Source organism: Pantherophis guttatus, chromosome 1, assembly GCF_059756535.1.
Source record: "Pantherophis guttatus breed Tessera chromosome 1, ASM5975653v1, whole genome shotgun sequence".
Lineage (NCBI taxonomy): Eukaryota > Metazoa > Chordata > Lepidosauria > Squamata > Colubridae > Pantherophis > Pantherophis guttatus.
The window spans coordinates 1,877,823-2,019,580 of record NC_142063.1 but is presented as its reverse complement, the minus strand read 5'-3'; the positions used below and the strand labels follow the sequence as shown (position 1 = coordinate 2,019,580).

The window sequence follows — 141,758 nt, the reverse complement described above, 5'->3', positions numbered from 1 at the left end:
TGCTCCCCTCTATCCCCTTGAGCAGGGGGCTGGACTAGAAGGCCTCCAAGGTCCCTTCCAGCATATTCTACATTCTACTCTTATTACAGCCTATCATCACCCTATCCTACCCATGCTTCCCCTGCCTTGAGGAAGCCACGCCCCTTCAGGTGGGCAGGCTCCTCCCCTCCCTCCCTCCTGGGCAGGTGGTTTTCCCCCTCCCCTCCCCCTTTCAAAGGGGAGGGCACCCCACTCACCTCACACCCGCCCCTCCCCCACCCAGGAACAAAAGGCAGGAAGGGGGAGGTGGTGGTGGGGGGGGCTGCATGAGGACCTCCGTGGGCGTGGCCAGCCTCGTGGCTCGCTGCCCAAACCCCGCCCCTTTCCACAGGGTGTGGGCGTGGCCGCCGCGCGCCCAATGAGGGCCGGCCCCGCCCCCTTCCTGGGAGGGAGGGAGGGGGGCTCCTCCTCCTCCTCACCTGGTTGTCCATGGCTGGGCCGGGCCGGCTCCCCCCCAGGCGGGTTGGGGCCTACGGGGCTCGGCTGCCTTCAGGGCTCGAGGGGCGGCTGGTGCTGCTGCTGCTGCTCCCGCCGCCGCCTCCTCATGGCGGGCTGCCTGCCGGGCGGGAGCGGGAGCGGGCCTGGCGTGTGGTCCTCGCCGCGCTGGGCCCGGCCCCCTCCGACGCTCGCTTGGCCGCCAGCGCTGCTTCTGCTGCTGCTGCTGCTCCTGCCGCCTCCACACCGGAACCGGAACCCCCTCCCTCCCCTCCGCCCCGGAGACGAGCGGCCGGCCCGGCCAATGGGAGCGCTCGCCTCGGCGCCTCGCCGTCCCCGCCAATGGGAGCGCCGCGGAGAGGGCGGGAATAGCGGCGCCCGCCGGAGGGCCAATGGGAGCGCGGGGGCCGCGTTGCCAGGGAGACGGCGGAGCGCTGCAAGAGAGGGAAGAGACCCCGAAGGCGGCTAGTCCTCATTGAGGCGCCTTTGGTCGCGGATGCGCGGAGAGGAGCTTCCCCTACCAGAGGGGCAGAAGATGGAGCGGAGGCCCTCAGAGAGCAGCAGTTTGGGGTGGAGAGACGATTTCTCCCCTCTAACGTTTATCATGTGGGGTTTCAACTGGGCAGCGAAGAGATCGGCCTCAACCGATCTGATATATAAATTGAATAAATAAATAAATGAATAAACCAATCGGCCCAGCCCACCTCACAGGGCTGTTGTGTGGGAAACAGTAGCGGGGAGTCCTCCTGTTACGACCACAACGGAAGCCCAACGTTTACGTTGCGAAGGGAGACACTTCGGTGGGTTCCACCCCGTTTTACGATCTTTCTCGCCGCCGTCATTAAGTGAATCGCTGTTCTTAAAACGGTGGTGAAGTGAATCTTCCCCCTTGACTTTGTTCATCAAAGGTCGCAAAAGAGGAATCGGCGTGACACACATACACACACCGGGAGAATCGCGGCCGTCGTTAAGTACGAGCCGTTCGCCAAGCGTCTGAATTCTGATCACCTGGCAGGAAGGGATGCAGCAAGGGCCGTGGGAAAAGGCCGTCGTAAGTCACGTTTTTCAGGGCCGTTGTAACCTTGAACAGTCACTAAATGAAAAGTTGGGGACTACGTATATTTAAGTATGTTTCCTGCCTTGAATTATTTAAATAATAATAATAATAGTAATAATAATAAGAAAAATATTTTTAAAAAAAATAAGAAAAAAGGATGGTTCATTGACATTGCAATACCTGGTGATGCACGAATTGAAGATAAGCAGCAAGAAAAAATCACAAAGTACCGGGACTTACAAATTGAAGTTGAGCGACTGTGGAAAAAGAAATTGTGTGCTGTCCCGATTGTAATTGGAGCCCTCGGAGCAATACCCAAAGGGCTACCCCGCTATTTAGAAATTCTAAATTTGCCGGACTTGAACATTTTGACTCTACAAAAAACCACCTTACTCGGAACAGCTGACATCCTCCGACGATACCTTAACAGTTCCTAGGTCCTTGGTTAGGACTCGAGCTGCTGAGCTATTAACCAGCCTCAAAGGCAGTGAATCTCACTAAAGATTAACCAATAAATAATAATAATTATTATTATTATTTAAATAATAATGATGAAGAAGATGGGACATAAATACAGGTAGCCCTTGCCTTACCACCACTCCTTTAGTGACAGTTTGGAGTTATAACGGGCACTGGAAAAAAAAACCCGACTTGGGACCATTTCTCACACTTACGACCATTGCAGCATCCCCATGGTCACACCATCAGAATTCTTGGCAACTGACTCTTATTTATGACGGTTGCAGTATCCCGCGGGACACGCGATCCCCAAGCAAAGCCAGATTCGCTTGAGAACCGTGTTTTACTAAGGACTGCAGTGATTTCACTTAACAGCCGTGGAAAGAAAGGTTGCAGAATGGGGCAAAACGCACTTAGCGACCCTCTTACTTAGCAGTGAAAACCGTGGGCTCAATTGTGGGTCGTAAGTCGAGGACTACCTGTAAATCTGTAAATCGGGGCATCCCAAGAAGCGGCCAGGCAAAGGGAGCAGAGCCACCCACCCACCCACCCAAAGACACAAGGTCCTTCGGGACGGGGGGCCGATTGGGGAAGCAATGAAGGTAGCCAACAGTCAGGTGATTTTTTTCATCTTTTTCTTTTTTTTTAAAAAAAAGGAAAAATTTCTTTTAATGATTCGAATAAACAAGACAGGAAAGCAGCAGACGGAGGATGTCGGCGCTTCTCCTTCAGCCGTCCTATTTGTAAGAATTCGCTTTGTGTTTCGGCAGGAAGGAGAAGTTGGCAGGGACGCGGCCCAGCAGCATCTCGCTGGAAAGAAAAGAAAAGAAAAGAAAAAAAAAAGAAGAAGAAACCTGAATTATTGAGGATGCGAGGAATCCAAAAGGTAAGGCGAGGCGAGGGGCGGTTCGAGCTCCCGCGTACCTGATCTTAATCCAGTCGTCCACGTTTTGGCTAGCCATCAAAGTCTCCAAGTAGTCTCGGCCCAGGTAGTAAGGGGGCCTTTCGTTGATTCGCTGCGGCAGGCGCTCCAGCAATCCCACGGGGATGTACCTGAGCAAGAGGAAAATAAAAACAGCTGGAAATGAGAGGTCCAGGGAGATTCTCAGCCACCGGGGTCACCGTTGTCCCAAAGGTGATTTTTCAAGAGGCAACTGGACTTTCTGGGTCTTTCCTTGGAGATGTTTTTGCTTCTCATCCAAGAAGCTTCTTCAGCTCTGGCTGGATGGTGGGGAACGGGAGTCTGTAGACATTCTCAGTCATCCAGGGTCATAGTTGTCCCAAAGGTGCTTTTCCCCACCATCCAGTCAGAGCTGAAGAAGCTTCTTGGATGAGAAGCGAAACGTCTTCAAAGAAAACAAACAAACAAGGAAGTCCAGTTGCCTCCTGAAAAAGCACCTTTGGGGAATGGAAGGATTTATACTCCTTGCAGACAGCTGGTCATTTGCATCCTTTGAGAGAGTCACTGAGGCCACCTGGAGGTTTACCTGTGTCCTCAGGGTCACCTTGGAACTGCTGAAAGGATTGTGTTGTGGAGTTGTGCTTTCTGCAGGATGTTCAGCAGTTCCAAGGCGGCTCCATCCCCATTTGCACCACTCAGGTGACCCTGAGGACACAGAGAAACCCCCAAGTGGCCTCAACGATTCTCTAAAAAGGATGCAAATGACCAGCTGTCTGCAAGGAGTATAAATCGTGGTCGTTTGCAACCTTTAAGGGAGTCCTTGAGGCCACCTGGAGGTTTGTCTGTGTCCTCAGGGTCACCTGAGTGGTGCAAATGGGGGTGGAGCCTTCTTGGCACAGCTGATGACATAATCTATCTCCGGTCTACAACACGGTCCGTGTTCAGCAGTTCCAAGGTGACCTCAAGGACACAGGTAAACCTCCAAGTGGCCTCAACGACCTTCTAAAAAGGATGCAAATGACCAGCTGTCTGCACCATCCAAAGGCACCAGAAAAAGTTGAGTTATGACTGATTTTCGCACTTACGACCGTTATAGCATTCCCCTTGGTCAGGTGATCCAAATTCAGAGCCTTGGCAACTGGTTCATATTCACGATGGTCACCGTATCCCGGGGTCACACGATCCCCTTTTGCAACCTTCTGAGAAGAAGCCACGGGGAAGCCAGGTTCACTTTGCAACCGTGTGACAGCTGCAGTGATCCATTTAACAACCATGGCAAGAAAGATTGTAAAATGGGGCAAAACTCACTTAACAACTGTCTTGCTTAGCAACAGAACTTTCGGGCTTGGTTGTGGTCGTAAATCCAGGACTACCGGTAATATGCCCCATCAGTAACTCTCTTGCTGTGTTCTCGCCAGCCAGCGTTCAGCCTCTGATGTCAGAAAATTCTCATCCCTACTAGCTACTGTATTTTTCGGAGTATAAGATGCACCTACCTTTTTTGGTGAGGAAAAGAAGAAAAAGAAATCTCCCTCTGCCTCTGAGCAATTTTGCCTCGTTGCAGCAAACAGCCTGCTTTACTTTCATTTCCATTTTCAGCATAGCTTGATTAGCACAAGGGGAAAAAAATCTGCTCCAGCAATTTTCTTCCTTGCAAGCAAGCAGCAGAGCCCTGCGCAAAACAGCTGAGAGCAAATCAGCTGAGAGTCGGGAGGCCGTTCCAATCAACTTGTGCTAATTAGGCTGTGCTGAAGCTGAAAGGAGCTGTTTTTTCTTGCTGTTTGCTTGCAAAGAGGTAACTGCTGGGAGGCAGAGGCCAAAAGGTGGGGGCCAGCGGATGGGCGGGGCTACATTCGGTGTATAAGGCACACCTAAATTTTCACCCCCTTTTAGGGGGGAAAAAGGTGCATCTTATACTCCGAAAAATACAGTAAATGTTTATGGAGATTCCCAGCCATTTGGGTCCTGGTTGTCCCAAAGGTGCTTTTTCAAGAGGCAAGTGGACTTTCTGGGTTTTTTTCTTTTGAAGAAGTTTTGCTTCTCATCCAAGAAGCTTCTTCAGCTCTGACTGGATGGTGGGGAAGGGAAGGATTTATACCCCTTGTAGACAGCTAGTCATTTGCATCCTTTTAGGGAGTTGCTGAGGCCACCTGGAGGTTTACCTGTGTCCTCGGGGATCACCTGAGTGGTGCAAATGAGTGTGGAGCCTTCTTGAAACTGCTGACCACATCATCTACCTACAGTCCACAACACGGTCCTTTCAGCAGTTCCAAGAAGGCTCCGCATCCATTTGCACCACTCAGGTGACCCTGAGGACACAGACAAACCTCCAGGTGGCCTCAAAGACTCCCTAAAAAGGATGCAAATGATCAGCTGTCTGCAAGGGGTATAAATCCTTCCCTTCCCCACCATCCAGTCAGAGCTGAAGAAGCTTCTCGGATGAGAAGCAAAACATCTTCAAAGAAAACAGAAAAGCCAGAAAGTCCTGTTGCCTCTTGAAAAAGCACCTTTTGAGTCCCTCCCAGCTAATTCCTGCCCACCATGACCATCCGGCCGAAGGTACAGGAGTGCTTACTCACCTGCAGAGGAAGGAAAGCCACTCCAGCAAGAACTTCCTGGTCTTCTCCACGCCTTGGGTGTCCGAGCCCCAGTGTTCCAGGCCGTAGTTGGTGTAGTCCTGGAGGATGTCCAGCCTCTCCCTGGAAGAGATGTCCCAGTGCCGCTGTTCTTTGATCTCGGTGAAGATCCAAGGTTTGATGAGGGCTCCCCTGTGACCAAGAACAACAGTCGTGACAGCATTCAAAATCTGTGGAGCGCGTCAAAAATGGGAGAGGGTTGAGCTGGGGGGGGGGGGGGGGGGGGCTTCCGTTCCTGGAATAGAGAATTCTTCGTTGGCCAAGTGTGAATGGACACACAAGGAATTTGTCTCCTTTATTGGCCAAGTGTGATTGGACACACAAGGAATTTGTCTTCTGCACAAGGTGCAGAAGCTCAAAGGATAAATTATTTTAAATTTTTTAAAAAACGTTTTTATTTTTTGTGTGTATTTGTTGTTTTTAACAGTCGCTTGGTCGATGGTCGTTGTGAGCCGCCCTGAGTCCTTGGAGATAGGGCGGCATACAAATTTTATAAATAAATAAATAAATAAATAAATAAAACAAATCACGATGGTAAAATACAGTCGTCATAAATCATAAGATACAACAGTCGGGGATAGTCCTAGGATACTAAATAAGCAGTCAACATAAATCCTAGTGGGATGCTAAATAAAACAATATAAATCACAAGATACAAGCAATAAAGTTATAGTCATAAGAAGATAAGGCTGTAGGGAGTAGGAAAGATGAGAAGGGCAATAGGTAATGCAGCCCCATTAAATGGTTTGACATCCCAGAGCATAGACAGTGTTGAAGAAATTATTTCTTTAGCAGAGTGATGGCATTCGGGAAAAAACTGTCCTTGTGTCTAGTTGTTCTGGTGTGCAGTGCTCTATAGCATCGTTTTGAAGGTAGGAGTTGAAACACTTTATGTCCAGGATGAGAGGAGTCTGTAGATATTTTCCCAGCCCTCTTTTTGACTCGTGCAGTAGACAGGTCCTCCATGGAAGGCAGGTTGGTAGCCATGGTTTTTTCTGCAATTCTAATTATCCTCTGAAGTCGGTGTCTGTCTTGTTGGGTTGCAGAGCCAAACCAGACAGTTACGGAGGTGCAGATGACAGACTCAACAATTCCTCTGTAGAACTGGATCAGCAGCTCCTTGGGCAGTTTGAGCTTCCTGAGTTGGCGCATAAAGAACATTCTTTGTTGTGCTTTTTTGATGACGTCTTTGATGTTAGCTGTCCCATTTTAGATCTTGCGATATCGTAGAACCTAGAAAGTTGGAGGTCTCTACTGCTGATACTGTGCTGTCTAGTATTGTAAGAGGTGGTAGGACAGGAGGGCTCCTAATTCTAAATTTCCACAAAGAGATTCCTTACTCCACAAAGAGCAGGGGGTTGGACTAGACGACCTCTAAGGTCCCTTCCAACTCTGTTATTTCTAGGAGGAACTTGGTTGTGAGCTGGTACAGTTTCTACAAGGGCTCCAGGGAGCTGCCTTTCCCAGCCCCGCAGGACGGATATACGTGACGGAGGAGATGAGCTTGCGATCTTCTGGATGGAAGCAAGGGAACCCGTTCTGAATTCTCCCATTAAGCAATGGAAGTTTTTTATTTTTATTTTTATATTAGAGGCTGGAAGAAGAGAAACTATTTACCGTGCAATCATGACCCCTGAAACTCCGCTCTGCATGGCTCGGTTAGCATCTTCGAAAGAAAAAATATCGCCGTTTCCTGAGCCACAAGAAAAATAAATAAATAAATAAATAAATATGAATCCGAAAAGTTACAAGGAAAAATAAATAAATGAAGAGATGTTATGACGGTTGCAGTGTCCCGGGGGGGGTCGTGTGACCCCCCTTTTGTGACCTTCTGACAAACAAAGAAAAGGGGAAGCCAGATCCCCTGAACAATTGTGTTGCTAACTTCACCGCAGTGATTCACTTAACAACGGTGTGTGGCAAGAAAGGTCGTAAAGGCACTTGTTCTCAATCCTCCTTTCTGTGGGAAAAGAGATGTACAGGTAAGGTAGTGCTCGACTTACGACCACGGTGGAGCCCAAAATGTCTGTTGCTAAGCGAGACAGTTGTTAAGTGAATTCTGACCCATTTTACGAACTTTCTTGCCACAGATGTGAAGGGAACCAACTGCCATCGTTAAATTAGTTAACACTTAAGTTTGTTAAGGGAATCTTGTTTCCCCCATGGACTTTACTAGTCAGAAGGTCACAAAAGGAGAAGCGTTGCAAAAAGTCCATTTTTAGTGCTGTTGTAACTTTCAAAGGCCACCAAATGTACTGTTGTAAGTTGAATTATATATGTGTGTGTGTGTGTGTGTGTGTGTGTGTATAAATATATGGATGTGTGTAACATTTATTCATTTACTTATGTTTTCATTTTAATGTTGTAAGCCGCCCAGAGTCACCTTGTGGCATGATGGACAGCAAACAAATAGGATAGATAGATGATTGATAGATAGGTAAGGAGAGAAAGAGAGGTACATTAGATAGATACACAGATGATAAGATAGATGAGATAGATATGGATGGATGGACGGACAGACAGACAGACAGAAGAGTCTTGCAGACTAATTCAAGGGAAGCAAGCAAAGCCATGCTGAAAACGATGTCTGTTGAAGTATCCTGCAAGGGCTGAGCCAGGAAATGCCGGAACTGGCCGCCTGCCACTTACCGAAGAGGGGCATGGGGCTGGCCACCTGGACACACTCCGCTATGTAGGCCCAGTCTGCCATCTTTGTGTACCTCTGCTCTCTCGATCGGCCGTGGAGCTAACGAGGGGCAGAAAAAGGCGCAGTTGGCATGGATGAAGCAAACACGGCAAGGCTTGGATGCCTTCACGCCTGCTCGGCTGGGGAATTCTGGGAGCTTGTAGACCCTCCTGCTCTAAATAAAAGCAGCACAGCAGGTTCCACTTCTCTCTCTCTCTCTCTTTCTCCAAACCTTTGCTAGAGAAACCCCCAGGAAGAGGAAGGACGGGACAGGAATGCTACCCCACTCTTCCCCTCTGAGCCCCCCCCCTCCCCCAACGCAGGACAGCCAAAAAAGAATTAGCACTCAGATTTGCCAAGGCGAGTAACGACCTTGGCAAACATCCCAACCGGAGCAAGGAAAACAGAGCATCCTATACCGTGACCAACGAGGCTCCCCATTCTCGGAGGTTGGGGATCAGTTTATGAGCCAGGTTCGTCTTCTCTTGCACGCCTGTCCTGATCTTAACCGTCAGGGGAACATCCAGGACCTGAGAGAGAAAAGAGAAGAGGAAAAAAATCGAGCCGGTGTGCTGTCCCACTCACACACAACCATGGGTTACTGCGTTTATTAATATTCCCCAGCCACTCCTTCACTCACATACAGCACACACACACACGTAAGGGTGGGTTCCTGGGTTTGTTTTAATATTCCCCTGCAACTCCCTTTGCTGAAAACCCAGAACTGTCCCAATGAAGATAGGAGCCAGCCATGTGCAGCAGCTGCCAAAAAAGCCAACACAGTTCTAGGCTGCATCAACAGAGGGATAGAATCAAGATCACGGGAAGTGTTAATACCACTTTATAAGGCCTTGGTAATAAGGCCACACTTAGAATATTGCATTCAGTTTTGGTCGCCACAATGTAAAAAAGATGTGGAGACTCTAGAAAGAGTGCAGAGAAGAGCCACAAAGAGGATTAGGGGACTGGAGGCTAAAACATAGGAAGAACGATAGCTGGAACTGGGTATGTCTAGTTTAATGAAAAGAAGGACCAGGGGTGACATGAGAGCAGTCTTCCAATATCTCAGGGGCTGCCCCAAAGAAGAGGGAGTCCACCTATTCTCCAAAGTACCTGAGGGCAGGACAAGAAGCAATTGGTGGAAACCAATCAAGGAGAGAAGCAACTTAGAAGTAAGGAGAAATTTCCTGACAGTCAGAACAATTCATCAGTGGAACAACTTGCCTGCAGAAGTTGTGAATGCTCCAACACCGGAAGTTTTTAAGAAGAGGTTGGATAACCCTTTGTCTGAAGTGGTGTAGGGTTTCCTGCCTAAGCAGGAGGTTGGACTAGAAGACCTCCAAGGTCCCTCCCAACTCTGTTCTTCTATTCTATTCTAAGTCCAGCCAAAAGCAGACCGAGGCTAGTCCAGAGAGCACTGTGCCAGTGAGTCCACAAGGCACTTGAAAGTTTCCCAATCCAGATAAATCCACTGGGCGAAATTAAATCCACAGCTCAAGAGGTTTCACGAGGCAAGCAAAGTCCGGGGTTCACAAGGCACGAACCAAAGTCAAGGCACGGGGCCAATCCAAGGCAAGGCTGGAATCATGACAACCAGAAAACACACAGCTAGGAAATGAACACGTCGTTCCCAGCATCGCTCCCCCCCCCCCCCCCCCCGCTCTCTCTGCTGTGCTAAAGAGTCAGCTTCTGGGGCAGCCCATCAGGAAGGGCGAGGCTGCCTCCTCGCGAGCACTCTGGCTGACCTCCTCTGCTCCTGCCTCTTCTCTGCCCTGCGGGTCCTTCGATCGGGTGCAGAAGGCAGCTCCTCCTCCTCCTCCTCATCGCTGCAGGTGCCTGCTTTCCCCACCTGAAGCCTTAGAGCTGCCTGGCTGCAGTTGTGCTTCAGCCAAATCCCTCTTCAGACCGCTGCTTGGAACCACTGACCAACTCCCCTCCTGACGTGCCCAGGGCTGGTTCATCCTCCTCCGAACTGACATCTGAAGAGGCATCTGGGGAAGCATCTGGAGAAGTCATCACAGCTGGGGCAAGTCTGTTTGGGAATCCCACGCTTGATAGAATTTGCTTTCTTTGAATCTGCTGTTTTTTGAACAAGGCAAGGACCCAGGGATCTGTTCTGTAAAGTCGAAAAAGAAAGCAGGATCACGAGAAGAGGATAGGACGACTCAAGCTACAGACCCCATCTAGTTAGACCTGGAAAAACACACGAGCTGGAGAGGAGATCCGTCACACCATCGAGTCCCTGACATATTTTGTGCATGTTTCCTGAAATGCAGCCCAGCAAGATGGGATGGGATAGAATAGGAGTTGGAAGGGACCACAGAAGTCTTCTAGACCAACCACCTGCTCAGGTAGAAAACCATTTCAGACAAATGGTTGTCCAACCTCTTCTTAAAAACTTCTAGTGTTAGAGCATTCACAACTTCTGGAGGCAAGGAGTTCCACTGGTTAATTATTCTCCCTGTCAGGAAAATTCTCCTTCATTCTAGGTTCCTTCTCTCCTTGATTTGTTTCCATCCGTTGCTTCTTGTCCTGCCCTCAGGTGCTTTGGAGAATAGGTTGACTCCCTCTTCTTTGGGGCAGTCCCATAGATAGTGGAAAACTCCTATTTTTTTTTTTTAATTTGATTTATATGCCGCCCTTCTCCGAAGACTCAGGGCGGCTTACAATGCACTAAGCAATAGCCTTCATCCTTTTGTATATTTATACAAAGTCAGCTTATTGCCCCCACAAACTGGGTCCTCAATTTACCTACCTGAGAAAGGATGGGAGGCTGAGTCAACCTTGAGCCTGGAGAGATTCGAACCTGCAGTAATTGCAGGCAGCTGGTCTTAATAACCAGCTTAATAACAGGGTGCCTTAAACCCCTGTACTACCAAGGCTCTATCACGTCACCCCTGGTCCTTCTCTTCATCAAACTAGACTTACCCAATTCCTGCAACCGTTCTTCATATGTTTTAGCCTCTAGTCCCCTATAATCCTCTTTGTGGCTCTTCTCTGCACTCTTTCCAGAGTCTCAACATCTTTTTTTTCATCATGGCGACCAAAACTGAATGCAATATTCTAAGTGTGGCCTTATTACCAAAGCCTTATAAAGTGGTATTAACACTTCATGTGATCCTGATTCTATCCTCTGTTGATGCAGCCCAGAACTGGGTTGGCTTTTTTGGCAGCTGCTGCACACGGCTGGCTCCTATTTAAATGGTTGTCCACCAGGACTCCAAGATCCCTCTCACAGTTACTACTATTGAGCAAGGTACTGTACCACCTGTACTGTACCTGTGCATTTGGTTTTTCTTGCCTAAATGTAGATCCTTGCTTTTTCCACCGTTGAATTTCATTTTGTTAAGACAGGAGAGTTTCAAGCCATTAGGAAAAGACACACACACACACAGAGTTTCAAGCGGTTAGGAAAAGCAGACAGGACATGAAATCACTTGAACACTGCGTGAATCGGCCGACTTACGGAGTTCATGCCTCGGACGATTTGCTCAAACTTATTGGTTCGGGTCATCAGAGCACATCCGCCACCCTGAGAAGGGAAAGGAAAAGAGGGTGAAGCGTTCAGAGATTGTTTACTTATCTAATAGGCTGCCTGCATTATTTCTTATCAACCATTTAAGGCTTTGAATATAATAAGTATTTCCTCATTTGCCCTCCCCTTCCCCCCCGCGTGAGGTGAGTTAGACTGAGAGAGCGAGCGAGTGACTGGCTCAAGGTCAGCCAGGTGTCTTTCATGGCTAGGCTGGGATTACAATTCACCGTCTCCCATATAGGTAGTCCTCGATTTACGACCGCAATGGAGCCCAACATTTCTCTTGCTAAGCCAGAGAGTTGTTAATAACAATAGCACTAAGCACTTAGATTTACATACTGCTTCACAGGGCTTTCCAACCCTCTCTAAGCACTTTACAGAGTCAGCCTCTTGCCCACAACAATCTGGGTCCTTATTTAGCGACCTCAGAAGGATGGAAGGCTAAGTCAACCTTGAGCCGGTCAGGATTGAATTCCTGGCTCTGGGCAAAGTTAGCCTGCAATCCTAACTTTGAGGACCCAGATTGTTGGGGGGCAATATGCTATTTAGTATACTGTCTTTGGTGTAAGCCGCCCAGAGTCCTCAGAGAATGGGCGGCATAGAAATATGATTAATAAATAAATAATAAATGCTGCATTTTCCTTCCTTCCTTCCTTCCTTCCTTCCCACTTAGCTCTTAGACTTATATACCGCTTCAAAGTGCATCAAAGCCCCCTCTAAGCAGTTTACAGAGTCAGCCTCTTGCCCCCAACAATCTGGGTCCTTATTTAGCGACCTCAGAAGGATGGAAGGCTGAGTCAGCCTTGAGTAGGTCAGGATCGAACTCCTGCAAGTGGGCAGAGTCGGCTTCCCATTCTGCATTCTAACCACTGCACTCGCTGTTAAGTGATTTTCGCCCCCATTTTACAACCTTTCTTGCCACAGTTGTTAAGCGAACCACTGCAATTGTTAGCAACCTGGTTAGGTGACTCTGGCTCCCCCCGTTGACTCTGCTGGTCAGAAGGACCCGTTGACCGTGGGGGGGACAGGAGAAGCCAATATTATATAAACTGAGAGCGACCCCCACTTCCTTCCAGCACTGATGATCTTACCTTGTTGGGTCATGAAACGTCTGCAGGAATACCACCACGCTCAGAGAGCAGCAAGGACCCCACAGTTTTAACCCCGAAATACAAATATTTTCCTCTTTTGATGGTAGAGCTTGCCTGGCCAACAGGGCTCGGTGACTGCTGTCTGCGAGGCAGCCATTTTGGAAATGGGCACATCCCCCTTCTCCTTGGCAGCCGTTTTATCATTCCTCTCAAGGCCCGATTTCAAGATACGGAGTTACGGCGGCTTATCCACTGCGGCCTTACGTTACCACCTCAACCTACACAGAAGCACAGGTACAGAGGCTTCTTTTTGCATACCTCCTTCTTTACCCATTTCCATTCTATTTCCTGAGTGGGTCAAGAGATGGAGAAGCCCAAATTTGAAAGTGGATTAATCCTCTTGGATGTCTACTCCACTGGGCTGGCTTTCTAAGCCATCAGCCCATTGGAGCAGGAGCTACACTTTATTAGGTAAAGCTAAAGGTTCCCCTCGCACATCTGTGCTGGTCGTTCCCGACTCTAGGGGGCGCTGCTCATCTCCGTTTCAAAGCCGAAGAGCCAGCGCTGTCCGAAGACGTCTCCGTGGTCATGTGGCCGGCATGACTCAACGCCAAAGGCTCACGGAACGCTCTTCCCTTCCCACCAAAGGTGGTCCCTATTTTTCTACTTGCATTTTTTACCTGCTTTCAAACTGCTAGGTTGGCAGAAGCTGGGACAAGTCACCGGAGCTCACCCTGTTCCGTGGCACTAAGGATTTGAACCGCTGACCTGCCAACCTTTCGATCGACAAGCTTAGCGTCTAAGCCACTGAGCCACAGCCAATACAAGGCAGCCGTACATCGGCCCAAAATGACCACTTACCTTGTTATAGACCAGGTCAATTGGGCATCCCACATTGATATCCACAAAATCCACCTCAATGGTTTGGTTCAGAAGCTCAGCGCATTTAGTCATGGTGTCTGGAAAGGCTCCTTCCAGCTGCAAACAGAGGAGACGCCGAAAGTTAGCCAGGCGCAAGGGAGCCCCTAAACAGAATAACCGGGTTGGAAGGCACCTCGGAGGTCTTCTAGTCCAACCCCCTGCTAAAAGCAGGAGACCCTACATTGTTTCAGACCATTCAGAAATTGTCAGTTCCGACAATTTCAGGCATATCTCGTTCTACACCAGCAATGATTTGCTGTATTTTTTGGAGTACAAGACACATTTTTCCCCCTCCTTAAAACAGGCCGAAAATTTGGATGCATTTTATACTCCGAATGTAACCCTGCCCGCCTGCCGGCCCCCACCCTTTGGCCTCCGCGCGTCCTCTTCCTGGCTGCAGAGATTGCCACCGACAACGGCTTGTGTTTTGGGGCTCTGTGCATCACGTTTTCAGCCTCCAAATGCTCCCTTTGAGAGCCCTTCAAGGCTGCGGGGATCGCCAAAGCACATCACTGCCCGAAAATGTGATACGCTTGGAGGCTGAAAGCGTGACGCACGGTGCCCAAAATGGCTACCCAGGGCTGGTTTCTCTTACCCCTTCCTCTGGAGCTCCCTCCGACGATCAGCTGTGCTTTAGAAGCTGTTTTTTTAGCCCCAAGCAGCCCCAACCTCAAAACCAGCGAGCGAACTAATGTGCTGAAGCTGACCAGGCTAAGGACGCTAGCCAGGTGAATACCTGGTAGGCAGAATTTTTCCCCCTAGTTTCCTCCCCAAAAACTAAGGTGCATCTTATACTCGAAAAATACGGTACTTAAATTGATCTGAGGCAGCAGCTGGCTTTTCGCCCATTCTGGCTTGAATACAGTGTACGTCCGGGGAGAAAAAATATGATCCCGGCAAAAATCAATGGGGTCACTTTAGAGGCTTACTAGATACCGGGAGTAGACAGAACAATAGAGTGGGAGGGACCTTCAAGGTCTTCTAGTCCAACCCTCTGCTCAAGCAAGACACCCTATACCATTTCAGAGAGGTAGCGGTCCTGACTCTTTTCTTAAAGGCCTCCAGTGTTGGAGCCCCCACGACTTCTGGTGGCAAGCTGTTCCACTGGTTAATTGTTCTCCCTGCCAGGAAATTCCTCCTTAGTTCCAGGTTGCTTCTCTCCTCGATGAGTTTCCATCCATTGCTTCCTGTCCTGCCTTCAGGGGCTTTGGAGAACAGGTGGATACCCCCCCCACCTCTTTGGGGCAGCCCCTCAAATACTGGGAGATGCTATCATTCTCCTTTTCCTTAAGCTAAACATACCCAATTCCAGCAACCGTATATTTTAGCCTCCAGTCCCCTAATCATTCTCTGCCCTCTTTCCAGAGGCTCATCATCCTTTTTTGTATTGTGGAACATAATAGACAGAACAGAATAAAATAAAATAAAATAACAGAATAACAAGAGTTGGAAGGGACCTTGGAGGTCTTCTACTCCAACCCCCTGTTCAGGCAGGAGACCCCACACTATTTCACAGAAATGGGTGTCCAATCTCTTAAAAAACATCCTATGTTGGAGCACCCACAACTTCTGGTGGCAAGCTGTTCCACTGATTAATTGCTCTAACTGTCAGGAAATTCCTCCTTAGTTCCAGGTTGCTTCTCTCCTTGATGAGTTTCCATCCGTTGCTTCCTGTCCTGCCTTCAGGGGCTTATGAATTGTGGAGCCGACCAGCAACTGGGAGCCCCAGCAGAGGGATGATAGAGCCACATGCGGCTCCAGAGCTGCGGGTTGCTGACCCCTGAACTAGACAGATCCAATTCCTGCAATCGTCTCCATGGGAAGCCTCCGTTTCTGCTGCTCTCCCTTTTTCAGGGAGAGGCGTCGTCTGCCAGAAGCAGATAGAGCTTCAACCTGAGCCAATGCTCCCTCGGCCCCCGGGGACCCAATTCCCATTCTGCCCCAGGAAGCTACCTGAACCCCGAAGAGATCCTCGGTCTCGTGGCGCTTCAGCAACGCCCATTCGGAAGACTGTCCCTGAAGGAGGTTGGTGCACACCGCCATCTCTCCGCAGGTGACGTCCGCCCCGTAGCCTTTGCATATCCGACGGAAGGGAAGGTTGCCGCACTGAAAACGGCAGGGCAGAAGGAGGGAGGGAGGTTAATGCAAGCCAGGATGGATTCGCATCATGGATATCAATAAAGCCGAGAACGTGTTTAGGAAAAGAGACTTGATTTCTCCCAAGAAGAAAAGGGCTCTGTTCTATGAAGATAAGCAGGAGGGAGGGACTTAAATATGGTTTAATTCATTAGGATGGATTAAAAAAAACGATATATGGTTAGAAAACTTTTAAGTTAGTTTTGTATCAGTGGTGAAAATCCAAATTTTGTTACTACTGGTTCTGTGGATGTGGCTTGGGCATGGCAGGGGAAGGATACAGCAAAATCCCCATTCCCACCCTACTCTGGGGCCAGTCAGAGGTGGTATTGCCGGTTCTCTGAACTACTCAAAATTTCCACTACCGGTCAGAACCTGCTGGATTTCACCCCCGTTTTGTATGTATAAAATGAGTAGGTACGTCTACGCAGGTATGCCAGGTTTTTTTTTAAGTAATGCTGAACAATATTTTAAAAGGTGGTAAAATATTATGGACTAGATTTGAAAATAGGAGAATGAATGATATATTATTCCCCACAGCAAGGGAAGGTGAGATGGTTAAAATGTTTCTTTTATCCAAAATAAGAGATTGTATTTAATTTTGTCTCTAGTTCGAAATTGCTTCCGGATTTTTGTGTTTGCAGTGGGGGTGGGGGTGGGGCAAAAAAGTGGAACTTTGATTCTGTTTTTATAAATTAACCATCTCAACTTCCCTTGCTGTGGGAAATAATACATCATTCATTCTCCTATTTTCAAAACTAGTCCATACTATTTTACCACCTTTAAAATATCATTCAGCATTACTTTAAAAAACCCGGCATACCTGCGTATATGTACCTACTCATTTTATACATACAAAACTAACTTATTGTTATAGAAATGGCTTGTACACATTGCTGTATAAAAGCAAAAATTTGTAGTTGTAATGTTGTTACCTTTGACAGTGCCAAAGTGACTCGGATGTTGGTGCCTTTTTCCTTTATTTTTGTTGCTTCCATTACATTACACCCCCCTTTCTCCTTCCTCTCTTCTTACTTTTCCATGTTTTTTTTTCCCTACGTATTTTGTACTTTGATAAACTAATAAAAAGGTTTTAATTGAGGAGAAATGTGGCTTCTGGGGACAAGGGAGGGGGTTTGTCCAGGTTTCTGAAGAAGCGTCTCCCTCCACCAATGGGGTCAGCCCACCCTACTCGCCCCATCAGAAGGGGCCTGCTGCAGACTCTGTCGGTCAAGGAATCCCAGCCAGTGGGGGTCCGGAAGAACCTTTTAGGTTATGGCTCCCACACTCTGGAACTTTGTGCACCCCGAGATCTTCACCCATCCTTTTGGCCTTCCTGAAGGACCCCCATAATTTGGCCTGGGGCCCTGATGGGAGACGAGTCATTCTGGAGGTGGTTAGGGAATGAAATAAAAGACCCCCAACTCTACCCTCCCCCTTGCCTGCTCCTGCCCCATCTTAGCTAGTTTTCTGTTAATTAAACAGTTGTATTTATTTGCTTTGATCTTTTATAACATTGGTACTCTTTGACTCACGACCACAATTGAACCCCAAATTTCCATTGCTAAGCGAGACAGCTGTTAAGGGAGTTTTGCCCCATTTTACCATCTTTCTTGCCACGGCCACTCAGCGAATCCCTGCGGTTGTAAAGTTAGTAACAACTTATTGTGTTGTCCACCTTCCAAGGAGCATCTTCTGTCCGGCCATGGGATCTGGGAGATACACTTGACCCTCAGATCTGCTTTTTTTCCTCCAGGAGAATGAAATGATTGCTTCTCCAGACATCTTAAATTATGGACTTTTTAAAAATTTGGGTCAGTCTAAGTAGGCCAATTTCATAATTTTGGGCTTAATTATGATTGTAAGTCAAGGACTATCTGTCCTGCTAAGGATTTGTGAGATGGGGGGGGAAACACCTTTCTCGCCGAGAAACCCAAGGAAAAAAACCCAAAGAAGCTTCTTGGGTGAGAAGCTAAATGTCTTCAAAGAAAAACACAGAAAGTCCAGTTGCCTCTTGGGGGAAAAAAGCACTTTTGGGACACCGAGGAAAAAACCCTAAGATTTGGGGGTGGGGGATGCAGAATCCAGTGGGACAGGGAGAAGCAGAGGAGGGATCCATGGATTACTTCAGGAGAGAAGGAAGCATTGTGAAGGGGTGGGAGGTGGTGGGGGAAGATAAATATTTGCTCCATCCCATTCTGGAAGTAGGTAGGCCAGCTCAGCTGTTCTCCTGCTTCATTTGTCTATGGAGATTCTCAGCCATCCAGGTCCCTGGTTGTCCCAAAGGTGCCTTGTTCATTTGCATCCTTTCAAAGAGTCGTTGAGGCCACTTGGAGGTTCCTCTGTGTCCTCGGGGTCACCTTGGAACTGCTGAACGGACCGGAGATAGGTGATGTCATCAGCAATTCCAAGAAGGCTCCACCCCATTTGCACCACTCAGGTGACCCTGAGGACACAGATAAAACTTCCAAGTGGCCTCAAGGACTCTCTGAAAGGATGCAAATGACCAGCTGTCTGCAAGGAGTATCAATCCTTCCCTTCCCCACCATCCTGTCAGAGCTGAAGAAGCTCCTTGGGCGAGAGGTCTTCAAAGAAAAAACCAGAAAGTCCAGGTTGCTTCTTGAAAAAGGACCTCTGGGACTCCTGCTTCACCCTTTCTCCTGGCTTCCCCATAAACACGTCGACCTGAGCTCACATCCTCAGCTTTCTAGCGTTTGTGTTGGCAAACCTCCACTAGGAGGAGGCCTCCTTACCGTGGTCAGAGGGGCCAAATAGAGCTTGCCATGCAGATTCAACTGGAAGAGAAACACAGGAAAAGAGAAACTTTTTTTAGTGTGAAGGCTAAATTGCGCATCGTGGGGAATCTGCTTCCTATTCAACAAAGCCGTTGGCAGAAATTTGTTATGGGGCAGGGATGTGTGTGTGGGAGGGGGGTTGTTGAACGATGCAAAACTCAGCAGCCCCTGGAGGGTACCCCTCCCGAAAGTCTCTTCTCTGCCTGAAAGGAGATACCAACCAGAGGAAGGGGTAACAGGTGGAGCAACTTTCTGGCTCCCTTTCTTTCTTTTCTTTGTGCAAAGTCTAAACTTAATTTGGAAAGAGCGGGGAGATTATTAAAACTCTCTGTGAGGGAGGTGGGCAGTTTCTAAATTAGATGGAGAGAGAGAGAGAGAGGAGACATAAACAGAGATAGATGATAAAAGTTAAATAATAGAGATAATGGAGATAAAGCTAGATAGACAATAGATAACAGAGACAGACAGATCATCTTATCTATCATCTAAGTTAGGCAATAGAGATGAAACAGATAGGTAAGTTAAATAATAGATACATTAGACAGATAGATAATAGAGATGAGACATAAAGTGAGATGCTAAAAGTTAAATACAGAGATAATAGACAAAAGATAAAGCTAGACAGACAATAGGTAACAGGGACAGACAGATCTATCATCTTATCTGTCTAAGAGATAATAGAGATGAGACAGATAAGTTAGACCAGAAGTCTTCAAACTTGGCTTCTTTAAGACTTGTGGACTTCAACTCCCAGAATTCTCCAGCCAGCTATGGGAGTTGAAGTCCACAAGTCTTAAAGCTGCCAAGTTTGAAGACCTCTGAGTTAGACAATAGATAGATGAGACAGACAGACAGAGAGAAAAACATAGATGACAGATAAAAGTTAAATAACAGATAATAGAGGTGATAGGGACAGAGAGATAAAGTTGGATAATAAATGATAAGAGACAGGCAGGCAGATAGATCCCTATCATCTTATCTTTTATCTGTCTGTCAACTGTTAGCTAGATAATAGAGAGATCAGACAGATAGAAGACAGATAAGTGAGGCAATAGATGAGATGATAGACATAGATACAGGCACATAGATAAAACTTAGGTGATAGATGATAGAGAGACGATAAAGACACTCAGAAAGACAGAACAGAATAAACGATAGATAGTAAATAAATGGATTGGCTAAATAAAATAGGAGATGGACTGAGAGATCCCTTGCCCCTTCCTGGGCTGGCTTACCTTGGGTTTCTCAGATGGCCTCAGTTTCACCGTGTCTTCATCCGTCACCGCGCCCACTCTTTCCAGAACGGGTTCTGCTGGAGGAATCGGAGTCTTTGCGGTTTCCGAAGCAGAACCTTCTCCTTCCGATGGGTTAGAACCGTTTGTTGCCTCCAACCTGGCCGTTTCAGGCTCCTTGGTTCCTTCAAAAGCAGAGCAGTCCGAGACCCCCGTCTCTGCCACCGCAGCCTGGGTGCCAGGCCTCCTGGCCAGGTGGGTCTTGCCCAGGGAACGGAGGTACTCGCTGGATCTGGCGAAGGGCATTTTCTTCTTGCGCAGCTGTTGCTGGACGTCCTTGCTGAGGCCGTTTCTGACCGCCAGCCTCCCTTCCCACTGCTTCAGGAGGTCAGCGTTCACCAGGTTCTTGTAGCCCTCTCCCAGGTGAGCTCCGGCGAATCGGCAGGTGGCCCCGTACGTGCACCGGCCGAAGGTCTCGAACAGCAGGCAGCGGCCCCCGAGGTCTGGGGGCTTGGCGGCCATGTACTCCTTAAGGTCGTGCAGGAAGCGGCAGCTGGAGCCGTAGAAGCATTTCTCCAGACGTTCCTTTGGCGAGAGAAAAGACAAGCGATGGGGAAAACTGGCAGAAACTAGGGTTTTTTTTTTCTAAAATTAAAAAATCAAAATCAAAATTTTATAGTCCCAAAGGTGCTTTTTCGGGAGGCAACTGGAGTTTTCTTCTTTCGCTTCTCATCCAAGAAGCTTCTTCAGCTCTGACTGGAGGGTGGGAAATGGAAGGATTTATACTCCTTGCAGACAGCTGGTCATTAGCATTCTTTTTAGAAGGTCGTTGAGGCCACTTGGAGGTTTACCTGTGTCCTCAGGATCACCTGAGTGGTGCTCCTGGTTCCTGAAGTCCTGTGACCCTGAGGACACAGATAAACCTCCAAGTGCTTCAGCGACTCTCTAAAAGGATGCAAAGGACCAGCTGTCTGCAAGGACTATAAATCCTTCCGTTACCCAATATCCTGTCAGAACGGAAGAAGCTTCTCGGATGAGAAGCGAAACGTCTTCAAAGAAAGTCCAGTTGCCTCCTGAAAAAAGCACCTTTGGCACCACCTTGTCCTGAATGGCTGAGAATCTCCACAGACTTTTAAAATTTTATATTTTACACAGATGATTTTCAATTTTATTCCACCACAACCGAAAGGCCTTTGTCTCACCAACCACCTTGGTCACCTGTCACCCTTAGCTAATATGTTCTTCTCCATTTTGGACTGATCCCTTGCCAATTTCTCTTAGGGTCTCCCGACTATTAGTGAAATTCTTTCAGCCTTTTGCTTGCTCGGACCGCAAGCTCCTTCCAAAATCTCTGTGCGCTCTCCAGTTCACAGAACTAGGAGTGACATGATAGCAGTCTTCCAGTATTTGAGGGGCTGCCCCAAAAAAAGGGGGTTGATTCTCAAAAGCACCAGAGGGCAGGACAAGAAGCAATGGATGGAAACTCATCAAGGAGAGAAGCAACTTAGAACTAAGGAGAAACTTCCTGACAATCATACATACACACCAGTTGCCAAGCGTCTCAATTTTGACCACATGGGGATGTCGCCATGGTTATAAATGTGAAAAATGGCTATAAGTCATTTTTCAGCTTCTTGTAACTTTGAACAACCAATAAATGAATGGTTGTTAAGTCGAGGAGTATAGAGAATATTTGTGACTGGTCGTTAAGTTGAGGACTACCTCTATGTAGCCATTAAAACCGAACCCTTTGGTCCGTTTCGAAGCCGCCCAAGGAATGCGAATGCTTAAGCCAGAAAGACTGTTTCAAGGCCCAGCAAGTGGACTCGTCCGCAGGCGTGTGCCACGTGTTAAGACAACTTTACCTGAACCACGGAGGGACACAAGCGCTGCTTCTCGTAGTGAGTCGGCTTCATGCAATGTCGGTTCTTGTTCTGCCCTCTCAGCCTCTTCCGTCCCGGAGGCTCTGGGGCGCCCTCACCGGCAACGGCAACTTCTGCGGGCTTCTCTTCTCCAGCCCCATCGAGTTCCACCTTCTGCAGCTTGGCAGGAGGCTCCCCTCGCTCGGCGACCTGAAGGTCGTTCTTGGCTCCATCCGGATCTTTCCTCGGCTTCTCTTCCTTCTCAAGGTGGGCGTGGAAGTCCTCTTTCGTGCAGCGGTATCTCAAGGGAGAAAGGTTGTGTAAGGTCCAATAATAATAATACGTTTAAGCTCATAAATGTCAAACAAGAAACTTAAACAGAGGCTTGAGTAAAATAGCATTTAATCTTGATTAAGCTTCAATGGTTAGCTGTTCCAAACACATACAAGATACATGCAAGTAACAACTACAAACAAGAGAAGGAATGTGAACCCCTTTTATGTTGTTTAGGAAAGTCATAAACCTCCAATTCTGGCAACTTTGATTTGTGTATCCCCTGGAATTTGGTTTCTGTATCCCCCCCCCGCCCCCCCCACGCCCCCCCCCCCCCCCCGCCAAAACAGTGTAGAACCTCTTAATGAGCATCATTAGCGTTATCTCTTCCTGATCATCTTCTTTGTGTTCACACTTGGCTATTTAGCCCCCTGGAGTGGAGGGAACTCAAAAGATCAAGGCAGGAGGGGGAGAGATAAGGCTCTGATCGAAAGGTGGAACTTATAGTTTGACAAATGCCAGATACTTCACAACAGACCCCAATAACAATCCAGGAAGTTAGTCAATGTGGCATGTTTGTGTTATAATTACAAAGCAGAGGTGGGTTTCAGCAGGTTCTGACCAGTTCTGGAGAACCGGTAGCGGAATTTTTTTTTTTTAATTTATAAACTTTATTAAAACATATATAAAACACATAAGAAAAACAAAAAAAACCATATAAATACATTATACAATGAACAATTTATAAGTAAATCAGTCTTTTGGAGCATTTATTTCATATTGGTCTTTCAAGTAATACAGTTGTACTTATTCCCCTAAATCTTAACTTAATAATTTCATTTTACCATTTCTCCCTCCCCCCTCTTCTTTTCTCTAAGACTTCTACTTTAGTAATCTATATATCATACATTTAAATTGTATCTTTACTTTTAGAGTTTCTCTCTGTAAGTTTATCTGCCGGTAGGGAATTATTTGTATGCACAATTGTATTTCTATTCTATCTTACTTCTAGTTGTGATTCTTCAGTAGTAACATTATGCCATTTATTCCAAACTTTATAAAATTCTCTCTCTTCCTTTTCCTTTAGCTCTTTTGTTAACCTATCCATTTCAGCACACTGTGTAATTTTATCTATTATTTCTTCTTCCGTTGGGATTTTTTCCAGTTTCCAATTTTTAGCATATATTATCCTTGCTGCCGTTAGGATATGTATTAACAGGTGTTTTATTTCTTTAGGATCTGGTTTTGTGAAGATTCCTAACAGGAAGGTTTCGGGTCTCTTGTCTATCTGTAATTTGGTAATTTGATCTAGCCATTTCTTGATGTTGGACCGAAATTTCTTCACCGCCGGGCATGTCCACCATAGATGGTAAAAGGTGCCTTGTGGGTTTTTACATTTCCAGCACACAAATCCGAGGTATTTTTCGGATTAATTTTGGCCAATCTTGTAGGCGACATATGCCACCTATAGAACATTTTTAGCAGGTTCTCCTTGTATGCCACCGCCAATGTTGTTTTTGTGTTCAATTGCCAGAGTTCTTCCCATTTCTCCAACTCTATTGAATATTTAAAATTTTGCATCCATTTAATCATCGTGTTTTTAACTATTTCCTCCTCCATCTTATATCGCAGTAAGAATTTGTAAATTTTACTGATTAGTTTCTCTTAGGAGTCTAATATAATTTTATCTTGTTCCTGCTTCTCTTTACATATTTCATATGTTTTTATATATTCCTTATGTTTTGATTGAATCTGTGAGAAAGTCCACCAATCGATTTCTCTATTCAAATCTGTTTCCAATTGTTGTTTGGTTTTCAATTTTCCTTGTTGATCAATTAAATCTTTATATCTAATTATATTTTTGGGTTCTGTAAGGTCAGGGTGTTTTAACACTTCTGAGGGTGAAAGCCAGATCGGGATTTTTGTATACTGTTGTTTTTTAGTTTTTAGCCAAATTAGTAATAAAGCATTCCTAATTGTGTGTCTTTTAAAATAAGTATGTGATTTATACCTTTCATCCCATAAAAAAGAGTGCCAGCCCGTTTGTAGGTTGTGACCTTCAATGGATAATATTCTGCTATTATTCAATTCCATCCAGTCTTTGACCCATACAAGTCCTACCGCTTGGTGATAAAGTTCCCAATCCGGGAGTGCTGTTCCTCCTCTATCTTTTGAGTCTTGGAGTAGTTTTAATTTTATTCATGGTCATTTCCCTGGTAGCGGAAATTTTGAGTAGTTCGGAGAACCGGTAAATATCACCTCTGACCTGCCCCGCCCCCATCTATTCTCTGCCTCCCGAGTTCCAGCTGATCGGGAGGGAATGGGGATTTTGCAATATCCTTCCCCTGGAGTGGGGTGGGAATGGGGATTTTGCAGTATCCTTCCTGTGCCACGCCCACCAAGCCACGCCCACCACGCCATGACCACAGAACCGGTAGTAAAATTTTTTGAATCCTACCACTGGTAGTACCCCACTGCTTACTTCTCTCCATGTTGAGTGCCATAGTGCCCGCTGATCGGGTGGGAATGGAGATTTTACAGTATCCTTCCCCTGCCACGCCCACCAAGCCAGGCCCACAGAACCGATAGTAAAAATTTTTTTGAAATCCAACACTGCTACAAAGGGCTTAATATATGTCAGTGTCACAGGAAACAAATATTTACAGCATGCAGGTATACAAAGACATCACATATCATACATATACACATATATACATATATATCTCTTTTCTCTTACTTTTTGTAGGTTTTATGTGTGTTTTTCTTATAGCCAGGTTTTTCCTACGTAGCCAAGATTTTTCTACAGCCCTATATATATATATATATAAAAGGTTAAAATCTCAGGTGTTTCCCCGCATCATTAAAAGTCTGTTAGTTAAAATGCTTAAAATCCTGGCTAAAATCCCAGCTCAAAATCCTCTAAAATCCTAACAAAACACTTTGTAAGGTCTTTTAAAACTTTGGCTAAAATTCTAACCTACGCTTTAAAATTTCTTTTGGCAACGTTTCGACAAGCTCTCTAACTTGTCATCTTTTCAGTTTAGAAGCTTTTAAAGTGTTGATTAGGATTTTAGCCAAAGTTTTAAAAGACCTTACAAAGTGTTTTGTTAGGATTTTAGAGGATTTTGAGCTGGGATTTTAACCAGGATTTTAAATATTTTAACCAACTTATTTACAATGACCCGGGAAAACACCCGAGATTTTAATTTTTTGCATATGCACACCCGCGAAAACTTAAGAAGACATATATATGTATATATGTTGCAGGAAACAATTAGCAAGTTTCTACTTAATTCTAGTATTTCAGTATATCTATTTCCTTACAGTTGCAACCCCTCTGTTAATTGGAGGGTTTTTTTGGTAAAGAAATGTCTTTTGCCATCCTGTCACCTGCCCCGCCCCCCAAAATCTATTCAACAAGCGGGCAATTCCCAAGGATTTTTTTAAAATTTTATTTCTCTCCTACTCACTGGGCTCCACAACCCTCCTCCTCCCCCCCCACCCCTCATGGGAAGGGCCCTTAAGAGGTCTTCTAGTCCAACCCGCCCTGCTCATGGAGGCAGTTCCATAGGGATTTGGGAAAAAGGGGGAGGGGGATTCCTTGACCCATTTCTCACACACACACACACACACATCCCCCCCCAAAGGCCTGGAAGGACCCGGCCAAGGGTCGTAACTCCGAGGAACTCACAAGGAGGGCTCCCAGAGCTGCGAAGGAAGCGGGGGGAAAAGGCCCGGGGCAGAGAAAGGCTGAGCCTCCCCGGTCGGAGAGGTAGGCCAAAACCCCGGGGCTCTCGTACTCACTGGGCTCGGATGGGAGCCACTCCGGCCGCCTCCATGGCTGGCTTGACTTCCCCGACCTACCCGGAAGCGCTGCAGGTAAGGAGCCTAGAGCGGCCCCGGATGTTCATCAGGGCGCCGTTCTAGGAATTGGCCTCCGCGGATAACGGTGGCCGCGGGCGGGGCTCCCGAGGCTGGAAAAGCGCGGGAAGGCGCTTCCCCTCCCCTCCCCCCCTCTCCAGTGCGGGAAAAACACACGTTTCTTCTGCAGCTAAATTTAATTCATTTAATTAACGTCTAATTAGCCACGGTAGAAGAAAAGGGAGTCAATATTTTCTCCGTAGAAAGAAATATCTCCCTCGGCTTCGTCCCCTCAGCTCCCGCCGCCCGCCTTTCATGCCTTGATTGATTCCCTTTTCAGCCAGTGAGGGGGAAAAAGAGCCGCCGGATGTGCCGCGACGAGGGCGGGACTCCGGCCGGAAGTCGGCCAAAAAAAAAAAAGGCGCCAACTCTGAGGTAAACGGTTGCTCGCTCGCTCGCGATGCCTCGAAAGGCGTTCTGCTAATCCTGTACTCAGGAACGTGAGGACTGGAACCTTGACTCGCATTTAAAGACCTCAGCGGAGTCAGCGTGGAGGAAGAACCCGTCTTACCGAAGGGGCGACCAAAGCAAGCAGGGATGCCCAATAAAACAGCCTTTTGGATCAGCGATTTTCTTTCTTTTTTCTTCTACCAGCCTGGGCAGCTTGAAGATGGGTGGACTCCCACTCCCAGAATTCCCTAGTAGCCGGGGAAAGTGGGGGTCCACCCGTCTTAAAGAGGCCTAGACTGAAAAAGACTGCTTTGGAGAGATGTATATGTCCCCCGCACCACTTTTTGTTCTGCTGGGGAGGGGGTCTTGCTCTCCCCTCTGTCTCTGGGGGGACCCAGAGGGTCTTAGCAAGGCTCTTCCTGCAACGTCTGTGTGTGTATTTGCGTTTGTTTACAGAAGAAAGGCTTCTTGTGTCACTGGAGACGGACCCTCCGAACTACGGCATTGTTATCAACTGAGAGCTCCAATTAACTGTCGGGTGCCGTCGGCCAGACAGTGTCGGCTGGCGACCCCCAGGGAGAGGGCTTTCTCTGTAGGCGCACCCACCCTTTGGAATCAACTCCCTCTGGAGCTCTGGGTGGCCCCCGACCTTCGCTCCTTTCACCGTGGACTGAAAACGTGGCTATTTCATCTAGCTGCCCTAGACTGATGGGGTTTTTAATGGGGTTTTACTGGATTTTTGTCAATATTATCATGGACTTTGTTTTTAACGGTTTGCTTGTTTTGTTTATTGTTGTGAGCCGCCCTGAGTCCTGTGGAGATAGGACGGCATATAAGTCCAATAAAATAAATAAATAACCAGTGGAACAGCTTGCCACTAGACATTGTGGCCAGTCTAGAGAAAAGAGGAATTAGGGGAGACATGACAGCAGTCCTCCAGTATTTGAGAGGCTGCCCCAAAGAAGAGGGAGTCAACTTATTCTCCAAAGCACCAGAAGGCAGGACAAGAAACATGGATGGAAACTAATCAAGGAGAGATGCAACCTGGAATTAAGGAGAAACTTCCTGACAGTGAGGACAATTAACCAGTGGAGCAGCTTGCCATCAGAAGTTGTGGCTGCTCCAATACTGGAAGCTTTTAAGAAGAGACTGGACAGCCACTTATTCTGTAATGTTTAACCTAATGGTTCTGAGCAGTTCTGAACTTCAGATCCTGCCTTGCTTTCCTTGCTATCACTTTCCCTCAATAAAAGTTTCCTTTTGAAATAATGCCTGTTTCAAGAGTTCTGCTTTCTTGAAGAGAGAGGAGAGGCAAGTCCTTACAGGGACCTTGGATGTCTTCAAGTCCAATCCCCTGCTTGAATAGGAGACCCTGTAACCATGTGAGACAAGTGATTGTCCAGTTTCTTCTTAAAAGCCTCCAGTGATGAAGCACCCACAATTTTTGGAGTCAAGTCGTTCCACTAATTTTGAGAAATTATCGACCTCTGAGAGAAAACGTATTAATTTTTACATATTTCGAGTAGATGAATTAGAAAACATGATAATGGTGCTGGTTGGCTAAAGTTTTCAAGATACTTCACAAGAAAGATTTGTACACAGGTGAGTATATTTGCCGACAAGGGAGGGAGGTGTCTAGAATGCCTCATAATGTCTTGACAAAATATGGTAGAGCAATGAAAATGGTACCACATGGAAGCGTATAAATTTATCTTCACTTTGAGATTAAAGATTATTACCTAACTAATTATTCTTTTATTGCAAGGCATGTTTGTGTTTGTCAGATCTACACATCATACACTTACATCTGGTGGCTTGTGAAAGTGTTATTGCCTAACATTTCCAAGGAACAGTTGCATATTTTCCCTCACAAGCCAAGATGTCTCGAAACCAAACAACACAGATAACTTCTGCTACATTTGTGGTGAGGTTACATTTGCATCCCAAAAGTGCAGATTGACAGCCGTGGCAAAGAAGGCCTACCACCTATATTTTGGATGCAAAATAGGGGATCAGGAGAAGAGTTGGGCCCCTCATTATTGTTGCATTACATGTGCAACTTACCTGCGTTGTTGGCTAAGCAGGAAGAAAAAATCCATGCCTTTCGCAGTCCCGATTATGTGGAGGGAACCCACAAATCATAGTAGCGATTGCTATTTCTGCGTGGCTCCCTCAGTTGCAAAAGGAATCTCGAGAAAGAAGAAATGGACTGTGGAATATGCAAACATTCCATCTGCCCTGCGTCCTGTACCCCATGGGGAGGACTTGCCAATTCCAGACCCACCAGAATCCTCCTCTAGACTCCGATGATGATAAAGACGATGAGCAGGATGCCGCCGATCCGGGGCCATCGATGTTAGTGGGCCCAAACTTTAGCTCACCATATGCTCCTCCTGAACCACATCTCATTTCACAGAGTGAACAAAATGACCTGGTCAGGGATTTTGAATTGCCTAGTTCCTATAAAGTACTTGTTGCAAACATGTCACTGAAAATTCACTTCTTACACTCGCATTTTGACTACTTCCCTTTGAACTGTGGGGCAGTGAGTGATGAGCATGGGGAGAGAATCCACCAGGATATTGCAGGCATGGAGAAAAGATACCAAGGGAAATGGAGTCCGTCCACGTTTGCCGATTATTGTTGGAATCTCCCCAGGGATGATCCTACTGCAGCTCACAAAAGAAAAGCCAAAAAGTGTGGTTTAGAGACCGAATAAAAATGGAACCTTGTTGTGTCATCTGATGTTGGAGCTTGTCAGTTTTTCATGCAAAAAGCATGAAAAGGTTACATGAGAAGCCAATATATGAATGTAAAGTTATTGGTATTAATAAAAAGATGAATTTATAATGATTGGTGTGGCACCATTCCCATCACTATGTATCACATTTTGCAGAAAAGTTATGGAGCATAGTCGCACATCCCCCTTGTAGTTTTGAATTATTTTGATGAAATTTTGACTTGAAGCTGTATCTTGGAAACTGGAGCCAACTCCGGACTTAAATTTTTCTTTATTAGTGACCCAATTCTGGTAAAATTAAGCTACTTTCATTTCTGAGGCTTTCTCCTTGCAGGCCAGTGAAATCAGAAAGTTTTTGGGAGCTTAATTTGTCTTCCTGTTCAACCTAGTGGGAATAAAGGTGCAGTCTTAACATCTGATCAGTTGTACCTTTGGGTATGTAGGCTGTCACAAGTTTCGGGAAAATAAAAAAACGGATTCCATTTGTCAGGCCTCTCAAGAAGGATTCAGTTTATCAGATACTGTAGGAGGCGCTACAGTACCATGCGAGATTTTGTAGTGAATCATTCCTGGCCTTTTTTGGTACATTTATTTACTCCCTGAAGTTTGTATCCCCCTCAGTGCTATGAGCCTCAGCAGGTTATGTGATAGATTGTATAAAAAACATAAAACATCTAGACTTTGATCCTAACTAAATCTCTATCATAAACTTCAATGTAAAAGACACTATATAAAAAGGAAACAAAAGATGGGTCCGTGCATTGAACTCTTGGAAAGGCTGGCATTTCTGTTTCTAGCAGCTTTCTGGAAACCAACAAGGGACAAAATAGTCACAGAAAGGGGCACCTGCAGTAAGATGGTGGCTGGAGGGATTTCTTGCAGCAAAGCTCTGCTGATGGTGCAGATTCAACAGAAATATCAGATGGCAAAGCAAGTCCTTTGTGGCCACTTGGCTCCAGTTTAGCTCATTTCCAATCCTATTTGGCTCAAGAATTGTGATCCTTTAGGAGGCATTTCCTCCTAAAGTAAAAGAGGAAAAGAGCCCTTCTGAGGAATGTGTGCAGAAAACTAAGGGAGCCAATCAACTCGGATCTTTATTAAGGCCAAAGACCAATATGGAAAATTAAGGGAACTGGTGCTGACTTGAGAGAGGAGAGAGGCACTGGTCAGTTGGACAAAGGGGGAAAAAAAGTATGAAGAGAAAGAAAGCTGGTGGCTTTTGAAATAATTGTTCTGCAATTAAGCCTTTGGGCCAAGGTGCTTGTAAAGAGAGACCGCTCTTATAATCTATTCATACAATGTGATGTTTAAGTAAAATGTTAGTTGTTCATTGTCAACTGGTCCTCTGACTGACTAGCAGAATCTAACCCTGCCCATGTCTTAAGGTGCTCCTTACTAGGAAAAAAAAAAACATGAGAGAGGAAATTATTTTCCAATGGCATCTGGTTAGAAAGTATGTCGATCACCAAAACGGATAAAGTTTCAAAGTTGCTTGCCAAATAAGCCTCGTTTCATCGCGGTGGCTTCTGTGCCACAGGATTTTAGCTGGTTACGGCAGTGTGATTCCCGCTGGGCTGCCGAAGTGGCTTCCTCTGAACCTCATGTAGAAGGAGACGGACGGCAAGCCATAAAGGTGACACTGGAAAAGATCACGGTGGAAAGACAGGATCAAGGGAGGACCCATTCAGGCCACAATCAATTTCTTTTTCAAAAGAATCAACTTTTTCAAGTTGTTTTAGTTTTCTTATCCCGCCTTTATTATTTTTATATATAACACAAGGTGGCACACATATTTCCTCCTCCTATTTTCCCCACAACAACCACCCCATGAAGTGAGCTGGGCTGAGAGAAGGTGTCTGGCCCAAAGACACCCAGCCGGCTTTCATGCCTAAGGCAGGACTAGAACTCACTGTCTCCTGGTTTCTAGCAGGCCCAAACTGTCAATATTATCTTGTACTGTGCTGGAATCTAGTTTTCTGTCTCAAATGTCTCGAGGGTCAGTAAATTTGTGTGGGCTGACGATAGCCACAGTGAGAAGCAGGCTTTTCACCCTCTTCAATTTTTTTAATAGCATCATTTAAAGTTCTGGTTTTAATCTTTAGAGGCCTCCAGTATTAGGACTACAACTTCCAGATGCCCAGCCTGCGTAGCCCCAGATCCCCCTTGTTAAGAATCCTGAGAGAGGCATTATTTATATTTATACTTATTTATTATATTTACATGCCGCCCAGCAAGCGACACCTTCCAAGGCACCAGCAACCTGGGAATCCTTTTCCAACGCATAATTGCCATGAACATTTCATTTTTAAAAAGTAGACATTGTTGTGAGTGGCAGCTTCTGCCTTTTAATAGGATTTGTGGGTCAGAAAAGGTGCTACCTGCCTCCCCCTGGTTGGGTTTTTTTTTTTTTGGCAGCATAGGATTTCACCATTTCCAAAACTCCAGGTGTGCACCGATTGGGAAAAACCTCACATGTGTTTGGACACTCCATTCTTCAGATCTCCAGGGACATTTCTTGGGCTGGTGAGGGGCAGGATCCTGCTGGCAACGGGAAGCTTTGTACTGGCGTATAATCCCCCAAATATTTCCTTTAATCCAGCTGGTGCCGGGACGACCTTCAGCCTTGTTGTGTAACTCTCTCGTTTTACACTATTGCACACTGACTGTTGTCGGCAGGGATGAATAATTTGATGTGGGAGCAAAGTCACCCTCAGTGCACTTTCAGAACAAGGCGAAATTAACCAAAGAATTTCCCAGATGGCAACAGCACTCGTTTTTCCCACACAATGTTGTCGAAAGCTGCGGAAGGAATGAAATGCAAACCTTTCCAAGCTTCCCCCAATGTGTGCATTCCGGTTCAGGCCTACATTTGTATTGAGTCCAGGTGTGTTTACCCTGACCAGCTCCCCGCGACTCCCCTGCCCTCCCTCCCCTCCCATGCCCGGAGTCCTGTTTTAGCTTTTCTTTTGTGACACGGTGTACGGCACTCTTGTCTGCTGCACGCAACAGCCATTTGCCGTACCGAACACCTGCAAACGTTTAAGGCTCTGGCTCTCCCACCCCGCGTCTCCTGGAGTTGATTTGCTGTTTAGATTTCAAATGCCATGATCACTCTGCTCTAAAGAATAAAAGGACAGCAGATGATGGGAACAAACATACAAAGAACGGTTGCAGGAACTGGGCCTGGCTAGTCTAGTGAAGAGAAGGACCAGGGGAAGCAGGATAGCAAGTCTTCCGATATTTGAGGGGCTGCCACAGAGAGGAGGAAGGGGGTCAAGCTATTTTCCAAAGCACCTGAAGGCCAGAAAGGAATAATGAATGGAAACTGATCAAGGAGAGATTCAATCTGGAAATAAGGAGAAATTTTCTGAGAACAATCAACCCATGGAACAGAAATTGCCTTTGGAAGTTGTGGGAGTTTCATCATTGGAGGCTTTCATGAAGAGACTGGACTGCCATCTGTTGTAAATGGTGTAGGGTCTCCTGCTTGTGCAGGGGGTTGGACTAGATGACCTACAAGGTCCCTTCCAATTCTGTTATTCTGTTAATGAGATGCTCCTTCTCCAGTGTGGTTTCTGTGAAAATGGCCTCATTTGCATTGCTTGGACAACCTTTTAGATTGGGCAACCGTTTGACTGAAATGATCTGGGGGCTCCTGCTTGAGCAGGGAGTTGGAATCGAAGACCTCCAAGGTCCCTTCCAATCTGTTGTCTATGGCAACGGTCCCCCACCTTTCCAGCTTGGCGGTCCGGTGTGTATAGGGAGGAGAGGAGATTGCTCCATGTGAATGGTAAGTGAGCGCGTGCATATGCACAGCTCTGTTTATGTGAGAACAAGCGTGCATGCCCACTGCTCAAACAAATCAACATTTGCACACAAGTGCCCACCTCTCACGTAAGTGGAGTTTCACACGCAAGCACAAGCGTCTGCCACTTGTGCAAGTGGAGCTGCACCTGTATGCATGTTCCCCCACCACATGCATGGCCCAGTTCTGAACGGGCCATGGCCCAATGTTGGGTCGTTGGGGGTTGGGGACCCCTGATTTTTTTTGAACCCTGAAATAAGTGCTTGGCCTTATTGCCATGCGCTCAAAAGCCAGATTTGGCTTATTATCAGGGGAGGTCTTATTTTGGGGGAAACAGGGTAGTTTGTTTTTAAATACTTCAGGTTCCCAAGAACCTCATTCAGCAAGGAGTTTGAATGTAATTCTTGGAAAAACGGTGCGATTTACCCTAAACCAGTGGTGGGATTAAAATAATTTAACAACCGGTTCTCTACCCTAATGACCGGCTGGGTAGCCGTAGCTGGGTGGTCATGTGTCTGGGTGGGCGTGGCAAACTCTACATCACTCACATCGAGGGGTGCCTCACCACACCTGGCCCCGCCTCTCCCCTCCCCTTCCCTCCCAGCAACTCCTCGCCTGGTCTGAGAATGTAAGAGAGACCCCCTCTGGGCCTGCTGCACGGGCCACCTCGCGAGGGATGGTGAAGCTTGGCTGTCTTTCAGGTCCAGCTCTTGGCTGCCGCCTGTTCACCCTCCCTCCGTCTCGGGTCCTGCATCCAACCTGCAGTGGGGGGATGTGCTGCTTCCGGGCCAGCCTAGCCTGCGGCTGGGTGAGTAGGCGGCCCTCTTGGAAGAGCGCTGCGCTGGGGCGCTGTGCCTGGACCAGGCGCTTTCTCACCCAGAGGCTCCGCAGAAGCTGAGAGGCGGGTCTGAAAGGCGTCCGAGCATTCGATGCGGCCTGTGCCCTTCGACCGAGTGTGGAAAGCCCGGAGCTGGTCTCTCCCCCAGTGTCAGCCTTACCTTCCAGCCCGCAGGGCTCACATCACTGCTCACTGCGGCTGCCCAATCTCTGTAATTTTGATATTGCACATAAACAAATTCACTGCTTGTAATATGAACAAGCTTTTCATATACACAGGAGAGGAGTGGCTGGGGGGGGGAGGAGCGAGTGGCAGGGCGGGGCCAGCCAGTGGTGGGATCAGCCGGTTCACCGGACTGCAGAAAAAGTTAGCTACCGGTTCGGCTGAAGCAGTGTGAACTGGCTGAATCCCACCACTGATCTCCAGGACCAAGGCCGTGTGGGTTTTACAGATGACGACTATACAGGTAATCCTCAACGTACGACCACAATTGAGCCCTAAATTTCTGTTCTTCGGTGAAAAACATGTCAAGGGAATCTGTCCCACTTTACGACTTTACTTGCCGCATTTGTTAAGTGAATCCCTGCAGTCGTTAAATTAGTAATACGGCTCTTAAGTGAATCCTGGCTTCCCCGCACGGACTTTGCTTATCAGAAGGTCGCAAAATGACTCCTGAACCCTGCAACCGCCATAAATGTGAATCAGTTGTCAAGCATCTTGAACGTAAATCACGTGACCATGGGGGAATGCCGCCACGGTCATACGTGTGAAACATGGCCATGAGTCACTATTTTCAATGCCATTGTAAAAAACTTCGAACGGTCACTAAACGAGAACAATTTAAGTCAAGGACTGCCTGTACAGACGGAAGTATTGGCAGGCAGCAACTTCTGTAGAAATGGGAAGGTGAAGTTCAGTTTGCTGATTGTATAAAAGCAAAGCATCCGAGGAAGCTGCAATATATTGACTTTGGTGAAGATAACGGTACCAAAAGAAGCAAGGAAAGGCTAGTTTGAAAGGGGTGGAGAGGAGGCCACCCAGAGTCGTGATGGAATTGGGCAACCAATGAAAGAGAGAGAAAGAGAGAGAGAGAGAAGGATGGATGGATAGATAGATAAGGAAGGAAGGAAGGAAGGAAAGAGGAAGGAAAGAGGGAAGGAAGGAGAGAGAGAGGGAAAGAAGGAAAGAAGGAAGGAAGGAGAAAGAGAAAAGGAAGGAAAGAAGGAAGGAAAGAGAGAAAGGGAAGGAAGGAAGGAGAGAGAGAAAGAGAGAAGGAAGGAAGGAAAGAAGGACAGAAGGAAGGTGAGAGAGAGAAAAAAGGAAGAAGGAAAGAAAGAGAAAGAGGGAAAGAAAGAAAAGGGAGGGAGGAGGAGAGGAGAGGAGAGGGGGAGAAAAAGAGAAGGGGAATAAGGGAATAAGATGGGAGGTGCAGGAGAGAAAGAAAAAGAAATGGAGAAAAAGAACGGAAGGAAGGAGAAAGGGAGGGAAAGAAAAGAAAGGTAGAAAGAAGGGAAGGAAGGAGGGAGAGAAAGGAAGAAGGATGAACTTTTTAAGTTTTAAAAGAAACTAAAATCCCAATTAAAGGAAGAAGAAGAAGAAAGGAAAGAAGTGAGGGAGGGAGGGAGGCTAGGAGAGGGAGAGAAAAAGAGAAGGGAAATAGATGGAGGGAGCGGGAGAGAAAGAAAAAGAAACGGAGAATAAGAAGGGAAGGAAGGAGAGACAGGAAGGGAAAGAAAAGAAAGGGAAGGAGGGAGAGAGAGAGAGAGAGAGGAAGAAAGATTTACTTTTTAAATTTTAAAAGAAACTGAAATCTCAACTCAACTCCAGCCCCTTCCGTGGCAAAAGCAAGAACTGTCGAAAGGAAGCCAGGGGGCTGCCTCCCCAATCACAGGGCCCCTCCTGGGGGTGCTCAGAGGCTGGATTGGGGGGGGGGACACAGGGAAACCTCTCTTGGAACGAAGGGGTGCCTGGCAGGAGGGATTAAGAGGTCATGTTACCCTTGAACATTTTTTGTCGTTTACCCCCCTCCGCCCCCCCCTTTGTTTTTCTTTTTTCTTTTTGCTAATGCAATATATATATATTTAGGCCTGGATCCAGAGCTGCCACTCTTGATACCATCGATGGATTGCCATTGTCCCGGCTCACAAAGGACCCATTGAAGCTGCAACAGCCCCGTCTTTATACCGGCAAGTCAGGACAATCATTTTTAAAAAAATAATAATAATAAAGTTTTTGTTGTTCTTGCTGTGCCCGCTTCAAAAGATGGGGGAGGGGGGGGGTTTGAGTGTGTCTTTGGGCTGCCTGTTTGATTTTTCCTCCTTAAATGTAAAACTTTGCTTTTCTCCACATTAAAAATTTGTTTGGTTGGATAGGGCCCATGGTCCAAGTTTGTCACAATCAGGATCTTTCAAAAAATAAAGTAAGTTAGCAATAGCCCTTAGACTTATTTACTGTTTCACGTTGCTTTCCAGCCCCCTCTAAGCGGTTTACAGAGTCAGCCCACAATCTGGGTCCTCATTTTACCGACCTCAGAAGGACGGAAGGCTGAGTCAACCTTGAGCCGGTCAAGATCGAACTCCTGGCAGTGGGCAGAGTTAGCCTGCAGTACTGCATTCTAACCACTGCACCACTATGGCTCAAGTTCCTAGTCCTCCTGGCTACAAAAACGAGTGGGTTTTCAATTAAATCAGTGTTTTTCTATACCTTGGCCAGGGGAATTCTGGGAGTTGAAGTCCTCCCCTCTTAAAATTGCCAAGATTGAATTTTTTAAAAAAGTCAGATTGTCCGGAACTTTTGCCATAGAAAAACAGAGATTAGAAATGGTGGAAAATAATGGTGGTAGATATTGACAGTGGTTTCTTCTCCGAGCTTGCTAAACAAATCATCACCGATTAAAAAAATGGACGTTTTCAGATGTTTTTGGGCCCGCAGGAAAGTTGGATTTAATAGAGGGCTCCAGGAAAGGCCTTTGGAAACCAAATCATCTCCAAACTCACGGTCCATACCGGAAGAGACAGCTAGAAGTCAAGATTCACCCTTCGCTTTAATTTTATTGCTTGAAATGTTTAAAACTGCCCAGTAGCTGAAGCATTCTGGGCCATTTACAGTACAATAAAAGGCCTTTTAAAAAAATAATAATAATAATGACAGTCTTGAATAAAAACATATGCAAAATAAAAACGCCATATAAGCCAAAGAAAAACTGAAACCATCTGAATTATAAAAGGCAATTAAGAGCCAGCGGGAAAAAAGACTGGGAGAAATCAGAAAGATTGATTAACTGGGGTGGGGGTGGGTGGTGGGAGAGCTCTCCCCTTGAAGAGGGCTGATTTCCCTGCCAAGGTCTGAGTAGGTCACTGGCAGGACAAGGCCGTGCCAACCACCCGTTTGGATGGGCTCCAGAACCGGAGTGTCTGCAGGTATAAATGGCAGGGAAGCGGCAGGGCATAAAGTCTGAATTGATCAAAGCCGTCAGAAAAACAGGCTGAAAAAGTTGCTTGCTCCGGGGGTCCCTCGGCAGAAAACCCCCTTCCTTGTCTCTGCCAAGGCGTCTGTGCCATGTCCTTGGCCAGAGCAAGGTTTTGTGCCAGCCTCCTGCCAGGACCTGAAGGCAGGACGAGAAGCAACGGATGGAAACTAATCAACCTAGAATTAAGGAGACATTTCCTGACGGTTAGAATAATTAACCAGGGGAACGACTCGCCTCCAGAAATTGTAAATGCTCCAACACTGGAAGTTTTTAAGAAGAGATTGGGCAACCATTTGTCTGAAGTGGTGTAGGGTTTTTCCTGCCTGAGCAGAGGGTTGGACTAGAAGACCTCCGAGGGCCCTTCCAACTCTGTTATTCTGAAAATTTCCCCAAGCCGACAATCCTGGCTTGGTCTCCTGCCCGAAGCTTAACCAGAGCTAAACCCACTGAGCTTCCTAGCTTAAAGAAGGCCAACAAAAGGCTGCCATCCTGTTAGCCATTGGGCATCTCTGACGGAATAGAAGAACAGCTGCCCCCACCTCTGGCGTGGGACATGGACTACAGTTCCCATCTCTCCCGACTTCTCCCCTGTAGACAGCAGCCGGTAACTGGCACACAAATGGAGGCCTTCGTTGCTGTTTTATGCAGTGGGAGAGGTGTGAAAAAAAAACAAAACTAGGCAGGATTATCACGGGGTCCATTATCACTGTCCAAAGCCCGACAGTGCCCATCTCAACTCCTGCCAGCCTTGTCGGAGATAACCACGTCGCTGTTTTTCCGGCCGAAACCGCTGCCCGCCTGCTTCCACTTCTGTCCAGACGGAACCCATCACGCCATCACCTTGTAAATGTCACGGGCACCCTTGCCTCGTGCTCGCCCGTGTGCTGTTGGGTCTTCCTAAAATAGGCCTCGGTGCACCGAGGCTGGAGAAGCGGATGTGCCCCCTTCTCCTGCGTTGGGAGGGGCGAAAGGCAGCTCAGCCGGGGACGGAGGGAGAAGCAGGGAGGAAGGGAGGCCTCTTGGGGTGTAGGACTCCGGCTCCCCAAGCCATTGGGATACCCTGAGTCCCTTCTGGCCAAGTGGGGAATGGGGAGGTAGCTGGAGTGCCCCCAACTCCCAAGGGGGGCATCCTGAGTAGGAGAAATTGGCAATTCAAAGATTTAAAGGGGCCATGTGGCTCTGGGGGCTGAATAAGCAGAAGCCCAGCTGTGGGCCAGCTGATCTCTGGGTGGGGCACTATGGGGTGGGAAGGTGGGGGAGAGAAGAAGGCAGCTGGAGAGGAATTTTGTGTATGTGTGTTAGTACCAACTTGCGATCTGCTTTTAAACAGACTAACAGAACAGAGTTGGAAAGGACCTTGGAGGTCTTCTAGTCCAACCCCCTGCTCAATCAGGAGACCCTACACCATTTCTGACAAGTGGCTGTCCAATCTCTTCTTAAAAGCCTCCAGGGATGGGGCACCCACAACTTCTGGTGGCAAGTTGTTCCACTGGTTAATTGTCCTCACTGTCAGGAAATTTCTCCTTAGTTCTAGGTTGCTTCTCTCCTTGATCAGTTTCCATCCATTGTTCCTTGTCTGGCCTTCAGGTGCTTTGGAGAATAGCTTGACCCCCTTCCTCCTCTCTGGGGCAGCCCCTCAAATATCGGAAGATGCTCTCCTGTCTCCCCTGGTCCTTCTCTTCCCTAGACTAGCCAGGCCCAGTTCCTGCAACCGCTCTTTGTAAGTTTTAGCCTCCAGTCCCCCAATCATCTTGGTTACTCTCCTCTGCCCAACTTCTGAGTTGGAAATGTTTTTAAAGATGCCCCTCATTCTTTACTCTCACAGAGTTAGGAGAGAACTGAGTATATTTCACAATGAGGAGGACTACAGGTGATAGATAATAGTGATCTTCCAGTACATGAGGGGCTGCCCCAAAGAAGAGGGGGGGTCAGCCTGTTCTCCAAAGCCCCTGAAGGCAGGGCAAGAAGCAACGGATGGAAACTCATCAAGGAGACGAGCCATCTAGAACTAAGGAGGAATTTCCTAAAAATGAGAATAATTAACCAGTGGAACTGCTTGGCACCAGACGTTGTGGGCGCCCCATTTAGTGTCTATGGAGATTCTCAGTCCTCCAGGTCACGGTTGTCCCGAAGGTGCTTTTTTCAAGAGGCAACTGGACTCCCTTCGTTTTTCTTTGAAGGTCTTTCGCTTCTCATTAGTTTCACCAATTCCAAGAAGGCTCCGCCCCCATTTGCACGACTCAGGTGATCCCGAGGACACCGAGAAACCCCCCAAGCGGCCTCAACGCCCCTCTAAAAAGGATGCAAAGGACCAGCTGTCTGCAAGCAGTATTTATTTATTTATTTATTTATTTATTTATTTATTTATTTATTTATTTATTTATTTATTTATTTATTAAATTTATATGCCGCCCTATTCCTGAGGGACTCAGGGTGGTGAACAGCGAACGATAAAAATACATGTAATACAAACGTTAAAAAAAACCAATTAAAATATACTAAACACTCTGGTCCTAGATAATTTGTTGCAATATTTTTAGGATCAGACTCAATAATGATAATAAAGATTAGAGGTTTAAATATATCTCTCTTTAATCTTAACAGGCATTCTATATTCACTGAATATTTACAGATAGAAGCAAGGGAAATGGTGAGGGTGGCTCCTTATATATACAAAGGGCGGAGTCAAGGATGGGAGTGGTGAATTATGAATACATTAGGAAACAAAGAATAAGTTAACCCCTGATATCCCATATATACATTATTTACAGGTTAGTGAATAAGGCATTTACATCTGACAAATCCCCCTCTAAATGCCGGTTCGCTATATAACACCAATTACATTCAGATTCAGGACAATATAAGACATATAATTTTGAAGTTAAATATTTGTGCTGCTTAGAAGGTAAAGGCTTCGTTAATATGTCAGCTAATTGTTCAGAGGTATCACAATGCACTGCTTTGATAAATCCATCTTGAGACAATTGTCTCACATGTTTAAACTTTATATCTATATGCCTGGATCTTTGTCCAATGGCATCGGATCTGGATATTTCAATGGCTGCTTTATTATCTTCATGCATAACAAAAGGTAAAGCAGGTTTTTTCCAGACATCTGAAATCAAATCATTAAACCATACAAGGTTATTTGCAGCTTTGGATAAACAAACATATTCCGCTTCTGTGGTTGAAGTGGCTACCAGTTCTTGTTTACCAGTGTACCAGTAAACTGGACAGTTATTTAACAGAAAAATATAACCAGAAGTGCTCTTTCTGCATGATATATCTCCAGCCCAATCCGCATCTGCGTAACAAGTAAGTTTTGGCTCTTTGTCATTACTAGGTTCTAATACTAAACAAAAATCTAATGTACTTTTTAGATACCTTAGGATTCTTTTGACAGCTTCCCAATGATACATAGTTGGTTTACTAACATGTCTTGACAATAGATTGAGAGGTAATGCAATATCTGGTCTGGTCCAATTAGATATATAAAGAAGTGAACCTATGACTGATCTATAGAATGTATTATCTTTAAATTCAGGGGAAGACTCATCATTGTTTCTAAGGAAATCAGTTTGCATGGGAGTGTCACATGGTTTAGCATTGTTTAAATTGCATTTGTTTAGAAGTTCAATAATTTTATCTTTCTGAGTGAGTTTGAATCCCCTTCTAGTTTTGTTAATTTGTACACCAAGGTATTTGTTTACTTTACCTAGAGATTTCAACGAAAAATGTTCGTTTAGCTTATTTACAAAGGTTTCTCTTCTCTCCTTGTTTTTTCCTATATATAAAATATCATCTACATAAATTAACACGAATTCAATGTGATCATCACCTTTTTTTACAAAGAAACAGTTATCAGCGGTGGTAGCGTTAAAATCCATGGTCTTAAGTACTTTTACCAAACAATCATACCATCTTTTGCCAGATTGTTTTAACCCATATAGACTTTTGTTCAATAGCCAGATTTCATTCTTATTAGTGTATTGACTGTGTGGTGCCCTTACATATATTTCCTTATCTAGTTTCGCGTGTAAGTACGCAGTCTGTATGTCATATTGGAATACATCAAGATTGAGTGCAGATGCCACTACCAGAGCTGTTTTAACACTCTCTGTTCTCACTGTGGGAGAGTATGTGTCAGTATAGTCCTCCGGATATTTTTGTGCATAACCTTGTGCAACTAATCTGGCTTTGTATAGAGTATTGCCTCCTTCTAGATTCTTAATTTTATAGATCCACCTAGTACCTATGATTGTTTTATCTTTAGGTGCGGTCGCAGGTGTGAATACATTTAATCCTTGCAAACTTTCCATCTCTTTTTTCATAGCTAGTTCCCATTTTTCCTTTTCTTCATAAGGGAGTTTTAATACTTCCTCATATGTATTAGGTGTTATTTGTTCACCATCCATATGCATTATATAATCTCTGTATTTACCTGGTATTTGATTTCTATTGTTTCTAATAGCTCTTTCAGGTTTGCTATGGTTGTCATGCAAATATCTTGCTTCCTTTTTTGTTAATGTGTCTGTCTTTATTTTGTGCTGACTATTTGTCCAAGTTTTGGTTTTGTTTGTATTTTTGTTGATATTTTGATTTTCTATTGTTCCTTCCTCACAAGATTTTGTATCTTTGTATTTATCTGGAAATATTTCATTAAGATGTAATTTAGACCAATTTGCTTGTTCATGGAACACAGCTGTTCTGGAGACTATAAATTTGTTATTATTATCAATGAATCTGTATCCTTTGGTGCCTGTTTCATATCCCATAAATCTTAATCTTCTGGATACGTTTTCTCCCTTCCTTCTCAACTGCTTAGGTATATGTACGTCTGCAGTGACTCCAAATATGTGCATGTGTGCTAATTTGGGTTTCCTATTATACATCACCTCATATGGTGTTTTATTCACAATACTGGACCAGGTTCTATTTTGAGTGTAATTTGAATAATGTAAGGCCTCTGACCAAAATTGTTTGCCTAAACCAGCATCCTCTAATGTGCATCTAATCATGGTTTGCAGTGTGGAATTCTTTCTCTCTGCAACCCCATTTTGGAACGCAGAAAATGGACTAGACGTGAAATGTAGCATTCCTCTATCCTTTAACCATTGGGAGAATTCTTTAGACATGAATTCACATCCCCTATCTGTCATAATTTGTTTTATTCTGATATTATGTTGTGTTTCTATGCGTTTGTAGAATTCCTTAAATTTCTGAAATGTCTCATCCTTGTGTTTTAATGTGTAAACAAAACCATAGCGACTATAATCATCTACTATTGTTAGGAAGTAACGCTTTCTATAAGTGATTGATGGAGTTAATGGACCAACTAAGTCCATATGTACTAAATCAAAAATTTTGTTAGTCGATCTGTTGGATTTTTTTGGTCTGGGACTAGTTTTTAGTTTAGTTGATTTACATACTGAGCATTCCAAATAATTTTCACAATTTTTTATTTTGACACCTTCTGCGTGTTCAGTCATTTTTTGTACTACAGGAAAACTTGCATGTCCTAACTTCCTATGTAAGATGTGAGCACACTCATCATGAATTGGTTTACCTATTCTTGGTCTCTTCTCTTTGTGTGTATTTGTGTGATCATGAGATATTTCACATTCATCATTGTCACTGTTACTAACATTTTCATCATCTGCCTCAATACAATCCTCCATATTTGAGTCAATGTTATGTAACCATCTTTCTTTTGTTACTAGATAGGGTAGGCCTCCTTTAATCATCACAGTACCAACATTTGTTTTGTCCTTCTCTAAGGATGCTTTCCCCTTTGAGAAAACTATATTGATGTCAGAATCTCTACTTAGTTTTATGACACTTAGTATGTTATGAGGTATTTCAGGGATTAACAATACCCCCTCTATTTTTCCTAGACCAGGCAATGTTATGTTTCCTCTGCCTAATACTTGAACCTTTTCTTGATTAGCCACCTTTATTACAAACTTATCTTCTGTAAATGAAGATAGAATATTTTTGTTATTAGTGGTGTGGTTGGTTGCCCCAGAATCGATAAGCCAATTATTGTTCTCATTTTGTTGTGTTTTAGTGCTGTCTTGTTTATTTAGTCCATTCAGTGAACCAGATTTTCTCTCTTTTGAATTTTCTCTACCCCCTCTATTCTCTCTGTAATTTGGTGGGCTTCTATATTTATATCTATCTGTGGAAGACTGTCTATAATTGTATCTGCTTCTATATTCTGGCCTATGTCTCTCCTTTGATATTTTGGGACAGTCTCTTCTATTGTGTTCCCTGGACCCACAATTGTGGCATTTAAAAGTTTCATTGTATTTTTCATGGAAAGCTACCTTCCTAAAGGGTTTGTGTTCTGTGTGATTGCTAGAACGATTTTTTCTTGAATTGTCTTCAGCTATCAATTTGTTAGATAGACTCTCTATGGATAAATATCCTAGATTGATGGTGTCTAAGTGTGACATAAAACTATCCCATGATGAATCAAGTGAATTGATAATAACACTTTTCATTGTTTGATCTGAAATCACTTCCCCCCTCAGATGCAGCTCAGCTCTTATTTTGTTTAGAGATATCAAATGCTCACTTATGGAAACCCCTGGTTTTACTCTAGAAGAAAAGAAATCCTTAGACATTCTCGTAGTGGTAGCTACACTGTCGCTGTGGAATAGATTAAACATGCATTGAATTATTTCTGAGACAGTTAGGTTTGGTTTGATACTATGATACATTGCAGGAGATACGCTAGATATTATTAAGAAGAATGCTCTATGATGCAAACAATCTATTTTTAAAGTCCAAGGTCTTCTTGGAGGACTAGTGATAAAGAATAGTAAATTTTCTTTCATAAAGACAACCTGGAGCTGTTGATACCACTCTTGCAAATTAATGCCATCAACTCTAAGTTTTGGGAAGTCACTGGGTAAGTTTCCCACATTATTTTGTCCATTACTTACAACCTGAGGTAGTCCGTGATCTCGCAAGTGCAGGAAATTGCAAAACGGCATAGGGATGCTCGCAACGAGTCTGCGCGGTTCTCTGGCCAGTTCAAGTCTTTCCGGACCGTCTACGTGGTTTCGCACATGCGCGTTGCTCATTTCTTCTTTGGCATCGTCGTGGAAGGTTCTTTCCATTTCAGCTCGTTCGCTCTGCTCCTCTTCAGACGAGTCGGTCTCTGGCTCGGTTTTAGGAGTTCTGATGGCGGCGGCTGTTCTTCTCTTTCTCCTGTGTGCGTTGATATTTGATCCGGTCTGCGGCGTGGGGCGGAATCGGCATGGCTCTCTGGGCTCGGGCGTCGTCGCTCTCGAAGTCAGGATGGGAGCGTGTAGGTCTTGAGGTATCGGCTTGTTCTTTTGCTTCTTCGTTGGCGCTTTGGAGATTTTTAATTTTGGCCCAAATGCAGCAAAAAGCGTCTTCATTGCTGATTTTATTTGGGATTTGGTAAAATCGTCTTCGCTATCTGATTCGGGTTCTTCTGGAGATTTCGAATCTTCCTTTTCACTTTCGTTGTCAGATAACGTTTTTCGCGCCGGAAATTTTGAACTGAGCATTTTGATTGGCTCTGCTTCGCTCCCTTTGGAGGCTTGTTGAAACCAAGATGGCTGCCATTCAAAATTTCGCGCGGCATCACATCTTTTCTTTTTCATAACGACTTTCTCTGTAGTCATATCACTCACAGTTTTTTGGTCTTTGGGTTTCTCTTTAGCGATGTTTTTCTCTCTCGCTGCTCCGCTGTTCTTCAGCATTTCTTGGAGATTCGCGATGAGATTTTCATCATTCTTCTGGCTTTTTAATATCTTTAATATTTCTGACCTGAGTTCGTTATTTTCTATTTCGATTTCCTCCTGGTCATTATTTTCATTTATTAGTTCTTCTTCTTCTGTGGTGTACTCTTCGGATTCTCTCGAAATCGCGTTTGTGGATTCGTTGATTATTTCTTGTTCAGTTTCTATTTCTTTGCTGTAGGCCCTGGTGTTGGGCCTATCTTTCTTAGACATTTTTAATTATTTATTGAGTCAATTAACCATCCTCTGCTACCAGTTTGTTGCAATATTTTTAGGATCAGACTCAATAATGATAATAAAGATTAGAGGTTTAAATATATCTCTCTTTAATCTTAACAGGCATTCTATATTCACTGAATATTTACAGATAGAAGCAAGGGAAATGGTGAGGGTGGCTCCTTATATATACAAAGGGCGGAGTCAAGGATGGGAGTGGTGAATTATGAATACATTAGGAAACAAAGAATAAGTTAACCCCTGATATCCCATATATACATTATTTACAGGTTAGTGAATAAGGCATTTACATCTGACATAATTCAAGACATCCCAGTTTAAAATAAAATCAAAAGCAATATAAAGGGAAAGTTAGGCCAGGCTGGCCTGCTGAAACAAGTATCAATCCTTCCCTTCCCCACCATTCAGCCGGAGTTGAAGAAGCTTCTTGGATGAGAAGCAAAACCTCTCCAAGGAAAAACAAGAAAGTCCAGTTGCCTCTCGAAAAAAAAGGCCTGGTGGTTTTTTGCGAAGAGACTGGACAACAATTTCTCTGCAATGGCATAGGGCAGTGATGGCTAACCTTTTTGTTGTCGCATGCCAAAAGCGGGGTTTGCACGGGGGGGTGTCTCATGTGCACGTGCCCACCCCCATGATGCAATGCCCCCTGTGTGCCCCACCCTCCAGGCATGTGCATGTGACCCCCCACATCCCCCACGCCCCCCCACATGCACATGCAACCCCCCCGCACTTCCCTGCCCCGTGCATGCACGCGTGACCCCCTCCCCGCCTGTTTTGGGCCTGGCAAGCCTCCCTGAAGCCTCCTGGGACCAAAAACGGGCCACAGGGGGGGCGCACCATACCCCCCCATCCTGTTTTGGGCCTGGCAGGCCTCCCTGAAGCCTCCTAGGACCTAAAACATGCATGCGTAACCCCACCCCACCCAGAGACCCAAAAATCAGCTGGCCAGCGGGAGGCTCACGCGCACGCATGATAGAGCTGAGTTGGGTGACAGCTTGCATGCCAGCAGAGGGGGCTCTGTGTGTGCCACCTGTGGCACGCGTGCCATAGGTTCGCCATCATGGGCATAGGCTCTCCTGCTTGAGCTGAGGGGGTGGACTAGAAGACCTCCACAGTCCCTTCCCACTCTATTATCCTATGCTGTTACTCTATTCATCCCCGCGGAGCCTGCTAGGGTCCGTCTGGACCATCTGACCAGACCCCGGCTGGGTTTTGGTCCCTGCTTCTTTTAGAGCGCTGCGCCTTGGCTGGGCTCAACCTGCACAGGGGACAGCTCTCCACCCAGCCTGGCACGGAGGGTCCCAGGCGTTGCGTCCCCCACCAACGGCTGGGCAGGAGAACAGTGGACAGCTCCTCTCTCCAACCTTCCCTTTCCGCCTTTGAAGCTCCGCGGGGCAAGGGGCGAGGTAGAGCTGGGAGTGGAGAGGGGCTCTTCCCATCAAGCCAGCGCCCTGGGTGGCCTTCCCGTCTCTCTCCTCTTCCCTCCTCCCACTGCGGGAAGCTGTCCGGTCAAAGGAAGGAGCCTGGCTGAACCCGCCACTGGAGAGAGACTGAAGGCTGATGGGGCGGGAGAGGAGGAGGGGAGCAAGTGGGGTCCTTTGTGCCATTTGCACGTTATCCCCAGCAAACCTCAGTTAAGAGTTGGAGCAGGTGTCTGGGGGGAAGGGGACGGTTGAAAAAGGAGTTTGGGGGTGGGGTAGGGTGGGGTGGAGGGGTGAGCTGATGATACAGTGGGAGAGGTCCATGGTCTGTCTCTCTCTCTCTCTCTCTGTATGTGTTTAAAACCTGCCTTTTTGTTAAGCATTATTAAGTTCCAATATTTGAGGGGCTGCCACAGAGAGGAGGAAGGGGGTCAACCTGTTTTCCAAGGCACCTGAAGACAAGGAAGAATGGATGGAAACTGAACAAGGAGAGATTCAACCTGGAAATAAGGAGAAATTTTTCTGACAGTGAGAACAATCAGCCCATGGATCAGAAGTTGCCTTCAGAAGTTGTGGGAGCTTCATCACTGGAAGCTGTCAAGAAGAGACTGGACTGCCACCTGTCAGCAATGGTGTAGGGTCTCCTGCTTGGGTGGGGGGTTGGACTAGATGACCTACAAGGTCCCTTCCAACTCTCTTAACCTGTTAGAGATAGATAGATAGATAGATAGATAGATAGATAGAAAGATAGATAGATAGAACAATAGACAGATAAATAGATAGAAAGATTATAGAGATGGTAGATAGATGATAGATAGATAGATAGATAGATAGATAGATAGATAGATAGATAGATATTTAGATAGACAGACATAGATAGAGAGATAGAGAGAGATGATAGCGAGAGAGATAGTAGATAGATACAGTGGTGGGATTCAAATAATTTAACAACCAGTTCTCTGCCCTAATGGTTTCTTCCAACAACCAGTTCACCAAACTGCTCAGAAAGTTAACAACCGGTTCTCCCGAACTGGTGAGAACTGGCTGAATTCCACCATGGATAGATAGATAGATAGATAGATAGATAGATATAGACAGACAGACAGACAGACAGACACAGACAGACAGACGGACAGACAGACAGACAGACAGACAGACAGACAGATAGATAGATAGATAGATAGATAGATAGGTAGATATAGATAGACAGAGACAGACGGATAGATAGATAGATAGATAGATAGATAGATAGATAGATAATAGAAATGATAGAGATGATAGATAAATAGACAGAAAAATTATAGAGATGGTAGATAGATGAAAGATAGATAGATATAGATAGATAATAGAAATGATAGAGATGATAGATAGATAAATAGACAGAAAGATTATAGAGATGATAGATATAGATAGATAGATTAGATAGATAGATAGAAAGAGAGAGCGAGAGAGAGAGAGAAAGAAAGAAAGAGAAAGAAAGAAAGAAAGAAATGGTGGGAGTTTTACCACTGGGGGCTTTCAAGAAGAGACTGGACTGCCATCTGTCAGAAATGGCATAAAGTCTCCTGTTTGGGTGGGTGGGTGGGGTTGGACTAGATGACCTACAAGGTCCCTTCCAACTCTTTTAATCTGTTTAAGTCTTACATTTCTACGAATCCCATGAACTTGGCTGGCTACAGCGAACAGCTCCTAAGAGACTTTATGCTTTTTTTTTTTTTGGTGGAAAATATACATAATTCCTTCTTTAGAAGATTGGCAGGCTGAGCTATGAGAGTATGCATGGATGTCAAAAATAGCTTTTAACAAGCAATGCAGACCCTGATTTTATTTAACCTAAAAACCATGTATGGACTAGAATTTTGCCCACGGACTAAAACGATCACATCTAAACGTTTCTTTCAACGTTCGGCTTTAAAAACTTACATCTTGCTGGACGTGTTCAAATAGGGGGAGAGAGAGAGATTGTGCCAAACTGGATAGAAATGCCTCATTTATTCTTTATTGGGATCACCGATTCTTATCCTTATGGCTGGCAGTTCTAGGTTGATGAGTTTCCATCCGTTGCTTCTTGTCCTGCCTTCAAGTGCTTTGGAGAATAGGTTGACCCCCACCTCTTCTTTGGGGCGGCCCCTGAGATATGGGAACCCTGCCATCATGTCACCCCTAGTCCTTCTTTTCACTAGACTGGCCAAACTCAAATCCTGCAACTCAAATCCTTCATATCTTTTAGCCTCCAGCTGTTCTGCCCCAGCTACGGACCCCAGCACACACAAAGTCCGTTCAAACCTTGGTTTACTAAATAAATCAGTCTTTTACAACAACGGCTGTTAATTAACTGCATTAACAGCCGCCAAGAATTCAAAGAATAATAACTGAAAGCTTACTGTGGTTGGCAGAATGCCCAGAAGCAATTTGCAGGAAGCTGATTAGATAAGCAAGACAAGACAGGAAGGTATGTGAACGGAGTTGTTCCCTGCAAATTGCTTCAGTCGGCGTTCCTCCTTAAATAGGCTAAGGGAGTGGCCAATTAGCCCCAAGCCTTACTCTCAAGGAGACCTCCTCCAGAGGAGCCACTCCTGCCTTTTGGCAGCTCTGTGCGCCCGTGCATCGAGAAGAGGATCTTCCTCTTCGTCCTCTTCACTTAAGAGAGCTTCTGGAGGTTCTTAATAGCAGTAACTGTGAGAGGGATCTTGGCATCTTAGAGGACAGCCAGTTAAATATGAGCCAGTTGTGTGCAACGACAGCCAAAAAAGACAGTGCAGTCCTAAATTGCATTAACAGAGGGATACAATCAAGATCACGGGAGGTACTAATACCACTCTATAAAGCCTTAGTAAGACCACACCCAGAGTACTACATCAGTTGTGGTCACCACACTATAAAAAAGATGCTGAGACTCTGGAAAGAGTGCAGAGAAGAGCAACCAGGATGATGAGGAGACTGGAGGCTAAAACATACAATGAACGGTTGCAGGAACTGGGCCTGGCTAGTCTAGCGAAGAGAAGGACCAGGGGAGACAGGATAGCATCTTCCAATATTTGAGGGGCTGCCGCAGAGAGGAGGAAGGGGCTCAAGATATTTTCCAAAGCACCCGAAGGCAGGACAAGAAGCAACATCTGGATGGATCTTGGCAGACTTGAATCCTGGGCCCTCTCTAACAAAATGGAATTCAACGTAGAGAAAAGTCAAGTCTTACACTTAGGCAAGAAAAACCAAAAGTACAAATATAGACTGGGGGAAACCGGGCTTAAGAGCAGTGACTGTGAGAGGGATCTTGGAGTCTTAGTGGACAACCAGCTAAATAGGAGCCAGCCGTGTGCAGCGGCAGCCAAAAAAGCCCACGCAATCCTAAATTGCATTAACAGAGGGATACAATCAAGATCAAGGGAGGTACTAAGACCACTCTATAAAGCCTTAGTAAGACCACACCTAGAATACTGCATCCAGAGCCGGTGGTCACATGTGGTTCATCTTGGCTAAACTCCTCAAAACCAAGCGGGGTTAGGTTAGGTCGCCACCTGGATGGGACACCACCTGGTAATTCCCTAGGGAAGCTCCCAAAATAACTGGGACAAAGGCGCCGACCGACAATGTCCGATCTGTCAACAAAGAAATAACAGGATGTTTGCATGTAGTAATTGAGCTGAACTGCAAGGAGAGGTTACTTTGCTTTTTTTTTCTTTTTTTTCCATAATTGGGATTTGGGCTGTCCTGAATAAATACATCTGCTGTATTTTTGTCGTTGTTATTGTTGCATCCTGGCCTTTGAAAACAGAAAGTTTGCAGATCTGTGCTTGATTTCTGAGATTAGATTTCATACCATTTCTTCTTTGGTGTTTGTGTGTATATGTGTGTGTTCTTTTGTCTTTCTGCATTTAGTACGTTAATATTATATGTTTGTATTTGCACCCAAATGCCCAGGTAGACTTGGTACCTATTCTGCAAAGAGAAAAGGGAACTAACTACATTTAAAAAGGGAAAATTCTTCAGTGTGGTTCTTTGATTTTCTGTTCTGGAGAGAGCTCTTGTGAAGAATAGAGTAGAAAATAGAATAGAATAGAATAGAATAGAATAGAATAGAATAGAATAGAATAGAATAGAATAGAATAGAATAGAATAGAATAGAATAGAATAGAATAAACAGAGTTGGAAGGGACCTTGGAGGTCTTCTAGTCCAACCCCATGCTCAGGCAGGAAACCTTGTACCATTTCTGACAAGTAGCTGTCCAGTCTCTTCTTAAAAGCCTCCAGTGATGAAGCATCCACAACTTCTGGTGGCAAGTCATTCCACTGGTTAATTGTCCTCACTGTCAGAAAATATCTCCTTATTTCTAGGTTGAATCTCTCCTTGTTCAGTTTCTGTCCATTATTCCTTGTCTGGCTTTCAGGTGTCTTGGGAAATAGCTTGACCCCCTTCCTCCTCTCTGGGGGAGCCCCTCAAATATTGGAAGATGCTCTCCAGTCTCCCCTGGTCCTTCTCTTCAGTAGACCAACCAGGCCCAGTTCCGGTAACTGTTCATCGTATGTTTTAGTCTCCGGTCCCCTCATCATCCTCTCTTTTATTATCTGCAAATTTAGCTTGAAGAAAATCTGTAAGCACCATACACAGAGCTGCTGTGTGTTTGTGTGTTTGTGTAAGTCAGCTTATGAATAAGTGCTCGCAGAGGATTCTTTAAAAGGTTCCAGTTCAGCCAAAGAGATCCTGGAGGTTTTTTTGTGTGTGTGTGTTCTGGCCATGAGCCCATTGGCCATCCATCACCCCTCTGTCCTGTGTGTGTGCCTGTCTGTCTCTGTCTTATCTCTTTGTTGTGGAATGCAGTCATTCAGTCCCTGTGACAATAACCAAGGGAGCTTTGCACTCTCCTCTCCGGGCTGGGAAAGCGAGAGTGATTGGCACTCCACTTTCTCTGGAAAGCCGGCCCTGATTCCCTCCCTTCGCAGATCCAGAGGTCTGGCCTGCTCCAGGATGGCTCTCCATTTATGGTCAGCCTTTGTGCCTGCAAGCTAAATATTTTGCCCCGCGGCCAGCAAATCCCGTCACCTGCTGTAGAAAATCAGCACCCACCCACCCTCCTTAGAGAATGAAATATTTTGAGGAATATTAAAAAGGGCAGGATAGAATATTTTCCCCCAAAGGAGAAATGGAGAAAAAAATCTTAAGGGAGGCAAAACAAAGAAACAAACCCAGCCCCAGTCTCCCTGCCCCAAGCAGAAACTAAGGAGGCCAGCTTTTAGAAATGCAAACATGGTATTCCATTCAGAAAGACTGGGTCAGACAGAGACTCCAGATAAGCAACCCAATTAGAAAAGCCAAAGGCTGACAAGATTAGCTCAGACAAACATCTAGGATTTGCATTTCCCCTTTTTGCCTATAGAGCCAGCCATGACCCCTACATGACCTTATAGGAATCAAGAAGGTATATATAAAAAAAACCCCACCCACTCTCAACTCCATTTGTTCAGCTGCCCCAGAACCACATGCTGTCAGTGGTTTTGTTTATCAATAAACAGAATCTTTCCTTCCAATCAGCCTCCATTTTATTCCCGGCTTGGAACTGGGCCTGGACATTTCTTCCAACACTGCTTTAGAGGAAGCAAACCAGGGAGGCCGAGCAAGGCTGGGAAAAAAAAAATCAGAAAAAGCTTTTTCATCTGTGGGAAGAAATATCCATCTGGTTCAGTTCCAAGCCAGGAGAAAGACACTGGAAACATGGGGGCTGATTGGAAAGATGGTTTATCGATGAAGCAGAACCAGATGGGTCTGTGGTTCTGGTGCAGCTGACCAAAAATGGAGTTGAGAGTGAAGGGTTTTTATACCTTCTTTGGGCTTTGCACTTGAGCTTCCTGTTCCTGTGCAAGAACATGTCTTCTATTGGCTGTTGTCAGATTCCCATGGGGTCATGTGGGGGTCATAGCTGGCTCTACAGGCAAAAGTGGGAATGACTTTGCTGCAGGAAATTTTAAAATATCCTGTCTTGAATGGATTTCTGCCTGCAGTATTTGCTTTGCCTATGAATAGAGCTATCTAGATACTTGCCTCCCTTTTTCAATAAGCTCTTTATCTCTTAAGTGCTGGCATCTGTGGTGGGCTATTAAGGAAAGTGGGGGCAGCTTTCCGCCTCTAAAAAAACAGATTTCTTCATTTCTCATTTAGGGAAATAGAAGATTCTGCCTTTTTAAATATTCCTCAAAATATTTCATTCTTCCAGGAGGGGTAGGCGCTGACTTTCTACACATCAGTTGTGCTGGTTGGGAATGTTGGCGGTGTGGGAATGCAACGATGAATCTGACCAGATTCACCATGGCACGGGCCTGAGTAGCATGTAGCATATTACGTGTGCTCCCACACGTATACGGTGTTTTGGGAAAAGACAGCAAACGGCCCAATTCTGGAATTGTGGCCGTAAATCGAGGACTACATGTCCTTGTGGAAGGGAAGGAAGTGGCCAAGACCAGACACTTAAATGATATGGGTAGTCCTCGATTTACGACCACAATTGAGCCCAAATTTTGTTGTTGTTAAATGAGACGTTTGTTAAGTGAGTTTTGCCCCATTTTTTATGACCTTTCTTGGCTCAGTTGTTAAGCGAATCACTGCAGTTGTAACCTGGCTGTTAAGTGAATCTAGTTTCCTTGTTGATGATGCTCATCAGAAGGTCGCAAAAGGGGATCGCATGACCCTGGGACACGGCAACCGTCATAAGTATGAGTCAGTGGCCAAACATCTGAATTTAGATTGCCTGATCGCAATAGTCGTAAGTGTGAAAAATGGTCATAAGTCCTTTCCCCCCCCCAATGTCATCGTAACTTTGAACGGTCACTAAATGAATGGTTGTAAGTCGAGGTACTTCGGTCTAGTTATAGAGTTGCAGGGGGAGGGGGGACACTTGAGGTCCTGCAGTCCACCCCCTTATTGACTGTTGGTTTTTCCAAGGCAGGATATCCCTACAACAATGGTCCTGGACAGAGGGCTGGACTCTTTCTGCTTCAAACCCCGTCAACAGGGGTGAAATGCTCCCGGTTCGGACCAGATCGCCCGATCCGGTAGCGATGACGGCGGGTGGTTCGGAGAACTGGTAGCAAAAATCCCTGCGCCCCCCACACCATGCCCAGCTGAGCCGCACGATCATCAGAGGCTTTTTTTTTTACTTTTAAAAGCATTTTTTCTGCAACCTCTTCCGACGAAAAAATGCTTTTAAAAGTAAAAAAAAAATAAATAGCCTCTGATGATCGCGCGGCTCAGCTGGGATCGTCAGAGGCTTTTCAAACCATTTTTTTTCTGCAACCTCTTTGGCCGAAGAGGTGGTAAAAAAAAAATGCTTTGAAAAGTCTCTGACGATCCCAGCTGAGTTGCCTGATCAGCAGAGAGGCTTTTCAAAGCATTAGAAAAAATGCTTTGAAAAGTTAAAAAAAAAAAAAAATTGGCCACGCCCACCCAGTCACATTACCCACCACCACCAAGCCACGCCCACAGAACCGGTAGTAACAAATTTTACATTTCACCCCTGCCCGTCAACCCAGCTAAATTTTGAAAATTAGGCATGTTAATAGCAAAGATTCAACCATATATGTCAGGGGTCTGCAACCTTAAAGAGCCATTTGGACCCGTTTCCCACAGAAAAGAAAACGTCGGGAGCCACAAAACCCTTCCCGTGCCTGACTATTTCTTGAGCGGCCACAAAACTAGCATATGTAGTTCAATTAAATGTTTTATTTTCTTCTGAAACTTTTCTTTTCTTAGATTTATCCATGGTTGGCCTATTGGGGTTGAAAAGCTCAATAAATTGTGTGCCAATGGATGTCGCACATTGGTGGTTGTGACACATATTTTGACTGACAGGGAGCCCAGCAGAGGGGTGAAAGAGCCACATGCGGCTCCAGAGCCACAGGTTGCTGACCCCTGGTATTGTTGTGGCTCCGTTGCCTGAGCCTGGGCTATCGACAGATGCAGACTCTGAGAGTGAGGGAGAGGAGTTGGCAAGACCTCCCTCTCCAGGACCCTCCTCTCTGGCAATGCCTCCGGAGGACACCAAAGGCCAAGAGATAGGCCCAGAGCCAAGCGCGTCCCCGCAGCCACAGGTGGACAGCGACGAAGGAGATAAGTGCTGGCTGGACCCTCAGCAGAGGCGCAGGGAGAAGCGTGCGCAGCAGAGGGGAAGGCGTGCCAGAGATTAGCTGAGTCACTGGACCACACCCCACAGGGTATAAATGCGGATGTGGTGGCCGGTTCAGTTTGTGACGAGCAAAAACTAGAAATAATCCATGATCTCTGCGTTACTGGACTTCTGCCTGCCTTGTTGGACTGCATTTGGACTAATCCTTGTATTGCTGAAAACTTTGCCTGCTTTATCGGAATGCTGGCAGTCTAATCTTTGTTTTGTGTGAGTAAAGTCTGAATTGACAGCTAGCCACTGGGTTGCTGCCAGCTTTATCTTCAAAGATTTTGTCGTGTGGCTTATTAACTCCGGGCCGTCTGTGGGCGTGTGTGTGTGGGACAGGGACAGAACAGGTATATGTCTTCCCAGCAAAGAAGAATCAAAAAATGGATGCCATTCTACGGCCATCTCTCCTCCGCGGTGCATCATTCCTGAAACTGACTTTCATGATCTTGCTGGGACTACATGTCAAGCTATTCCCCAAAGCACCAGAAAGTGGGACAAGATGGAAACTAATCAAGAAGAAAAAGCAACCTGGAACGAAGGAGAAATTTCCTGACTGTGAGGACAATTAACCCAGTGGAACTGCTTGCCACCAGAAGTTGTGAATGCTCCAACACTGGAGGTTTTTAAGAAGGGATCGGACAACAATTTGTCTGAAGTGGTATAGGGCCGTGATGGTGAACCTATGGCATACGTGCCAGAGGTGGCACGCAGTGCCCTATCTGTGGGCATATGCACCGTCACCAGCTGCTCTTTCGTTTTCCAGCGCACATGTCCTTGCGTGCACCGGTGCACCGGAAACCTGAAGTCCAGCTGTGCACTGGCAACCTGGTCTTTGGGTTCTGGCACACGTTCTGGTTTGGGCACTCGGTGCTGAAAAGGTTCGCCATCATCAGTGGTCTAGGGTTTCCTGCCTGAGCAGGGGGTTGGACTAGAAGACCTCTAAGGTCCCTTCCAACTCTGTTGTTCTATTCTATTCTAGGTCCCATCGTCACCAGGGCATGTTGGCTGGAGGTCGTCTGCTTTCGCATTGGCCTCTGCTGGGGATTTATTCCTGATCTTCAAGCCATTAAAAGCTAATTCCTCGTGTTTATCCTTCAGGTTAAAAATATCTACCAGGGAAACAGAATCGCTCCGGATTGGATTCCGCGGTTGAGGGACCCTCCGCAAACTCTCTGAGAAAAGAAAGCAACTTGGCACGAAGGACAAGCCCAATGATTAGAGCCCCCTCCCCACCTCCCTGCAGGTCAGCCTCCCAACATAAACAAGGATTAGGATTGGGCCTCCGATTTGGCTTCTTCAGAAGCAGGCCACGCTGGCCGTGTCCCACGCCCCAGCACGACACGGGGCCTCTCTAACCAGATCTGAATTCAGACAAACAGGACAAACCGGGCCCCTTCGAAACTCTAATTATTCTGGGTTTTAAAAAATTTTTAAACTTTTATTTTTCTGTTATTCTTTTTATGATCACGTGTAGCCGTTACATCCAGCCCTCCCAAAAGATTCCGGAATGGTATAGGATCTCCTGCCATGGGCGGCTTGGGGGGGGTTGGACTAGAGGACCTCCAAGGTCCCTTCCGCTATTCTGTATTCTGCTATTCTGTATTACCCCTGCAATGGGGTTGTTTCTTGGAGCTGCAGTAAACCAGGAGGGAAGGTCTCTTCTGTCCCTCCTTGCGGTGGTCCGGGTGGAGAGGAGGGGTCCAGAGTCTCAACCAGGCTGGTGAGACCCTGATTCGAATCTTGGCATGCAAGGAAGTTGGCTGGTGGATTGACAGTAAGAAACCAGAGGATGAACGAGAGTGCAAAGAAGGAATGTCAGTGCAGGGTTCCCTTTGCTTGAGTAGCAGGTTACTCAGGGGATCAGTGTCTCAAAGGATCGTTTACTCAGGGGATCAGTGCCTCAAAGGATCGTTTACTCAGGGGATCAGTGCCTCAAAGGATCAGTTACTCAGAGGATCAGTGCCTCAAAGGATCGTTTACTCAGGGGATCAGTGTCTCAAAGGATCGTTTACTCAGGGGATCAGTGCCTCAAAGGATCGTTTACTCAGGGGATCAGTGCCTCAAAGGATCGTTTACTCAGGGGATCAGTGCCTCAAAGGATCAGTTACTCAGAGGATCAGTGCCTCAAAGGATCGTTTACTCAGGGGATCAGTGCCTCAAAGGATCAGTTACTCAGGGGATCAGTGCCTCGAACAATCAGTTACTCAGGGGATCAGTGCCTTGAACAATCAGTTACTCAGGGAATCAGTGCCTCGAACAATCGTTTACTCAGGGGATCAGTGCCTCAAAGGATCGTTTACTCAGGGGATCAGTGCCTCAAAGGATTGTTTACTCAGGGGATCAGTGCCTCAAAGGATCAGTTACTCAGGGGATCAGTGCCTCAAAGGATCAGTTACTCAGGGGATCAGTGCCTCAAAGGATCGTTTACTCAGGGGATCAGTGCCTCAAAGGATCAGTTACTCAGGGGATCAGTGCCTCGAACAATCAGTTACTCAGGGGATCAGTGCCTCGAACAATCAGTTACTCAGGGGATCAGTGCCTCGAACGATCAATTACTCAGGGGATCGAGAGCTAGATAACCCAGCTAGATAATATCATCAGTGCTAGAAAGGAGCGGGATTTCCTGGTCTGTTTATATATGGTGGTTTGTCTTGACAATGTTGATGGGAGTATTACTTTATTTTTCTCGGCAGTTCATTGATCACAGTATTATTTACGGCTTGATGGTTGGTTTAATGTTAATCTGGGTGTTGATTGCTGGGGAGGAGACGTTTGGTCTTTTTGTCCCCTTCTTTAGCTTCGTGATTGTCTCTTTTGAATGGCGTGTACACGTTGTTGGTCTCTACGTGCCTGTGGATGGCTGATTCGGAGGATTAAGATTGCAGCTGGCCTGAATTGACCCCCAAATCCATCCCTTTTTGACCCAGGCACCTTGGCTCAAACAATGTCCTGCCAGAGATCTGCAGCTGGGGGGGGGAGATGGGCCCCCTCCCTGCCCTGCACCTGTCTCACCCTTGGTAGCCCCCCCTCCCCAAAAGCCGGAATAAAAACCAAAATAAAACACCCGCCGCTCCCTGGCAATCTTTGATCCGAGCAAAATCTCCTTTCCAGATGTGCGAGGCTGTCTCGCACCCCCACCTTCCTTGCTTTATGTCCCCAAAATAAACACAGAAACAGTTATATGAGCCCCTGCTGGTTTCTCCTGGCCAGGGCGCACTGTGCCTCCACGGGATTGCCGGAGCCAAACCCTCCTTTCCTGACATAATTCTGCCATCCGTCTCGCGGCGCAGATAAACATTTGAGATTGCGGTGAGCCTCAGAATGAAAGGGGAAGTTTCCTGAGGTTTGCGTGTTTTCGTATGTGTGTGTCCGGGCGTGTAATTGCTGGAAAGCTGTCCAAGGAGGAGCAACAAAGTACAACAGAAGTTTGTGGTTCGATGCACCACCGGCGGGGAAGATGGGCTTGAAAGGGAATTTAAGAGAATTATGTTTTAATAAATCCCTCCCTCCCCAGCTGAATCCCATCTTAGGAGTCTGCTGCTGGATGAGCACCATGGGTCTTCTCAGAGGGGCTGAGCCGAGGCTGAGTGGAAGCCCCTCCACCAAGACAAGTGTGCAAGGACACTTTTCATGCCTGGTGCGAGGCCTTCCCTCTTTCCATGGCTCCCCTGAGTCTCTCTCTCTCTCTCTCTCTCTCTCTCACACACACACACACACACACACACACACACACACACACACCCTCTGCAGCAGGGGTGAAATGTAAAATTTGTTATTATTGGTTCTGTGGGCGTGGCTTGGTGGGTGGGTGGGAAATGTGACTGGGTGGGCGTGGCCAACTTTTTTAAAAAAACTTTTCAAAGCATTTTTTCTAATGCTTTGAAAAGCCTCTCTGCCGATCAGGCAACTCAGCTGGGATCGTCAGAGACTTTTCAAAGCATTTTTTTACCACCTCTTCGGCCAAAGAGGTTGCAGAAAAAAATGCTTTGAAAAGCCTCTGATGATCCCAGCTGAGTCGCGCGATCATCAGAGGCTTTTATTTTTTTTTACTTTTAAAATCATTTTTTCATCGGAAGAGGTTGTAGAAAAAATGCTTTTAAAAGTAAAAAAAAAAGCCTCTGATGATTGCGTGGCTCTGCTAGGCATGGTGTGGGGGACGCATGGTTTTTTGCTACTGGTTCTCCGAACCACCCGCCACCATCGCTACCGGATTAGGCGATCCGGTCCGAACCGGGAGCATTTCACCCCTGCTCTGCAGCACTATTGTGTGATGTTGCAGTAAGGTCCATATTTAACTTTTCCCTCTGGGTGGACCAGACCAGGATATTATAAGAAGACTAAAAGTATTTTGATCAAAGTTGGCTCTAAATCAGGGGTGTCAAACTTGAGGCCCAAGGGCCAGATCACGGGGTGCTTAGATGTGGCTGGCGAAGCCACCCTGGAAACAGCGAAGGACTGGCCTGCAGTGCCCCTACCCGCCAAAAGGGCCCTTCCGAGCTCCGTTTTTGCTGGCAGACGGTTGCAGGAGGCCGTCACAGCCGAAAACATAGCTTGGGAGCCTGATTTCTCTGGCAGACCGCATGGGCCACCACAGGTGACGTGGTGGCCACGCCCACCCTGGCCCCCGAAGGTTAAACAGAACCCTGATGCGGCCCTCAATAAAATATTGAAAGCTTCCAATAATGAAGCTCCCACAACTTCTGAAGGCAACTTCTGTTCCATGGGTTGATTGCTCTCAACGTCAGAAAATTTCTCCTTATTTCCAGATTGAATCTCTCCTTGGTCAGTTCCCATCCATTATTCCTCGTCTGGCCTTCGGGTGCTTTGGAAAATAGCTTGACCCCCTTCCTCCCCTCTGGGGGAGCCCCTCAAATATTGGAAGATGCTCTCCTGTCTCCCCTGGTCCTTCTCTTCACTAGACTAGCCAGGCCCAGTTCCTGCAACCGTTCATTGTAAGTTTTAGCCTCCAGTCCCCTCATCATCCTCTCTTTTATTATCTGCAAATTTAGCCTGAAGAAAATCTGTAAGCACCATACACAGAGCTGCTGTGTGTTGGTGTGTTTGTGTAAATCAGCTTATGAATAAGTGCTCGCAGAGGATTCTTTAAAAGGTTCCAGTTCAGCCAAAGAGATCCTGGAGGTTTTTTTGTGTGTGTGTTCTGGCCATGAGCCCATTGGCCATCCATCACCCCTCTGTCGTGTGTGTGTGTGTGTGTGTGTGTGTGTATGTCTAGCCAGGCCCAGTTCCTGCAACTGTTCATCGTATGTTTGAGCCTCCGGTCCCCTCATCATCCTGGTTGCTCTTCTCTGCACTTTTTCTAGAGTCTCAACCTCTTTTTTATAGTGTGGTGGCCAAAACTGGATGCAGGACTCTAGGTGTGGTCTTCCTAAGGCTTTATAGGGTGGTCTTAGTACCTCACGGTCATCCAGGTCATGGTTGTCCCAAAGGCCCCTTTTTTTCAAGAGGCAACTGGACTTTCTGTTTTTTCTTTGAAGATGTTTCGCTTCTCATCCAAGAAGCTTCTTCAGCTCTGACTGGGTTGTCCTGCCTTAGGCACGAAAACTGGCTGGTGACTTTAGACCAATCACCAGCAGACAGGGAGTCCTACTCCCGCCTTAGGCATGACAGCTGGCTGGGTGACTTTGAGCCAATCACCAGGAGACAGGGAGTTCTAGTCCCACCTTAAGCATGAAATCTGGCTGGGTGACTTTGAGCCAATCACCAGGAGACAGGGAGTTCTAGTCCCACCTTAAGCATGAAATCTGGCTGGTGACTTTGAGCCAATCACCAGGAGACAGGGAGTTCTAGTCCCACCTTAAGCATGAAATCCGGCTGGTGACTTTGAGCCAATCACCAGGAGACAGGGAGTTCTAGTCCCACCTTAAGCATGAAAGCCAGCTGGTGACTTTGAGCCAATCACCAGGAGACAGGGAGTTCTAGTCCCACCTTAAGCATGAAATCTGGCTGGTGACTTTGAGCCAATCACCAGGAGACAGGGAGTTCTAGTCCCACCTTAAGCATGAAATCTGGCTGGTGACTTTGAGCCAATCACCAGGAGACAGGGAGTTCTAGTCCCACCTTAAGCATGAAAGCCAGCTGGTGACTTTAGACCAATCACCAGCAGATAGGGAGTCCTACTCCCGCCTTGGGCATGGCAGCTGGCTGGGTGACTTTGAGCCAATCACCAGGAGACAGGGAGTTCTAGTCCCACCTTAAGCATGAAAGCCAGCTGGTGACTTTGAGCCAATCACCAGGAGACAGGGAGTTCTAGTCCCACCTTAAGCATGAAAGCCAGCTGGTGACTTTAGACCAATCACCAGCAGATAGGGAGTCCTACTCCCGCCTTGGGCATGGCAGCTGGCTGGGTGACTTTGAGCCAATCACCAGGAGACAGGGAGTTCTAGTCCCACCTTAAGCATGAAAGCCAGCTGGTGACTTTGAGCCAATCACCAGGAGACAGGGAGTTCTAGTCCCACCTTAAGCATGAAATCTGGCTGGTGACTTTGAGCCAATCACCAGGAGACAGGGAGTTCTAGTCCCACCTTAAGCATGAAATCTGGCTGGTGACTTTGAGCCAATCACCAGGAGACAGGGAGTTCTAGTCCCACCTTAAGCATGAAATCTGGCTGGTGACTTTGAGCCAATCACCAGGAGACAGGGAGTTCTAGTCCCACCTTAAGCATGAAAGCCAGCTGGTGACTTTAGACCAATCACCAGCAGATAGGGAGTCCTACTCCCGCCTTGGGCATGGCAGCTGGCTGGGTGACTTTGAGCCAATCACCAGGAGACGGGGAGTTCTAGTCCCGCCTTAGGCATGAAACCTGGCTGGGTGACTTTGGTCCAATCACCAAGAAAGAAAGAAATCTAGTCCCTCCCTTATCATGAAAGCTGGTTGGGTGACTTTGAGCCAATCACCAGGAGACGGGGAGTTCTAGTTCTGCTTTAGGCATAACGGATGGCTGGATGATTCTGGGCCAGTTGCTCTCTCTCTCAGCCCAGCCCACCTGACAGGGTTGTTGTTCTGAGAAAATAGGAGGAGGAAGGAGTATGTCTGAAGCTTTGGGTTACTTATCAAAACGATAAAGGAGGGATAATGTGTTTTTTTTTTAAGTTGCCAATCCTTTTCGGCTCAAGATTCCAGGAATGGGTGGAAACTGATCAAGGAGAGAAGCAGCTTAGAACTGAGGAGGAATTTCCTGACAGTTAGAACAATTCATCAGTGGAACGACTTGCCACTAGAAGTGGTGAATGCTCCAACACTGGAAGTTTTGAAGAAGATGTAGGATAACCATTTGTCTGAAGTGGTGTAGGGTTTCCTGCCTAAGCAGGGGGCTGGACTAGAAGACCTCCAAGGTCCCTTCCAACTCTGTTCTTCTGTTCCATCACTTTGGGTCTTCCGGGGTGGTCTACGTCTTTTGCCCACCTGTGTTAAGCACATGCGGAGCTCTTCAGGGCTGCCTCTGATTGCGGAGTGCAGGAAGCCAAATCGACAGAGGCGAAGAAAGGGAGGCCCTGGGGGGGGGTGGGGGGGAGCCCCGCGTTTCCCTCGCACGCTCGACGTCTCCATGTAAGGCCTGTTCCTGTCATATGGAGGCAATTAAAGAGCCGGAGTGGTCCAATCCAGAAATAGTTTCGGCATCACCAGTTCTGCTTGTGACAGGGAGGCCTTCGTGTGGCTCACGTCCTCCGGCGGGACGTTCCCAAACAGGAACGCTTTGGGGGGGGGGAATAGATGCCGGCTTGAAGGAACTGGTCGCTCCTTTCCACGGGTGGGCTGGTTGGGACATGAAAGGGGGGGGGGTAGAGCTGCGAAGCCCCCGGAGGAGGTTTCGGACACCTTCGAGGTGTTCCCTGCCAGCCCCAAAGGTTCCAGGAAGAGCTTTTAAGCGGCTTAAGGGGCTTAATTTCTTCCTGTCGGCTCTAATCCTATTGGCAAGGTCCCCTCCCGGATTCCCCGAAAATTTGCAGAGGGGAGACAGAGCCAGAGGGAGGAGGAAAAAGCTTGCTGCACGAGCAATTCAGAGGGAGGGAGAGAGGGAGGGAGGGAGAGAGAGAGAGGGAGAGAGAGAGAGAGAGGGAGAGGGGGGAGAGAGAGGGGGGAGAGAGTGGTAGAATGGGAGAGAGGGAGGGAGGGGAGAGGAAGGGGGAGAGGGAGGGAGAGGGAAGGGGAGAAGGAGGGAGGGAGAAGGAGAGAGAGAAGGAGGGAGAGGGAGAGAGAAGGAGGGAGAGTGGGAGGGAGAAAGTGAGAGAGAGGGAGAGAGGGGAAAAGGACGGAGGGAGAGGGAGAGAGAAAGGGAGAGAGGGAAGGAGAGAGGAAGGGGAAGGGAGAGGGAAAGTGGGAGGGGGAGGGAGAGAAGGAGGGAGGGAGAGAGAAAGGGAGAGAGGGAGGGAGGGGAGAGAGGGGGAGGGAGAAAGAGAGGGAGGGAGAGAGGAAGGGGAAGGGAGAGGGAAAGCGGGAGGGGGAGGGAGAAAAGGAGGGAGGAAGAGAGAAAGGGAGAGAGGGAGGGAGGGGAGAGAGAGGGAGGGGAGAGAGAGGGAGGGGAGAGAGAGAGGGAGAGAAAAAGAAGGGGAGAGAGGGAGAGAGGGAGAGACAGAGGGAGGGATCCAGAATCTATCCAGCATTCCAGGAATAGCTGAAGAGCCTCTCGGTGTTTTTGGGGAGACGAAGGGGGTCGGTGGGCTGCTGACCTCACTTCTGCCAAACGGGCCCAGAGGGTGAAGCTATGGAGCAGGGATTTCTCCTGGGCCACTGGAAGATGGGTGGACTTCAACTCCCAGAATTCCCCAGCTGGTATGGACTCTGCATGAATTCTGGGAGTTGAAGTCCACTCATCTTCCAGCGATTGAGGGCGAGAAACCCCTCTCCAGGGAGACTTGGCTTTCCAGGAAAAAGCAGGAGAGCAGCCTGGGATGGGGGACAAGATCCTGTCAGCCACAGATCCCCTTTTTGATTGTCAGCAAGGTTTCTGGGAGAGTCAGACTTGGTCCATCTGCTGATCGTTCACATAGATCACCTCTGTCGTGCCTGTAACTCCTGCAATGGTGTGTGTGAGAAAGACCTTGAGAAACGGAAGGGAGAGACGCTACCTAGGGGAAAATCAGATAAGAGACAGCTTAGCCCTCAGCTGCATAACGGATGGAGAAAGAAAACCTCAGAAGGGACCCTCCCTGCCCAGCCAATCACGCTATAAAGGAGACAGCGGGAGATTTATTATATCTTCCGACTTGCAAGATTTTGTCGGTATCTTGCAATGGACATTTGAACTGTCCAGACCTCCTGATTTTCCCAGTGCTTAACATGGAGGAAGAAGGAAGAGGAGGAGGAGGAGGAGGAGGACAACTATGGGCTCCTTGGTGCTCTCTGAGTGTGATTTATTTTATTTATTTTATTTTTAAAATTTTTATACCGCCCCCTCTCCCGAAGGACTCGGGGCGGTGAACGGCCAAAATTAAAAACACACAATACAAACATTAAAATACTATAAAACGAAATTAAATTTATCTTTGGCTTCCCCAAAGATAGGTTTTCTTGCAGCTGTTTCATGACCCAACTATGGAACATCATCAGTGCCCTGATGATATTACTTAGTCGGGGGGTCATGAAATGTCTGCAAGCCCAGAGAGCTCCAAGCATCCCTCATTTTAACCCTCCGCTACAAATATTCTCCTTGATGGGTTCTGGAACTATTTTTTAACCTACCTGCTAACAATCTGCATTGCACCTCCCAGAGCAGTCCAATGAATGCAGTCCAATGAAATTCACCAATCCCAAATTTTGGGGAAGTCGTAGGAGGCGGGTGTCAGCGTCTCACCGCTGGCATAGAGAGGAGAGAGATAAGCCCTGAACTTTTGCCTGCTAAATCCCTTTGAAGCTGGGTCATCGTGGAAATGAAGGGAGGGGGGGACATTCCTGTGAAATGGCGAGACAAGAAGTCTGGAGAATGACTTGGAAGATAGCCAACGAGAAGCAGAGATTTGGGGATTGGAAAGAGAAGGATTGGGGGGCAAAAGGTCAGTCTTGATCCGGAGTTATGATCCGGTTGCTGTGCTCAAATAAAGAGAAGATTTCCTTAAAGATTGGCAGTTTGGAAATTCATTTATTTTGAGATAGCATCGAAGTCTGACAGCGGGTGAGGGGCTGGAAAGAGAAGGGGCTGCTTCTACGGGGGGGGGGGGCGCCCACACAGGAAGAACCTCTGGGGTTCAGAGTAGGCTGAGCACCCCCTCCCTGTTCCCCTTGCCCCACTGACTTTTTGAAAGTTTCCAAAGGCATCATGGCTCCAGACTCGATTTCATTGAGGGCCGCATCAGGGTTGGGTTTGACCTCGGGGGGGGGGGGGGCTGGTGTGTGTGTGTGTGTGTGTGGCCACCTTGATGTCACTCACTCCCGAGCTCCGTTTTCAGCTGCCACAGCCTCCTGCAACCCTCGGCCAGCGAAAACAGAGCTCCTGGGCCCCCGTCCTTCACTGTTTTCAAGGCGGCCTCGTGGGCCAAATCTAAACACCCCACGGGCCGGATTTGGCCTCTGGGCCCTGAGTTTGACACCTCTGTTCCAGGCGCTCTTCCGATTTTATCGGACTTAGTTTTATTTTATTTTATTTTATTTCAGTTTATTTTATTTTATTTTATTTTATTTTATTTTATTTTATTTTATTTTATTTTAGTTTAGTTTAGTTTAGTTTAGTTTAGTTTAGTTTAGTTTAGTTTAGTTTAGTTTAGTTTAGTTTACTTTAGTTTAGTTTACTTTAGTTTAGTTTAATAGTTTATTATTTTACTTTATATTTTATTTTAGTTTATTTTATATTCGGCAGTTCAGCGGTTCGAATCCCTAGTACAGGTCTCCTGTGTGAGCAGGGAGTTGGACTAAATGACCTCCCAGGTCCCTTCCAACTCAGTTACTGTTATAACTGTTACGTTTTTTTATTTTATTATTTTACTTTATATTTTATTTTATTTTATATTTTTAATTTTATGTTGTAGTTTATTTTATTTTATTTTGTTTTAATTTATTTTGTTTTAATTTATTTTATTTTACTATATTTTATATATTATTTTATTTTATTTTATTTTATTTTATTTTATTTTATTTTATTTTATTTTATTTTATTTTATTTTATTTTATTTTATTTTATTTTATTATTATTGTTCTTCTTGTCTGCAGTTCTCTGCTCCAGTGGGGCTGTTTTGCTGTCATGAAGTTGTGGGTGGTTTATCTGCTTCTGGGCCCTGCCAGAGTCTGGATCTCGGGTGGGGAATTAAAAGCCGATCCATCCGTGCACTTTGTGAATGGACGGCTGAAAGGCAGGTGGGGCGGGAAGGCGTGGGGCAGAAGGGTCCCCACTGCCCCATTTTGTTGCCGACCTCCCCCTCCCCATTCCGCCCAAGCTCAGATGATGGGAGACTCTGCAGCCCCCAGGACATGTGTGAACAATTAGCTTGAAATGACGCCAGAGGAAAAACAGCTGGAATAATTTTATGGCTGCAAGTGAAGATTCTAAGGGGCAAGTGAGATTTCGGCTGCTGGTTCAGCAATGCCTTCGCTTGTCCTGAGTTCCCTTTCTCTTGCTGGAAAAGGGGAGGGGAGGGAGGGAGGGAGGAAGGAAGGAAGGAAGGAAGGAAGGAGAGAGAGATGGAAGGGAGGGAGGGATGGAAGGAAGGAAAGAGAATTGGAGGGTGGAAGGAAGGAAGGAAGGAGAAAGGAAGGAAGGGAGGGAGGAGAGAGGGGAGGGAGGAAGAGATGAGATGGAGGGAGGGAGGAAAGAAGGAAGGAAGGAAGGAAGGAGAGATGGAAGGGAGGGATGGAAGGAAGGAAGGAAAGAGAATTGGAGGGTGGAAGGAAGGAAGGAAGGAGAAAGGAAGGAAGGGAGGAAGGAGAGAGGGGAGGGAGGAAGAGATGAGAGGGAGGAAGGAAGGAAGGAAGGAAGGAAGGAAGGAAGGAAGGAGAGATGGAAGGGAGGGATGGAAGGAAGGAAGGAAAGAGAATTGGAGGGTGAAAGGAAGGAAGGAGAAAGGAAGGAAGGGAGGAAGGAGAGAGGGGAGGGAGGGGAGGAAGGAGAGAGAATGGGAGAGGGGGAGGAAGAAAAGGGAAGGGAAGGAGGAGATGAAGGAAAGAGGGAGAAAAGGAAAGGAAGTAAATAGATGAGGAAGGGAAGAAAACAGGAAAGGAAAGAAACTAGATGAAGGAGTGAAGGGAAAGAACAAGAAAAAAGGAAAGGAAATAGATGAAGAAGGAAAGGGAAAAGTAAAGATGGGAAAGAAAGGGAAGGAAGGAAGGAAGGAGAGGGAAAGGAAAGGACTGGGGAGCCCCCAGATAGGGGTTAGAGCAGGGCCCCCAGGGGCTGGTCCCACGGAGATCGGCTTCCACTGCCAGGCTGCCTCCAGACACGCCACTGGCCTGGCTGATGGAGAGGGGCAGGTGGCCTCCTCGCCTTGCTCCTTTGGGGGGGGGTCTTCCCCTTCGGGGTCCCCAAGAGCCCCCCCCTTCCCGAGCAGAGTAGACTACAGCATTGGGGGTTCAGTGTTAGACAGAACAACAACAGAAGAAAAGGAGGAAGGGGTCCACAACTGACCCCCCCACCCAAAATTTCTGTTGCTAAGCGAAACGTTTGTTCAAATCAATTTTTGGCTCTTTTTTATGACTTTTCATAACTTTTGCCGCCACCGTTGTTAACCGAACCGCTGCAGTTGTTAATTTAATAACCTGGTTGTTAAGTGAACCTGGCTTCCCCGTGGATTTTGCTTGCCGGAAGGTCACAAAAGGGGATCCCGTGAGACCCCCCCCCACTCAACCCCGGATGCTGAGGCCGTCATAAGTACGAGCCAATGGCCAAAACTCCAAACTTTTGACCATGTGAGCGTAGGGATGGCGGCAATGGTCGCAGGTGTGAAAAACGATCGTTGGTCACTTTGTTTGAGTGCCGTTGTAACTTTGAACCGTCACTAAATGAAGGGTTGTAAATCAAGGATTATCGGTACAATTCCATCATATGGAAGGGCTTTTGGATTTTCACTGGCTGGGCAGAAAAAGCCCTTCTGAGTCTCAAGCTTTGCCTCCTCTTCCTCTTGTGGGTGAGTTGGGGGTGCTGAGTTTTCGAGCCAATCACCAGGAGATGGGGAGTTCTAGTCCCACCTTAGGAACCAAAACAGGCGGGGTGACTTTCGGCCCATCGTCAGGAGTTTGTGAGTTGTAGTGCTGCCTTAGGCATGAAAACCAGCTGGGTGACTTTGGGCCCATCACAAGGAGATCGGGAGTTCTAGTGCTGCCTTAGGAATGAAAGCCAGCTGGATGACTTTGGGCCCATCATCAGGAGTTTGTGAGTTCTAGTCCCACCTTAGGAAGGGAAGCCAGTTGGATGACTTTGGGCCAGTCCTTCTCTTTCAGCCCAGCTGGGTGACTTTGGGCCCATCACCAGGAGATGGGGAGTTCTAGTCCCACCTTAGGAACCAAAACAGGCTGGGTGACTTTCGGCCCATCGTCGGGAGTTTGTGAGTTCTAGTGCTGCCTTAGGCATGAAAGCCAGCTGGGTGGCTTTGGGCCCATCACCAGGAGACGGGGAGTTCTAGTGCTGCCTTAGGAACGAAAGCCAGCTGGGTGACTTTGGGCCCATCACCAGGAGATGGGGAGTTCTAGTGCTGCCTTAGGAACGAAAGCCAGTGGATGACTTTGGGCCAGTCCTTCTCTTTCAACCCAGCTGGGTGACTTTGGGCCCCTCACCAGGAGACGGGGAGTTCTAGTGCTGCCTTAGGAACGAAAGCCAGCTGGGTGACTTTGGGCCCATCACCAGGAGATGGGGAGTTCTAGTGCTGCCTTAGGAACGAAAGCCAGTGGATGACTTTGGGCCAGTCCTTCTCTTTCAACCCAGCTGGGTGACTTTGGGCCCCTCACCAGGAGATAGGAAGTTCTAGCACAAATGTGGAAGTCCACCAATACACCATCGGAAGAAACAATAATAAAAAAAATCCTCGAATGCGCCGAAATGAATAAATTAACGATGGAGATCAAAGAAAGAGAAGACTCAGATAATTATAAAGTGTGGAATAGGTTTTATACATGGTTGGAAAACAGAAATCAAATTAAGAAATAAGACTATAAAGTGAAATTAGATATTAACATACTGGATATAAATGTAAATAATGATCCTGCTAACACAAGAGTTAATTATGAATATTTAAAAATAAAGAGAAGGAGCGGGAGGATAAAAGCTAAGAGGAAAGACAAAAGTCGATGCAGAAAGTTGTAAAATTGTATATATCTGTTGTTAGTATTGTATTTTAACATCTGATGTGTGTTTTTGTTTTTTCTTTTTTTTGTCTCGACTTCTTTTGCTATTCTGTGTTTGGTTTTAAAATGTAAAATATTCAATAAAAATTATTTTATATATATAAAAAGACGAAGTGCTAATCTCGCAGGGGTGGGTTCTAAATTTTTTTACTACTGGTTCTGTGGGCGTGGCTTATTTTGTGGGTGTGGCTTGGAGGTCATGTGACTAGGTGGGCGTGGCTAGCTGGTCAGGGTCATTTCTGGAAGGTCCTCGCACTTACAACCAGTCCTCGCACTTAGGACCCGACTCATTTGTTTGCTTTTAACACTGATCAGCTGTAGGGCGGCCCTTTGAAGCCCCGCGGCAAGAGTTTAAACAGTTTTTTTCCCTCTAGTCATCAGCTGGGACTCAGAAGGCAGCAATAGATTGGGGGTGGGGCCAAATAAAAGGTAAGAATAACGTGGGTGGGAAGGCAGGAGGGGAGAACCGGTTCAGTGACGTCATATCGTCACCGCTACCGGCTCGGCCGAACCGGACCGAACCGGGAGGAACCCACCACATGGAACAAAAGCCAGCTGGGTGACTTTGGGCCAGTGCTTCTCTCAATCCAATCCACTTTACAGAGTCGTTGTGAGAAAAAGAGGAGAAAGGAGGCATGTTGGATATGTTCCCTACCTTGACTTACTGCATGTGCAAAAATAATAAAGGCGGGATGTCACTCACTCAATCAATCAATCAATCAAACAAACAAACAAACTTCCCAGCTGAGCTCCTTCTCCAGCCTTGGGGGGTTCCCCGTTTTACCACTTCTTCCTTTGGGGGTGTCTCTTGAGGAGTCTTCCCTTGGACCTCAGGTGATTGCCAGCGTGGTCTGCTCTCCTCCGTGACCCCTTTTAGCAAGACAAGTGGGGCGAAACCTCTGTTTGTAAATCAATCAAGGACGGAAAGAAGGTTTTGTGGGAAGAAGAGGTCGACCTCCTCCACGGTCTGCGAGGCAGCTGCCCTGGGCTTTTAAAAAGCTCTCGGCAGCCCCCTCCCCTCTTGCCCCCCCCCCTGAAAAGGCATAAAGCTGAAAGCAATTTAGGCTGGGGTCCAGGAGCAGAGTGGATGGAGGTGGGGGGTGGGGATGGGTGGGAGACGAGGATGAGATTCTGACTTCCAAATATTAGGACAATTCTACTTTCCGCTGCTTCATCTTCGGCCTGTCCTTTTTCAAGCCAAGATGGGAACTGGAAGCTGGCCTGTCCGGCTCTGGATCAGACGGAAGCCTCTTTCAAGACTTTGGGTTCGAGATGGGACGGCTTTCTGATGCATTTTATCGGCTTTTAAAATCACAGAGTTTGGAAGGGACCCTGGAGGTCTTCTAGCCCAACCCTCTGCTCGAGGAGGATACCTTATACCCGTGATGGCTAACCTTTTCCGGACGAAGTGCCCAAAGCATGTGGGTGTGTGTGTGAATGTGCACGCGGGCACCCAAACCCCCAAAATCCAATATGCACGTGGCCCCTACACATGTGTGCCCGCCATCCCTGCACATGGGTGCATCCTCCACATGCCCCCACGCATGGATGCGCACCCCTCCGCACACACTTCACCCCCGTGCATGTTCGGCAGAGACCTAAAGACCAGCTGGCTGGCGGGAGGCGTGCGCGCATGCGTGGCGGAGCTGAACTGGGGCGACAGCTCGCGTGCCATCAGAGAGGGCGCTGTGTGCCACCTCCGGCACATGTGCCATAGGTTCCCCATCACGGCCTTATACCATTCCAGGTAGATGGCTGTCCATGGCCAACTCACCATGGGACAACCCAGTCCTGTGTGAATTGTTTCATTCAGGCACTTTCATTACTGGTGACCACATTTTCACTGAAATTCTTGTCTGTGATTAATATAGTATTAATCAACCCAACCACCCAAGCCCCTCCCCCCCCGACCACCTCCCAATGACCCCCATCTGGTGTAACCTCCCCATTACAAGACCCACCAGAAGACTCCCACGGATGGCTCACACCTGACCCAGCACAAAACCCTCACTTGATATGCCCACATAGGTATCAGTGGGATGAAGGTGTGGCTAAGTGATGAGGACTAGTAAGTCCGAAATAGATCTATCTTAGTCTCCTTAGTCTCCCAATGGGCAGCAGGGTGCTTGCTGGCTGCCTGAAAAAAGCCTAGAAACTAGTGGATTGGGATTTCACTAGCCTGGATAGCTCAGCAGACTAATGCATTGTAATTTAACTCCAACTGTCTGCAATTACTGCAAGTTCGAATCTCACCAGGCTCAAGGTCGACTCAGCCTTCCATCCTTTCTAAGGTAGGTAAAATGAGGACCCAGTTTGTGGGGGCAATAAGCTGATTTTGTATAAATATACAAAAGTATGAAGGCTATTGCTTAACGCATTGTAAGCCGCCCTGAGTCTCCGGAGAAGGGCGGCATATAAATCAAATAAAAAAACAAACAAAAAAACCTAGGGCTGCATAAAAATCTTGGTTTAGGTAGGAAGAACCTGGCTAAAGAGAAATACACATAAAGCCTACGAAAAGGAAAGAAAACATATGTATGTATGTATGTACGTATGTATGTATTTCTCTTTAGCCAGGTTCTTCCTACATAAACCAAGATTTTTATGCAGCCCTAGTTCAGTAAAATCCCAATCCACTAGTTTCTAGGCTTTTTTCAGGCAGCCAGCAAGCTCCCTGCTGCCCAAGGTAAGAAAATGTTTTCAGGCAGACTGACCTCCCTAGCTGACCTCAAGATAAAGCACATTCAGTTTTGCTCCTTTGCTCTGGTTCTTCCAATAAAAGTAAGGTTTTTTTGGCATGGGTTTCTCAGTCTTGTCTCCCTCGCAGGGCTGGCAGGAAACCGAGGGCATTTTGAGTGCAACCCGGTCTCCTCCAGACCGTGCACACCAAATTTTCTGCAGCCTTGTGTCCTCTGTGAAATGCCAAGAAGGCAGGATCTGTTCTTTCCACAAGGAAAACTCATGAGAGCACCAGAGAGAGGTACAGAGAGAGGGAGAGAAAGAGAGGGAAAAAGAGAGACAAAGAGTGAAAGAGAGAGGAGAGAGAGAAAACAGAAAAAAGAAAGAAAAAGGGAGAGGAGAAGAGAGAGAGAGACAGAGAGAAAGGGAGAGACAGAGAAAGAGAGAGAGAGAAAGAGAGAGTGAAAGAAAAAATAAAGAAAGGGAGGGAGGGAGGGAGAGAGAGAGACAGAGAGACAAAGAGACAAAGAGTGAAAGAGAGAGGAGAGAGAGAAAACAGAAAAAAGAAAGAAAGAGGGAGGGAGGGAGGGAGGAAGAGAGAGAGAGACATAAAGAGAAAGGGAGAGACAGAGAGAAAGAGAGAGAGAGAAAGGGAGAGGGTGAAAGAAAAAATAAAGAAAGGGAGAGAGAGACATGGAGAGAAAGAGAGAGTGAAAGAGAGAGAGGAGAGAGAGAAAAGAGAAAGAGAAAAAAGAAATAGGGAGGTAGGGAAGAGAAAGAGAGAGGAGAGAGAGAAAGAAAGAGAGAGGGTGAAAAAGAGAGAGGACAGAGAGAGAAAAAGAAAGGGAGGGTGAGAAAGAGAGAGACAGGGAGAAGGAGAGCGAGAAAGAGAGAGAGAAAAACAGAGAGAGAGACAGAGGAAAGAGACAGAAAGACAGAGACAGAAAGAGAGAGAAAGAGAAAAACAGAGAGACAGACACAGAGGAAAGAGAGACAGAGAGACAGAAACAGAAAGAGAGAGAGAGAGAGAGAGGGAGGGAGAGAGGGAGAGAGAGAGAGAGAGACCCCTTCACACTGCCAAGAGTTCAATTAATTGGGGATTATGTTCTATTTAACAAGACAGGGTAAATATTTAAAGTAGATTTGTGAGCGCTGAGGTCGCAAGATCTAAGCCAAAGCACCCTTGGGGATCGGGTTATGGCAGGCAGGCTCCAGATGGAAAGGATCACAGCTCGTCCGCGGGAACGGAGCCCGGCCAAGAAGGGTCCTGTGACTCTCCCTTCGGTGTGACAGCGTCAACCACAACACAGGCCTCCAGAAGAGCATCCAAGAAGCGAATCAAACTCCCAGCTTTCATCCTGATAATTCAATTCCGCCTCCGAAGGAAACGTCATTGCAAGCAGGTGGCTTGGCTGGGAGGAAAGGCACACGTCTCCATGGGGCAAGGAAGGGAGAACGGGAAGCTGGACATTCACAGGAGGCTGTCACTCTGGCAGGAGGAGGAGGAGGAGGAGGAGGGGAAGAAAGAAGAAGAAGAAGAAGAAGAAGGAGAAGGAGAAGGAGAAGGAGAAGGAGAAGGAGAAGAAGAAAGATGGAGAAGGATCAGAGGCAGAGGGAGAAGCAGAAGGAACAAGGAGGAGGAGGAAGACGAGATAGAGAAGGAAGGATCAGAGGGAGAAGGAAAAGAAAAAGGGTGGAAAGAAAGAAGGAGAAGGAGGAGAATGAAAAGGACAAAAAGGATCAGAGGGAGGAGAAGAAGAAGAAGAAGGGTGGGGAGAGAAGAAGGAGGACAAGGGAGAAGGTGGAAGAGAAGGGGGAGAAGTAGGAAAAGGAGAAGAATCAGAGGGAGGAGGAGGAGGAGAAAGATGAGATGGAGAAGGAAGGATCAGAGGGAGAAGGAGAAGAATGGGGGAAGAAAGAGGAGAGAAGGAGGACGAGGTGGAAGGATGAGAAGTAGCAAAAGGAGAAGAAGGTGTTAGAGAAGGATGGAAGAGGAGGAAAGGTCGAGAGGATGTCCACCCATCTTAAAGTTGTTAACACGACTCTAGAAGATCAGGGTGGAAACCTACGCAATGAATGTGTTGCTGAGGGTCTCCAGCCCTGCCAATCTCCCTGGTGGCAGAAGACCAGAGGTGCCTTCACCCTTCTCTCCACCCCACTCCATTTATAATCCAGCCCCTCCTTCCTTCCTTCCTTCCTTCCTTCCTTCCTTCCTTCCTTCCTTCCTTCCTTCCTTCCTTCCTTCCTTCCTTCCTTCCCTCCCTCCCGTGACCAACTTAATCCTCAAACTCAGATCAATAACTCAAGGGAAAGGCCAAATGTTTTCCAATGGCTGTTGCTACACAAACTGTTTTGTCTCGGTATAACTACATGTTGGAGTACTCATTTCTAATGATCTGAGTGCCCGAGCCCACTGTAACAACATTGCCAAAAAGGCATTAAGAGTAGTTAACCTAATCTTGCGTAGCTTGTTCTCTGGTAATGTTGTACTGCTAACTAGAGCATACAAAATCTTTGCTAGACCAATTCTTGAGTACAGCTCATCTGTCTGGAACCCGCACTGCATATTGGACATAAATACAACCGAGAGAGTCCAGAGATGTTTTACGAGAAGAGTCCTACATTCTTCTAACCACAATAAAATACTCTATGCCACCAGACTCCAAATTTTGGGTTTAGACAATTTAGAACTACACCGACTTCAGTCTGACCTAAGCATAGTACATAAAATTATCTGCCACAATGTCCTACCTGTCAACGACTACTTCAGCTTCAACCACTACAATACACGAGCAAATAATAGATACAAACTCAAGGTAAACCGCTCCAAACTCGATTGCAGAAAATACGACTTCAGTAACAGAGTGGTCAATGCCTGGAATGCATCACCTGACTCTGTAGTTTCTTCCCCAAATCCCCAAAACTTTAATCTTAAACTAACTATTGTTAATCCACCCCATTCCTAAGAGGTCTGTAAGGGGCGTGCATTAGTGTACCAGCGTGCCTTCCTTCCCTGTCCTAATATTCCTTTTTACTTACTCTTTTCATGTATTCAAATTACGTTTATACTGTTACCTGTTATCTTATATATGCTTGACAAATAAACTTATGACTTATGACATATGTTGGACATATGCTCCCACGAAGGCCCTCCACCAAAGGCTTCCATGCCCCTCCTTTCAGCCAAAGTCTGGATCCTTTGAAAGGGAATCTGGAGATCATTTAGTCTCACCCCCCACACACACACTTCTCCACTTGTTTTTTTTTGTTTCATGTAGGGACTCCTAGGAAAGAAGCCCAGGAAATCCATCGGAGGGCGAGGAAATCTCAGGAAAGACTTGGGGGTGGGGGAAAGAAAAACAGCAGCCGGGGTCTTTGGAAATCGGAGGCCAAAGAATTTGGAACTCTGCAGGGATTTGACATGAAAAGGCCAGACGAGTAAAGAGATTGAACTTGAAACACCTTTTGACAAAGTTAACTTTAGATGCAAAGAAGCCTCTTTCAAGGGCTTTGAGCGACTAAGACGCTTCCCCCTTTGGGAACTGGCTTTGAATTCGGGGCAGCTGAAATTTGGGGTGGCCTGGACGGAAATGGAGACCCTTGTCTAGTTCATCTCTACACCTACTGTCAGCGAGAGGGAAGGAAGGCAGGGAGGCCGGCACAACAGGAGAGAGGTCTCCCCTTCCAGCTTCTGGCATTCCTTTAAGGAAGGTCTGGCGTCTCCTTCCTGCCCCACCCCTCTAAAGAAGGCAAGCACTGGTGGCAATGCAATGGTCTCTCTCTCTCTCTCTCCTAATCTTCTTATCCTACCTATCATCCATTTGTCTCTGCATGCCTGCCTGTCTCTCTCTACTTACCTGTCATCTGTCTGTCTGTCTGTCATCTCCCTCCCTCCCTATCTCATCTTCCTATCATCTATCTACCTATTATCTGTCTCTCTCATCTCTCTCTCTCATCTTCTTATCCTACCTATCATCCACCTGTCTGTCTGTCTCTCTCTCTCTCCCTATCATCCATCTATCTATCTATCTATCTATCTATCTATCTATCTATCTATCTATCTATCTATCCTATCCTATCCTATCCTATCCTATCCTATCCTATCCTATCCTATCCTATCCTATCCTATCATCCACCTGTCTGTCTGTCTACCTATTATCTCTGTGTCTATCTTTCGGGCTATCATCTATGTCTACTTATCTACTTGCTGTATCTATCATCTTCCTATGCTACCTATCATCCATCTGTGTAGCTGTCTATCTGTCTATCTATTTGTCTGTCTGTCTATCTATCTATCTATCTATCTATCTATCTATCTATCTATCTATCTATCTATCTATCTAATCTATCCAATCTTCTTATCTTATCATCCATCTGTCTGATCTCTCTCCCTCCCTCCCTATTTCATCTTCCTATCATCTATCTACCTATTATGTTTCTGTCTATCATCACTCTCTCTCATCTTCTTATCCTACCTATCATCCACCTGTCTGTCTGTCTTTCTCTCTACCTATCATCTGTCTGTCTATCATCTATCTATCTATCTATCTATCTATCTATCTATCTATCTATCTATCTATCTATCTATCTATCTATCTATCCTATCCTATCCTATCCTATCCTATCCTATCCTATCCTATCCTATCCCATCCTATCCCATCCTATCCTATCCTATCCTATCCTATCTTCTTATCCTATCATCCATCTGTCTGTCTGTCTACCTATTATCTCTGTGTCTATCTTTCAGGCTATCATCTATGTGTCTACTTATCTACCTGCTGTATCTATCATCTTCCTATGCCTACCTGTCATCCACCTGTCTAGCTGTCTGTCTGTCTGTCTGTCTGTCTGTCTGTCTGTCTGTCTATCTATCTATCTATCTATCTATCTATCTATCTATCTATCTATCTATCTATCTCCTCACCTTTCTATTTATCTACCTAGATCAGAAAAGTCGGCAGGTGGGCGGTTCAAATCCCCAGTATAGGTCTCCTGCGTGAGTAGGGGGATTGGGCTAGATGACCTCCAAGGTCCCTTCCAACTCTGTCCCTGTTATCTACCTATGATCTACTTATCTGTCAGCCTGTGTCTGTCTGCCTATCTGTCCCTCCCTCCCTCCCTCTTTGCGTATATGTGCATTTGTGTGGCGAGGACTCGGGGTGGGGGGGTGGGGGTGGGACTGGGAATTTCTCCCAGCATCAAAGGAGCCATAACAAAGAGCAAGGAAACGGCAAAGGTTTCTGGCCAAATCCAGTAGCTGCAAAGCAAACTGCTTAACACAAAGCAGGCCCCCAAAAAGAAAACAAAGATTGGAGATCACAAGGAGAGGGGAGCTTGCTTTTTCTCAAGTGAGCTGGTTTCTCTAGAAGGAGGGAAGTTTCACTCAAGGCCAGTTTGCTCCACTCAGAAAACCAGCTGGATCAGGGGTCAAGCGGGGAATCTCGGCGTCCTGCTCGCTGCGTCTTGGATGCCCAACGCGGGGCTCGCGGGCGCCAAAGGATCCAGCAGAGTCTGCCACCCGCCCCCACCCCAATTTTTCTTTTATCCTTTTTTTGTTTTGTTTTTAAATTACTCTTTTGAAAAACAACAACATGCCTTGGAAACTAGTTTCGGCAGATTAGAAGGCCAGCCGGCAACATGAACTTTACTGGTGTTTTAATTGCGCACGCAGTGCCACGTTGTGCTTTCATAACCTTGTTGTAGGGCAGCTTGTTTTAATTGTCCCACCAACTGTTCTTTCGCAGATGTTTTCTTGTTCCCGCTTTCGGGGACTTCTAAAGAAAGAGCGCTTATAAACACGGGACAATAAACAAATTCATGACAAAACAGATTTCCAAGAAGTTCCAGCGAAGCTTCGGACTTGGAGAGGAGCCACTGAAGACAGGCAGAAGATGAAGCTGGACAGGATCCTGGAAGCTAAAAGAAGACCCTCTGTGGCCTTCGGCCAAGGGGGCGTAGAGCGACAGGCCACGCCCACCCTGCCAGCCATTTTGTGAGAGCGCCCGGAGCCTGTTCTCAGCATCCCAAACGGTGGAAACTCCTTTGATCCTGGCCTGGTATTGGGGAACTTGGGACTGAAATGGGACTGTTTGTGGAAGAAATGGACCTCCCCTCCCTGAGGAGAGGAAATCATTCCCAAATCAGGCGTGTTTGTTTCGGGATGGAGCAGGATTTGGCCAGGCTTCCCCTGAAAGGTTCAAGTCAGGTTTGTCCAGGGGACTCCTGCCCTTCCTGTTGAGGGAAAGAGGAAAGGGTATTTGAGGGTTTTATGAGAAGAGCCACAAGGAGGAGCTGGCTGGGTCTGCTCCTCCTCCTCCTCCTCTTCCTCCCCTCCTGCCTCCGGTCCTCATCCACCTCCCTCCCCTCCTCCTCCTTTCCTGCTCACCCCTCCCCATCCTCCTCCTCTCTTCCATCTTCCTTCTCTCCTTCCTCCCCTCCTCCCTCCCCTCCTCCTTTCCTCCCTTCCCTCCCCTCCTGCTCCTCCTCCCTCTCCTCCTCTATTCCCTCCGCTCCTCCTTCCCTCCTGCTCCTCCCTCCCCTCCTCCTGCTCCTCCCCTCCTTCCCCTCCTCCCTCCCTCCTGCTCCTCCCTCCCCTCCCCTCTCCTCCCTCCCCTCCTCCTGCTCCTCCTCCCTCTCCTCCTCCTCTCCTCCCTCCACTCCTCCCTCCCTCCTGCTCCTCCCTCCCCTCCTCCTGATCCTGATCCTCCTCCTTCTCCTCCTCCTCTCCTCCCTCCCCTCCTCCTGCTCCCCCTCCCTCCTTTCCATTCTCCTCCTCTCTCCCTGCTCCTCTCTTCCTCCTCATTCTCCTCCTCATTCTTAGCGCCTGGATGCAGGTTCGGATCCAGGCATCAGGGACTGGTGCAGAGAAGCCCCCAGCCCCCTCCTTCAGTGGGCAGCCTCCCTTCCCCTCCCCTCCCCTCCCCTCCTCACATCTAGGCACAGAGTGGGAGCGGGGGGCGGCCGAGGGATTCCGGGCTTTTCTTGCCTCCAGGGATGGAGCAGGGCTGTTATTCCCACGAAGCAGCCTCGGGGATCTTCAGGGATCTCTCTCCCCCCCGGACCCTCCCCACGATGGATGCCAGGAGGCAGGTGGGCTCCGGGCTTCTTCCCGCAGGCTTTGATTAAAAAAATCCGGTTCAACCGATCCTTTCAGACGCTGCTTTCAGCGCAGCTGGAGAGCTCTAGTCGAAGCGGGAGGGAGTCTAGTCGCTAATATCTTTCAGGTGGGCAGCCAACGCCCCTTCCCCATCTGGCAGCCCCGTCTTGGAGGAAGGCTCATCTGGAAAGGCTTAAGGGCCAACATCTGCCTGGGGGGTGGGGGTGGATCGGGTCCCCCTTCTGGAATGAGGAGATGAGTCAACCCGCAAGAGCCGTTGCAGTTGGAGCCTCCGAGTACTCTTCAAGGGGAGCCCCATGTAGAGAGCATTACAATAGTCCAGTTGGGAGGTGACAAGGGCGTGAGTGACTGTGCGCAAGGCGTCCCAGTCCAGAAAGGGACCCAACTGGCGAATCAGGCGAACCTGATAAAAGGCCCCCCTGGCCACGGCCGTCACATGATCTTCTAAAGACAGCTGTGCATCCAGGAGGACGCCCAGATTGCGAGCCCTCTCTGTGGGGGGTAGAGATTCACCCCCTATAGACAGCAATGGCGTCAGCTGATTATACCGGGACGCCGGAAGCCACAGCCACTCGGTCTTGGAAGGGTTGAGTCTGAGCCTGTTCCTCCCCATCCAGATCCGCACGGCCTCCAGGCAGCGGGACATCACGTCAAGGGCATCGTTGGGGTGGCCTGGGGTGGAGATGTACAGCTGAGTGTCATCAGCATACTGATATACCCTCACCCCAAAACCACGGATGATCTCGCCCAGCGGCTTCACATAAATGTTGAACAGGAGAGGCGAGAGGACTGACCCTTGCGGAATCCCCCAAGCGAGGCGCCTCGAGGTCGACCTCTGCCCCCCTGCCAACACAAACTACGAGCGGTCGGAGAGGAAGGAGGAGAACCACCGCAGGACGGTGCCTCCTATTCCTAACCCCCTCAACTGCTGCAGCATGATACCATGGTTGATGGTACATGGCTTAGCGATAGGAAGCGATAGCGATAGCGATAGGAAGCCCGGTCCCAATTTTGGTCGTTAAGTCGAGGACTGCCTGTATTAAGGTTGCAGTTTGATCCCTGATCCTTGGGGTGGGGGATAACCGAGTGGGTTTACAGTTCAGCAGGGGGCACTGTATAACTTGGAGAGGTGAAGAGCCCCCCCTCCCTCCCCCTCCCCCCCGCTTCTTTCTAAGAACTCTGGCTGCATTCACACAACTTTCCAGATTTTGCAAACAGGGAGTTGGTTGGGTAATAGAGTGGTGCAGTGGCCTAGACGGGAGCTCTCGCCTCACAATCAGGAGGCTGTGAGTTCAATCCTAGGTAGAGACAGATATTTCTCTCTCTGGGCACACTGAGAATATATCTGCTGAACGAAACTCTGCATTGGCGACAGGAAGGGCATCTGGCCAGTAAACACTCGGCCCCATTCAGTTGCCCAGACTCCACCCCACAAGGGATTATGGGGTCATTAAAAGAAGATGAGCTGGCTGGGCAATCCAGAGGAACATTGAGCCAGGTGTGAAGCCACATAAGGTGGCTGCACAATTGCACAATGTGGTTGTGACATCTCCGTCGCCCATGGCTAGTGTTGTGGTCCGCCAGCAGCCTGCAGAGCTGGCAGCAGAATCGGACAGTGAGGAGGCTGGGGAGGAACATGGGCCAGACTTGGAGTCTGGGAAAGGCTCGGACGAGGGCTCTGTGTCAGAGGCAGAGATGGGGCCAGGGCCATTTGGGAGTTACGTGCGGACTCCGGAGCCTCCAGAGTCGGACATCAGTGAGACAGAGTGTGCTCATGCGCAGAGCTGCCAAACAGTTAAAACAAAAGGGACGACTCAGGAGTAAGGCTTGGAGATGGTTGGCCCCTCCCGTAAGACATAAAGGAAGAGCAAAGGCACGTGGGCCTTTGCAGGAAGCAACGTTGTGGATGGTGACGGTTTATATATGAAGCTCCATTTTTGACTCTGTGTTTCCGTGTGGCCTGGCCAAGATAATTGCCAATTAGGTCTTTGGCAACGTGTCAAAGAAGATAAAGGTGGGTGTTTACCAGCCTTATCCGAAGGACTGTGGCAGACTTCTGTTGGGCTATTTATAAACTCTGGGTGATTCAGCACGTGCTGTGAACGAAAGGAATTCACAGCCGTTAAAATAAAAAAAAAAAAAGGGGGGGGGTTGGGGACTAATTGTGTGCTTTTTAGTATATCAGGAAGCCAAGGTCAGAACAGCTAAACTGGGTTTAGAGGTTCAAGAGCTGCAGCCTTCAAACCCTTGTTTATTACTACGTTGGGCTGGAAAGTTATGCAAGGGGTTATTCTTGTGATCGGCTGCCAGCTGTTGGTTTTTGCAGCCGAAGATTAACCCGGCGTTTAATTAATGAATTGCCTCTCTGGGACTCCTCCCGCAATAAAAACAAGCCAACAAACCAGGAAATTTGAATCCAGTTCTAACTACTCAAAGCGGTTTTTTCTATCCTACCTAGAAACAGAAATTCCACTGAAGAGCCGGGGATTTTCCCACCGGCTTTTTCTCACTTCCCTTTCCACTAAGGGTGACCTGGAGGGTGGAGACAGCCGATCCCTCTACAAGCTGAGGCCCATTCACCGATAGGTGCGTGGAGCCTGCATTGGGAGGAGCAGTCTACCTCTCAACGTTTGCCTGCTTCCCTTGAACTCCTAAAGGAGAGGGATGTTTTACTTGCGGGAGAAAGAGGCTGGCATCTCAAGGATTTATGCCAGAGGGCATCTGGGCATGTGCAGAGAGCCAGGCCTTACAAGTCTGCTGCCCCCCCTGGCCTGTCTCACCCTTCACTCTCCACCTTTCCCTTGGGGGGGTGGAGTGGGGGGGGGGAAGGAGGCCCCATCAGCAAGTCGGAATCTGTTTTAAGGCAGATGAGTCAAAGGCAGGTGGCAGCTGCAAAGGGTCTCTGGAGGACGGGAACTAACCAGGGTCTGTAAAAGCCAGGGTGGCAAAAGAGAAGGAGAGGAAGAATGAAGAAAGGAGGAAGAGATAGAGGAAGGGAAGGGGAGGAGAAGAGGAAAAGTTGTGGAAAAATAAAGGAGGGTAAATGGTAAAAGAGCAGCCCCGAACAACTAAAAATGAAAGTTAAAAGATAAGGTGAATGGAAAATGATGGATAAAAGATTCTACATTTAAATATGTTTGTGAGAAATAAAAATAAAAACTTTTTTTGGGGAAAAAAAAAAGAATGCAGCATTGCAGGCTAACTCACTGCTCACTGCCGGCAGTTCCATCCTGACCTGCTCAAGGTTGACTCCTCCTTCCATCCTTCTGAGGATAGGTAAAAGGAGGACTCAAATCGTCACAGGCAAGAGGCTGACTCACTAAACTGCTTAGTAAAATGAGGACCCCATATTGAAGTCTTAGTGCCGCATTATAAATCCTTGGTAAGGCCACAGCTGGAATACGGCATCCAATTTTGGTCACCACGTTACAAAAAAGTTATTGAGACTTTGGAAAAAGTGCAGAGAAGAGAAACGAAGATGATTAAGGGCCTGGAGGCTAAAATATATAAAGAAGGGTTGCAGGAATTGGGTATGTCTAGTTTAATGAAAAGAAGGACCAGGGATGACATGATAGCAGTCTTCCAGTATTTGAGGGGCTGCCACAAAGAGGAGGGGGAGGTCAAACTATTCTCCAAAGCACCAGAAGGCAGGATGAGAAGCAACGGATGGAAACTGATCAATGAGAGAAACAATCTGGAATTAAGAAGAAACTTCCTAACAGTGAGAACAATCAACCAGTGGAACTTCTTGCCACCAGATGTTGGAGGTGCTTCATCACTGGAGGTCTTTAAGAAGAGACTGGGTAGCCACCTGTCTGAAATGGTAGAAGGTTTCCTGCTTGAATAGGGGGTTAGACTAGAAGACCTCCAAGGTCCCTTCCGGCTCTATTCTGATTCAGATTTTGATTCTGAGTTCGATCCTGAACCGGCTCAAGTTTGACTGAGCCTTCCATCCTTCCAAAGTCATTAAAATGAGGATCCAGATTGTTGGGGGGACTCTGTCAACTGCTTAGAGAGGCCTATGAAGCCGTATATAAATATAAGTCAGGGGTCTGCAATCTTAAACACTCGAAGAGCCATTTGGACCCGTTTCCCACAGAAAAGAAAACACCGGGAGCCACAAAACCCTTCCCGTGCCTGACTATTTTCTTGAGCGACCACAAAACTAGCACATGTAGTTGAATTAAACATTTTGTTTTCTTCTGAGACTTTTCTTTTCTTGGATTTAGCCATGGGGATTGGAAAAGGTCAATTAATGGTGTGCCGGTGGTTATCACACCTTGGCGGTTGTGATGCATATTTTGAGCGACAGGGAGCTGCAACAGAGGGATGAAAGAGCCACACGCGGCTCCAGAGCTGCAGGTTGCTGACTCCTAGCCTAAGTATTAACTGCTACTGCTATAAGGCGGGGCTAAAAGTTCTTAATAATCCTCTGGGATGTTTCGCACACACCCAGCTGAGCTCTGGCACCACCAAAGCAGAGCCCTTGGCTCACACCTGGCGTGCGCAAAGTTGAAAGTCCAGTTTTGTGGGTGGTTCGAGAGGCCTGCGTTCGAAGCTTCCCGATTAGCAGGCGAGAGTCACGCAGCAGCCATAAAAGACGGCGCGAACTCGGAAAAGGGTGTTGGTGGCAACGGTGTGTGCGTGCCACCCTCCTGCCTATCCACACCCACCGGGCCATCCCAGTTGCTGGCTTTGGCTCTTTAATAAAATGTGTTCCTTAGAAAAGATGCTGAACCTCATGTTTATTTATTGTTTTTCCCAGGAAACAAGGCAAGTCCTGGAAGAGAGTGCAAAAAATTCCGGCCCTTCCCAAGCACATTCACTGCCGTTTTTGATGCTGGGTGCAGGCTGGCATCTCCTGCGCCTTTTATCAGTGGCATTTCTAGCCTGCCGTGGCTTCGCTCCCTTATATATTGATTTATTAGTCGTTTCATGCGGCCGCCCACCTCACAGGTGAGGGATATGTACAGCAAAGTTAAAAACCATATATATCCTCATCAAAGATTAATTTAGCATTATAACCCGGATCAAGAGCTGAAGGTGTCCAGTTTGCTCCGGGCAACACACAGGCCGGTAAGCAAAGGGGGAGAAGTCCGCTGCCCACTCCCCAATTATTGTCACTGATTTAGGTCCCCCCCCTCGCTTTTCCCTTCTTGCAAATCACTTCTGTGCACATCCCAAGTGCCATGTTTTCAATGCAACATGAAATGAGCCTGGGTGGCGCAGTGGACTAAGTGCTGTTAAAGTAGTACTTAGCTGCCAGCTGCCTGCAATTACTGCAAGTTCAATTCTCACCAGGCTCAAGGTTGACTCAGCCTTCCATCCTTCCGAGGTAGGTAAAATGAGGACCCGGATTGTGGGGGTAATAAGCTGACTTTGTATAAAAAAGAACACCGCTTGGGGGGGCAGCGAAAGCCCTACTAAGCAGGTATATACAAAAGGATGAAGGCTATTGCTTAACGCATTGTAAGCCGCCCTGAGTCTCCGGAGAAGGGCGGCATATAAATCGAACCAATAAATAAATAAATAAAACATATATTACAATTGCAAAGAAGAGCAACGAAGAGGATTAAGGGGCTGGAGACAAAAACACATGAAGAACGGTTGCAGGATTTGGGTTTGGCCAGTCCAGAGAAAAGAAAAATTGGGGGGGGGGGACACATGATAGCAGTATTTCAAGTATTGGAGAGGTTGCCCCAAAGAAGAGGGGGGGCGGGGCGGGGGTCAGCTTATTTTCCAAAGCACCAGAAGGCAGGACAAGATGGAAACTCACCAAGAAGAGAAGCAACCTGGAACTAAGGAGAAATTTCCTGAGGGTGAGAACTATTAACCAGTGGAACGACTTGCCACCAGAGGTTGTGGGTGCTCCCATCACTGGAGGTTTTTAAGAAGAGCCTGGACAGTCGCATGTGTGAAATGCTGTAAGGTCTCCTGCCTGAGCAGTGGGGCAGGACTAGATGACCTCCAAGGTTCCTTCCAACTCTGTTATTCTGTTACTCTGCATTGCCAGGATACATTTAGAAGCTCCCAAAGCCCCCTCTTTATCACCCACCCCCGCCCTTCCCCCGCAAGCCGCCTCTCCAAAGCACACATTTTGGGGTGGGGGGAGTGGGGTGGGGGAGCTTTCTCCTGCCCAGCCTCCAATCCCTGGAATTGCTCCGGCTGCACAGCCCCCTCCCCTCCCCTCCCCTCCCCACCCGAGAGGGGAAGAGCCCTGAGCTGTAGCCGCATCAGAAAAGGCGTTCCTCTACAGGGACTCCAGAGGTCATCTAGCCCAGCCCCCGGCGATTCCGGCCGAACTGAGACCCGTTGGGTGGGTGGGTGGGTTTCAGGCTGCGACTCCTCGGAGAGTCTGCCTAACTTTCCCGGCGAATCGGATCGCGAGCCCCCCCCCCTGCCCGGAGACATTTGCGGGGGCTGCGAAGGGTCGAGATGGAGCCTAGAGGGGGGGAAGGGGCGTCCCGGGACCCCCCCCCCACCCTCCTCGCAGGGCGCTTCTCGGAGCCTCCGCTCGGGCGAAACCCGACACCCGCAGCCCAGCGGTGGGACGGAGGAGGGGCCTTCAACCCCCCCTCCCCGCCCAAGCCCCCCCCTTCCCCCCCACCGTCGCATCTCGGCTGGCAGCGGACCCTGCCCCGCGGCTCCCGACGCCGCCTGCAGGGCGCAGAGCCCGGATCGCGCAGGACCTTCCTCCACCTCGCTCTTTTTCCAGCGCCGGCGAGAGAAAAGCGGGCAAGGGGCGATCCAGAGCCGAGCAGCGCAAAGCCCGCCGGGGGTGCGGGTGGGGGGCTTTGGCCGGGGCTGAGAGCCAGCTTGGAGATTCCCCCCCCTCCCCTCTCCTCCTTTATCGCCTGGCCGGCCGCGGAAAGGAGAAGCCCACCCCGAGGAGAAGATGCCCGGGTTCCGAGGCGCTTTGGATCCCGCGCGGCGACGGAGGAGGCGACGGCGGCTGAGCGCCGGGATCGGGTCCCCCGGGGGGGACATCTGAAGGCGGCCCGCCCGCCCGCCGAGCCATGACGCCCCCCGCCTGGGCGTGAGCCTGGCTGGCGCGCCTGGCGGGAAGCGATCCTAAGCGCTCGGGGTCCGCCCGGGCGGAGGTGCGCGCCTCGGAGCAGCTGCCGCCGGTGGGAGAAGGTAAGGGCGCGATCTTGCTCCGGCTCGGGGGCAGCAAGCAAGTAAGCGGGCGGAGGTCGTGGCCGGTCCGGAGGGTCTCCCGCTGCTCTGGGAGTGAGACCCCCGCCGCCACCCGGCACATTTGCCCGGTGGTCCAAATTGAGCGGAAAAGAATGGGCGGGGGGGGTTTTACACACACACACACACACACACACACACACACACAAGAAGAAGATCCTGCGCAACGCCCCCTCCCCAAAAGGCATTTCCAGGAGGCTCCGGCTGCGTTCACACGAGATGCGGGTTGCAGGTCCTTTCCAAAAAGCGGGTCGATTGTCTGGTCCGGCTTGCCTTGTGGATGGATCGCGATGGATGTGGGGTCGAGCCAGGATTGAGAGTTGGGGGGTGGGGGTGAACTGATAGGTTGGGGACGTGATCTGCCCGTCCCTCCGACCTGGCTCTGGTGGGTGGGCTCCTCCTGGGGTCCTCCCGGGACTTCAGACCCTCCCCCGGGATACAGTCCCACCTTGACAGATGGGTTCCGAGACGTGGGGAAGGGGCTGCGCCTCCCCCTCCCGGCTGCCCGCTTCCACGCGCGCCCCTCTTTCTCCCCGCCCCAAGTCAAAAGTTTTGCAAAATCTCACCTTGGCATTTCCCCCACTCGCCTTTTCCTTTCCTTTCCTAGAAAATTGGGTCGGGGGGCGACTGGGTGGTGGTGGGAAAGGCAGAACCGGCACAGCCGCTTTGGATCTGGGGGTGGGGTGTGTGTGGGGTGGGGGGATCTCCTTGGGAGAAAAAGGGGGAGCGATCGTTCTTGGATCTGCGGGTTTCTCTGCTGGCCAGACGTGGCTGGGAAATCTGTTCCAGCGAAGATTTCCCTACCGCAAATTCCTCCGGAATTTCAAATGAATTTCACTAATTGGATTCGAACCCGCTACATGCCCGATCTGCGCGGCCGGAGCAGGCTTGCAAGAGCAGGAATGACGTTGCCCGCATAGTTTCGCAAGATTAAACACACATGCACGCGAAACCGCAGGCGTTAAATTGTCAGCGTTAAGGTTATTTGTGTGTGTGTGTGTGTGTGTTGTTGTTAAAAGAGTTTCGGGGCCGGAGGAGAGAGGTTGCTGGAGCTTAGAATTTGCCTCCCGAAATTATGAGAACCCAGTCACTAGCGATCAAAATAGAGCCGGAAGGGACCTTAGAGGTCTTCTAGTCCAACCCGCTGCTTGGGCAAGACACCCTATCCCATTCCGGACAAGTGGTTGTCCAGCCTCTTCTTAAAAACCTCCAGTGTTGGAGCACCTACAACTTCTGGTGGCAAGCAGTTCCACTGGTTAATTGTCCTCACTGTCAGGAAGTTTCTCCTTAATTCCAGGTTGCTTCTCTCTCCTTGATCAGTTTCCATCCATGTTTCTTCTGGTGCTTTGGAGAATAAATTGACTCCCTCTTCTTTGGGGCAGCCTCTCAAATACTGGAAGACTGCTGTCATATCACCCCTAATTCTTCTTTTCTCTACAGGCCCCAACTTCTGGTGGCAAGCAGTTCCACTGGTTAATTGTCCTCACTGTCGGGAAGTTTCTCCTTAATTCCAGGTTGCTTCTCTCTCCTTGATCAGTTTCCATCCATTGCTTCTTGTCCTGCCTTTGGGTGCTTTGGAGAATAGCTTGACTCCCTCTTCTTTGGGGCAGCCCCTCAAACACTGGAAGACTGCGATCATATCACCCCTAATTCTTCTTTTCTCTAGACTGGCCAGACCCAAATCTTCCAACTATTCTCCATATAATTTTAATCTCCAGGCTTTTAATCATCTTCGTTGCTCTTCTTGGCACTTTTTCCAAAGTCTCAACATCTTTTTTTTTTTTGAAACGTGGTGACCAAAACTGGATGCAGTTATTCCAGGTGTGGCCTTACTAAAGGCTTTATAAATTTTATTTACAATATATATATATATACTCAATTTTCTGGGCTTTGTTTTCCTTCTGTTTCTCCGGAACGATGGATTTTTCCGTGGAAGGCTACTGGCTGGCTATTTACAACAAAGGGGTTGTGTGATTACAAAAGGAAAAGAAAAAATATTTTGGTTTTTGGAAATCCGCTCTCTTTAAACAGCGTCTGTTATTTTACGGTAGTTCTTTGGAACTTGCAGTTCCTGGATAATGTCGGTTGGCAGGGAAGGGACTGGAAGGCCGTTGACTTCAGAATTCAGATAGTCCATGACTTACGACGAACAACGGAGCCCAGAATGTATGTTGCTAAGTGAGACATTTTGTTGAGTGGGTTTTGGCTCCCCCCCCTTTTTTTAAATTTGATTTATATGCTGCCCTTCTCTGGAGACTCAGGGCGGCTTACAATGCGCTCAGCAATAGCCTTCATACTTTTGTATATTTTTATACAAAGTCAGCTTATTGCCCCCACAAACCAGGTCCTCATTTTACCTACCTTAGAAAGGATGGAAGGCTGAGTCAACCTTGAGCCTGGAGAGATTCGAACTTGCAGTAATTGCAGGCAGCTGGTGTTAATCACAATGCTTTTTTAGTCTGCTGAGCCACCAGGGCCCTTTTACGGCCCTTTCTTGCCCCGTTCGTTAAATGAACGAACTGCGGGTGTTAAATTAGTCATACAGGTTGTTAACCTGAATCAGGTTTCTCTGTGGACTTTGTGTGTCAGAAGGTCGCAAAAAGGGATCACGTGACCCCGGGATACCGCGACCGTCATAAATATGAGTCAGCCACCATGCATCTGAATGTGGATCACATGACCATGGGGAGGCTACCCGGGTCGTAAGTGTGAAACACGGTCCTAAGTCATTTTTTTCAGTCCCGTTGTAACTTCGAACGGTAACTAAATGAATTGGTTGTAAGTCGAGAGCTACCTGTAATGCGTTTCTGCAGTAGCTTCTCTCCCCTCCCCCCCATCTATGCTGCATAAAATAGGGGAATGTTTCTCAATGTTAAGACCTGTGGACTTCAACTCCCAGAATTCCCCAGGCAGGCTAGCTGGGGAATTCTGGGAGTTGAAGTCCATAGGTCTTAAAAGTTCCTGAGGTTGAGAAACAACCAGGGAAAAGGTGACCCTGAGCTGCAGGCGGGATCCCTCCAATCCAAATGTTGGCAGCAGCGGGAAGTCGGGATTCCCTTGCCCAAAATGCACGCCAACCCTGCCCCCCCCCCCACCCCCCCACGGTAGACTCAGGTGAGCGGAAGTCTGCAACTGAAGAACAAAACTATTAAAATCGTTTAAGGTTTTGTCTCCCAGGGAGAGGAGGGGAGGACAGCCAGCGAAGAAATAGCTCAGCTGGTTTTGTGAATTGGAAGATTCTCCCTTTCAAGGATCTCTCCCTCCCTCCCCTCCCTCCCTCCTTCCCTCTCTTTCTCCCTCCCTCCCTTCCTCTCTCCCTCCCTCCCCCTTCCCTTTCTTTCTCCCTTTCCCTCTCTTTCCCTCCCTCTCCCTCCCTCTCTCTTCCTCTCCCTTTCTCCCTCCCTCCCTCTCTTCCCTCCCTCCCTCTCTCCTTCCCTCCCCCTCTGTCCCCCTCCTTCCCTTCCTCTCTCTCTCCCTCTCTCCCTCCCTCCTTCCCTGTCTTTCTCCCTCCCTAACTCCCTCTTCCTCCCTCCCCTCCCTCCTTCCCTCACTTCCTGTCTTTCTCCCTCCCCCTTCCCTTTCTTTCTCCCTTTCCCTCTCTTTCTTTCTCCCTCTCCCTCCCTCTCTCTTCCTCTCCCTCCCTCCTTCCCTCCTTGTCTTTCTCCATCCCTAACTCCCTCTCCCTCCCTCCATGTCTTCCTCCATCCCTCCCCTCCCTCTCTCCCTCCCTCCTTGTCTCTCCCTCCCTAACTCCCTCTCCCTCCCTCCCTCCCTCCCTTCCTGTCTTTCTCCCTCCCTGTCTTTCTCCCTCCCTCCTTCCCTCTCTTTCTCCCTCCCTCTCTCCCTCTCTCTCTCTCCCCCCCCTTTCTCTCGGATGGGGCTTCAGCTGTAAATATAAGCCATTGCTCGTTCCGTTCTCGGAGTCGCTCTTGGGCACAGCTGATGTGTGTGTCTGTGTATCATATAAACTTTTACTGCATTACGGTTTCAAGTGCCTCACAAAAAGTTGGCGGACTCTTTGCCAAGCCAAAAGCTTTGCTCGGGAAAAAAAGCCTTTTGGCTTGGCCGAGAGTCCCGGGGTCTGTTTTGCATGTCCTTCCTCCCACCGGGGACCGAATGCCCCTTCCCCTCCTGGACGGGGCAGTTCTGAACTGCAGGGTGAAAGGAAAGGGGGAAGAGCCGGCGACTGCCTGTCTGTCTGGTTCCATCTCTGCCTCACCATAGAATAACGGCAGAATAACAGAAGCATTGGAAGGGACCTTGGAGGTCTTCTAGTCCAGCCCCCTTCTCAAGCAGGACGTCCTTTCACCATTCCAGACAAATGTCTGAAATCCAGTCTCTTCTTCAAAACTCCCGTGTTGGGGCACCCACAACTTCTGGAGGCAAGAAGTTCCACCGATTAATTGTTCTCAGGGCCATCTTAACAGCATTATGCCCCCCCACCCCCCCTGGGCAAAACAGTGGGGCCCCTACGACGATTACTCACACTAAAAATGTAAATAATTGATAAAATTAAGCATATATTTATTTTATTGGCACTTCCATCAAAATCGGTGTTGAAACATTAAAAATATGTGGGCTCGTCTCATCATTTACGGAAAAAAAAATCAGTGTTCATTTCTATTAATGCAGGTTAATATTAATTAAAAACATGCAGTAAAATGTAATCAATATGTTGCTGTATTTATATGATACAAGGTGCATTGAAGGGTTAACATACACAGATTAGTATGAGGCCCCTATGCTCGTGGGGCCCACAGGCAAGTGCCCATCGGGCCCCTGCATTAAGACAGCCCTGTTGTCAGGAAATTTCTCCTTAGTTCCAGGTTGCTTCTGTCCTTTTTTTTTTTTAAAAAAAATTTGATTTATATGCCGCCCTTCTCCGGAGACTCAGGGCGGCTTACAATGCGCTAAGCAATAGCCTTCATTCTTTTTGTATATTTATACAAAGTCAGCTTATTGCCCCCACAAACTGGGTCCTCATTTCACCTACCTTAGAAAGGATGGAAGGCTGAGTCAACCTTGAGCCTGGTGAGATTCGAACCTGCAGAAATTGCAGGCAGCTGTGTTAATGACAGGGTGCTTTAGACCACTGTACTACCAAGGCTCAAGGTTGTGTGTGTCCTTGCCTAGTTTCCATCTATTACTTCTTGTCCTGCCCTCAGATGCTTTGGAGAATAGCTTGACTTCCTCTTTTTTGGGGTAGCCTCTCAAATACTGGAAGACTGCTATCATGTCTCCCCTGGTCCTTCTCTTCATTAGACTAGAGACAACTCCTGCAACTGTTCTTCATGGGTTTTAGCCTTCAAGCCCCTAAAACACCTTTGTTGCTCTTAAAATCTTTTTTGTAACACTCATTGGCATCCTTCCATCTCAAGAGACGATGGAATCGTGCTCTGGAAAGAGGTCCTAAAACAGCATCTAGTGCAGTGATGGCTAACCTTTTTGCCATCGCGTGTCAAAAGTCGGGGGATGCAGGGGGGACGCTCGTGTACGTGCCCACACCCATAATTCTATGCACCCCTCCCCCCACGCATGCGTGTGTGATAACACCCCCCACGTTCCCCCCATTTTTGGCATGTTATGGCAAAGTAGGCCCGTTTTTCGCTCTCCCCAGGCTCCAGAGCCTTTCTAGGAGGCTGGGGAGGGCGAAAATGGCCTTCCCCACTCCCCCAGAGGTCCTCCGGAGGCCAGAAACAGCTTTTCAGATTTTGCTGGTTCCGGGACTCCCTCTTTGCCTCGGCCTGCCGAACGAGTGTCTCTTCGGATTGGAGAAGGCCATGCTGCGTCTTTCGCCTCCAAGCTGAATGATCGGAGGTCAAGGTTTCCCAGTCGTTAATGTCCATTCCCAGGGCCTTTCGGTCCCTCTTGCAGATTTCCTTATTGTTAAGGATATTGGTGTTGTGTTACCAACCAGCAGAGTGTATGCACAAGGAAACGTTGCTGAGAGCAATGAATAAGAGATATGCAAACTGGTTTATCAAAAGCTTACTTTATAGTAGAAAAAAACAGTCTCATAGTCTTTAAACAAATTCCAAGTCTTTGCCAGTTAAATCAGTCCAGTAGTTACAGATATCGTCTTACCAAACAAACGGTAGTTGGTTAGAATAACAAACTCACTCTGGTTCACAAACCACGATGGTAGCAGATCCATCAAACGATGATTAGCAGATAGCAACTCCTCTCAATGGTAGCATATCATCTCAGCTTCATCATCAATCAGAATACGTTACAATACCTTGCTTAAATACTCTCACAACCAGTCATTACCTAATTACAGCATGACTCAGCATTACAATGAATCAGCAGGAAAACCTTTAAAGTCGCATAATACATTTACAGATTAAAGGTACAATACACATATATTGCCTGGACAACTATTAGGCTCAAACCATATCCTAACACTTATATCGCAGCTGAGGTCTCCCTCTGGGGCGCTTTCCCGGCACTAATTCTCCCATCCAGGAGATCTTTCGGAATCCGACCATCGGCCATTCTCACGACATGCCCCAGCCAGCGTAGACGTCGCTCTTTCAATAGTGTATACATGCTAGAGATTCCAGCACGTTCCAAGAGTGCGCTACTTGGAACTTTGTCCTGCCAGCTGATGCCAAGAATTCGTCGGAGACAGCACATAGGAAAGGTGTTCAACTTTCTCTCCTGCCGTGCGTAGAGGGTCCAAGACTCACTGCAGTACAAGAGTGTGCTCAGGACGCAGGCTCTGTAGACCTGGGTCTTTGTATGATCTTTGTATGTATCTTTTTTTGTAACATGGCGACCAAAACTGGATGCTGTATCCGAGGTGTGGTGTTTCCTGATCTTTCTTGAGGTGCATCACGGCAAGAGAAGCCTCAAGATTTTGGCCAAGCCCAGGGGTGGCAACCGGCTGAGCCTTCCAATGCGGTCTCCAAATCTGCCGGGTCTTAAAACTGTTTCTTTGAGATTGAGACCTTCTCCCTGCAGGACATATTGCAGTAACAGAAAATAACAGAGCTGGAAGGGACCTTGGAGGTCATCTAGTCCACCTCCTTGATCAAGCAGAGACCTTACTCCATTTCAGGCTATCCAGTCTCTTAAAAGCCTCCAGTGATGGAGCAGCCACAACTTCTGGAGGCAAGTTGTTCCACTGGGTTAATTGTTCTGACTGTCAGGAAATTTCTCCTTAGTTCTAAGTTGCTTCTCTCCTTGATTAGTTTCCACCCATTGCTTCTTGTCCTGCCTTCAGGTGCTTTGGAGAATAGCTTGACTCCCTCTTCTTTGGGGCAGCCCCTGAGATATTGGAAGACTGCTATCATGTCTCCCCTAGTCCTCTCTTCATCAAATTAGACATACCCAGTTCCTGCAACCGTTCTTCATATATTTTAGCCTCCATTTCATTTTCATTTCATTTCATTTATTAAATTTTTATACCGCCCCTCTCCCGAAGGACTCGGGGCGGTGAACAGCCAGGATTAAAAAACATACAATATAAACATTAAAATACTTTAAAACATAATTAAATCTATATTGGCTTCCCCCAATTTAAAAACCCTTACCCATAAAATTAACCAATTAAAAATTTTAAGCCAGCCCGGCTTGCTGAAATAAAAAAGTCTTCAGAGCCTGGCGAAAGGTCCGGAGGTCCGGGATCAGTCATATCCCTGGGGGTAGGTTGTTCCAGAGGGCAGGTGCCCCCACAGAGAAGGCCCTCCCCCTGGGGGTCGCCAGCCGACATTGCCTGACCGACGGCACCCTGAGGAGGCCCTCTCTGTGAGAGCGTATTGGCCGGTGGGAGGTTATCGGTGGCAGAAGGCGATATTGTAAGTAACCGGGTCCTAAACCATGGAGCACTTTGAAGATAATAATAATAATAATAATAATAATAATAATAATAATAATAATAATAATAATAATAATAATAATAATAATAATAATTTTATTTCTATACCGCCCTTCTCCCGAAGGACTCAGGGCGGTGTACAGCCAATTTAAAAACACAAGACACAACAATGATTAAAATTTAAAATAATTAATTAGATTTGGCCTGTTTAAAACCCCAAAAATTTAAAATACCCCAATTTAAAATCATTATGTTGATAGCCCGGCCTGGCGGAACAACAGGGTCTTCAATGCTCAAGGAAACACCCGGAGGTCGGAGATCTTACGTATTTCCGGGGGCAGTTCGTTCCACAGGGCAGGGGTTCCCACAGAGAAGGCCCTCCCCCTGGGTGTCGCCAGCCGACATAACTTGGCTGATGGCACCCTGAGGAGACCCTCTCTGTGGGAGCGGACTGGTCGGTGGGAGGCTATTGGTGGCAGAAGACGGTCTCGAAGGTACCCGGGTCCTATGCCATGGAGCGCTTTAAAGGTGGTAACCAACACCTTGAATTGCACTCGGAAGACCACTGGGAGCCAGTGCAGCTCGCGCAGGAGGGGTGTCACGTGGGCACAACTAGTTGTGCCCATAACCACCCGCGCGGCCACATTCTGGACCAGTTGGAGCCTCCGAGTGCTCTTCAAGGGGAGCCCCATGTAGAGAGCATTGCAGTAGTCCAACCGGGAGGTGACAAGGGCATGAGTGACCGTACGTAAGGAGTCCCGGTCCAGAAAGGGCTGCAACTGGCGAATCAGGCGAACCTGATAAAAAGCCCCCCTGGCCACGGCCGTCATATGCTCTTCTAAAGACAGCGGTGCATGCAGGAGGACACCCAGATTGCGAGCCCTCTCTGTGGGGGGTAGAGATTCACCCCCTATAGACAGCAATGGTGTCAGCTGACTATATCGGAAGCCACAGCCACTCGGTCTTGGAAGGGTTGAGTCTGAGCCAGTTTCTCCCCATCCAGACCCGCACGGCCTCCAGGCAGCGAGACATCACATCAAGGGCATCGTTGGGGTGGTCTGGGGTGGAGATGAGAACCAATACCTTGAAGCGCACCTGGAAGACCACCGGGAGCCAATGCAGCTCGCGCAGGAGAGGTGTTACGTGGGAGCGCCATGTCGCCCCCATAAGTACCCGCGCGGCTGCATTCTGCACCAGCTGGAGCCTCTGGGTGCTCCTCAAGGGGAGCCCCATGTAGCCTCCAGACCTCTAATCATCTTTGTTGCTCTTCTTTGCACTTTTTCCAGAGTTTCAACATCTTTTTTACATCGTGGTGACTAAAACTGGATGCAATATTCCCAGCTTAGTCTTACCAAGGTATCATAAAACGGTACTAACACTTCAGGTGATATCTTGATACTATCCTTCCGTTGCTGTGGCTTCGGTCTCAGTCTAAGGTTAAGAAAATCCCCTAGGAATGATCACGCAGTCATCTTTCAATGGAAGTCTGCAGATGGGTTGCAATATCCACATTTTTACGCCTTTGTGAATGCTGGTCATCTCTCCACAGAGAAGACAACTGCAGAGGTCTAAAAATTGGGGGAAGATGCAAAGAAGATGGGCCCAGATTTCCAGTTTAGCCTAGAAAAGGTACCTTAAAAGCTTTTTTTCCCCCTGAAAATGAAGTTTTCTGAACAGCCTTAAGTGGGGAAAAAACTCACAGGGGAGGACACAACCCTGGGGAACCCTCAGTTTATTTATTTATTTATTTTTAAATTTGTATACCGCCCTTCTCCCTGAGGACTCAGGGCGGTGAACAGCCAAGTAAAAACATAAACTACAAACATTAAAATACAATTAAAAAGATATATATAAATTTGTATATATAAAAAGATATATATACAATTAAAAACATTTTAAAAAGTGTTAGGCCAGCCCGGCTTGCTGGAAAAAGAAGGTTTTAAGGGTACAGCGGAAGGCACCGAGGTCTTGGATTCTCCTTATCTCTGGGGGCAGCTGATTCCAGAGGGTAGGTGCCCCCACAGAGAAGGCCCTCCCCCTGGGGGTCACCAGCCTGCACTGTTTGGCTGATGGCACCCCGAGGAGACCCTCTCTGTGGGAGCGCACAGGTCGATGGGAGGTCGTCGGTAGCAGCAGGCGGTCTCGAAGATAACTAGGCCCTATGCCATGGAGCGCTTTAAAGGTGGTAACCAACACCTTGAAGCGCACCCGGAAGACCACTGGGAGCCAGTGCAGCTCGCGCAGGAGCGGTGTTACATGGGAGCGCCATGTCGCCCCCATAATCACATGCGCGGCCGCATTCTGGACCAGCTGGAGCCTCCGGGTGCTCTTCAAGGGGAGCCCCATGTAGAGAGCGTTGCAGTAGTCAAGGCGAGAGGTGACGAGGGCGTGAGTGACTGGGCACAGGGAATCCCGATCAAGAAAGGGCCGCAACTGGCGAATCAGGCGAACCTGATAAAAGGTCCCCCTGGTTACAGCCGTCAGATGTTCCTCCAAGGACAGCTGCGTATCCAGGAGGACTCCCAGATTGCGAGCCCTCTCCGAGGTGGCCAAAGACTCAGCTACTCACCTGGAATGGTATAGAATCCCCTGCTCAAGTTGGGGGTTGGACTAGAAGACCTCTTAAGTCCCTTCCAACTCTTTTAATTCTGTTTTGTTTGTAACATAGCAGGGAAGAGAAGTGGGGCATCACTTCCACTGTTCCCTTTTTGGGGAGGGGGGCGGTCTCCTTCCTGCTTTCCTTTTATCCACCATTGAGCCCCTCACCCCCAAGCACCAAAAATCGAAAACCAAAGGGACCAAGTACAGATTAGGCGAAACCCGGCTCAAAAACAGGAACTGTGAGCGGGACTTTGGAGTCGATTTTGGAGGGACTAGGTGGCTCAGTGGCTAAGACACTGAGCTTGTCGATCAAGAAAGGTCGGCAGTTTGGAGGTTTGAATCCCTAGTACAGGTCTCCTGCATGAGCAGAGGGTTGGACTACATGGTCTCCAAGGTCCCTTCCAGGGTCCCTGTTACTGTCATTACTGTCAGTCTTCCGGTATTTGAGAGGCTGCCCCAAAGAAGAAAGGGTCAAATTGTTCTCCAAAGGCAGGACAAGAAATAATGGATGGAAACTAATCAAGGAGGAGAAGCAACTTGGAATTAAGGAGAAACTTCCTGATAGTGAGGACAATTAACCGGTGGAACAGCCTGCCACCAGAAGCTTCATCACTGGAGGTTTTTAAGAAGAGGCTGGACAGCCCCCTGTCTGACATGCTTGAGCAGGGGCAGTGGTGGGCTTCAGCCAGTTTGCACCTATTCGGGAGAACCGGTTGTTAGAAGAAATCTGTTTTTTTTCTCCCCACTTTACAGGGCTAATCCTGTAAGGAAGGCAGGAATGAAACATTCTGGTGTTGTCTCTAGCCTAATCTTTATTGCCCTGCTTACAGAAACTGCCTCTCTGCTTAACCCTTATTACATTGTAACAGCTAAGGCGCTTCGTCCATAGACGTGGGTGATGTTGAATTGGCCACTCCCACACGGTCACATGACCACTAAGCCACGCCTACCCAGCTGGTCATTAGGGCAGAGAACCGGTTGTTAAATTATTTGAATCCCACCACTGAGCAGGGGGATGGACTAGAAGACCTCCAAGGTCCCTTCCGGCTCTATTCTGATTCTGATTCACAATGTTTAGAGATCATAAGGAGGCAGAAGGGAGTTCGTAAACCTTCCACAGTCACTTAGGTGAGATGGGTGGCAGAGGGATCTAAATAAAGTGGCATTATTTGGGCAGGGAGGCCATCGTGAACTGTTTCTTCTGCTTCCTTCCTTCCTTCCTTCCAGGAAATCCTTCGACGCCTGGATTACTCACACCGTTCGCTCGCCCAGTTCCCCAAAAGTGCCTCTCTGTGCATCGACCCAGGTAAGAAAACGGGGTTCAGACGTGGGGAGCAAGCTGCTGGGGGAGGGGGATGCAGAGGGGAGGGAGTTGGAACCCCCAGGCTGATGTGGAGGTGGGGGGGGTTGAGACCCACCCCCAAGGCCTCACAAGAGGATGATGATGTGTAAGTTTGGTTTTTAATGAACATTCAGCTTTTCCGATCTCTTGTACCCTTGTTTGGTTTTTTGGCTTATTAATGGGATTAGGGAGGAATTTGTGCCTCTGACAGCAGCAGTTTTCTTGAACAGATAAAAAAAAACCCATTTCTCTCTCTTTCTTATCTATCTATCTATCTATCTATCCATCCATCCATCCATCCATCATCCATCATCTATGTGTGTATGTATGTATGTATGTATGTATGTATGTATGTATGTATGTATGTATGTATCTATCTATCTATCTAACTATCTATCTATCTATCTATCTTATCTATCTTCCATACATCCATCCATCATCTATGTATGTATCTATGTATCTATGTATCTATGTATCTATCTATCTATCTATCTATCTATCTATCTATCTATCTATCTATCTATCTATCATCTATCTATCTTCCATCCATCCATCCATCCATCCATCATCTATGTATGTATGTATGTATGTATGTATGTATGTATGTATGTATCTATCTATCTATCTATCTATCTATCTAACTATCTATCTATCTATCTATCTTATCTATCTTCCATACATCCATCCATCATCTATGTATGTATCTATGTATCTATGTATCTATGTATCTATGTATCTATGTATCTATGTATCTATGTATCTATCTATCTATCTATCATCTATCTATCTTCCATCCATCCATCCATCCATCCATCATCTATGTATGTATGTATGTATGTATGTATGTATGTATGTATGTATCTATCTATCTATCTATCTATCTATCTATCTATCTCTCTCTCTCTCCATCCATCCATCATCTCTCTCTCCATCCATCCATTCACCCATCCTTCCATCCACCCATCCTCCATCATCTATCTATCTATCTATCTATCTATCATCTCTCCCTCCCTCCCTCCGACCGTCTCTCTCTCTCTCTCTCTCTCTCTCTCTCATCTCTCTCTCCATCCATCCATCCATCCATCCATCCATCCATCCATCCATCTATCATCCCTCCCTCCATCATCTAAAAGTCAGGCAGCCTGCAGGTGATCGTGATATTAAAGAGGGCACCAGGTCGGGGAAGGCCGTGGGGCCGGGTGGCAAATCCCATCCCTCTCTCTTCCCTTCCTCAACAGATGTGGAGGGCCCTGACCTCCGAGAAGGAACAATTGGCATTCCGAATTAAGACAAAATCACGGAAGGAGCTAATTCAAACAAGCAGGGACAGAGGAATTTCATTTATGCCTCAAAGAGGAACCCAGGCAGAGCTGCCAGGACATTGTTCGGGGAAACGTGTGTGGGTGTGTGTGGAGATGGACGACCAGCAGGCAATTGCTGTGGGCTTAAAATATCTCGGGGGTGGGGGGGAAATGGGGATGGGTTTCAAAATTACAAAAAGGAGCCTTTTGCAGCCATCATGGTCTAAAGGACCTTATCCCGGGGTGAAATGCTACCGGTTCGCTCCGGTTCGAGCAAACCTGTAGTGATAAAAACTACCAGTTCGGGCGAACCGGTAGTAAAAAAAAAATGCTTTAAAAAGTAAAAAAAAAAAAAAAGAGGTTCCGCCGATCACAATCGTGCAATTGTCGGAACCTTTTTTTTACTTTTCAAAAGCATATTTTACTACCTATTCGCCCGAACCGGTAGTAAAAAAATGCTTTAAAAAAGTAAAAGAAAAATGTTCCGAGGATCGCGCGGCACAACTAATTGACAAAAAAAAAGGTTCCGACGATCACAGCTGTGACATGCAATCATCAGAACTGTTTTTTTTTACTTTTCTTAAAGCATTTTTTTACTAGGTAGTAAAAAATGCTTAAAAAAGTTAAAAAAAAAAAGTTGGCTGCACCCACCCAGTCACATGACGCCCCCAACCAAGCCACGCCCACTCAGCTACGCCCACAAAACCGGTAGCAAAAATTTTTGCATTTCACCACTGCCTTATCCCTTATGATGGACGTGTGATGAAGGGAAGAAATATTGGAGTAGGATCAGAAGTGGGTTTCACAGAATTTTACCACATTACAAAAAAGATGTTGAGACTTTGGAAAAAAGTGCAGAGAAGAGCAACGAAGTTGATCAAAGGCCTGGAGACCTAAAACATATGAAGGACGGTTGCAGGGTTTGGGTTTGGCTAGTCTAGAGAAAAGAAGAATTGAGGGTGGGTGGGCACGTGATATGTGTATTCCAGTATTTGAGGGGCTGCCCCAAAGAAAACGGGATCCACCTACTCTGCAAAGCACCAAAAGGCAGGAAAAGAAATAATGGATGGAAACTAATCAAGGAGGAGAAGCAACTTGGAATTAAGGAGAAACTTCCTAAGAGTGAGGACAATTAACCAGTGGAACAGCTTGCCACTAGAAATTGTAGACACTCCATCACTGGAGGATTTGAATAGAATAGAATAGAATAGAATAGAATAGAATAGAATAGAATAGAATAGAATAGAATAGAATAGAATAGAAGAGAAGAGAAGAGAAGAGAAGAGAAGAGAAGAGAAGAGAATTCTTTATTGGTCAAGTGTGTTTGGACACCCAAGGAATTTGTCTTTGGTGCATACGCTCTCAGTGTACATAAACAGTTGTCAAGATTCACAAGGCACTGGGACAGCCACCTGTCTGAAATGAGACAGGTTCTCCTCCTTGAGCAGGGGGCTGGACTAGAAGACCTCCAAGGTCCCTTCCAGCTCTATTCTATTCTAAATTCCAAGTCTCCTCCGGCCCAGATATCAGGCGATGCACTGCCACGGCTGGACTGAGCTGGAGAAGGGGCTTTTGGTGGAAAACATCTGGAAGCAGCCCTTCCTCATTTGTTCAGCAGATGTTTGAAACCTTCACGGATCTTGTTTGCTTTGCCTCTTTATTGCTGTGAAACCAGCCGTCTGTGGAGCAGGCCGGGGTGCGATTGGTGCTTGGGGGTGCTTAAAAAAAAATGCCGGGGAGGGGGGACGGGAAGGGGGGGGGCTAGCAGAAGTAGGAAGAAGCAGCCAAGGGGTACGGGCTGCAAACAAATCCAGCTGCTGGGGTGGGCCACCCTTTTTTGAGAGGGGTGAGAAGTGTGTGTGGAGGTGGACTGTCGGAATGTCAGACGTAAGGACCTTTGGGGCGGTGGGGGGGGGGTGTCCTCCGTCGTAACTTTGAACACCAAGCCACCTGTCGTACCTCGAGGATGACCTGCAAACATCTGGAGGCCCACAGCGTGTCAGAAAAGGGCGAGAGGTTTGCAGCTTGGTTCTCGTGGCCATGGAGCAGGAGGATGGGTCCTGGAGCAGGATGATGGGTCTTGGGATCCAAGAAGGGGGGATTGGAGTGGCTGGCAATGCTGAGCCGTGCGTAAAGATGATATTCAAAGTTGAGGATGTCTCGGGTTTGCAGAGGGCAGGAGGGGGAGTTTTGTCCTACCGTTGCAAAACGGTCCGAATGCTCGGAAAACGTTGGGGAGTTTATCCTGGAAAGGGCCTTGAGCTCCCCTTTGTGTGTGTGTGTGTGTGTGTGTGTGTGGGTTCAGTTTCAGTGGTGGCTGGACCCCCACATTGCCCAGTCCCGTCACCCCCCCTCAAATCTCAACGGCCTCTCCGGCTCCAGGGAGAGGGAATCCATCCGTTCCAAGGGATTTTCTAATTTCCCACTTCTGCAAAAATGTCTGATTCAATTTGTTGGATCCGAGGTGTTTTTTTTTTTTTTTTTTTAAGGTTCGCAGTAAACATTGTGTGCTTTTTCTGGGCACGACACTCCGCCATCGGTTTTTTCCCCCCCCTTCTTCTTCTTTTCTTTGCGGCGTTCCCTTATATAGTGTGGTTTTTTGTGCATTGCTTGTCAGAAATTGGGTGCGTTGTAGGCTGTTTCTTCGCTCGGTTCCCTGCCTGATTTTCCAACGTCGGTCATTGTAGGGAAATTTTTGATGGAAGCAGCAGGAAATTAGAATATAAGCCACTTTCTGCTCGCGTCTGGGGCGGGAAAGGCCGAGCCGGAGACGTTTTAAGACATTTATAAAAGGCATTTCATTCCCCACCTTTAAGTCACCGGGCAGGAAAAGTCCATCAGGAGAGCGATGGCTTAATCCGAGGGGATGGGATCTGGCCCGGGTCGGACTCTGGAGGCTTAAGGGTCCCTTGACATGTCTCTTACTCCCTTCCACAAGCTTAAGCCCCCAGTAATTAATTAATTAATTAATTAATTAATTAATTAATTCCTTCCTTCCGTCCCTCCCCCATTCTCTTTCTCCTTCTTTCCTTCCTTCCTTCCCTCCCTCCCTCCTCCATTCTCTTTTTCCTTCCTTCCTTCCTTCCTTCCTTCCTTCCTTCCTTCCTTCCTTCCTTCCTTCCTTCCCTCCCTCCCTCCCCCATTCTCTTTCTCCTTCCTTCCTCCCATCCTCCCTCTCTCCCTCTCTTCTCTCTCTCCCTCCTCCCTCCCTCACCTCCTCCCTCCTTCCCATTCTCTTGCTCTCTCCTCCCTCCCTTCCTCCCTCCCTCCCTCCCCTCTTCCCTCCCTCCCATTCTCTCGCTCTCTCTCCTTTCTCCCTCCCATCCTCCCTCTCTCCCTCTCTTCTCTCATTTCCTTCCTTCCTTCCTCCCTCCCTCCCCAAAACCACAACAAAGGCCTCTTTGCCACATAACATGGGCGATATGGCCAATTTCGACATATAGTCCTTGATTTACAACTGTCATGGAGCCTCTTCACCATGATGGTTCATAGCGATTGTAAAGCAGGTTACCATGTGACTGACTGTACAACTTTTTTTGCATATTGCCATGGTCATTAAGTGAATCTCTGGTCATTAAGTGAATCGCTGGTCATTAAGTGAATCCATTGTTCGCTAGGAGGCATTTTTGCTGAAAACCAGAAGTCAACGCTGGTTTTCTCCAAAAATGTCCCCAATTGGGTCCCCAAAACGGGCCTGGTGGCTCAGCAGACTGATAGCATTGTGATTAACACCAGCTGCCTGCAATGACTGCAAGTTCGAATCTCTCCAAGGCTCAAGGTTGACTCAGCCTTCCATCCTTTCTAAGGTAGGTAAGTTGAGGACCCAGTTTGTGGGGGCAATAAGCTGACTTTGTATAAATATACAAAAGGATGAAGGGTATTGCTTAGCGCATTGTAAGCCGCCCTGAGTCTCCGGAGAAGGGCGGCATATAAATCAAATTAAAAAGAAAATAAATTGTGATCATGTGACAGTGGGACGCCGCAATGTGGGGCATTTCAATGTGGGGCAGTTCCTGAGCACCCTAAATGCGGTCACATGACTTGGGGGAGGCAGCCGACGGAATTTCAGAACTGGATCCTTTCGGCGGAGAGGGACCATCAGTCACTAAGCAACCAGTCATAAGTCGAGGACCACACGTAAAGCAGGTTCTTAACTTTTGATTTGAATCTGTTGTTTAGGCAGAATCTTGAGGACTAGACCCTGTTTCTAGAAGGGAGCATAACACGGCGGCCACAATTCCCGCTTGTCGAGTTGGACTCTCCGTTCAATTCCTACCAGTGGCGTTGGGAGACCACAAGACCCAGAAGCCTCAGCCAGCCTGGCCGATCTTAAGGGAGCACTGGCTGATTGGTATCCGATTGGAGCGCCCACAGCCATCTCCAAACCTACCTTCGTTCAATTTTATTTCTTCGTTCAATTTCTTTCTCCCTTTTTATTTTGTTCCCCACCTTTGCCCCGCCGCTCATAAATACAGATTCTCTGGCAGAAGAACGGAAGACAACGTGGTCCATGCATGAGGCAGGGTTTAAAATATGACAATTATTTTTTCTTCTTGGGGGGAGAGAAGAAAACAGAGCGTGGATCATTTTAAAATGCAAGTTATTTCAAGCCCGGTGAAGGACGGAGGTGCCGGGAAAACGATCAAAGGGAGATTTCACTCCGCTGGCTACAACAGGCCTTGCAAAGACTTGGATCCGGCTTTGGAAAAGAAAAGAAAAAAGAGATTATTATTTTTTCTTCGGGACTTTGGAAGTTCAAATAGCTGCCTTGAAGAGAGCGGGACATTAAACGGGGAGCCTGGACAGAGGACCGAGCCCGGGGTCCCTAAAATTTTCTTTCTTCCCTTGGATTTATTGTCCCATCAGGGTTTCCGAGAATGTTTTTTTTTTTTAAAGAAGAAATTGTGTGAGAATAAACGCAGGGAAGAACAAATCCGTTAAACTTTAACCGCGGACTCCGGTGGTGTGAGATTTTTAAGTTGCAATTAATTTAATTTAATCGATTCGGTGCCACGATCAGCGCTGGCCCATGTAGATATACTGTATTTTTCGGACTATAAGACACACTTTTATGTCTCCCAAAAGGGGGTGAAAATGTCCGTGCATCTTATAGACTGAATATTGCCGAACCCAAGCCCACCCACAGACCATTTTTGGGCCTTTTTCAGGCCTTTTTTCAAGCCCATTTTCAGCCTGTTTTTGAGGCTTTCTTCGGCCCGTTTTGGGGGCTTTTTTCGGTCCGTTTTTGAGGCTTTTTTCAGCCTGTTTTTTTCTGAAAAAATGGGCTGAAAAAAGCCTCAAAAACTGGCCGAAAAAAGCCTCAAAAATGGGCTGAAAAAAGCCTAGAAAACCAGCTGAAAAAAGCCTCAAAAATGGGCTGAAAAAAGCCTAGAAAACCAGCTGAAAAAAGCCTCAAAAATGGGCTGAAAAAATCCTAGAAAACCAGCCGAAAAAAGCCTCAAAAATGGGCCAAAAAAAGGGCCAAAAATGGGGCACATGGAAGCCAAAAACCTTTTTTTGGTTGTTTTCCTCTTCTAAATTTAAATTTCGGTCTTATAGTCTGAAAAATACGGTAAGCATCTCTCCTCAACCTACAACGTTCATTCAGTGACTGTTCGAAGTTTACAATGGCACTGAAAAAAGGGACTTACTCACAACCGTTTTTCACATTTTTATTTTTTAAATTTGATTTATATGCCGCCCTTCTCCGGAGACTCAGGGTGGCTTACAATGTGCTCAGCAATAGCCTTCATCCTTTTGTATATTTATACAAAGTCAGCTTATTGCCCCCACAACTGGATCCTCACCCTTACAGTGTTCCCCACGTGATCCAAATTCGGACACTCGGCCACTGACTCCTATTTATGACCGTTGGAAGGAAAATCCATCTTGTTCGGGTCGAAATCGGGAATAAAATAAAAGGGAGGCTGTTTGGGAAAGTTTAGTTCAGTTTACTTTATTGTCATTGCACCTCGTGCAATGAAATAAAATGCCATCTTCAGTGTATATTATAATTATAAAAATAAAAACACAAACATCCCATCCTGTCAAACTTTAGCTGCAGGGAGTTTCGAACTATCCTGTCTTGAATGGATGTCTGCCGGCAGTATTTGCTTTGCTTATGAATGGAGCAGTGGTGGGATTCAAATAATTTTACAACCGGTTCTCTGCCCTAATAACCGGCTCGGTGGGCGTGGCCATGGTGGGCGTGGCCAGGGGGTGTGACAGGCAGCACTCGGCCTCCTGCAGCCTCCTGGGAGCAAAAACGGGCTGCGGGGAGGGGGGGCTGCGCCACACCCCCCTGTGCTCCATTTTGGGCCTCGTAGGCCTCCCTGCAGCCTCCTAGGCGCGTGGGAACTTCTGGAAGGGGCGGGGCCAGCCAGCAATTTAACAACCGGTTTGGCCAAAGTGGTGCGAACCGGTTGAATCCCACCACTGGAATGGAGCCATCTAGATATTCTAGACATTTCTCTTTTGGGAGAAATTAATTGTCCTTTAATTTGTATATTGAGGAGGTGTTTTTTCCCAGTCAGTCTCTTGATTTATGTGTTCGTGGGTTGGCTTGTTTAGGGACGTGGTGCTTTTAACCCATCTCAATCCACCAATATGGGGAAGCGTGGAGCCAGCCCCCCCTCCAAGTCAAAACCGAAACCATAATAATGAAGAAATAAAGCAGAACAATTTTCAAAACAAAGAGCCACGAGCACCAAAAGCAAAGATAAATCACCGTCAACCAGCCAGGACCAGGAGCGCCTTGAAATAAAACAGTTTTAACCTATTTCTGGAATTGTTGAGGGCTGCAGAACAGGTAGCCCTCACTTTTACTATTCTGTGAGTAACTCAAGGCAGCACATATATACAACGATCTTTCCTCCTCTTCCCCCCCCCTCAACAACACCCCTGTGAGGTGGGTTGGGCTGAGAGAGAAGGACATGCCCTAAGTCACCCAGCTGGCTTTCGTGCCTAGGTGGAACTAGAACTCACTGTCGCCTAGTGATGGGCCCAAAGTCACCCAGCTGGCTTTCGTAAGGTGGGACTAGAACTCACCGTCTCCTGGTGATTGGCTCCAAAGTCACCGAACTGGCTTTCATGCCTAAGGTGGGACTAGAACTCACCGTCTCCTGGTGATTGGCCCCAAAGTCACCGAACTGGCTTTCATGCCTAAGGTGGGACTAGAACTCACCGTCTCCTGGTGATTGGCCCAAAGTCACCCAGCTGGCTTTCATGCCTAAAGTGGGACTAGAACTCACCATCTCCTGGTGATTGGCCCAAAGTCACCCAGCTGGCTTTCGTGCCTAAAGTGGGACTAGAACTCACCGTCTCCTGGTGATTGGCCCAAAGTCACCCAACTGGCTTTCGTGCCTAAAGTGGGACTAGAACTCACCATCGCCTGGTGATTGGCCCAAAGTCACCCAACTGGCTTTCGTGCCTAAGATGGGACTAGAACTCACCGTCTCCTGGTGATTGGCCCAGTCACCTGGCACCAAACTTGTGATGCCCTTGGGGGGTGGGGGGAGGGATGGAAAATTTCTCTGCAAGTGGTGTACCATGTCTTTGGGGAGGGGCCTTGCTGTCCGTTTCCATCCCTGGAAATGGGGGTCCCTCCTCCCCAGTTGGGTGAGGCTTCCAGATGCCCGTCCTCTGAGCCAGTCGCACTCCCCTCATCTGGGAGGGGGAGCTGGGGGGCGACGGAGGGCTTAAAATGTGCCCTCTGTAATTCCCAGCTGGTGGGAACTGCACCCCGAAATGTTTTCATCTCTGGGTGACCCCTGTGCCCCCCCCTGCCTGCCAGTCCCCTCCCCCCCTGTAATTCTGCTTCCCCAACCTTGCAGTGAACCAATGTTCACCCCCCACCCCCTCACCTTATTCTGAAATTGCAAAACTGACTTCATCCAGATTCTTTTTGCTGCGTTTGCTTAATTTCGTTCCCGGGACTTTGCAATTTTATTTTTTTTTTTAGTTTTTATCACTGACCATTTATAACATTGGGGAGGTTTTTCCTGGGGGGAGGCTAGCTTGGCTCGCTTTCTCTGGCACACCTACCTTTGCTTGCTCACTTGTTGGCCAGGGAGGGTCCCCGGAGGAGTAGAGGTGGGGGGACGGAGGGGGGAGGGTCTCCTCCTCGGCGGTGAACCTGGATGTGAGAAGTTTTATATCCAAATATATTTTATTCCTTGCACTGTCTCCATCTTCCCTTAAAACATGAACAGACTCCAAAATGGACTGCAAATCGGCGTCTCCGCTAGATAATGGACAGTCAAACTGAAATTAAGTTAATCAATTAAAATTAGCACACTACCCCAAACCCCCTTACCCGGACCTAATCTACACATCAAAGGATAAGGTCTGCAAACACAGTTAATGAAATGAGTCTCCCAGAGGAACTGCATGTTCACGAGAATAAACATCATAGACATACCTACACACACACACAGACACATCAAGTGTCATCCTAGACACTTCCAGAATAAGCTCCCTTATCAAAGTCCGTGGCTTCACTCCATTTCTCTGCACCCTGTCCCCTAAAAGCCAACTGTTTTTGCTTTTAGGAATAAATATTTCTTCTTCGGTGGGCCCGGTAGGCCCGTTATTCGCCCTCCCCAGGCTCCAGAGGCTTTCTTGGAGCCTGGGGAGGGCGAAAACAGCCTTCCCCACCCTCCCAGAGGCCCTCCGGAGGCCGGAAATGGCTCGTTTCCCGATTTCCGGTGAGCCTGAAAGGCCCGAAAATCAGCTGGCTGGCACACGTGTGCACGCTGGAGCTGAGCTAGGGCAACGCTCATGTGCCCACAGATATGGCTTCGTGTGCCACCTGTGGCACGCGTGCCATAGGTTCGCCATCACGGTCCTAGAGCCTCACTCTGGTGATACGTTGGGCCCAGAAGGGGGTATTCACGGACCGCCTGCTACCACCAATAGCCTCCCACCGACCAGTACGCTCCCATAGAGAGGGGCTCCTCCGGGTGCCATCGGCCAAACAATGTTGACTGGTGGCCCCCAGGGGGAGGGCCTTCTCTGTGGGGGCACCTACGATATGGAACGAGCTCCCCCCGGAGATACGGAGGATCCCAGATCTGCGCACCTTCCGTCACGCGCTCAAAACTTTCCTATTTCATCAAGCCGTCCTGACCTAAGCCTTTCCCCTTTTTAAATGGAAATTTTAAATTTGGTTTTAAATTATTGGGGTTTTAAATTTGTTCAGCCAAATTATTTAATTCGTTTTAGTCTATTTTAAATGTTGTATTTATAGGTTTTATTCTATGGCTGTTCACCGCCCTGAGTCCTTCGGGAGTAGGGCGGTATACAAATTCAATAAAATAAATAAATAAATAAATAAATAAATAAATAAATAAATAAATATTCAGTTGGTTCGGACCGGTTCACCAGAACCGGTAACAGAAATTGTGGGTGGCCCCCCCACCGCTGCCTCCCCGCTCCAGCTCTATGCCATCCTATTTAGACACGTTTTTGAGGCTGGGTGGGATGAGGACGGGATGCCAGTGGTGGCCGCGCACGCTCACATTTGCGAATCGGTAGGGAAAGTAAGCGACTAGCACCCCTGGTTGGGCCTGGATTGACATCCATGAAAATCTGCTCCTCGTCATTTCCTTAAGGTCTATTCTCTCAATCCACACCCAGGAATGAATGGGAAAGAGGAACGGGGAGCGGATAAGAAAGGAAGATCAACACACATACACACACAAACATATCTTTTTCTGGCTGGGAGAAACTCCCGCCCCCCAGTTGCATCCCTGCCTGCTCATCCCGGGGACGGCTGGTAAGAGGATTGTCTGGGTGGGATTTTTAAGGGACTGCATGTGGATGATACAAAGGCATGCTGGGAATATTGCATCCAATTTTGGTCACCAGGATGCAAAAAAGATGTGGAGACTCTAGAAAGAGTGCAGAGAAGAGCAACAAAGAGGATGAGGGGACTGGAGGCTAAAACGTATGAAGAACGGTTGCAGGAACTGGGTATGTCTCGTTTAATGAAGAGAAGGACCAGGGGAGACATGATAGCAGTCTTCCAATATCTCAGGGGTTGCCCCAAAGAAGAAGAAGTCAAGCTATTCTCCAAAGCACCTGAGGGCAGGACAAGAAGCAACGGGTGGAAACTCATCAAGGAGAGGAGCAACCTGGAATTAAGGAGAAATTTGCTGACAGTGAGAACAATTAACCGGTGGAACAGCTTGCCACCAGAAGTTGTGGTTGCTCCATCACATGAGGTGTTTAAGAATAGATTGGACAGTCATTTGTCTGGAACGGAGTAGGGTCTCCTGCTTGAAGAGGGGGATGTACATTAGACTAAAGACCTCCCAGGTGCCTTCCAACTCTGATATTGCGTTAAGGATTAGGGGTGATGCGATGGCAGCATTTGAGGGAGGAAGAGGGAGTCAAATTATTTTCCAAAGCATCTGAAGGCAAGACAAGGAGCAACGGATGGAAACTAACCAAAGAGAGAGGCAACCTGGAATTAAGGAGAAACCTTCTGCAACTAGACCGCACACCAAGGAGTAACACTAAATCAAGGTGCAAGTCAGTTGCCCCGCGCCCGGATTTTGATCGTGTGACAGTAGGGATGCTGCCACGGTCGTAAGTGCGAGAACCAGTTGCCAGTCTTTTTTCCAGTACTGTTGCCAATTTGAATAGTCGCTGCCCGTATGGTTATAAGTCAAGGAATATAAGTACCTGGGTGCAGTGCCCCTGAGTAATGCTTTCCCTTCCATTTTTCCCCTTCGGCTTTCTAAGGAAATTCTCCAACCGACAAGGCAGCCCAGAGGGAGTCATAAGCCAGAATAAGAATTTGGCGTGGATTTGAAGCAAAAAATAAAATAAAAATAAAAACGGATTTATTGCATTGAAACGTATTTGGAAAATCGGATTTATTCTGTATCCATCTCAGGTGTCTTTCTTGGCAAGAGCCGGGACAGGAAGAAACTGTTCTTCTTCCCTTCAGGACATGCCTGCAAGATTTTTGGGGTGCATGGGGACCCTGTCTCCTTTGTGTGGGGGCCTCAATCCCCCTCCAAGAAATAAAGGACTACAGGAGAGGTTTTGGCGAAGTTCCTTGGCCCAGATCTGCCAAGATCTGCTCGCCAACTTTGGGCCATCTGATGGGAGATCAATCCCCATTTCTCTCCGAGCCGAATCCTCTTGGGTTGGCCAAGATCAACGCAGGGAAGGGGGCCTGGCTGGCTCCCCACGTCTTTGGGGCGGGATGGGACGTGCCTCTTTCAGGTTTGGCCCCCGAAGACAGTCTTGTTGACGGGGGAATCGGCCGCCAAGCGATCCATCACGCAGACAACCGGGCCTTTCTTTCGCTCCGTTTTTGCTGGAGGAGATTCAGAGCTAGGAAATAATTATCTTCCTTCCTTGTCAGGAGGGAAAAAAAAAAAAAAGAAGAAGAAGAAGAAGCACTGTGTATTTTGGCACAATCGGACAAAGAGACGAGTGTCTGTTTTGGGCCACATGGTCCAACCGAAGGCCAAGCCCAGGCAAGTCAGGGGCCTCGAACAGCCCGTCGACCTCCCCTCCTGTATAGCCACAGCAGCTTCCTCTGCACTCAGCTGGACTACTGCCATGCGCTGGACGTGGGGCTGCCTTTGAAGGCGTCCCGGGAGCATTGTCAATCTATCAGAATAGAGCTGGAAGGGACCTGGGAGGCCTTCTAGTCCAACCCTCTGCTCAAGCTGGAGACCCTATACCATTCTAGACAGATGGTTGTCCAGTCTCTTCCAGTGATGGAGCACCTACAACTTCTGGTGGCAAGCAGTTCCACTGGTTAATTGTCCTCAGTGTTAGGAAGTTTCTCCTTAATTCCAGGTTGCTTCTCTCCTTGATCAGTTTCCATCCGTTGCTTCTCGTCCTGCCTTCTGGTGCTTTGGAGAATAGTTTGACCCCACTCCTCTTTGGGGCAGCCCCTCAAATACTGGAAGGCTGCTATCATGTCATTCCTTAGTCCTCCTTTTCTCTAGACTGGCCAGACCCAAATCTTCCAACCGTCCTTCATATATTTTAGTCTCCAGGCCTTTAATCATCTTAGTTGCTCTTCTGTGCACTAATTCCAAAGTCTCAACATCTTTTTTTGTAATGTGGTGACCAAAACTGGGTGCAATATTCCAAATTTGATCTTACCGAATGAATGAATGAATGAATGAATGAATGAATGAATGTCTACCTATCATCTGGCTAGGGCAGTGTTTCTCAACCTTGGAAGCTTGAAGATGGGTGGACTTCAACTCCCAGAATCCCCCAGCCAGCAGCGCTGGCTGGGGGATTCTGGGAGTTGAAGTCCATCCATCTTCAAGCTACCAAGGTTGAGAAACACTGAGCTAGGGGATTCTGGGATTTGAAGTCCACCCACCTTCAAGCTGGCTGGGGGATTCTGGGAGTTCAAGTTGAGGAACACAGTTTTTAAGAGATCGTCTCTTGTGATTAAGTACTTTCCTCATTTGGAAATTCTTTGATAAGCAGACGTGAGAAAGTGAGGGCTTCTGTGCAGACGCTTGTTAATATTTAACAACAAGGAACTGAATTAACTTTGATTAAATAGCCTTAAAATGGTTTGTTGGAAGCTTCTCTGAATAAAAGAACGCATCTATCAACCCTGGGTCCTTGCCTTGTCCAGAAGTAAATCGATTCTCCCACCCCCAGTGGTGGGGAGTTCCTAGGCCTATTGCACAATCGCTCTTCCCTCCTCTACCCCAATTCTTCTCTTTTCATTCCCCTGCTTTTCTGGAAGATAAAAGGGAAGGTGGGGCCCTCGGTCCAATCAACACACATCTTAGGGTTGTGATTTCCTTGTGGTCTTCTATTCAAGAATCAACCCAGCCTAATCCTGTTTTGTTTCTCAGATGAGGTGAAGTTGGTTGAGCCTGCATATCTCTCTTTCTCTCTTTCTCATTCTTTCTCTCATTTTTTTTCTCTCTCTCTCTCTCATTCCCTCTCTATTTCTCTCTCATTCCCTCTCTCTCTCTCTGTCTCTCTCTCATTCCCTATTTCTCTCTCATTCTCTCTCTCTCTTTCTCTTTCTCATTCTCTCTCTCTTTCTCATTCTCTCTTTCTCTATTTTCTCTCTCATTCCCTCTCTCTTTCTCATTCTCTCTCTTTCTCTCTGTCTCTCTCTCATTCCCTATTTCTCTCTCATTCTCTCATTCTCTCTCTCTTTCTCATTCTCTCTTTCTCTATTTTCTCTCTCATTCCCTCTCTATTTCTCATTCTCTCTCTCTCTTTCTTTCTCTCTGTCTCTCTCATTCCCTATTTCTCTCTCATTCTCTCTCTTTCTCATTCTCTCTCTCTTTCTCATTCTCTTTCTTTCTCTCTGTCTCTCTCATTCCCTATTTCTCTCTCATTCTCTCTCTCTCTTTCTCATTCTCTCTCTTTCTCATTCTCTCTCTCTCTTTCTTTCTCTCTGTCTCTCTCATTCCCTATTTCTCTCTCATTCTCTCTCTCTTTCTCATTCTCTCTCTCTCTTTCTCTTTCTCATTCTTTCTCTCATTTTTCTCTCTCTCTCTCTCATTCCCTCTCTATTTCTCTCTCATTCCCTCTCTCTCTCTCTTTCTCTCTGTCTCTCTCTCATTCCCTATTTCTCTCTCATTCTCTCTCTCTCTTTCTCATTCTCTCTCTCTTTCTCATTCTCTCTTTCTCTATTTTCTCTCTCATTCCCTCTCTCTTTCTCATTCTCTCTCTTTCTCTCTGTCTCTCTCTCATTCCCTATTTCTCTCTCATTCTCTCTCTCTCTTTCTCATTCCCTCTCTTTCTCATTCTCTCTCTCTCTCTCTTTCTCTGTCTCTCTCTCATTCCCTATTTCTCTCTCATTCTCTCTCTCTTTCTCATTCTCTCTTTCTCTATTTTCTCTCTCATTCCCTCTCTATTTCTCATTCTCTCTCTCTCTTTCTTTCTCTCTGTCTCTCTCATTCCCTATTTCTCTCTCATTCTCTCTCTCTTTCTCATTCTCTCTCTCTCTTTCTCATTCTCTCTCTTTCTCTCATTTTCTCTCTCATTCCCTCTCTATTTCTCTCTCATTCCCTCTCTCTTTCTCATTCTCTCTCTCTCTTTCTCATTATTTCTCTCTCTCTCATTGTCTCATTCTCTCTCTCTCTCTTCACTTATCATTCTCTCTCTCTTCATTTCTGTCTTCGCCAAAACTTCATGTGAAGTCTTAGTACCACTTTATAATGTCTTGGTAAGACCACACTTAGAATCCTGCATCCAGTTTTGGTCACTATGATATTAAAAAAAGATGTGGAGACGTTGGAAAGAGTGCAGAGAAGAGCAACCAAGATGATTAGGGGACTGGAGGCTAAAACATACGAAGAACGATCGCAGGAATTGTGGATGTCTAGCTTAATGAAAAGAAGGACCAGGGATGACATGATAGCAGTATTGCAACATTTGAGGGGCTGCCACAAAGAGGAGGGGGTCAACCCATTCTCCAAAGCACCAGAAGGCAGGACGAGAAGCAACGGATGGAAACGAATCAAGGAGAGAAGCAGCCTGGAATTAAGGAGGAATTTCCTAGCAGTGAGGACAATTAACCAGTGGAACAACTTGCCACCAGAAGTTGTGGATGCTCCATCGCTGGAGTTTTTAAAGGAGAGACTGGACAACTGTTTGTCTGAAGTGGTGTAGGGTCTCCTGCTTGAGCACGGGGTTGGACTAGAAGACCTCCAAGGCCCCTTCCAGTCTTGTTGTTCTGTGTTCTGTGAAGGGCCCAATGCAGGAAGGGAAATTATGCATGGGAATAAAACCATCCTTTTTAATTCTGAGTCGAAGGGTGAACGCTGCACAGGAGGGGGATTTTGTTGAAAGACTTGGGGACTGTCTGGATGCTTTGAATCGTGTCTCGCTGGCTAGAATGCCAATACAGTATGACTGAGAAACTTCGCAGGGGTTCGGTGGTGCCTACAGAACAACTGTTTTTACTTAGATTCTGGAAATTAAAAATGGGGGGGGGATGTTTGGAGAGAGCCAGTCGGCCTGTTCTGTTTTTCTGCCGGAGATCCTGGTCTTCTCTTCCCACCCAACCCTCCCCCGTTTTTGCAAAATGTCTTCAAGCTTTCTAATCCTGGCTTTTCCTAAACATCTTGACAATGTCTCCTTAACAGACAGATGGGTGGGGGACGGGGGGGGGACTTAATTGGAAAAACAGATCCGTCAACACTTCCCCTCGGCTGCCAGACTCAGCTGGCCCGTTTGAAGCCGCCTTCCTTGAGTTTCGGAAAGTTTTAAATAAAAACAAAGGGTTAGCTAAAGTGAATAGGCTTGGTTGCTCGTATCCTACCTTACTGTAAAGGTTGGCCTCGCTTACCGATCGCCTTGTTTAGCGACCGTTTGAAGTTAGGACGGCGCGGGTCAGGTGCTGGCTTGGACCCTGGGATATGGTGAGTTCTAATCCCTCCCTTAGGCATGAAATCCCCAGGAGACTGGAGTTCTAGTCTTGTGTTCGGCACGAAAACTGGTTAAGGGACTTTGGGCCAATCACCGGGAGATGGTGAGTTCTAGTGCTGCCTTAGGCATGAAAGCCAGCTGGGTGTTATCAGGAGACAGGGAATTATAGTCCCACCTTAGATATGACTTTGGGACAGTAACCAGGAGTCAGTGAGTTCTAGTCTGATCTTAGTCATGGAAGCCAGCTGGGTAATTTTGGGACAATCACCAGGAGACAGGGAATTATAGTCCCACCTTAGATATGACTTTGGGACAATCACCAGGAGACGGTGAGTTCTAGTCTGGTCTTAGCCATGGAAGCCAGCTGGGCAATTTTAGGACAATCACCAGGAGACAGGGAATTATAGTCCCACCTTAGATATGACTTTGGGACAATCACCAGGAGACGGTGAGTTCTAGTCTGATCTTAGTCATGGAAGCCAGCTGGGTAATTTTGGGACAATCACCAGGAGACAGGGAATTATAGTCCCACCTTAGATATGACTTTGGGACAATCACCAGGAGACAGTGAGTTCTAGTCTGATCTTAGCCATGGAAGCCAGCTGGGTAATTTTGGGACAATCACCAGGAGACAGGGAATTATAGTCCCACCTTAGATATGACTTTGGGACAGTAACCAGGAGTCAGTGAGTTCTAGTCCCACCTTAGATATGACTTTGGGACAATCACCAGGAAACGGTGAGTTCTAGTCTGATCTTAGTCATGGAAGCCAGCTGGGCAATTTTAGGACAATCACCAGGAGACAGGGAATTATAGTCCCACCTTAGATATGACTTTGGGACAATCACCAGGAGACAGTGAGTTCTAGTCTGATCTTAGCCATGGAAGCCAGCTGGGCAATTTTGGGACAATCACCAGGAGACAAGGAATTATAGTCCCATCTTCTTCATAAAAGCCAGCTGGGTGACTTTGGGCCAATCACCAGGAGATTATGAGTTCTAGTCCTACCTTAGGCACAAAAGTGAATTTAGACCAGTCCTTCTCAGCCCAGCCCACCCTGCAAGGCAATTTTTGTCGGAAAAAGAGAAGCAAGGAAAGAGGCCCAGAGGTGGGAACCATCTCCCGAAGCTTCTCTCTCTCTCTCTCTCTCTCTCTCTCTCTCTCTCTCTCTCTCTCTCTCTCTCTCTCTGTGTGTGTGTGTGTGTGTGTAGGGGGGTTCTTGTCTTACAACCATTCATTTAGTGACCATTCAGCTACAATGGCACTGAAAAAAGGGGTCTTCTCACCGGTTTTCCCATCTACGACCTTCGCAGCATTCCTGCAGTCATGCAATCGAAATTTCAGACGCTTGGCAACTGACTCGCATTTATTTATTTATTTATTTATTTATTTATTTATTTATTTATTTATTTATTTATTAGTTCGATTTATATGCCGCCCTTCTCCGGAGACTCAGGGCGGCTTACAGTGCGTTAAGCAATAGCCTTCATACTTTTTGTATATTTATACAAAGTCAGCTTATTGCCCCCACAAACTGGGTCCTCAATTCACCTACCTTAGAAAGGATGGAAGGCTGAGTCAACCTTGAGCCTGGTGAGATTTGAACTCGCAGTAATTGCAGGCAGCTGGTGTCACTTAACAGCGCTTTAGTCTGCTGCGCCACCAAGGCTCTTATGACGGTTACAGCATCCCGGGGTTATGTGATCCCCTTTTTACAAGCAAAGTCCATCGGGAAGCCGGATTCACGTCACTAACATAGCAGCTGCAGTGATTCACTTAGCAACGGTGACAAGAAATCTATAGATAAATGAATAAATAAGAAAGAAAGGTCTTAAAATGGAGCAAAGTTATGTTTTAACAATTGTCTTGCTTAGGAACAGAAATTTTGGGCTCAATTATGGCCTTAAGTTGGGTTCCACAATCAGTACTGAGAGAAAACCGGCCCAGGCCTTATCAGAATCCCAGTGTTGGGAAGGACTACTGAGATCATCCAGTCCAGCCCCTACTCTAAACGGGATTCCAGATTCAGGGGTCTGCCAAGGGGCGCTCATTCGTCTTCTGTGGGAGGGGAGTGAATAAACCCACCATCTCTGGTGACTTCCTGAAATTCTTTCTCTCACATCGAGAGGAAGGAAGGAAGGAAGGAAGGAAGGAAGGAAGGAGAAAGAAACTTCCTAACAGTGAGGACAATTAACCAGTGGAACTGCCTGCCACCAGAAGTTGTGGGCGCTCCATCGCTGGAGGTTTTAAAGAAAAGATTGGACAGCCACTTGTCTGAAATGGTCTAGGGTCTCCTGCTTGAGCTGGGGGTTGGACTAGAAGACCTCCAAAGTCCCTTAAAGCTCTATTCTGATAGATTAATTGGATTCTTTATTCCCTACGCCATCCGTCTGGTAAACTCGCAAGATTTGTTTTTCCCGCCATGTACATGTATACATCCAAACTAGACTGGGTTGTTTCTCTGTGTGGTATAATATATGTGGGTATATACATAATTTTGTATTTATTTATTTTGTCATGTTCATGTTGTGTATATTGGAGGTGGTGAACCTTTGCGAGCTGGATGCAGCGAAATTTCATTTTAATGTATGCCGATTAGTAGGAATTCAAAGTGCCAATCAAATTATTCTATTCTATTCTGTTCTGTTCTGTTCTGTTCTGTTCTGTTCCCTCCCCTCCCCTCCCCTCCCCTCCCCTCCCCTCCCCTCCCCTCCCTTCCCTTCCCTTGTTCTTCTGTTCTGTTCTGTTCCGTTCCGTTCCCTTCCTCTCCCCTTCCTCTCTTCCTCTCCCCTTCCCCTCTTCCCATCCTATCCTATCCTATCCTACCTTCCCTTGTTCTTCTCTTCTCTTCTCTTCTCTTCTCTTCTCTTCTCTTCTCTTCTCTTCTCTTCTCTTCTCTTCTCTTCTCTTCTCTTCTCTTCCCTTCCCTTCCCTTCCCTTCCCTTCCCTTCCCTTCTCTTCCCTTCCCTTTCCTTCCCTTCCCTTCTCTTCTCTTCCCTTCTCTCTTCCTTTCCCTTCCCTTCCCTTCTCTTCCTTTCCCTTCTCTTGTTCTTCTCTTCTCTTCCCTTCCCTTCCCTTCCCTTCCCTTCTCTTCCCTTCTCTCTTCCTTTCCCTTCCCTTCCCTTCCCTTCCCTTCCCTTCCCTTCCCTTCCCTTCTCTTCCCTTCCCTTCCCTTCCCTTCTCTTCCCTTCCCTTCCCTTCCCTTCCCTTCCCTTCCCTTCTCTTCCCTTCCCTTCCCTTCCCTTCCCTTCCCTTCCCTTCTCTTCCCTTCCCTTCCCTTCTCTTCTCTTCCCTTCTCTCTTCCTTTCCCTTCCCTTCCCTTCCCTTCCCTTCCCTTCCCTTCCCTTCCCTTCTCTTCCCTTCCCTTTCCTTCCCTTCCCTTCTCTTCCCTTCCCTTCCCTTCTCTTCTCTTCCCTTCTCTCTTCCCTTCCCTTCCCTTCTCTTCCCTTCCCTTCTCTTCTCTTCCCTTCCCTTGTTCTTCTCTTCCCTTCTCTCTTCCCTTCCCCTCCCTTCTGTTCCCTTCCCTTCTCTTCTCTTCCCTTCTCTCTTCCTTTCCCTTCCCTTCCCTTCCCTTCTCTTCCCTTCCCTTCCCTTGTTCTTCTCTTCTCTTCTCTTCTCTTCTCTTCTCTTCTCTTCCCTTCCCTTCCCTTCCCTTCCCTTCCCTTCCCTTCCCTTCCCTTCCCTTCCCTTCTCTTCTCTTCTCTTCTCTTCTCTTCTCTTCCCTTCCCTTCCCTTCCCTTCCCTTCCCTTCTCTTCTCTTCTCTTCTCTTCTCTTCTCTTCTCTTCTCTTCTCTTCTCTTCTCTTCTCTTCTCTTCCCTTCCCTTCCCTTCTCTTCCCTTCTCTCTTCCCTTCCCCTCCCTTCTCTTCCCTTCCCTTCTCTTCTCTTCCCTTCTCTCTTCCTTTCCCTTCCCTTCCCTTCCCTTCTCTTCCCTTCCCTTCCCTTGTTCTTCTCTTCTCTTCTCTTCTCTTCTCTTCTCTTCTCTTCTCTTCTCTTCTCTTCCCTTCCCTTCCCTTCCCTTCCCTTCCCTTCCCTTCCCTTCCCTTCTCTTCTCTTCTCTTCTCTTCTCTTCTCTTCTCTTCTCTTCTCTTCTCTTCTCTTCTCTTCTCTTCCCTTCCCTTCTCTTCCCTTCCCTTCTCTCTTCCTTTCCCTTCCCTTCCCTTCCCTTCCCTTCCCTTCCCTTCCCTTCCCTTCCCTTCCCTTCCCTTCCCTTCCCTTCCCTTCCCTCTTCTCTTCTCTTCTCTTCTCTTCTCTTCTCTTCTCTTCTCTTCTCTTCTCTTCTCTTCTCTTCTCTTCTCTCCTCTCCTCTCCTCTCCTCTCCTCTCCCCTCCCCTCCCCTCCCCTCCCCTCCTCTCTTCTCTTCTCTCCTCTTCCTCTTCCTCTTCCTCTTCCTCTTCCTCTTCCTCTTCCTCTTCCTCTTCCTCTTCTTCATCTTCAGTTCGCGTCTACCTTCCTGGGATTTGAAGTCTGTACTCGGAGGAAGAGGTGCCAGATCTGGCCAGAAAAGGAGCTGCTCAGCTTCCCTCCATCTTTGCTCCTGAAGGCCAAATCAGGCGGGGGGGGGGGGGCGACGCTGGGGGGTGGGGGGGCTGAGCTCATGTATTCTTAGCAACTGAAGCACATCAAAATACTTCCTTAAATAACCCCTAGGGCAGGAAACAATATGTCAGAGCCCATTAAAGTTGGAAAACCATTTCCCCCTCAAAGTGGCAGATTGGGGAAGAAAGGAACCAGAGCACTTGTTTTTTAAAAAGGAAAAAAGAAAGAAAGAAAGAAAGAAAGAAAGAAAGAAAAGAAAGAAAGAAAGAAAGGAAAAAAGAAAGAAAGAAAGAAAGGAAAAAAAAGAAAGAAAGAAAGGAAAGAAAGAAAGAAAGAAAGAAAGAAAGAAAGAAAGAAAGAAAGAAGAAAATCAACAAGAGGCCGAAACAAAGTCCTTTCTGAGTGTTTTTCCATCCGTGAACAGTATCCTCTCTTAGGTCTTTGCAACAGGCCTGCAAGGTAGGCCAGTTGGATTACAGGGAATCCGCTACCTAACGACTGTAATAGATGTCAGAATTTCCATCCTAAATCATGACCCTCACCAAGGACTCAATTTTATAGAATATAGAATAACAGAGTTGGAAGGGACCTTGGAGGTCTTCTAGTCCAACCCCCTGCCCAGACAGGAAACCCTACACCACTTCAGACAAAGGGTTATACAACATCTTCTTTCAAAATTCCAGTGTTGGAGCATTTACAACTTCTGGAGGAAACTTGTTCCACTGATTAATTGTTCTAACTAACTAAGTTGTTCCACTGATTAATTGTTCTAAATCTAACTTTTTTATGATTTCAACCATGGTCATAAAATCAGGCCGAATTCACTTAGGAACTGCCTTGCTTTCAAAATACCATCAAACTAATTTGATCAACTAATAAAAATGTGAAACCTGAAAACTGCTGCCTTGCTTAGCAACGGAAATCCTGTTTCGATTGTCGTTGTAATTTGAGGGCTACTATATCGTGAAGACGGTCCCTTTCCCGTCCCTCACCATGGATAATTTTCATTACAATCGCCACGATGACAGAGACCAGGTTTTATTTTTATTCAGCATTTTCAGACTTTCCATTGTGGTCCATGTTACGCCAGGCTTAATCCTCTTCTGAATTTTATACTCGGGTTTGAAACGGGAGGGAAAAAAGAATGCATTTCTGTCTGGAAAATTACAAAACTGCATTTTTGATGGGAAAACGGCATTTTTGCTGCGTACAAAGACGCCATAAAATTCTGGGGATAGTCACAATAAGAATCATTTGTTAAATTTCTATGCTGCCCGACTCTCTGCAACTCGGAGGGGCATAGAATCCCCATTCCCTCCCCACTCCTAGGGGAAGGATATTGCAAAATCTCCATTCCCACCCCATTCTGGGGCCAGCCAGAGGTGGCATTTGCCGGTTCTCTGAACTACTCAAAATTTCCGCTACCGGTTCTCCAGAACCTGTCAGAACCTGCTGGATTTCACCCCTGCACCCACCCAATTGCTTGCCTACCTGCCCACCTGGGTCTCCATCCGGGTATCCGCAGAGAGTTGTCCTCGCAGCAAATTGCCTATACGGAATTGTCTTGCAATGACTCGGTGGCAGTGAGTTGGCAGAGGCCACTTGGCGGTAGCGAGGGGGCCGTTCCTGGCTTCTTCCCTTTTTTTTTTTTTTTGCTTTAATTTATATGCCGTCCTTCTCCGGAGACTCAGGGCGGCTTGAAATGCGTTAAGCAATAGCCTTCATCCTTTTGTATATTTTATACAAAGTCAGCTTATTGCCCCCCACAAACTGGGTCCTCATTTCACCTACCTTTGAAAGGATGGAAGGCTGAGTCGACCTTGAGCCTGGTGAGATTCGAACTTGCAGTAATTGCAGGCAGCAGATGTTAATCACAGTGCTTTAGTCCACTGTACTACAGGCTCTTGCTTGCCTCCAGATGGCTGCCCCGAATTGTCCTATTGTCCCATGAAGCATCCCCGTGGTCACATGATCAAAATTTGGGTGCTTAGCAACAGGCATGTATTTATGATGGTTGGAATATCCCAGGGTCATATAATCACCATTCACAACCGGCTTAAGCAAAGTCAACGGGTGAAACTGGATTAGCTTAATAAACACATGAGTAAACTTATTCCCTTAACAAACCTGGTGACATAGGTCATAAAATGAAGCCAAACTCTCTTAACAACTCCCTTGCCTAACAACAGAAATTTTGGGTCTCCGTTGTGATTGTAAGTCAAGAACTGCCTGCACATTAAAAAAAAACCCAAATCATTTTATTTATTTATTTTTCTTTTATTGGTCTTTATCAATATTTGTAGAAGCTCTTGCAGGGGGAGTAAAAGAAAAGTCAAAATGGAAGCCATAACCTTGCGATTAAAGCCTTACACTTTTTTTTTTTTACAAGTGTTGTGACATTTTGGAAAGACACCAGTGGTGGGTTTCAATTTTTTTTTACTACTGGTTCTGTGGGTGTAGCTTGGTGGGCTTGGCTTGGCTTGGTGGGCGTGGCAGGGGAAGGATACTGTAAAATCTCCATTCCCACTCTGGGGGAAGGATATTGGGTCTCTCCTTGAAGAGCACTTGGAGGCTCCAATTGGTCCAGAATGCGGCTAAACGGGTGATTATGGGAGCCACACGGCGCACCCATGTAACACCTCTCCTGCGCGAGCTGCACTGGCTCCTGGTGGTCTTCCGGGTGCGATTCAAGGTGTTGGTGACCATCTTTAAAGCGCTCCATGGCTTAAGACCTGGGTACTTACGAGACCGCCTTCTGCTACCGATAGCCTCTCACCGGCAAATACGTTCCCACAGAGAGAGACTCCTCAGGGTGCCGTTGGTCAAACAATGTCGACTGGCGACCCCCAGGCGGAGAGCCTTCTCTGAGGGGGCACCTGCCCTCTGGAATGAACTGCCCCCAGAGATACGGATGATCCCTGACCTACGTGCCTTTCGCCGTGCCCTCAAGACGTTATTGTTCCAACAAGCTGGGCTGGCCTAAACATGAATTTTAATGGTTGTTTTAATTTTTTAATAAGATTGGGGCCAAATTATTTAATATATTTTTAAATTGCTTTTAAATTTTTTGTATATGTGTGTTTTAGTGTTGGCTGTGCACTGCCCTGAGTCCTTCGGGAGAAGGGCGGTATAAAAATTTAAATAATAAAAATAAATAAATAAATAAAAAATCCCCATTTCCTGGGACTTGGGAGGCAGAGAATAGATGGGGGCGGGTCAAGTCAGAATTTTTACTACCGGTTCTCTGAACTACTCAAAATTTCCGCTACCAGTTCTCCAGAACTGATCAGAACCTGCTGTAACCCACCCACCCACCCACACCCACACCCCCTTATAACCTGGGTAAAAATCTTTTCTGGATAGTTTTCAATAGTTTGATAAACCCCATAGCAATCAAGCCACAGAAAACCATGTGACTGAGGGCAAGAAATAAATGAATTTATTCATTCATATGCTGGTGCTGCGAAAGGCAGAATCTAACATTCAGTGGGGCGAAAGGGTGCACAGCCCGGGAAAATGAAACAAGTCCCTTTCGAGTCAGGTGTTCTGCAAACAGGGCACCGTTTTCTAGCAGGGAAGGCGGCTGGCTCTCCCCACCACAGACTCTAAGCGAGTTTGCATTTGACAGGATGGAGTGGTGATGGAGGAAAAGTCGACGCTGGGTGCATCTTCTTTGGATTTTGCCGATGTGGCATCCTCGTGGAGGACAGGTGGAATTAAGCCTGTTGCTTTTGACTGTCTTCCAGATTTCCAATGTCCTGACTCGGTCTAAGATGAAGGTATGGAAGTTTGCAGCCATAGGCACCATGGTTTTCGGCTCCATGCTCTCCATTTTGGTTTGTAGAGACATGCTCAGCCGGAGCCTCAAATCCGCTGCCTTCCCTTTGTCGCTGTTCTCCAGAACTGATGCCACTGACGCCTCCTCCTCTCCTTCGTTGGCCGAGGGATCCAGAAGATTTCCGCGGGAGCTGGGACGCCGCACGTCGCTGATCTCCCAGTGTAAGTCATTGTGCCTGATCCTTCTTTTTTCTCTCTGGTGCAACGGGTATGTCTAGGAATGGGGGACATTGCTTCCAAGGGGTTTTATCCCACTCCAAGGGTCTGCAGGTAGCCTGATCTCAGCTGATCTTCTACAGGGAGTCCTCGACTTACAACTGTTTGTCGAGTGACCATTTGATGTTACAACATCACTGAAAAAAAATGACTTACGACTCATTTCACAGTTACAACCATTACAGCATCCCCATGGTCATGCGATCAAAATTAAGATGTTTGGCAACTGACTTGTACTTATGACAGTGGCAGTATTCTGGGGTCATGTGATCCCCTTTTACAACCTTCCGACATGCACAGTCAATGGGAAACCAGGCTCACTTGACTACCGTGTTAGTAACTTAACAACTGCAGCGATTCACTTAACAGCAGTGGCAAGAAAGGTCGTAAAATGAGACAAAACTCGCTTAACAAATGTCTCACTTAGTAACATAAATTTTTGGCTCAATTATGGTCATAAGTTGAAGACTACATGTACTTTTAAGTGCCAGTTGGCCTCAGGCTGTTTGTCTATGTTAGGCTGTTTAATTTAGAAGTTGGAGCAGTATACATTGGGCCACAACACACAGTTGTAATTGATTGGTTGGAGAGTGCTGGTTCATGCAGAAGGCAATTTACGCTGTGATTGGTGGCTGTGGGTGTAAAAGTGGAGTTTCCCTTTTTCCCCGCCTTTTTCTTCTGTATATACTTTTTGATTTACCTCACAATGTTCCTGTGTTCCTGACTATCTTGTCTGCTCATGCATGAGGCAATCTACGTTGTGATTGGTTGCTGTGGGTATAAAGGGGGAGTTTCCCTTTTTCCCACCTTTTTCTTCTGTGTATATTTTTTGATTTACCTCACGATGTTCCTGTGTTCCTGACTATCTTGTCTTCTCATGCATGAGGCAATCTATGCTATGATTGGTTGATGTGGGTGTAAAGGGGGAGTTTCTTTCCCCCCCACCTTTTTTCTTCTGTGTATACTTTTTGATTTACCTCACAATATTTCTGTGTTCCTGATTATCTTGTCTGCTCAAGCATGAGGCAATCTACACTGTGATTGGTTGCTGTGGGTGAAAAGTGGAGTTTCCCTTTCTCCCCCGCCTTTTTCTTCTGTGTGCTCTGTATACCTTTTGATTTACCTCATGATGTCCCTGCGTTCCTGACTATCTTGTCTGCTGTGAATATAGATGATAAATACATTTGTTTATATAAAACTACAAGTTTGTGTCAGTGTCTCTGACTTCATTTGGACACCTGACGTGCAATTCACTGATATTCTGGCTTTGTGGGGCTTGTGGTTTATCTGAACTGGCTTCTGAATCCTGCTAACAACATGGCTGCACACGTGAATGTCACTACAAGTAGTCTTCATCTTACAACCATTCGTTTAATGACCGTTCAAAGTTAAAATGGCACGGAAGAAAGTGACTCAGGGCCAGTTATCACACTTATGACCGTCGCAGCATCCCTTAGGGTCACATGTTCAAAATTCAGGTGCTTGGCAACCCGCATGTATTTATGATGATTGCAGCATCCTGGGGTCACATGACCACCATTTATAACCTTCCCAGCTGGCTTCTGACAAGCAAAGTCCATGGGGAAAGGTAGATTCGCTGAACGATGACATGGTTCACTTAACAATACTGATCCGCTTAACAATTATGGCAAAAAAGATCTCAAAATGAGGCACGACTTGCTTAAGAACCGTCTTCATTAGGAATGGAAATTTTCTTCTCCATTGTTGGTGTAAATTGAGGACTGTTTGTAATGTCCCTAAATGCTAGAACATATCTGACCCTCCTAGATTTTGTCCGTAGAACCTCAAATGCACAATTGCACAATTGGCCAAAGGTTTTAAGATCTTTGGCGTGCTGAGAAAGTCAAAGGGGTGCATAATTTTCAGCTTCTCACACCAATGCATAAGGACACAGCACCTGTGATCCAGGGGTGAAATCCAGCAGGTTCTGGAGAACCGGTAGCAGAAATTTTGAGCAGTTCGGAGAACCAGCAAATACCACCTCTGGCTGGTCCCAGAGTGGGGTGGGAATGGAGATTTCGCAGTATCCTTCTCTCAGGAGTGGGGAGGGAATGGGGATTTTGCAGTATCCTTCCCCTGCAGTTGGGTGGGAATGGAGATTTTGCAGTATCCTTCCCTTGCCAGACCTACCAAGCCACACCACACCACACCCACCAAGCTACACCCACAGAACCGGTAATAAAAAAATGTGGATTTCACCACTGCTGTGATCACAATCGGTTCACAAGAATTAGCGGTTCCCTGATACTCCAGCTGATTTTTTAAAAATTCCCTCTTCCCTGGACATTGAGAACAGAACAAAAGAGAATAATAGAGTTGGAAGGGACCTTGGACCTTGTTAGGAAGTTTCTCCTTAGTTCTAGGTTGTTTCTCTCCTTGATTAGTTTCCATCTATTGTTTCCTGTCCTGCCTTCAGGTACTTTGGAGAATAGGTTGACTCCCCTCTTCTTTGGGGCAGCCCCTCAAATATTGGAAGATGCTATCATGCCCCCCCCCCACCCCGGACCTTCTTTTCATTAAAATAGACAGAGTGCTTCTCTCCAAAGGAAACAGACATCTAAAGCAGAGATAATCAGTTAATCACACCAAGATTGCCGCAAGGAAAGACCCAAATCTAGTCCAATCAAGTGCTTTGCGGAAGGGTAATCCGCATAACCCTTTTTGCAATTAAATCCAGATCCCGCCTCCCGAGTCAGTGGGAACAAAGGATCAACTGGAATTGCGGCTGTTTGAGCAGAAAACAAAAGGCTGGGACACATTTGGCTTTTTCCTGAGATTTGTGGTGGGTTTTTAATTTGGATTTAATTGTATACTTGTGTAGGAATGAAACTCGCAGGAGAAGCAGCTGATTAGGGTGGATCTGAGTAGGTAATTAAATCAAACATTGAAGGATTTAGGGAGCGCTTTTGAAAGGCTGTAAGTGCAGCAGAACAATTCAATTCAGAATAGAGCTGGAAGGGACCCTGGAGGTCTTCTAGTCCAGCCCCCTGCTCAAACAGGAAACCCTATGCTATTTCAGACAAGTGGTCATCCAATTTCTTCCTGAAAACTTCCAATGATAGAGCACCCACAACTTCTGGTGGCAAGAAGTTCCACTGTTTAATGGTTCTCACTGTTAGGCAGTTTCTCCTTAATTCCAGGTTGCTTCTCTCCTTGACTAATTTCCATCCGTTGCTTCTTGTCCTGCCTTCTTTGGTGCTTTGGAGAATAGATTGACCCAGTGGTGAAATCTGAACCGGTTTGCTACTGGTTTGCTGGCCGCGCGTGCGCGCTACGTGCCAAAAGGAGGCTTGGGAAGGTAAGTAGTACAGCGAGTGGGGGATCAGCTGTGCCGCACGGTTTAGCTTTGCTAGAAAGGATTGCTTTCTAGCAAAGCTAAACCGCGCGGCTCAGCTGATCGTTGGAAATACCGGTTAATCACCTTAGTTGCTCTTCTCTGCACTTTTTTCCAAAGTCTCAACAAAACATTTTTTTGTAACGTGGTGACCAAAACTGGATGCAATATTCCGGGTGCTGTCTTACTAAGGTTTTATAAAGTGGTACTAATACTTCTAATACTCTAATGGCAGAAAGTGAAGAGGAACTAAAGAGCCTCTTGATGCGGGTGAAGGAGGAGAGTGCAAAAGTTGGCTTGAAACTCAACATTAAGAAAACTAAGATCATGGCATCCGGCCCTCTCAATTCCTGGCAAATAGATGGGGAAGAAATGGAGGGAGTGACCGATTTTATTTTCCTGGGCTGCAAGATCACCGCAGATGGGGACTGCAGCCAAGAAATTAAAAGATGCTTGCTCCTGGGAAGGAAAGCTGTGGGAAATCTAGACAGCCTACTAAAAAGCAGAGACATCACCCTGCCAACAAAAGTGTGTATAGTCAAAGCGATGGTTTTCCCAGTTGCAATGTGTGGCTGTGAAAGTTGGACCACAAGGAAGGCTGAGCGCCAAAGAATTGAGGCCTTTGAACTCTGGTGCTGGAGAAGATTCCTGCGAGTCCCTTGGCCTGCCAGGAGATCCAACCGGTCAGTCTTAGAGGAGATCAACCCTGACTGCTCTTGAGAAGGCCAGATCCTGATGTTGAAACTCAAATCCTTTGGCCACCTTAATGAGAAGGAAGGACTCCCTGGAGAAGAGCCTAATGCTGGGAAAGATGGAGGGCAAAAGATGAAGGGGACGACGGAGAACGAGGTGGCTGGATGGAGTCCCTGAAGCAGTCGGCAGGAGCGTAAATGGACTCCAGAGGATGGTAGAGGACAGGAAGGCCTGGAGGAACGTTGTCCATGGGGTCCTGATGGGTTGGATACAACTTCACAACTAACAACAACAACAATAGATAGATAGATAGATAGATAGATAGATAGATAGATAGATAGATAGATAGATAGATAGATAGATAGATAGATAGATAGATCCAAAGGACTCCTGTGAGTCCCTTGGACTGCAAGGCGATCCAACCGGTCGGTCCTAGAGGAGATCAACCCTGACTGCTCTTTAGAAGACCAGATCCTGAAGAGGAAACTCAAACCCTTTGGCCACCTAATGAGAAGGAAGGACTCCCTGGAGAAGAGCCCAATGCTGGGAAAGATGGAGGGCAAAAGAAGAAGGGGACGGCAGAGAAGGAGGTGGCTGGATGGAGTCATTGAAGCAGTCGGCGTGAACTTCAATGGACTCCAGAGGATGGTAGAGGACAGGAAGGCCTGGAAGAACGTGGTCCATGAGGGTTGCGATGGGTCGGACACGACTTCGCAACTAACAACAACAACACTAATACTTCCCGTGATTTTGATTGTGTATATAGTAACCTGCTGCCCAGACATGTAAGGCTTGGAAACAGAACTCTGGGCTGGATGAGGAGTCCAGCACATTAGTGTGCAAAGCTGGGCAGAAATCTGTTACTGCTTGACATTATCTAGATTGACTCATTTCATGGGAATTGGAGTCCGAGGGGATGCCTGCCTTCGAGTAAGCAGTTCCTGGCTTCCTGTCTCAGATTCCAGAGTCATAACTGTCTTCACGGCACGAGCTGAGCTGGCCTTTAAAATGGGATTAGTCAAATGTTTATTCATGCTTCTTAGGAATCCTCATATACTGCAGCAGCTCTCTCTCTTGGGGGGTGGGTAGTTCTTTGCAGTAGAATTTACAGACTTTGAGGAGCAAACTAACTGCACAGTCTTAAGTCTTAGTACCTCTTTATAATGCCTTGGTAAGGGCACACTTGGAATATTGCATCCAGTTTTGGCTGCCACGATATTAAAAAAGATATTGAGACTCTAGAAAGAGTGCCGAGAAGAGCAACAAAGATGATTAGGAGACTGGAGGATAAATCCATACGAAGAATGGTTGCAGGAATTGGGAATGTCTGGTTTAATGAACAGTAACAAAGCTGGAAGGGAACTTGGAGGTCATCTAGTCCAATCCCCTGCTCACGCAGGAGACTTGCACTAGGGATTCGAACCGCCGAACTGCTGACCTTTCTAATCGATAAGCTCAGTGTCCCAGCTTCTGCCAACCTAGCAGTTCGAAAACAGGTAAAAAATGCAAGTTGAAAAATAGGGACCACCTTTGGTAGGAAGGTAATAGCGTTGCGTGCACCTTTGGCGTTGAGTCATGCCGGCCACATGACCACGGAGACGTCTTTGGACAGCGCTGGCTCTTCGGCTTTGAAACGGAGATGAACAGCGCCCCCTAGAGTTGGGAACGACTAACACAGATGTGTGAGGGGAACCTTTACTTTTACCTTTAGTTTAATGAAAACAAGGACCATGATAGCAGTGTTCCAATATCTCAGGGGCTGCCACAAAGAAGAGGGAGTCAACTTATTCTCCAAAGCACCAGAGGGCTGGACAAGAAGCAACGGATAGAAACTAATCAAGAAGAGAAGCAACCTGGAATTAAGGAGAAACTTCCTAACAGTGAGAACAATTAACCAGAGGAACAGCTTGCCACCAGAAGTTTTGAGGGCTCCATCACTGCAGGTTTTTTAGAAGAGACTGGACAGCCACTTGTCTGAAATGATATAGGATTTTCTGCTTGAGCAGAGGGTTGGACTAGAAGACCTCCAAGGGCCCTTCCAACTCTGTTATTCCATTAGTCTGTTATTCAAAGAACCCGAAGGCAGGGTAAGAAGTAACGCATGGAAACTAATCAAGGAGAGAAGCAACCTAGAACTAGAGGATAAATTTCCTGACAGGGAAAATGATTCACCAGCGGGATAATTCACCTTCTGGAGTTGAGGGAAATCTCCACCATTGGAGGTTTTCAAGAAGAGATTGGACAACCATTTGTGGGAAATAGGATAGGGCAGTGATCGCTAACCTTTTTGCCATCACGTGCCAAAAGCGGGCGGAGAGGGGGGGGTCGTGAGCGCATGTGTCCACACCCATAATTCAATGCCCCCCACGCATGCATGTGAGACTCCACCAGCTCCCCATGTGCTTTTGGCATGTGATGGCACGGTGGGCCTGGTAGGCCTGTTTTTTGCTCTTCCCAGGCTCCAGAGCCTTTCTAAGAGCCTGGGGAGGGTTAAAACGGCCTTCTCCACCCATCCAGAGACCCTCCAGAGGCTGGAAATGGCCCGTTTGCCAACTTCCGGTGGGCCCGGTAGGCCTGTTTTTCGCTCTTCCCAGGCTCCAGAGCCTTTCTAAGAGCCTGGGGAGGGTTAAAACGGCCTTCCCCATCCACCCAGAGGCCCTCCAGAGGCTGGAAATGGCCTGTTTGCCAACTTCCGGTGGGCCCGGTAGGCCTGTTTTGCGCTCTTCCCAGGCTCCAGAGCCTTTCTTAGAGCCTGGGGAGGGTTAAAACGGCCTTCCCCACCCACCCAGAGGCCCTCCAGAGGCTAGAAACGGCCCATTTGCCAACTTCCGGTGGGCCCGGTAGGCCTGTTTTTCGCTCTTCCCAGGCTCCAGAGCCTTTCTAAGAGCCTGGGGAGGGTTAAAACGGCCTTCCCCATCCACCCAGAGGCCCTCCAGAGGCTGGAAATGGCCCGTTTGCCAACTTCCGGTGGGCCCGGTAGGCCTGTTTTGCGCTCTTCCCAGGCTCCAGAGCCTTTCTTAGAGCCTGGGGAGGGTTAAAACGGCCTTCCCCACCCACCCAGAGGCCCTCCAGAGGCTAGAAATGGCCCATTTGCCAACTTCTGGTGGGCCCGGAAGGCCCAAAAATCAACTGGTGGAGCTGAGCTCGCATGCCCACTGGTGGTACACTGCCATAGGTTCGCCGTCACAGGGATAGGGTCTCCTGCTTGAGGTAGTCCTCAAAGCAAAGCATGACATGACCGTGACGGACCTGTGACCTCCCTTTCGTTGTGGTCTCTAAGTGAACCAACTGCAGTTGAGAAATGAGACATCACATGACCAGAGGTGGGCTTCATATAATTTAACAACCGGTTCGCCCAGCACTTCGATCGCTTCTGCGCGTGGCTTGGACGCATGCACGTGGCTGTTCTGTCCCCGTCTCACACACACACACAAACAGACAGCCGGGGGTTAAATAAACTAGCAGACAACCAATTCTTCCGATAAGACGCTTGGCAGCAACCCAGTAGTTGCTTGCCAAGAACTTTTACTCAATAAACAAAATACCCACAGTCAAGAATTGTCCAGTTCGTAAAATAAATCCAAGGCCGATAATGTTGTTTCCAAAGATGCAATGTGACTCGATAGTAGTTAGTTTTGTCCGTCACAGAGTCTGAATGGCCACCTCACCCCCTTTTATACCCTGTGGGTGTGGTCCAGTGACTCAGCCTAATCTCTGGCACGCCTTTTCTTCTGTTGCGTGCGCTTATCTCTGCGACGCTGCCGAGGATCCAGCCAAGACTCATCTCCCTCATCACTGTCCACCTGTGGCTGCGTGGACGTGCTTGGCCCCGGCCCTATCTCTTTCCCTTCGGCGGACACCGAAGGCATTGCCAGAGAGGAGGGTCCTGGAGAGGGAGGCCTTGCCAACTCCTCTCCTTCACTCTCGGAGTCTTCTCCTGCCGATGACACAGGCTCAGGTAACGGAGCCACAACAGTGGCTTAGAAAAAGTGGCTAAATCAGATGGCATAGCACTGGGGCAGGGGTTGGGGCGGGCCCACCTGCAAGTCGCTACTACCAGCTGAATCCCACCACTGCACATGACCAAAACTTGTGATTTTACTGTGGGCTTCTTCCTGGAGTCTTGTGGGAAGTCGATTGGGAAACGCACAAATGACGTTCATGTAACCACAGGATGCTGCATTGGTTATAAAAATCTGGTGGTTGCAGAGCCCCTCTCTCCATCCCCTGACTGTGGGGATGGTTATAATGGTACTTCTTCAGTGGCATCATCATTTTGAAGGGTCATTAAACAAGGCGGACATTATGCAAGGACGATCTGTAATGCCTACACGCATGTATGTTTACATGCTCCAGAGAAATGGTCAGCCTGCACGCATGTAAAGAATCTTCACCCCCAGCTTCATAGATACAGATAGTCCTTGACTTATGACCATGACTGAGCCAGTGGTGAAATCCAAATTTTTTTACTACCGGTTCTGTGGGCGTGGCTTGGTGGCCGTGGTATGGCTTGGTGAGCGTGGCAGGGGAAGGATACTGCAAAATCTCCATTCTCACCCCACTCCAGGGGAAGGATACTGCAAAATCCCCATTCCCACCCCACTCCAGGGGAAGGATACTGCAAAATCCCCATTCCCACCCCACTCCAGGGGAAGGATACTGCAAAATCCCCATTCCCACCCCACTCCAGGGAAAGGATACTGCAAAATCCCCATTCCCACCCCACTCCAGGGAAAGGATACTGCAAAATCCCCATTCCCACCCCACTCCTGGGTGAAGGATACTGCAAAATCTCCATTCCCACCCCACTCTGGGGCCAGCCAGAGGTGTTATTTGCCGGTTCTCCGAACCGTTCAAAATTTCCGCTACCGGTTTCCCCAGAACCTGTCAGAACCTGCTGGATTTCACCCCTGGACTGAGCCCAAAATCTACCTTGCTAAACGAGACAGTTGCTAAGCGAGTTTTGTTCCATTTTACAATCTTTTTTCGCCACATCTGTTAAGCGATTCCCTGCCCGTTGTGAACTGAGTGACACGGTTGTTAAGTGAATCCAGCTTCCCCACGGATTTGGCTTGTCATAACTATGCAACCGTCATAACTATGAGTCAGTGGCCAAGTGTTCGAATTTGGATCATGTGACCACGGGGGAATGCCGCAATGGTCATAAGTGTGAAAAACGGCCATAAATCACTTTTTAGGGGCCGTTGTAACTTTGACGGTCACTAAACGAATGGTTGAAAGTCAAAGTCTACCTGTCATCACGATTCTTTCGTTTTCTTCCTGCGGCCTCGTTGGGACACAAATGACTATTTTTAGGGTTAGGTAATAAATAGATAGGGATCTATTTATTCATTCAAAACACGTAATACAGCCAGCCACCTTAGAAGCAACTCTGGGCAGCTCCCATTGAAAAGTTAAAGCATCGTAAAAGCCACATTACAACTATAAAACTAAGCTCATTAAAATGTTAAAGGCAACAAGACCTTGGCTCTAAGTCAAACTTCTGATCTGCAGTCAGCTCACCTGATCCCAGCACTTGGCGGGGAAAAGGCTGGTCAAACTTTCACTTGCTTCATCATGCTTGGGATAAACACATGTCCATCAGCTCGTAATTTTTTTTTAAAAAAAATAATTTTAAAAAAACCACCCCTTAATTAACAAGGAAAATAGAGCCGTGATGGCACAGTGGTTAAGATGCGGCATTGCAGGCTAATTCTGCCGACTGCCAGCAGTTTGAGTCTCACCAGGCTCAAGGTTGACTCAGGCCTCGGTCCTTCCGAGGTCGGTAAAAGGAGGACCCAGATTGTTGGGGGTAAGAGGCTGACTCTGTAAAGTACTTAGAGAGGGCTGTAAAAATGCTACGAAGTGGTATATAAGTCTAATATACAGTATACTGCGAAGGAAGGAAGGAAGGAAAGAAGGAAGGAGGGAGGGAGGGAGGAAGGAAGGAAGAAGAGGAGAGGAGAGGAAGGAAGAAGAGGAGAGGAGAGGAGAGGAGAGGAGGGAAGGAAGGAAGGAAGGAAGGAGAGGAGGGAGAGAGGGAGGGAAGGAAGGAAGGAAGAAGGAAGTAGGAAGGAAGGAGAGGAGGGAGGGAAGGAGAGGAGGGGAAGGAAGGAAGAAGAGGAGAGGAGAGGAGAGGAGGGAAGGAAGGAAAGAGAGGAGGGAGAGAGGGAGGGAAGGAAGGAGAGGAAAGGAAGGAAGGAAGGAGGAAGGAAGGAGAGGAGGGAGGGAAGGAGGAGGGGAAGGAAGGAAGGAAGAAGAGGAGAGGAGAGGAGAGGAGGGAAGGAAGGAAGGAGAGGAGGGAGAGAGGGAGGGAGGGAAGGAAGGAGAGGAAGGAAGGAAGGAAGAGGAGAGGAGAGGAGGAAGGAAGGAGGGAAGGAAGGAAGGAGAGGAGGGAGAGAGGGAGGGAAGGAAGGAAGGAGAGGAGAGGAAGGAAGGAAGGAAAGAAGGAAGAAGAGGAGGAAGAGAGGGAAGGAAGAAAGGAAGGAGAGGAGAGGAGCGGAGCGGAAGGAGGGAAGGAGGGCTGCAGCTGAGGCCCCATTACTGTGTTCGCTGCTGTATTCTGGACCAGTTGAAGTTTCCAGCTGATCTTCAAGGGCAGCCCCATATAGAGTGGGTTGCAGTAATCTAGACGGGAGATGACCAAGGCATGAGTGACCACGAGTAAAAGCCTCCTGGTTCCAGGAAAGGTCACAGCCCTTCTTTGGCATCACACAGTGAGCTTTATTCAATGATTTAATTAAAATAATTTATATAGCCACCCAACTCACTCTCCGTGACATCGGGTGGCGTACAAAGATAAAAACCCAATATAAAAACAAGAAGAAGCCAGAACCCTTCGCTCGTCTGGCGATAAGAATCAGATGAGCCATTTAATAGTCTCTGTCCCACTCTGGGGTCCCCAGACCTTTTGGCAGAACTGGGTCTTCAGGGCCTTGCGAAAGAGTGTCAAAGCGGGGGCCACTCTTATCTCCGCAGGGATGATGTTCCACACGGAGGGAGCCACCACAGAGAAGGCCCTTCTTGTTGTTCCTGCTGGATGGGTCTCTTTAGGAGAGGGGAGCCACAACATTCCCTGTCTCTCTGGGGAGTTGGGTGGATGTAACTGGGAAAAATAACACGGAGGAAGCCACCACAGAGAAGGCTTCTTGGTCCCCCTGTATGGACATCCTTAGGAGAGAGGACCCACAACATTCCCTGCCTCCCTGTTCTGGTGGGCCGGGTGGATGTAATCGAGAAGAGACAGTCCTTTGGATAACCTGGTCCCAGTGGTGGGTTGCTACCGGTTCACCCCGGAGGTCATCAAAAATGCTCTGCACATGTGCAGAAGCACTGCGCACTCGCGTTCCCAATAGCGAACCGGTAGCGAAGAAAATTGAAACCCACTACTGCCTGGTCCCAAGCCATATAGGTGACCACAGTACCTTGAATTGGACCTGGAAGCAAATCGGCAGCCAATCGCTTCCACAGGAGCGATGACCCCCGTGCACATGTTTCTCTCCCCTTGCTGACCTCTGTCCCTCTTCTGATTTCAGACAGCACTTTGTTTGAGAGCTACACGGAAGGGGAAATCCACCAACTGATCTCCACCCTGATCGAGCGCTACAGCCAGTCCATGAACTCGGGAGGACACGAGCTGCCTCTCTTTGCCAAAGCCGGAAACAGGATGAAGCGCGCCAAGGCCCGCCACAAACCCTGCTCCCTCAAGGAGTTGGAAGTGACCATCAGCGAGCTAGGCCTGGGCTACAATTCAGACGAGACGGTCCTCTTCCGCTACTGCAGTGGGACCTGCGACTCGGCCGTGCGGAACTACGACATCTCCCTGAAACACGTGCGGAGCATGAGGAAGATCCGGAAGGAGAAGGTGCGAGCTCGTCCGTGCTGCAGACCGTTGTCGTACGATGACGATGTCTCGTTCTTGGACACAGGGAACCGATACTACACCGTAAACGAGGTGTCAGCCAAGGAATGTGGCTGCGTGTGACCGGGAGGACGAAACGCCAATGAGAAGGAAGAGAGTCTCCATTCTCCCTTGGCTTCATCCATGGGGTACCAGCCAGGGTGCACCTCCAAGTAGGAAAGCCAAAGAGAGCAGACGAGAGAGGACCGGATGTGGACAACCACTTGGAAGGTCTACCTCAAGGATGGTGATGGAGGCACAGGGCCAAAGGACTCACGGCTGAAGAAACAGTATCTTTGGCAGGATACGCCGAGCAGCTGGCGAGCAGAGATGGCTATATTTGGGACCTCCCCTAATAACATCCACCTTCTGACCAGAGGGGTGATGAGGCACTGGACAGAAGGCCGTTCTTTTGAGTCTTGACCAACATGCATTCTTGGCTTCTCAGGAGTGACGTTGTGCGGTTGGGGAGAAAAAATGAGGGCGCTTAACTCCTTCCCAGATATCCGTGCACGAGGAAGGGGTCTCGCCTGTGATTTTCGACAGATTATGTCTGCTGACATCTTGGAGCAACCGCTGAGAGTCTGCACGGGTGAAGCCTGGGAGGTCCTCCGTTAAGTGATTCCATTTGGGAACTGAAGCGGGGCCTCAATTCCTGTCTGGCAGGCCAAGAGTTCGTTTCTTTAAAAAAAGACTTGCAGGAAAAGAGGCTGACAGGTTGTGGAATTCTTCCCTTCTGTCGTCAGACAAGGATTGTAATGTTATGTTAATGTACAGGCTCCGTGATCAACAGGACTGTGTAAAAATAATATATATATTATATATATATATATATGAAATGTCGACCTAAGTCTAAAATATTGACAGATATGTACAAAAACCTCATTCTTCAGTTGGCATTTCATCAACTTCTTAATGGGGTCCGTTTCTAGCAGGTTCTGTACACACTGCAGAGCTGAATTTAAGAGGCGAAGTTTGGTGCGTCGTTCAGACACAAGACACCTGTTGGGGAATGGCAGAAGGCCCCGGGTTCAATGAGGCTTGCTGGGAGGGAGATACTCCTGCCAAACATCCTGGATTAGACGAGGCCAGTTGAGTGGGCTTAATACAAGGCAGCTGTTCCCAAAATCCCTATGGCGCACAGAGATCCTGAGGACCAGTAACTTACTTTGCTTTTAGGGGACAGGTTGTAGACTAAGAAGAACTGGAGTTTCAGCATCCTGGAGGATGATTAGGGGAAGTCTGTTCACTGATTGCCTTGCCTACCCTTGGGGTGGGAACACAATCCTTCAGCCTGAATAGCTCCAGGGAATACGCTAAATCTAATCCACACATTCCTAATATCTAATCAGGTGTTTCTCAATCTTGGGCCCTGGAAGATAAGGGAACATTTTGGCTGGCTGGGGAATTCTGAGAATTGAAGTCCAGGGGCCCAAGGTTGAGAAATACTAGTTTAATCCGTATTTACATCCTTGAAATTTAATCCCATTCATTCTACTCTCACCTTCGAGAGCCTCTGAGAAGTCCGAACTCTTTGCAAGCTGGCAGCCCTTCAGAGTTTTGAGGACCCTCTCATGCCCCCCTCAACCTTCTTCCATGCAAGCTCAAACTCCATCCCCCACATCTTCCTCTGATCCTCACAAGACTTGGATTCGAGACAAGTCCTCCCAACATTTTAGTAGTTCCCGTTTATCAACATAATGAGATTCAGCATCCTCATTGCCATCTCCTCTCCCACCTCTGTTCCCATCTCCAGACCCCAAACTTCTCTTTGAGGCAGCAGGTGAGGAAGTCACACTAATATTTCTCACCTTGGACACCGTCAGGAGCGGCCAAAGAAATAGAGGAGAGGAAGGAAAGGAATGTAGGGAAGTCTTATTTAACCCAATCCTAATCCCTATCCATATTGTCCTCTCCTCCCTTCCCCTGTCTCCATAGTGCAGGCATGGCAGCCATCTTGACTTTTTTGACTGCCCCCTTTCACAAATAAGGATGAATGAAGCCTCTCCCCTGGGGGGGGGATGGGCAAGACGGTGGGGGCACAAAAGAGGGACTCTCAGATTTAGGTCCTGCTAGGGGCAAGGAAGGAAGAGTCCCTGGGGTCTCCAGCTATGTCTGTGATTTTCCACCACAGAGGTGATGCCCTTCTGAACATTTGGAGGAACCCAGAACCCATGTTGCTAAGACACACCTCCCTTCCCCTTCCTGGGGGTTTCTAATCTGTTTCTTGGGCAATCAGGGATGGCAATGCCAGTCATCTTCACCACTCTGGCAGTTTGTGAGCTGGTTCCACCAGCTGTGGACCTCAGAGCGTTTGTGTCCGGAAGTCCATGAGAACTAGCTGCTTGAAATAGATTGGGACCAATTTGCCCCGGTGCTGCCCGCCTGGATCCCTCGCCTGGATTCCTCCAGCAGAAGGGATCAACCCAGCCAGCCCTGAGGCTTCCCCTTTGAAACCCTGCCAGTTGTCTCTCTCCCTCTCCCTCTCCCTCTGGAGGCTTCCTTACCTTTGGACGTTAGTCTGCCGAACCCATCCTCCTCAGCCAGGGGAGTGTAGTCCATGCCCACCTGGGACATGCCAAGCCAGGGTTGATGGGCAGCTGCTGGCACAAACTGGTTTCTTTCCCCTCCAAACGGGAATCCTCCCAAGCCCTCAGGGAACTCGCAGTCCTGGAAGGTTGGTTGCTATGCCCCAACTTTTCTGTGCCCGTCCAGCTGACCTCCCTCCCTCCCTTTGGCAGGGCCCCATTCCTAATGCTCCTCCTTGGCAGCCCCACCCCAGAGCCCCTCGCCCCCCTCCCCTTCTCGGACTCAAGCCCTTCTTTGAACCCCCCCCCCCGGTCCTCTGCCCATCCTCCCCAGAGAGAGGAGGGGAGTAAAAAAATCTCCATCCCCAATTTCATTTTGATCACCTTGGGACTGACCAGAGCTCTCCGCCCCCCAGGCTAGCCGGCCTTGTTGCCTGTGAAGGGACCCTCCACCCCAGACTTTGAGGGCTCTTCCCCTCCCCCTTAGCTACCTCCTTCGCCTTCTCGGCACTTCCTCTCCCCACCTGTCCAGAGATTTTCCTGGGGTGCAGCAACATTCTCCAATGAAAGCTCCTTCCACCGTCAGTGGTTTCCATTCAGCCCTCCCCGTTGACCCCCTTTCTGGGTTCCTGGGGACCGTGGCATGAAGCAGAGGCAGAAGAAGGCGGGAAGCGAGTGTCAGCAATGATCCTTCCCTGTGCTTGCCCCTTTTTCCCGTTTGACCCACAAGAGCGGCCATAGGGACGGAGCTTGGGAAGAGCCCCAGGATGAGTCTTCCAACTCCTATGGGGTGTAGGGATCTGTTTGACACCCCCCCCCCCAGGAAAAGGAGGGAGGCATCCTGAGCAGTCAGAGGGCGGTTGCTCCCCTTCACCCCATAATTGGGCTCCCCTTGGAAGAATCTATGGGGCAGGTATGGACAGGAATGAATGGAAGCGGCCAGAGCAGCAAATTCTCTCTGGGGAATTTTGTTCCCCAGCGACCTCCTTTCCCGTCCCAGCTCTTCTATGGGTAGTCCTCGGCTTATGACCAAAACGGGGCCCAGAATTTCTGTTCCTAAGCAAGGCAGTTAACTAAGTTGCACCTCGTTTTACGACTGTTTTTGCAACGGCCATTAAGCAAATCACAGGAGCGCTTACCAAGCACACCTAAATTCTATTAAAGGAACCAAAATATCTTTGCGATCTCCAAGGAATGCCCAAACTTTTGAGCACGCTTAAAGTTTGGAAATTGAAGACTGAAAAATGTGACATGGCTGAAAACAGGTTGGGAGCTGGCTGGCAATGATATTACCTGGGATACTACAACCGTCATAAGTACATGCCAGTTGCCAAGCCACCTAAATTTTGATCATGTGACCGCAGGGATGCTGGAATAGTTGTAGGTCACTTTTTGAGTGCTGTTGTAACTTTGAACGGTTGCTAAACGGATGACTGTAAGTCAAGGACTACCTATAAGGGAGATGTTTTCCCAGCTGGAAGCCCCTGGCATCTCTGGCTGGTGGGGCCCCGGGCCCCTTCTGCCTATGTTAAACTTTTCCCCGCCTTGCAAAATTGACAGCTGTCCCTTAGTTTTATTCCACCAATCCGGAGCTCTCGTTTCATCCATGGGCTGTCCTAAACTTTCTCATCGAATTCGGCTTAAGAAGTTGATGCGATAATCTCTGTATTTTATTATAGATGAACTCTATTTATTCAATGTTTAACTTATGATATATTTATTTAGCTATCATCCAAAGTGCATTTGAAGCTTTCTGGGGACTGTTCTATCTTAATTTCCGGCTTTTCCTTGTGTTTTTCTTGTTTTGTTGTTTTGTTTTAATTTATTGCACAAAAATGGTACCAAAGTTCACTTGACTTTCGCTTCATGCTTTTTAATTATTTTTTACCGTTTCCTTCTGAACAAAAAAAAAAAAAAGCACTGTGCATTCAACAAGTAAAAATCGTCATGAGTAAAATGCCTTTAAAACAACGAGAAGTAGTGTGGTGAATATCCAAAGCAGGCCGAAAAGAAGCAATTAATTAAAAAGAACCGCTTAACGAAAACAGGGGGGCCATTGTGGCACAATTTACGCAAACTTCCTGCCGGAGGGGTGTTGCAAGCCATCACTTGCTCCAGACCGGAGGACCGGAGGCAGGATTTTTTTTGAACTGCAAGCTAAAATCAATGCTTAGCTTTCCACCGTTGTGAAAACCGGTTAAAAATACATCCGTAAATCTGCTCGGTCCCAGCACAAAACTGAGGAAGAGAGAGGGAATTTGCCATCAGAGGGAATTAGAAGTCGAGATCTTGCTTGAGAATCCAAGAGATGGGTTTTGTAGTTTCTGTGGTTCGGAGGGCTGTGGGAGGTCAGCTAGTCTAACCCCTTGCCCAGGGCAGAAATCTGCAATTATGAGACTTCCCAACAGCCATTATGGACTCATCACCAGGAAAGGAGAGGCCTTGGTTGTGTGAAGTCGCCAATTCCTTTCCTGAAGGGACAATTTTTATTTTTCTGATGTTAAAACCTTGTGATTTAACTCAGTTGTTCCCTGGATTGTGCTCTAAAATAATCCTACTTTTTATCGCCTTGCGGACTCTAGAAAGTAGATATTGTGTCCTTCTGCTGGTTTTTTTTTTTTTTTTGTCTCCAGACCCATCATGAGTGGGATTCAGCCGGTTCGGACCAATTTGGGCGAATCGGATGCTAATTTTACAACTGGTTCGCCGAACTGGTAGTTGCAAGGACTGGGCTGGCCCCGCCTACCCCACCCCTCCCCTCCCAGGAGTCTCCATGCAGCCTGTTTTGGATGCCAGGTAAGTGCAGGGCCCACCTGGAGGCTCTGGGAGGGCAAAAAACGGACCTCCCAGAAGTTCAGGAAGTCCGGAAACAGGCCCGTTTCTGGCCTCCGCAGGGCCTCTGGAGTCCGGGGGGAGGCCGTTTTCGCCCTCCCGGAGGCTCGAGAAAAGCCTCCAGAGCATGGGGAGGGTGAAAACATCCCCCCACACACACCGTGGTGCAGGAGGTGAAGCAGGCCACGCCCACCATGGCCACGCCCACCCAGCAACCAGGCAGAGAACTGGTTGCTAACATTTTTGAATCCCAGCCCTGATGGTGCCTCAGTTTAATAACGGTGGTTATTTCTTGAAAAAACTTTTTTATTTTTATTTATTATACACATACTTATTGCAAATGTACATTCTCTTATCCATAATTGATCATATCTATCTATCTGTCTGTCTGTCTGTCTCTCTGTCTGTCTATCTATCTATCTATCATCTATCTATCTATCTATCTATCTATCTATCTATCTATCTATCTATCTATCTATCTATCTATCATCTACCTATCTATCAGCTATCTATCTGTCTGTCTATCTATCAGCTATCTATCATCTATCTGTCTATCTATCTATCTGTCTATCTATCTATCATCTATCTGTCTATCTATCTATCTATCTATCTATCTATCTATCTATCTATCTATCATCTACCTATCTATCAGCTATCTATCTGTCTATCTGTCTATCTGTCTAACTATCTATCTATCTATCTAATCTATCTATCTATCTATCTATCTATCATCTATCTAATCTACCTATCTATCTATCAGCTATCTGTCTGTCTATCTATCTATCTATCTATCTATCTATCTATCTATCTATCTATCATCTACCTATCTATCTATCTATCTATCTATCTATCTATCTATCTATCTATCTATCATCTACCTATCTATCTATCAGCTGTCTATCTGTCTATCTGTCTATCTATCTATCTATCTATCTATCTATCTATCTATCTATCTATCTATCTATCTATCTATCTATCTATCTAATCTACCTATCTATCTATCAGCTATCTATCTGTCTATCTATCTGTCTATCTGTCTATCTGTCTATCTATTTATCTATCTATCTATCTATCTATCTATCTATCTATCTATCTATCTGTCTGTCTATCTATCTATCTATCATCTACCTATCTATCTATCAGCTATCTGTCTATCTATCTATCTATCTATCTATCTATCTATCTATCTATCTATCAATGAAAGCGTAAAAATAAGACATTTTAATTACATTTGGGGTTGCTCTTCTAAGCGGTGGTTATTTCTGAAGTTCCATTTTGATGAGATACCAATCTTAGGTGAACCTCGGCTGCCTGTTTTCCTT

General features: G+C 47.4%; 3 protein-coding genes and 2 long non-coding RNA genes across 7 annotated transcripts in view; 2 read left to right on the top strand and 3 right to left on the bottom strand.

Moving 5' to 3' along the window:
• The window catches only part of MLLT1 (MLLT1 super elongation complex subunit), a 23,749-nt gene extending 23,003 nt beyond the window's left edge, over positions 1-746 (bottom strand). Inside the window, exon 1 of one of the 2 annotated variants that reach the window (XM_060686948.2) lies at positions 459-746. In XM_060686948.2, coding sequence (XP_060542931.1) covers positions 459-470 — 12 coding nt within the window. In that variant the 5' untranslated portion in view covers positions 471-746. The remainder of the gene's footprint in view (positions 1-458) is intronic. The other variant, XM_087892705.1, reaches the window with a different exon arrangement.
• A 1,851-nt stretch (positions 747-2,597) lies between these two features.
• Positions 2,598-26,288, bottom strand: DUS3L (dihydrouridine synthase 3 like). Of its 2 annotated transcripts, XM_060686949.2 has the most exons (13): positions 25,863-26,288; positions 21,789-22,086; positions 19,927-20,508; positions 18,650-18,691; positions 15,714-15,866; positions 13,701-13,817; positions 11,680-11,745; positions 8,633-8,743; positions 8,177-8,273; positions 7,145-7,220; positions 5,471-5,659; positions 2,915-3,043; positions 2,598-2,800 (listed from the first exon to the last, which is right to left on the bottom strand). In XM_060686949.2, exons 1-13 carry the CDS (start codon positions 25,895-25,897, stop codon positions 2,728-2,730), a joined length of 1,968 nt encoding a protein of 655 aa, XP_060542932.2. In that variant the 5' UTR covers positions 25,898-26,288; the 3' UTR covers positions 2,598-2,727. The 2 variants fall into 2 exon arrangements, with proteins under 2 accessions (XP_060542932.2, XP_087748753.1); XM_087892627.1 differs by lacking the exon at positions 7,145-7,220 and having other exon boundaries at positions 2,612-2,800; positions 25,863-26,235.
• A 5,959-nt stretch (positions 26,289-32,247) lies between these two features.
• LOC148116239 (uncharacterized) lies at positions 32,248-36,185 on the top strand. The gene is made up of 2 exons (XR_015733961.1): positions 32,248-32,899; positions 35,838-36,185. It is a non-coding gene; the product is annotated as an uncharacterized LOC148116239 (long non-coding RNA).
• A 41,229-nt stretch (positions 36,186-77,414) lies between these two features.
• LOC148116238 (uncharacterized) lies at positions 77,415-86,757 on the bottom strand. Its single transcript, XR_015733949.1, has 2 exons — positions 86,654-86,757; positions 77,415-78,007 (listed from the first exon to the last, which is right to left on the bottom strand). It is a non-coding gene; the product is annotated as an uncharacterized LOC148116238 (long non-coding RNA).
• NRTN (neurturin) lies at positions 85,516-139,575 on the top strand. Its single transcript, XM_060684820.2, has 4 exons — positions 85,516-86,030; positions 97,735-97,813; positions 122,822-123,074; positions 134,712-139,575. The coding sequence occupies exons 3-4, from the start codon at positions 122,849-122,851 to the stop codon at positions 135,158-135,160; spliced, it is 675 nt and encodes a 224-aa protein (XP_060540803.2). The 5' UTR covers positions 85,516-86,030; positions 97,735-97,813; positions 122,822-122,848; the 3' UTR covers positions 135,161-139,575.
• The last annotated feature ends 2,183 nt before the right edge of the window (positions 139,576-141,758 follow it).

What these genes read in the sequence shown, in the direction of transcription:
- DUS3L (XM_060686949.2), bottom strand. Translation starts at nt 25,897, where the DNA reads ATGGAGGCGGCCGGAGTGGCTCCCATCCGAGCCCA. An exon ending in GGCCATCTGAGAAACCCAAG is followed by an intron (nt 18,692 to 19,926) that starts GTAAGCCAGCCC and finishes TTTCTCTTCCAG; the next exon opens with TTGAATCTGCATGGCAAGCT. An exon ending in CAGCCCCATGCCCCTCTTCG is followed by an intron (nt 7,221 to 8,176) that starts GTAAGTGGCAGG and finishes CTTGTGGCTCAG; the next exon opens with GAAACGGCGATATTTTTTCT.
- NRTN (XM_060684820.2), top strand. Translation starts at nt 122,849, where the DNA reads ATGAAGGTATGGAAGTTTGCAGCCATAGGCACCATGGTTTTCGGCTCC. An exon ending in CACGTCGCTGATCTCCCAGT is followed by an intron (nt 123,075 to 134,711) that starts GTAAGTCATTGT and finishes TTCTGATTTCAG; the next exon opens with ACAGCACTTTGTTTGAGAGC.